This window comes from Vanessa cardui, chromosome 15, assembly GCF_905220365.1.
Source record: "Vanessa cardui chromosome 15, ilVanCard2.1, whole genome shotgun sequence".
Lineage (NCBI taxonomy): Eukaryota > Metazoa > Arthropoda > Insecta > Lepidoptera > Nymphalidae > Vanessa > Vanessa cardui.
The window spans coordinates 13037738-13181916 of NC_061137.1; the positions used below are offsets into that span (position 1 = coordinate 13037738).

The 144179-nt window shown below is 33.1% G+C and overlaps 1 protein-coding gene and 8 non-coding genes across 9 annotated transcripts in view; 4 read left to right on the forward strand and 5 right to left on the reverse strand.

Annotated features, from left to right (window-relative positions):
* Positions 1–37431: 37431 nt before the first annotated feature.
* On the reverse strand, positions 37432–37503 carry Trnap-agg. The gene has a single exon. It is a non-coding gene; the product is annotated as a tRNA-Pro (tRNA).
* Positions 37504–44648: 7145 nt separating this feature from the next.
* Positions 44649–44720, reverse strand: Trnap-agg. The gene has a single exon. It is a non-coding gene; the product is annotated as a tRNA-Pro (tRNA).
* Positions 44721–45444: 724 nt separating this feature from the next.
* Positions 45445–45516, forward strand: Trnap-agg. Its single transcript has one exon. It is a non-coding gene; the product is annotated as a tRNA-Pro (tRNA).
* Positions 45517–61412: 15896 nt separating this feature from the next.
* Trnap-agg lies at positions 61413–61484 on the reverse strand. The gene has a single exon. It is a non-coding gene; the product is annotated as a tRNA-Pro (tRNA).
* Positions 61485–63041: 1557 nt separating this feature from the next.
* Trnap-agg lies at positions 63042–63113 on the reverse strand. Its single transcript has one exon. It is a non-coding gene; the product is annotated as a tRNA-Pro (tRNA).
* Positions 63114–66549: 3436 nt separating this feature from the next.
* On the forward strand, positions 66550–66621 carry Trnap-agg. The gene has a single exon. It is a non-coding gene; the product is annotated as a tRNA-Pro (tRNA).
* Positions 66622–77022: 10401 nt separating this feature from the next.
* Positions 77023–77094, reverse strand: Trnap-agg. The gene has a single exon. It is a non-coding gene; the product is annotated as a tRNA-Pro (tRNA).
* Positions 77095–86868: 9774 nt separating this feature from the next.
* Positions 86869–86940, forward strand: Trnap-agg. Its single transcript has one exon. It is a non-coding gene; the product is annotated as a tRNA-Pro (tRNA).
* A 55615-nt stretch (positions 86941–142555) lies between these two features.
* The window catches only part of LOC124535924, a 13529-nt gene continuing 11905 nt past the window's right edge, over positions 142556–144179 (forward strand). Inside the window, exon 1 of the mRNA XM_047112326.1 lies at positions 142556–142570. Coding sequence (XP_046968282.1) covers positions 142556–142570 — 15 coding nt within the window. The remainder of the gene's footprint in view (positions 142571–144179) is intronic.

Here is a 144179-nt window from a genome sequence, read left to right on the forward strand (position 1 = left end):
TGGGATTTTGTCTGAAATTATGGTCTTATTATTGAAAAGTAAAGTATAACAAGAACTGGCAAAAACATTCCAGAATAGATTTTTGTTACGTTTGAAATTATTTTCTTCGGAATAATCGAAAATAAAATCGAATGTTATTTATTCAAGCAAACTGTTCTGTATCACCTATAAACAATACAATTCGTAAGTCCTCTTAACGAAGTAAGGTGAATTGTTTATATATATTAAAAGTAGTAGAGGTCCAAAAATTGAACCTTGTGGTACACCAATTTATGTAGAGCACTAATTGATTTAACACCATTAATAATAACCTTAAAAACTCTTTCGAAGGGCAGAAGGAAATTAATGTTAATGCAAGGCCAGGTATTGCCTAAATTTTATCATATTTGATAACAAAAGTGCCTATAAAAGCGTAAATAAAATACCCAAGCAGGATATATAATTTAAACAATTGTATTTAACTAACATGACTTTGTATTTCTTAAATGTTAAAAAAGAGTAACTACTGAGTTTCTTGCCGGTTCTTCTCGGTAGAATCTACTTTCCGAACCGGTAGTAGCTTCACTTAATTGTAAAATGACGATTCAAAAGTGCTTGTAAAAGCCTACTCGAATAATTTTGATTTGATTTATATTTTGATTTGTGATTGGTTATTTTTTTACGAATATCTGACATTCAAATCATATCAAAATTCATATTTAAACAAAATCACTGCTAAAGAACGTTTATAGACCGTAAAATTCTGAATGGATGGAAGCAAAGAATCCATCAAAATCAAACCTTGTATTACCATAATGCCGCCTATCAAACAGCTTAACGATTTGAATAATGTGTTAGTTTTTCAAATGTTTTTGGGGTTTGTTTACACATCATTGCTATTTGAAATCGATGATCTACTAATTTATAATGTAGAATCATCAAAATCAATATACATATATAGGTACTTGTAAGGCTATTATTAGGTGGGCGGTAGGGCTTTGTGCAAGCCCGTTTATGTGGGTATCATCCACTCATTATTAGTAGCATTATATTTCTGTTTCTGAAGAGTAAGGTAGTGTATCTACAGTAAGTTTACATATATTAGTTCCCATTTATGACATGGACATTTATAACAAGGAATATATTGAGCTACAATTTTGAGTACATTGCTCGAAAAAAGGTTGCCTTATCAAATACCAATTTCGACCTCTATATAGATAAAGGCTTTTATACAAATTATCACATAGTTTCCTTTCTGTTATTTCTCCAAAATTCATTTTCCAAATCATCCAATCAATACTTCGTAATTTTACATTCTAATTGCAAAATTGAACTACAAATACCCAGAAATTCTCAGCAGCCGTACCTCAGGAAGCGTATTAGGCTATGGGTTCTGCACCAGAACGCAGTCATGTATAACCTGAATCCTTTGGGGCGTGATATATTATGAGACTATCTCCTGGGCGGTTCCTACGTGGCTGATAAGTCTCCGTTGAGAATAGGCGCTGTAGCTGAAACCGAATGTTTTTCCAACAGCTTAGTATAGGCATCCACTTGATCTTTATATAAAAATATGATATGTAAGAAATATTTTTATTTTTGGTGGTTATGTTTGGGTATATTTTTAGTCACTACATATTATAAAACAAAGTCTCTTTCTCTGTCCCTATATCCCTATGTATCCTTAAATCTTTCAAACTACACAAGAGATTTTGATGTGGTTTTTTTTTAATATATATAGTGATTCGAGAGGAAGATTTTTGTGTATTTTACATGGACAATATAACAAAGAAACTCTGATGATTTCAGTTTCTAGTATGATGTCGTAAAATATTTTGTAGTATGTTTATTATTTATATCAGTATTTTATCTATACGAAGGTAACCACGGGTCAGGTCGCTAGTAATTTGTATCTCCCTTATAGCTGTATTAACACACCAATTTGTACAGGCATTTTAGCTTGTTCTGTTTAGTGGTTTGGTTTTGTTCAAATGAAACTAGTGAAATTTACGATTCGAACGACCTATATTAAAGCATTCATATAGCAAGCTGTTATTTTCACAACATTGGTTTTACCATCGTTCGATATGAAAATTAATATCTAAGCTTCGTTGTAAAATCCAATACCAATATCACGTTATCAAGAATACATGTTAAAAGTCTCAAATTATCTAGCAGACTTACTATAAGGAAATTGCACTTGCATCTTTGAACACAGTTTACAACAACGGCCTGACAATTTCCCACTGCTGAGTTAAGGCCTCCTCTCCCTTTGAGAACAAGGTTTGGAGCATATTCCATCACGCTGCGCCAATGCGGGTTGGATTCACATGTGGCAGAATTTCGTCGAACTTATACCCATGCAGTTATCCTTCAACGCTGAGCACGAGATGAATTATAGACACAAATTAAGCAGATGAAAATTGAATGGTGCTTGTCTGGGTTTGAACCCGCAATCATTGGTTAAGATATACGCGTTCCAACCACTGGGCCATATCGACTCTAAATTTAAGTTTTAGTGGATTATAGTTTATCCATTAATATTAAGTCTTCATTCAAAGTATTTGTGCTCGTGATTTTAGGTCTCCACTATCACTCATAAGGGATATATGGGGGTAACAGCCCCTAACAGTTTTATTTCTGTTCTCAAATACTATGACAGACAGTCTGCTTGACCCTTTAAATCTATTAAAGAATAAGATTCGCATCGAAGCGAGATATATCCTTCTTGGGGCAAGGTACCCGTTTCTATAAAAAAATTCCGCAAACAATTTTAACTTTTCGTAAATTCAAATCGTTTATAAAAAAATACATTGGTAAAAACGGCATGTTATTCGATACAAGATTTTATAGATGATAAAAAAGCGTGGAGTTAATACCTGATGACTTTCAAGCAGGATATATTAATTCAATCAATTGTATTTAACTAACTTGACTGTGTATTTTTTAAATGTTGAAAAAGGGAGCTACTCTGTTGTGAGTTTTTTGCCAGTTCTTCTCGGGAGAATCTACTTTTCAAACCGGTGGTAACTTCACTTATATGTAAAATGACGATTCAAAAATGCTTGTAAAATCCTACTTGAATAAAGTTTATTTTGATTTGATTCGATTTGATTTGAAATATTTGACATAAAATGACTTTAAAATATATTGCTTTATGACATATCACGTATTAAAACGTAATGCACTGTACAACCAATCCATTCTTCTTGAGTACAAATGACAGGATCGAATTAGTTCCAGTCGTGTCTCGAATGGAAACTCGCTGATCTTTTCTTGGGTATGAATTCGGTGCCAAAGTTGTAATTGAGTTATAAAACACTTTCTTTAAGAATATGGCTGTGTAACTTGTGATATATTTTAAAGATAATTATAATACTAATAATAATAATTATTTATTTATTTAAGCATCCTATTGAACAAAAACAAGATGTGAACGAAAATATCTGCGATGGTATAAAACTGTGGTGCAGTAATTAACGCCCGCTAACAAAGCGACGTTGCTCTATTAATGAAGACACTTAAATTGCACATATTTGTTACATAATATATGAATACAAAAAAGAAAAGAAAATTTAAATACCAAAACACCAAAGAATTTTAAATTGACCGATTACAAGATTTAAAAAAATAAAATAAAAAAGACTGAAATCACCAATTAAAAAATTAAATAAAGTCATCAATAAATAGTAACATCGATTTAGCCAAAACAATTTTAAGGATTATTATATATTGGGTATGATATATCTCAACTCAAACTCAAACTCAAATAACTTTATTCAATATAGAAGCATTACACTTTCTTATTGATGGTTAATTGAAACACTACCACCGGTTCGGAAAGAAAATACCATGACCTGAGAAGAACCGGCGAAAGAAACTCAGGAATCTGAAGAAATATCTATATTATAAATAATAGGTAAGTAGCCTTGCAAATGGGTGATCATCATTGCTAATTATCACTGAGCCACTGAACTGGGAAGTCATGACGGTTTTGTCTGATGCTTTGTTACACTGGATCATGCTTTAAACTTGATCACCAAATTAAATACATCTTATGATTTTTATATTAAACGATTCATTTAAAAAATACGTACTCATTTGTGTTTTTGATTTTCAATCTAATCTATTTAATATTAAATAAAAGATATCTAGAAGATAGTTATTGAAATTTTGTTTAGTTTGTTTCGCCGGTTCTTCTCAGGTCAGGGTATTTTGTTTTCCGAACCGGTGGTACTGTTTCATTTGACCATCAAAAACTAAACTTCTATATTGAATAAAGTAATTTGAGCTTGAGTTTTAGTTTACTACTACTATATTATTAAGCTTGATCTTGGTAATTATAAAGGTTTAAATTAACACAACAACAACATAGAAATAATAAACCGAAATGCTCCTCAAAAAAATAAATGGCAAAATAATATGAAATATCCATAACATAAATTCAATTGACTCTCAACGATTCTGTTCCCAATAATCGACATTTCGAATCTGTTATTTTACATTTAATTCGATCCTGTGAAATGACGATTAAGAAGTGCTTGTAACGATCTCGAATAACATTTATTTTAATTTGATTTGATTGATGTTTTGACTTCGAAACGTGAGCCAAAATATACGTAAATTTCGTGGAAAAATACGCGAAGCCTGTAAAGCAATATGTTTTAGCAAGAGGGTAGGGATAAATTTAAGAAGCGAGATGGTCCAGATTGCGGGTTCAAACCCAGGCAGGCATCGCTGAATATTCATCTGATTAATTTGTGTTTATAATTCATCTCGTGTTCAGTGGTGAAGGAAAACTTAATGAGGAAACCTACATCTGACAAATTTCATAGAAATTCTGCCACATGTGTATTCCACAAACCCGCATTGGAACAGCGTGGTCGAATCTGTTCCAAATCTTCTCCTCAAAGGGAGAGGAGGCCTTAGCCCAGCTGTGGGAAATTCACAGGCTGTTCTTCTTGGGACAAATTTGAGTACGGGCAGATAATATTATCGTCTGCATCTTTATTTTATTAAAAGTTTTGTATTATATTAGCCAAACCAACAGCTGTGCAATGCGGTTTTCCGCGCTTTAAATTAGAATAACATTTTAATATATATCCTGTTTTATACACAATCAACATTATTTCGCCATAATGTCTGTTGTCTAATTTTGGTAAATGTAAAATGTTTTACATAGCCGTTATATATATGAAAAAAGATTTGTTATAAATTTGTTTCACCTTGATTGCTACCAATAACAAATTTTATGTATTTGTCGAAGATGAGTTATAAGTCGATGGTAAATCTTTTAATCCAATAGGACTGTTGAAGATAATAAATAGCACAAAGGTTTAGTTTGAAACTTTTTAAAATTGAACCCCACATAACACCAATCCATGACTACTGACGTTTATTATTTCTAAATAGCTTAAATTTATGACAGCGTGTGATGAAACATAGTGTGTAATTATGACTACAATGACTACAAACAAAGAAAAGTTACAAGAACCACTGAGAGACATATTTTATTAGGAAACAGCTGTTACCTGCGACTTTGTTCTCGTGGAATTTGATCTGAAATTTAGGGATAGAATGTCGAAAATTCATTTCTTAGTGGGTGTCTTCTTAATAAAACGATACTCACTAAAATGTCATAGCCCTAACTTTACTGATTTGATGATTAATTAATCATGCAGACAGGACTCGTTATTTTATTTATATGCATATGTAATGAGCCTGCTAGTATAAAATAAATAAGGGATAAGACCCTTGTGGAAACGGGTCGCCAGTTCTAATATAAAATTGAGCCTCATTTGTTTTTAAATCAGCACAAAACACTCAAGCGTTGTAACGAGTCTCGTCAATCGTTTTATTTAGCTCGTGAATTTCGTCCAAGGCTTTAAATTGATTATTTCAACACCTCTAATAACTTTTATCGTTTTCGCTAAAAATCGTTGAATTTCCTCAAAGTCGGGTCATTAAGCAAATTAAGAAAGCAATTAAAACATCAGCCCCTTAAATAACCTTTGAGAGAGATTTATTATCATGAAATATACCTCTAGGGTTGTACACGGTCAAGCAATATAAGGTTTTATTAATGAAAGTTTATTAATTAAACTGTTGGATAGAAGTAATGTGAACTAGATAATATATCAAACGATTGTTGTCCTCGTTCGGTTTAATTTACTATTCCAAATCTATACATATAATAAAATTGGAGTCTGTAATATTCAAACAACCCCTTTTACTAAATGTATAGGTTTATTCACAGTGAGTGTACCAAAAAATGTTTAAATAGTATTTCACTCAGAGAGTTGATGTAATAAGGAGTAACTTAAATAAAATTTGCTTTTGTTAAAATGAGCGATATCGCGGGCACGGCTTGTTTGAAAATGAAAATCAATAAAATCCGTATGTCTTTATAACACGACTAAATGAAATGAACAATGAACTCATCACTTCACCTTAGACGGTGTCTACTACTAAAGGAGATCTTAAACCTTAATATCGACATTGAAATGTAATGCCATTCATAATACAATCAATTGACTGTTCGCCATGGATATCAGTAATCAGATCTTGACTTGACTACCTAGGCCAGTGGCACTGGGCTGCAGATCCAAATGACCTGGGCTCAGACTACTGGTCGAGCTAATAAAAATGTGTTAGGTATTTCTTCAAATCTTAAAATTTTTCATTGTTAGTGTATACACGCCCATGGTCCTGTGCCTGAACTCTTTCTTTCTTTATGAGAAGGAGCAGATCGATTAGGCGCCGTGACTAAAATATCTTTATCTTATATCATTATACTTGGTAATACTTAGTATTATTTTGTTCCGATTTAAAGGGTGAGCGATTAATTGAGAACACAGCCAATAGGAATATATAAAATCTTATTTTCTAAAATCGGCAGCACATTGATGTAGGGAACTATGAGTATTGTCAATAGTGTCAATTTCTAAGGGTGATTTTGACCATTATTCAGTCACTCGAACAGATGATGATACAGTGGTGGGAAGTATAGTTGGCCAAAATCTGACATTTAACTTATATTCGATGTTTTTTTTTAATTACTTAAGTATTCCTTTCTCCTATATTTTTTGATGTAAACAAATTTATAACAACACACATATAATCGCATTTATCTCCTTATCAGTTATACAAATAATATTAGGCAAAGTTTTTCACCGACGTCTTTATAACGTTGTCAAATTTTCATAACGATGTCGAATAAATTTCAATACACATAAAGCATATTAAACTTAACCAAATTGTACAACATTTATTGTGATAAGTACGCACTAACAGCTCTTAATACATATTCCAGTACACCCTGAGGACTAATACTACGATAGCGAAAACTTTTCGCTCCGAATTCTTTGTAGAAAATGAACAAGACGAATAAATTTAAATTTATTTCTGAACTTTACATTTTCTGTATAGAAATATCGATAATGATATTATGAATGAGCGCTGATTCCTTAAGAGTATCAATCATTTTATAAGCGACTTTCAAAACGAAGGATCTTGAGACATTTGATAATTCGATGGGATCTAAAATGACTTGAATTTGATTGATGGTTGAAGGAATTGAGATAATGGGAGTAATGACGCGTGTTCGACAGGTGGGGGGTCCGTGACCGACCATTTATTCTGTCTTTGTGATCAAATCTTTGAGATTTTAATTAATAGTTAATAACTCAAGCGCTGCGAAGGATAAGATTAATGATTTTTATTTACGAATTTTTTTCACTCAATGATTAACTTCACAGTTTAATTTTGAAAAATATCTTAATTATATTATTTACTTTCTGTTATAAATTAGAATTCTAATCTGTATGTTAGATATTCTCGGTACAATCTACATTTGAAATGGTGGTAGCATCAATTAATATTGATTGTAAAATCACGGTTCGAAAGTGCTTGTAAAAGCCTACTTTATAAAAGTGTTATGTGATTTTAATTGTGTTATAGTGATTTTAATTAATTTTTCTTTTGTTTCAGATGAAAGCGCTGAGCAGAATATAGAAAAAAAAACGAAACGGAGATCAATTAAAAATGAATGAAGAATCGAACCAATACGAAGAAAATGTAACATAACGACTAGAAATTAGACGTGACAATGATCCACGCCACAAAAGTGCCATACCAACACACAACAGTGTACACATCAACATATCTCTACCCGTCAAAAAGGCCGCCCGATAATATCAATGGTAATACAATAAGTACAAACACAGCCAAAGGATTGTTAAATTTTAGTGATGTTAGAAATGAAACTAAAAACGCTGGTGATCTTTTAATGCTAGTCGATGATTTTAGTGATTACTTTTACGGGAATTCGAGTCACGACGTGTTCAGTGTTCACAATCACACAGTGGATCTGTTCAACGACATCAGTACAAACTGCACTATAAATGGTACATTTAACGTTTCGTGTTTCGATCGTATCGATACAACGCCGCAGTATAACTATTGGGCTTTATTGCTGTTGATATTTCCATTTTTCACTTTGTTCGGTAACGTTTTAGTGATAATGAGTGTCGTGAGAGAGAGAACATTGCAGACAGTTACGAACTACTTCATAGTGAGTTTAGCGGTTGCAGATCTTCTGGTAGCGGTGGTTGTGATGCCTTTCGGTGTTTATTATTTGGTAAGTTGTAGATTTTTATACGGTTTACCTATAGAAATAGAAATAATTTTATTTCTCCCATAGATTAATATTAGATAATAATGTGCACAAATAATCTAGTTATGTGTATAATATTAATTGGATTGATAAATTATATGATGTTAGATTTAATAATATAAGTTTAAAATGTTCTAATAATTAATTTACATGTATAGAACTCTCTTATGTGAAGGCTAGGACACCGCCAGACTTTTCTATTTGTCTCTTGTCTCCTTCATTTGTATCTTTGGCACTTGTTATCCGGTTTTTACCAGCTCTTTTTACTATGTTGTTATCTCAACGAGTTATTCTTCGTACTCTCTTTTCCAATTTACCTACACAGAACTATAAACTATGCTCATCAAGAATATGAAAATATGGATTATATCTAAATAATAGATTCGAATAAAATTAGTCGCCACATTTGACCTTGAAGTGTCAATAGCGCAATGATTTATGGTCGTAAAAAGTTGTCAGGTTCCAATGTGACCTCACTATTATATAGTGGAACACTCCTGGCAAAATCTTAGACAGTTTAATCCAAGTGGTTAAAAGAAATATTAGTAATCCCTTACAATAGGCAATCGCACTATTTAAAAAAAAAAACTAAAAATGTACACGCTAAGCAAAATTATTCAATTTTTTTTATAAAGGTTATAAAAGTGCTATGAGTAATATGTTTACAGCTAGAGTAAGATATGTCCAGGTTGAATGTAAAAAAACCTGGATATAATTTCATAAAACAATTGAAGGATATTTTTATAACGTCTCAGCTAGTGCTGTAGAGCATCCGTCCAATCGTGTCAAATTTGTATCACGTCTCAATAGAAATTACATCTTATTTTTACGATAAGTATAACAAAAGTTCAGGCATTTCATTCCATTTAATAAAAGTCCAACTTTTCTAGTCGCCTTCGTGTTTTCTTCTTGGTATTTAGAGTAATATGTCGCCGTAAAATTGTAAATAACATTAGATTATAATCTATCCCGTAACTTTGTGAACTGTCGAATTTTTGTGAACCGTAACATACTGTTCACAATTTAACGCTTTATTATTAGGTTTGTTTGTTTTGTTTATAACGTATCGAAGTAAATTTCAGTTTTATTATAAATGTTGTAACCTTACCCAATCGAAATATAAGTTAAATAAACTACCCGTGACCACGAACGCTGTAAAGTGCTCGAAACGTCGGGATGTTAATTAAATTCCGTAAAAACTAGTTTTATTTCGATATATCGCGAAAATTTAAGACAACATTACGTTGACAATGTTTCGACAGTTTACAATTACGTGAGATAGATCAGAATCTAACGGTATTTACAATTTAATGATAATAATACGTATATTATCTAACTATACTACTATATAACTTATTCGATTTGATTTGTCTTTTAGATTATTCTAATAATTTACACCATTGTAATTTATTAATATCTGTAATTTAACAAATATAATATACCAAGGCTTTTTTAATTATAATTATTTGATGCTGATGAAGTCTTTTGTAATCTGTTCTCTGAATGCAGCCAATCAATGAAAATCAGCGTTGAAATCCGAAGACCTGATGTAACGGCTTTTCGGTTACGAACACGAGCTGTGGCTAGTAGGCTAGTGACTAATCTATTTGTGACGTCATATTTATTTGTAGATAAAGATTACTTCGTTACTTGTTTGCATTATTGTGCTTTATTGTTATTCTTTCAGTTAACAAATCGTGTCCAAATAAATATTTATTATATTTTATTCTAATTTATCAAATGTACGAATACACCATTAACCTGAATGCCAAAGTTGATGTATCGATTGTCGATTAAACACAACATTTTAAAACATAAAAAGTAGCATTTTTAAAGAAAAAAAATTGAAATAATTTCGTTTTCCGTTTCGCATTTTTAAATTTGGACCGATAGTTAATTATTGCTTAAATATTGACAAATATCCAGTGTTTATTCCTTTTTTATAAATCAGAAGAAATATATTTATTTTAATTCAAACATTATTTATAAATTTTTGAAGTTGCAATTTCGACGTATTTTGAAAAACTTTGCATCTGGGTTTTAAAATGATTGCAAATAGTCACCTCTTAATGGGAATACGTCGAATTACCAATATTCCTATATACATAGATTTATTCATACTAAGACCTAAAAAAATAAATAAAATAAGCTTCACTAAAATAAGTATTGATGGATCATCTTCATAATTTTTTAATTACATATCTTTTTTATCAATTTCTATAAAATTTACTTACAAGACTTTATTATTACTGCTGCTGAAGTTCGAATTTTACGGATAGAAAATAAATGTATCCTATTATGAAGATTACTTTTAAGTAATTATAGTTAAAAAGTTTAATAAATAATTATCAATTAATTAATTTAATTATAGTCAACAAAGGCTATGTAATACAAAATGGACTTTTATTTTTAAAAAGTCAAGTCATTATTACGATAAAAAAAAATTATACGACAGGGTTATAAAAATGACGCTGCAAAAACACACGCGAAGTTATAAGGTCAATGTACCGGAAACGTGGGATAAAAACATCAATATGATGTATTGTGTGAAGATAATGAACACGCCACAGAGGCTGTATCGCTGATACATGAAAGTGAATTTCGCGAATTTCATTTACAAATTCATATGAATAAACATCAAATTTAGGGTCATCTGTCTATACATATAATAAAATTGGAGTATCTGTTTGTATTAAAGTGACCGCTTTTTTATATGCATATGTTGTATACGCAGTAAATATAATGAAATAAGTTTTGTTCCGGCTAATCTCTGGAACGGCTGAACCTATTTTGACTGTTGACTTTCACTGACAGTTAGATGATGTATTAAGGAGTAACATAAGCCAAATATTCGAATATAGAAGTCGCGGGCACAGCAAGTATGCTAATAAAACCAACGTAAAACTAGACACAAAACTAAAATACGGCTTAACAATGACTATACTACGGAGTAAAGTTTAAAAAAAATAAGCTACATTTTTTGTTAATTGTTTACAAATAGATATATATACAGACTTCTAAAAAATTTCACAAACCCAATTCTTCACGAGCGAAACCGCGTGCTCATATGGATATTTATAAATATCGTATCATATTAAAAACTATTACTGTATTTATGAAAAGTATATATTTCCTTGGAAAAGTTTGAAGCCTCATTTCTATTACCGTAGTTCCGAGGTAATATTATTAAAGTTAAGCCAAGCCCTGACAAGTATAATAAAATTTGAGACTCTATTTTGTATCGTTTTTAATTTCGAATATTCAACTGCACTTTTTATCACGCTTTGTAATCTTTTTTTTTATGTGCTAACTTAAATCCTGATTCTATAATGATGATGACTATATTCTCGAGATAGCGGTTCCGGCCGGTATTTATTCTAATCAAGCTCTGCCCAAGTACGTGTATAAGGACTGTGACTATATATTCTGTCTTTTTTCACAATTGTCACCGGGTAGGTGACATGGGGTAGGTAATTATAATTTAATCGGTAGGAAAAGTTTTTTTACTTTTATGGGGAAAGGTTTGGAAATTTATTTACTCGAATGCATCTTGGTGGCTTACTTAATATGTGCACTATATCATGCTAGTTATTTAGCAAGCTCAGGATTACTTACATACTACGTTTGTTTTTATGAATCATCTTGTATACGAGATGATATTATGTGGAAACTCAGTTGCATTTTTTTTAAATTTAAATCTTTGGTTCAGATTCATGTATATTAACTACTGGGACACATCAACCCTTTGACCCTGTAACTTTTGAAGAGAAGCTTTAATTCCTACTAATATTCTCATTATTGTTATAATCGACTTAGAAGTTTATTTTGCCCCAAAATATGTATTTTTGAAAACTCTTCTTATGTCAGAAATAGGTTATCTGAATTGGGTTTTCTTATGTAATTTTATAAGAATTATTGATAATATTTTACGAAATGCGCAAGGAAAAATATATCCTCGGCAGTTTAATTTCCCACCATGAGTAGATACTTTGACATATGTCAAAATTTAAGTTGACAGATTAAAAAGATAATATAATAATGATGCAAATACAAAGGGACAGATTATCTGTGACATACAGATAATAATAATTAATATCAAATGTATATTGATTTGGATCATTAAAAAAAAAACGCTAATACAGCTCGTGGACGAATTCTATAAATAAATACGATCAGAGCCCACGATCGCCTGCCTACCACGCTCACTTGTTTTATATCCACCCTCGATACAGCAGTAAACCTTTAATGGAGGCATGAATTCGCGTTGCCATAAAATATTCGTAATAAAATCATATTTGCTGAAAAGATACACCGTTTTCGTCGTCACCACTTTTTCTCGGTTGACAGGTTCGGTGTGATTTTATTGCGACCAGGAATTTAGTGAATTACAACGAATTGATGAAAGTAGCTTATTTTTATGGCGACTATTTCGATTTTAGTGCCGCTTTGTTCAGTCAGTCTTGGTATGATTGACCTTCAATATATCATTAGCCCAAAATAACATTTTTTTTGCGTTCTGTTTATTACAGACTAACTGTGCCGTATGTTACTCCAGCATGACTTTATTATCTGTATTAATATTATAAATGTGAATATAACTCTGTCTGTCTGTCGCTCTTTCACAACCGGTTTGGTCTGGTCCAAGGTCAATAATAATAAATAATTGAATCAAGAGTCGAGATGGCCCAGTGGTTAGAACGCGTGCATCTTAACCGATGATTGCGGGTTCAAACCCAGGCAAGCACCGCTGATTCATGTGCTTAATTTGTCTTTATAATTCATCTCGTGCTCAGCGGTGAAGGAAAACATCGTGAGGAAACCTGCATGTGTCTAATTTCATCGAAATTCTGCCACATGTGCATTCCACTAACCTGCATTGGAACAGTGTGGAATATGTTTCAAACCTTCTCCTCAAAGGTAGAGGAGTGGGATTTTACAGGCTGTTGTTGTTGTTGTTGTTGTTGAATCAAGTTCATAAGATTTGGTATGGAGCAAACTATAAATCCAAGAAAGGACATAGGTTACTTTTTTGCCTGACAAATTACAACCAACAGACTAAAACACGAGCAACTATCACGTGCGACTTCTAGTTACTTTATATGTAGCTTAGTTACTTCTTATTACATCAGCTATTTGGCAGTGAAAGACTGTCAAAATCGGTCCAGCCGTTATAGAGATCATATGGACCAAACAGGGAGGAGAGAAAGGAGAATAGTGTTGAATTATAAATATAATACTACTGGTAGTATTATTTTTGTAATACATTATAACTGTGCTATTAGTAAATTGGAGGAATTATAAACAACTAAGGCTAGAAATAAAAGGGTATATGTGAAATAAGAATTCGTCGATCAGAATAACTACGATTCCATGCAAAATTTCTGGATGCGATGCGAAGAGATACGCCCTATTCTTACCGGTACTTCCCGTTATAATCTATATTACGAATCAGCAATAACTTTAAATTAGATTTAATCTTTTAAATGTATTGTCATGTTACAATAAATGTGTGAAATTTAAATCTCCTTTTCTTAACATCACTTGAATTGCTTTTTGGAAGATTATCCAAAGATTAATTGAATCTTAAACTAGCACACTATTACAACAATTAAAAAATATATAATGAAATGAATAAACGCTTAAGAATTCTGACGTATTCAACAACAACAACAACAAGAGCCCATAAATTTCCTACTGCTGGGCTAAGGCCTCCTCTCCTTTTGAGGAGAAGGTTTGGCACATATTCCACCACGCTGTTCCAGTGCGGTTTGTGGAATACAAATGAAATGAATACAAGTGAAATTAGACACATGCAGTTTTCCTTCATCGGCGAGCACGAGATGAATTTATAAACTCAAATTAAGCACATGAATATTCTGTGAATCTTGCCTGGGTTTGAACCCGCAACCACAGCTCTCTTACCACCCATCTCGCTAACGTATACATAAAATTAATAATTCCAAATGATCGCTAATCAAATCCGAGCGCAGAGTTCTTCAATATCACAAATGAATCAGGTAAATCAACCGATTCGCATACATTAATGTGTACTGGGAAATTATCTCTAAACAAACGGTAACCATGTCATTTGGAAAACAACGGCGTAATTTGATGACACCACAATAGATTCCGCGGCTGACCGACCGGACATCATGCGTCACCGCAGTCTATACATAATAGCAACATATACCCTACCAAACACTACAATGCATAACAAACCTTATCAGCTTGACACGAAGTACATATTTAAGTGACAAGCAAAAATCGACTATTCGGCTTTCAGTGTCCGCGAATTGGAATTTTTCTGTTCTGATTGTAATTTCACGGATTCGCAATGACATAGTGTCCTGGAGTTTTGATGTCGATTTGAATACCGAACGCAATATTGTTTGGGGTCGCAGTTATACGCTCTATAATCCTGTCCTTGATAACGTTAGAAATTTAGTAAAATTATGGTACCTATTTGTAGAAATACGTACCAAAGTAAGTTAACATTACTGCGGTGTTTATAACGTCGTTATCTACCTAAATTCAATTATGAGCTATGAGCAAAAAACGTGGTAAAAATGTAAAATGCATGTATGCGTCTATTATTATAATAACATTGGAGTGTCTGTTTGTAATTAAAATAGCCCTTTTTTACTCAATGCATATGTATGTATACACGGTACATATACCAAAGTAACATTTGTTACAATTTTTGTCTGTCTCTCTGTCTGTTTGTTCCGGCTAATCTCTGGAACGGATAGACCGATTATGACGGGACTTTCAGTGGCAGATAATTGATTTTTTTTTTTGTTAAAATCAAACCCGTACAATATCGCGGGCACAGCTCTATAATAAGACCATACAATTTACAAAATTAATCAAGATATCAAGAAATAGCAAATATATGACGATATACATATATTTTCTTATTAATTGGCGATTACATAAGTTTGGAAATTTATAGAAATTTGGAAATCGATCAGATTGTGCTAACAATTATAATTGGAGAATTTTCATCGATAGAGAAACCGTTTGTGACTTCAATTGAGATGTCAATGTTTATCAAGTATGTTGTGTCTGAAAATAAAAGTAAAAGAAATCCAGACGATGCAGGTACAAGTGTCTCAAAATACAGAATAGTTTTATGATTCAACGCGTAGCTTACATAAGTAAATAAAAAGTATTATACGTAATATCTTAATTGGAATTTCTTTTAGGTCTTTTTTTTAAATCAATTACCTAGGTCGACTGGCAATGGATGGCAAGCACGAAACATTTAAGCCACCTTCTTGGGTAGTACGGTGACCTTTATATATATATAGTCAAACTGCTTAAACCGTCGTACCAATACATAATAATAATAAATATTACAGTATGTATTACGGTGGAAAACACGATGAGTAAGTTGTAGTTCACCCGACCCGAAATAAGTATAACGAAACCACGCAAAGTTTTTTTGTTAATTTTTATAAAACATATTTAAGAACGATATTATCGCGTAATAATAATAATAATCGTTTATTTGCTCGTAATAACATTATACAATACGTGCTAATGTAAAAGTTAAGATGAAAATTAGATTAAATTAACATATGACCCAAATAGTGTATTATGAATAAAATACCTCGGGAATGATATCCTCTTCTGGCTGTTTCTTTTGTTATTTAATGTTTATAAATAATCACATTTACAAAAAAAGACCTGCTAACAATCAAAAAGAATACATACCAATATCAAATGAATGAATTTGATTTGATTTGAATTGAGTTTTCAATTTCTGAATAATTTAAAGCTAACAACACGTCATTAGTAACAACTATGATTAAATTATAAAAATAATAGACGAATATACGGTAGAAAAATACTTATGTAGTTATATAATAAAAATATATATTAATATTATAAATGTGAAAGTAACTCTGTCTGTGGCCCTTTTACGACCAAACCAAGGACCGAATTTGATAAAATTTGGCGTGGAGCAAACTTTAAATCCAAGGAAAGACATAGCCTTATTTGTTTAACACATGACAACCAACAACCTAAAACTCGACTCGACCGCGGGCGACTACTATTAAAATATAAAGTACAAGTCATTTCAAAGAAATCACTCAATTAGCAAATTACTGAAGCAATCTTCTCCAGATATTAGATAAAAATATCTTTTATTATATAAAAACGTCTTCCGCCATTGAAAGCTCGCGAAGAACTTGCTTTTAAATCGATTTCAATTCTCCCATTTCGTCTGTCTCAGTAATAATTGTTTTATGCTTCGCTAATAGTGAAGTAATGGAGTTCCCGCCTTAACATGGCTATTGATAGATAAGGCTATTAGTATTCTGCATTCTACATCTTAACTATGAACAGATAACTAGTTTAATAAAAGAAAAATATAGATTCCAGCCTTGTGTGTGTGTGTGTGTGAGAGAGTTTGTGTGTGTGTTTTCAATAAAGAATGTAAAATTTTCTTTAGCTGATAATGTTATATTATATTTTATAAAAGTTTTGGTTTTCTATGTTTTATGAAGCTATGCAAAATACCTCCATGGTCGAGTGGTGTATACGCCGGTTTTCATGGGTACGCCACTCTGAGGTCCCGGGTTCGATTCCCGGCCGAGTCGATGTAGATTACCATTAGTTTTCTATGTTGTCTTGGGTCTGGGTGTTTGTGGTACCGTCGTTACTTCTGATTTCCATAACACAAGTGCTTCAGCTACTTACATTGGGATCAGAGTAATGTATGTGATGTTGTCTCATAATATAATTCTTTACATGAAGGCCTTCATTATTTACTAATAAACATTAACTACTTCTTGATTAGCTTGATTACTAATGAGCATGGCAATAAGGAATGGCGATGCTGCTTGAAGATAGAACTCGTCAGCAAGCCGAGATATGATCAGATCCTCAAACACCACGCCTCTACTTATTATGGTCATTTTGAATCTGTAGTCTATAAGGTATCTCATTGATATTTATACTGTAAAAATATTTTTAATGTTTATATGCAGCAAAACCTTTTGTGTATTCACGCGTACACAAGGGTCTTAAATGAAAACAGTATATAATGCTTTTGAGATAAAATAGTATAATATTTTCATCCGGAATTTTTGTGTTGGTACGGCTGAGTGCAAGCCTTACTGGTGACACACACTCATCAGATATTCTACCGTGAAACAGCAATACTTAGTATTATTGTATTCCGGATTGAAGAGTGATTGAACCAGTGTAACTACAGACCAAGGGATATAACATCTTAGTTCTCGAGAGTCGAGATGGCAAGCACCGCTGATTCACGTGCTTAATTTGTCTTTATAATTCATCTCGTGCTCGACGAGGAAACCTGCATGTGTCTAATTTCATCGAAATTCTGCCACATGTGCATTACACCAACCATTGGAACAGCGTGGTGAAATATGTTCCAAGCCCTCTCCTTATTGGAAGAGGAGGCCTTAGCCCAGCAGTGGGAAATTTGAGTTGCACGCGTTCTAGCCACTGGACCATCTCAGCTCAACTATATACATAATATGTCAATTCGCATTGCAGTACCTTGGTTGTATAAACAGACCTTCTTGCATGGACATTTAGCCCATCAGTGGGAATTATCCACTCTAGTACTTTAATTTATTATTTCGACCCATGTATGAAGTTGTATATTCATCCGATAAAGCCCCCGCGATTTTAATCCCCAGAACAAAGTCGGCTTCGGTATTTTTAGTACCTGATGTTTCCGCCCGTATTCAACTTATCATCCATTGATAAACCCTTGCTACTCGTATTTTTCAAACATTAATAAATATACCCACCATTGTGTTCCTGCTTTTTATGAAATACCAAATATCTGTTTACGTTTAATTAAAATATGTTTAATAAGAATCTTCGAAAGCTTATTATAAAACTAAGATATTTATATAAGTGGAATTGATCAAGGATTTTACTTTATTAAACGAAAGTTATAGATTTTTTTTTAGTAATGTCAACCCAATTTATTATTTATATAAATGAATAAAAGTATCCCATTATGTGTTCATTGGGATTGAAACTATTTTAATTCCAAATTTCATCAAAATCGGTTTAGCAATTTTTACTTTCGCATATGTACTGTTGGTATAGTTCATGTCAAATGTTTATGAATTTGACACACACAAACACGTGTGTGTAGTATTTTACAAAATTAATTTTATATAAAAATATTAGCAGTGCACCCGTTCTCCACAGAGACTAAAACCGTGCCAAATTTCGTACTCCTTCGTCAGCGTAATTTTCATCAGCTGCATAAAGTTTTACCGCCACGTATTAATAATGTATAGATTTCCTAAAAGTTCTATTAAAATGTACACGTGTTGAATTACGTGGCGCGAAAAGGTTCCCACGAGGAGGGGCTGAGTAGTTAAACTTGTTTTTAATTTTAGTTTTAATGTCTTATATATAAATATTTAGGGAGGATGTTTTTTGTTCTATAGCTTTGCGAACGAGCAAATGGGCTACCTGATGGTACGTGGTCACCACTGTCCATGGACATGACATAGACATTTTAACCATTCCTTACATCAAGGCGACGCCAACCTTGGGGACTAAGATGTTATGTCCCTTGTGCCTGTAGATACACTGGCTTACTCACCCTTCAAACTGGAACACAGCAATTCTATGTACTATTGCTTGGCGGTAGAAAATCTGATAAGTGGATGGTACCTACCACCATGTAAGCAAGAGTGCAGCTGTTATTAGGCACATATATGCAATCTTGCTCATCATATTGTTCTGTATTTGAGATTGACCGTTGTAGCCAAAAGTCTTATAAGTTACCTAGAATAACATTACTATTATTCAAAATAATTGTGGAACACTTTAATACCATCCATTTATAAAGAAGTATTACATAAAAAAATATCAAGTAAATCATTCTATTTTTTTGAGGTAGACGGATGGGTGTTTTTTTTTTTATTATATCCGGTTCGGCATATGACTCCACTCCACCTGATGGTGAGTGGAAATGGAATCCAAACGCGAAGAAGACTAGTACGCACAGCAAGAATGAGCTGCACTAGTCACCTTCGCCATGCCGGCCCGCAAGATGCCTCTACACGCCTCGTTTGAAGGCACCCAGGTTATAAGAGGAGAGTTTGAGCATGGACATTGGCGCTGTTAGAAATATTAACCTTTTCTAGTAGCCCCAGTGACAATATTGGAAACGAAGATGTTATGTCCCTTGTGCCTGTCACTGGCATACTCATCACTGCAACTGGAATACAATAATAGTTACAATATATCGCTGATTAGTAGACTACGATTGTTACGTTCCCAGATGATTTTGCACAAAACCCTACCAAGTTTAAAAGTTAAATCTATCACCGAACTAGAACTGAACATTAAAGAATCATTAATTAATTTGTTCGTGGATCGCTTTTGAAGTTCGAAAACGGTATGAACGTCGGCAGTTGAGTGAAAATTCACAATTTCACCATCTAATTAAAATTTCAAGCACGAACGATGAAAAATAATAAGCACCTTTTTTTAATTAACTCAACAAGTACTTACATAGTTCAGAATAATTCAATCAAATATAATGGCTCATAAAACAAATACTTAATCATTTAATTGGTGAACTTCAACCTATTATATGAAACGAAAACAAAATTAAAATCAAGGTAAGGCTACTTATTAGCGTGTTAAGTCTACTTCTTCTTCGAAATCGAATTACCGTTACCCGTAATCATGTACATATATCTACAGCCTGTAAATTTCTTTCTAAGGCCTCCTCTCCCTTCGAGAAGAAGTTGAGGTGCATATTCTAACATGCTGTTCCAATGATGGTTGGTGGATTCACAAATTAGACACGCATTTTTCTCCACGTCGTTTTTCTTCATCGCCAAGCACTATTTATATAATATAAGCAGAATTATAAACACAAATTGAGCGCATGATAATTTATTGGTGCTTATTGTGTCGGCAGTCATCAGAAAAGTTGTACTGAGCCATCTCGGCTGTTCTATATACATATACAACGAGTGAGAACAACCAACGCATTGCCGCTGAATGGTCTCAAGTTAAATTTAAGATGGAATATGGTAAGTGGACTTTGGTTCCACATTTTCAGGACAAACATGAAATGGAAAGGAATGTATTGGTCTCGCACTATTGTATTATTTGTATACAATTATCTGTGAGTACTTTTTAAATATAACCCAAAAGTCAAGAGAGACTCTTTATATGCACAACGTAAATTTATATTAATTACGAGCGGGTAAAGCCGCAGGTTTAGTAAGCAGTATAAAAAACCAATTTTATATAAGAATTCCTCCTGCAATGCTCTTACCTATAAAAGAGTTAGAAATGAAACGAACTGCATTAATTTATTAAGACGGCCCGATTGCTTGTCAGGAAAGCCTTTAGAAATGACCGGCCCGATGAAGATACTCTAATCTATATGAGTGTTCGATGGAGCCTTGGATTCGATTGGATTCACTTCTTTCAATATATTTTAAAACAAATATGTACCTTAGACATATATGTTAAACGGAAATTATCTAATCTATAACATATAATAAAATGAGAGTGTCTGTTTGTAATATTAAATTGATCGCATTTTATTAAATTGATAAATCTGTATACTCCGTGAACACGCAACTTTTTATCAATATGTTTGTTTGATCCGGCTAATTTCTGGAATGGCTGAACATATTTTGACGGTACTTTCATAAGGAGTGACTTAGGCTACAACAATCACTTTTTTTTTAATTCTAACGCGCACTAAATCGCACAGCCAGTGTCTAAATATTTAAGAGGCACCGTTACAGTCCTAAGGCTCTCCTTTTAAGGAAAATTTTATGAGCTCATGCTACCGTGGGCTCATATATCTCTTTATCGTTAGTCATGTGTCATAAATTTATCCGATATATACTATAAGAAGTATCACTTTATCTGTAGACGTCAAAGCCACCTCGTATATGGCATTCCCATTTATAAGATTTTAAATTAACATAGTTTTGTTATTATTTGAAACTATATTTTTACCATGTTTTTTCATCATTTGGTGTAGCTCGATATTCGACATTACGACTGCACGTGAAATATATAAAACAAGTGCCAATAGTGGGGGTAAAAGTCACAATGGTAGTGGTGACCAGTTTTCACGCAGCAAACGTACGAGAAAGGAAGTAGTCCGATATAGACACTTCTAACATTATCAACATCTACCCGCAAACTTCAGTCTCGTGAACAAGAAATTCGTAGATAATGTCGTAATGGCACCACCAAACGAAAATAAAATACATGTTATGTAACCCGTTTTAAATACATGTAATAATTGTCATTTATACCCAAATATCTAAAGCCCAAATGGTGGGAAACTTGGTGTGTCGATATATATGTATGTATGTGTATGTGACCTAATAAATAAACTGCGAGCCCCCTAGATATCCTCAGCGTGAGAATCATTAAGGGTGGGGCAATAAATTGCGATCTATCTTAGCGAGTCTATAAATAGGAGCACTCATTTCCATTTGTGACAGAGCTTCGAATCGGTTCCCTTGCCCCAATTTATAGAGGAACGGCGGTTTGTATTGAGTACCCATTAGGAATATTTGCATAATTTGTGACTGGAGTTTTGAAAGGGTACAAGTTATAAAATAAAATCTATATATATTTTTTTAAAGGCCGACAACGCACCTATAAGCCCATCGGTGTTGCAGATGTCCATGGGTGGTTGTCACTTTCCATCAGGTGAGCCTCTTGCTCGTTTGCCACCTAAAACAAAAAAAAATGCTGATTTCATCACTATAATGGATATCATATATGTCTTCATTTTCCAGCTATAGCAATTATCCAGGAATTCTTGGTATTCAATCAGAGTTAGGAAGTTATTGTTACGACCCAAACTTGTTCTGTATGATATAACATATCAAGGGTTTTAAATTAACCACTATACTATTAAATTAGAAGTATACAAATATTTTCCTTTTGTCGGTGGTTTTGCTGAACCAATGTCACTGGAATCCTTTCTTTAAAAGCCGTCAACGCACCTGCTATAAAAAGTTATAATTTAATAATAAATTATTAATAATTAAAAGTAATTTCCATCAGAACAGTCTCCTGCTCGTTTACCAACTATAACATAAACATATAGTACTATATTAATACTTAATTGGCTTATATTAACAAGATTATTATTTTTAATTTAGTACAAAAATCGCTCCTCCTATGACTTAGAAATTTATTCCGAACTGAACGTAAAAGGGAAAAGATCCAATGAGCATTAAACTTCTCTCATATAATGCTGAGCATCGAACTGTAAGACAAATGGCGGGGCACTTTCAAACTCCCTTTTTATTGTGTTATACAAGAACCAGACAGACGTCCTAACTGTAAATATATATTAATATTACAAATGTGAAAGTAACTTTGTCTTTTTGTATCTTTCACGAACAAACCGCTGAACCGAATTTTATGAAATTTGGTATGAAGTAAATTTGAACTCTAACAAAGAAAATACGCAAATTTTTTGCCTGACACATGACAACCAACACCCTATAACGCAAGCGCAGCCACGGGCGACTACTAGTATATCACCTATCATAATTATATTATCTGGTATTAGTATCCAATATAATTACGATCATAAGAAAGAGAATATTTTAATTTTCATGGCGGGTTTTTACGATAGCATAGTTCGAATAAATTTATTGAATATTCTATTATAAATAATAATTGTAAATTATGATTTCACCTGTTCTTTTCGGTTTCGGTAGATTTTTGACATTTAATAAGTAAGTCTAAGGCTTATAATTTCAATAAAGATTTTTGGTCTATGATGGTTATTACGTACCATTAGGTAACCTATAAGTCCGGCTAACTATTTTTAATAAAAAAAATCATATTCATATATGCCAATTGTCGTAGTAATTGTTTTAATCAAACAAAAGGTAAAGTATCGAAGCGCTATCAAGTTACATCAAAGTAAAAAAAAATCCTAATTAATCTTTTTCATAAAAAAATATTAATAAAATAACGACTTCAAATAATATTCTAAGACAGTAAAAAATTCTCGAACCCATAAAAAGTCATCTCGTATTTTTACCCTTAAGATGAAGATTTTTTTTAAATTTAACGGTTACTATTAAACAGGAAGTATACTCGCCTAAACAATTAATATTTATTCAAATCGGTTCATTAATGTTGGAGTTCTGAGGTAACAAATATAAATTAAAAATAAATATAACCAAATTGATAAACCCTTTTTTTAGTCAGCTGAAATACTTAATCATGTAAATGTGACCACATGGTGATAGATTTTTTGCTGACTTGATCTTTTAGCCAGAAAACATCCCTTGTATTTCTAAATAGCAGTAGGTATTGACTGTAACAATTATTTAATTTATACGGAACCTTTAATGTGTATAGATTATTTGACGACTTTATATTTTAGCCCGAAAATATCTCGAGTATTTCTATATAAAAGATATTGATTGCAGCAATTACGTAAATAATACGGAACCTTTAATATATAATAACTTTTAGAATATATACGATTTATTATAATACAGTTTATTTTGAGTTCCTGTGAATGGCATGGGTACGGCAAGCCTCCTGTAAGAATTTGGGCTTTTTTTTATTTAAGGAATCATATACATTGCTTGTTTAGTCATTTATTCATAATTAAAATAAGATCAATAATTTTCTACAAGCAAAATAATTCTGAGTATTATAACTTAAGCGATTTTTAACTAACATACATTTCCTTTTATCATCCATAAGCACATCCATTAAAAGTGATAAAATTAAAGACCCTCGAATCGAACATAAATGACAATATCGTAAGGATTTGCACTTTGCTATACTAAAAAATGAGATGCTAATTTTTTGTATCTGACTGAAAATTGTACCATGATAAGTAAGTAAAACTACATAAGAAGATAGTGAGTTTCAGAGTATCTTTTAGAGTAAAACATGTGATCAAGCAGGACATCATAACGTACAAACTTTTCAACGACAATTTCCTATAGCATTCTTGAAAGCTTTATTTATTATCTCAATAATTATTCGCTTGAAATGCTTAAGTTGAACGCGTTAAATTTTCTGTAATACCCTTAAAATTATCGACAGTTATTCTGATAAGAATTATAGCTGTGTCAGAAATAAATTAACATTAAGTTAACGTTAAAATGGAAATTATTATTCTTTTTATTAAAACGTAACGTCATAAATAAAGATTTACTTTTTCAGTAGACGATTTGAATACTGATAATCAATTTAACAAATAATAGCATGGCTCAAAAATGACAAGTCCTCTTCATGCGTCTACGTATAAGGATTGGAACATGTCACATAAGATGAATTATAAATAAATAAATTATGGGGTGACTCTTGTTCAGATTTATATTTGCGGATAGCTGTAGCTAGAAAAAAAGTTTTGGTTATGTTGATCAAATAAAAAATATGACATTATATAAGATATTTTAGTGCGAAAGTATTCACGTAAACACAGTTTCTCTTTTACCTTACTCTCATGATCCGATGGGAAATCAACATGACTGGAGACAGAATTCAGGTACAGGACCAAAGAGTTTTCATGCAAGAAAAAAACATAAAAACTTCTTAAGAATTCATTAATAAAATGTGATCACTTTTTTGCAAAATCAAAAAACTTTATATGAAAAAACACTTCAAATAAACAAATATAATAATAATAAATAAGCCCTTCTATTTTCTTAACAAAATTTCAATTTACGACAAAATAATAGTAAACAATGATTGAATAATATGTAATAATTAATTATTACATTAAAATAATAAAATATTTTTTAAATTAAAATTAACAAAAAAAAAACACAATACAGCATTGACCCTTATGCAATAAAGTAACTTAAATACATTGTGCATTTAATAATGATCAATATGGCCCTTTACGGCATCTAATTTAAATGAAGATTTTCCAAGTCAGAAAGGACCATCCTAGAACACAGCCTCAAGAAATCTATACATAAACGCGACATCAGAGTCGCCGAGACTATACTCTCTCTGATCAAGCGCGGACCAGGACCCGCTGGATTGTAGTAATACGAATTACACATATACTGCTACATATTTTTATTATATATTATTTATTATAGTTTATGTATATATTATTTTAATATATTAATATAAAATGTAAAAAAAGGCACGGGCATCTGCGAGCCTGTGGATGTAGTAAGTTATATATATATTTTCCAAGATTTTACAGATTTGAAATACAAGAACATAGCGGTTTGTATTGTTTTATGACAAAAAATCCTGTAGTATATTTAGCATCAGCATTGCACCCGTGCGAAGTCGGGGGCGGGTCGCAAGTAATAAATAAAATAAATCATCCATAAATTATAAATCGGTATTTAAACCTACAAATAAAGGCGGTTCGTTATATGTATTTATTGGAAATAGTTAATCCATTACAGTATTATGTAAAAAACCTTTTGAACTATTATAACGATGGAAAATAAAAGGCATTTTTTTTGTAAAGCGGTATTATTCATATTTATGAAGTAGGTCGATGTGAGGTTCTGAAAACAATAACTCGAATATTTAAAAGTAAAGCGATTCGTGTCGGCTACGATATCGCATACCTATAAATATTCCAATAAATACGAGCAATGTAGGTCATGCTTCCGTCTGAGATCATTTATATGTCTGAATTAATTTGTAAGATTCACTAAAATGTTTCGGTTATTTAAATACGAAAATGTTTTGGAGCATAATTAAAAACGAATTTGGTACGGGTTTCAACGTGTGAAATAAATTTGAATATCACATAACACCACATAAGGTAGAAGATTTTTTGTCGATGTTGGGTTATATAATATGAGGTACAGCTTTTTATTTAATAAGTTTTATGTATTATAGCTCCATGGTGGAAAAATATATAAGAGAGTATGTTTCTTAAGATCTTTGAAAACTGAAGAAACTTAAGGTATCTTCTTATATAGCCTTCAACTAGTGACCACTGATAGAGTTGACCCTACATGACCCGTAAGCAAAACACTAAGATTTCAAACGACAATTGAGAGTTTAAATCTGGGTTACTATTAATGGATTTTCATTTATTTGATACCTCGAATTAGTTTCTATTAGCCTGATGACCTCAACTATATCAAAGCAACCAAAGCCTGATAGAAGGAAACTTGGTTGTATTTGATTTCTACCTACTATAAGTACTGTGATAGCCATCTTTAGCATGGAGAGGCTGTCTGTAACGCTTTCCTGGCTCTTTCAGTGCTTGTGGCGTTTTGGGACTATCCTCAGGCGATATACCCCCCCCCCCGCACTCCTTGCTGTACGGTAGTGTGTACGGCAGTGCAAGGCAATCTCGCCGAAAATGTGAGGCTCAAAACCACTACTCCCATGCTGGGCTCTGCTTGTGGTTTTGCGATCTATCCACAGGTGATATTCCCCTCCACGCGCACTTCTTGCTAATGAGTACGTCAGTGCAAGGCGACCCCGGCCAAAATGCTAGTCTTAACACCACCTCTCACGTCTACAACGTCACAACCCAGGGTCACGCCAAACTTGGTAAACCCCTGACAGCGAGGCTCTGGGTCCTTTCAAATTCCTACTCCACAATCTTCTGGATTATGACAGTCACATATATAAGGCTATGATCCTCCACACTGTATAGTCGACGCAATTGCTCACAAGAACGCTTAGAGTTCCTGATTTAAGAGAGCACGATGAAACACAAATCTTTCTTTTATTGCAAAACTTTTTTCTTTGAGTATTTATTTTTGTATTGGGACCCGTAAAGGCAAATTATGCCACACGATAAAATAGTAGATTTGTGTACATCTCTAACAGCAATCAAAACATTGCTGAATCATTGTAACTACCGAAGAAACAGAATAACTATATTGAAATAAAATATGTGAAACTTTTTAAATAGCAGCAATCTGTAAATTTCCCACTGCTGGGCTAAGGCGACCTCTCGCTTCGTGGAGAAGGTTTGTAACATATTCCACCAAACTGTTCGGGTTGGTGGAATACACATATCGCCGTCCCCGGGGAATAAAAAGATAACTAACAAAACGTAAATTTTCAGGAGAATTAAAAAACATGTTTTCGTCAATAACTTCTTAAATACTGGACATAGAAGCGTGATTTAAAGTTTTTAGAAAATTAGATTTTTGAAACATTTAAGTTAATAGCGAGTAGAACCTGTAACTTAAGTTGAAACGGAGATATTTAAAAAATAAGAAGTTAGCCAAAATTAATCATCACCTGTGTTGCCTAACGTCCGTTACCATTTTATTCACAGTATTTCCTATGCAGAGTCAAATATTGTACAACAGCTATATCATTTTATTCTTAGGGTTTCAAGAGTCCATATGCAAATGATAATATAATAATATCATTTTGTTCTCGTAAATATTCATTTATCATTTTATCTTTAATGACTGTAATCGATTTTTCTTGTAAAATTTTGATATGGTTATCACCTTTAGTTTTACTTTTCTCATGATACCTTTTTATTAAAACAAAATTAAACCAAGGAAATACAACAAAACGTCCAATATTTTTCATCTGTTCATCTGTTTTATTTTAATCCTTTAAATCGAGTAAATAAGTTATCCATAGTTCCATATTATTAATTAAAAAACTTAATACTCAACTGCAATACTCGACTACCTAATCAAATAAATCAGTTTTAATCAACAACTGAAATATTAATCATGATCTTCCTCGTCATCAGCCTTGCTTTCAGAGTTACCCTGATGAGTTAGAAACTTGTTAAGAGCGTGATAATGCTTGAGATATGTCCTGACTGGAAACGCACATAAAACCATCATATAAAGCCTTGCTCACTGGAAAAAGTTCAGTATACATATGTATAGCACTGGCAACTCCGCCAGATCGCTGGGGTTTGGACTCACTATCTGTGGGGTATCTCGTTTCATACTGATTCTTCACAGGTTCTATGCTTAAATCATGTCTGTATTTTAATACTGATTGCTGTGAATGGGTAACACTCTCTTCCATAATTTGAGTCCACAATATTCTCTTACGATCTTACCAGTTTTTTAGGCTGACCTTAGGTTGTAAAACTGATTTCACCATTCCTTGACGTTATATCCGTCGCCATTAACACATGTGTTCCTAACAATTGAGTAAATTTAATCGGGAGTGTATTCTATTCTATGTTTCAGTTAACCCTCAATATTGAAATGCATCGAATCTCCCACACTTTGGTCGTGGCCGATCTCAAAACATCTATCCGTTGTATTAAATCCAAGCTTTTGTGTGGCAAATATACATATATCAAACTAAAATAAATCTGTTTTTATTTTGACCGTAACACACATCGGAGTAAAATAACATGTCATTGACGCCTCTTTTCTTCGCATGTAGCAATTGCCTCAAGCAAGTACCTTTTTTTAATTAGCACCTCTTTTCGCTATCTGAGCATGCCAAACATAGCAATACCTAACAAGCCTTTATAAATAATATCATCATATACAGTGAAGTTGTAAATAGGATACTTTCTTTTATAGTAAAAGGTACCAACTTCAGTCTAGGAGATGCTCAAAACCATTTCGAAAATTGAAGACATCTATGGTCTCTGGTGTCAATCTTGCGCGAAGACTCGACAAATTCCAACCCCCTGGACAGGCCGAGTTTCGGACTGGTTTGGTAGAACAACCTTGAGGACGAGGTGAATAGAAGAATTCAGCTAGGCATGGCAGCGTTTCGGAAGTTACGTCGAATCTTAACATCGTCGATCCTACAGTGCCTTAAGACGAAAGTCTTCAACCAGTGCCTACCCGTCATGACATACGGAGCCAAATCGTAGTCACTCACGACAAAGCTGATCCACCAGTTTAAGACTTTAAACCAGCTCAGCGTTTCTCTGCGGAATCACATCAGAACAAACGTCATCACAGATCCGATTACCGCTAGGGAAAAAGTGTTCTATAGTAGAGACCTCGTTTCGGCAATCCTAGTGTAGGACGTTCTCGGGCGCGGAGGAGTGACAATTTACGCAAGATGGCTGGCAGGAGCTGGATGCCAGTAGCCGAAGAACGATCACAATGCGTGCAATTGACCTATGTCCGGCATTGGGCGAACATGGGCTGTTGATGATGAATACATTCAAAATATCGTTGCTCTCGTATGCAATGTTCATTAATTCCAATCTTTCCATTTGATGGTTCATTTTGATTTTGAAACCATTCATTGGCACCTCGTTGATAATTTTTTTTAAATTCCTTGATAATTATTTTTTTTATAAATCTTAGTTGGAGTGAAGTCAAGAACACATTCTGTCTTTGTTTTAGGATTATCTGAAATTCCATAAGCTTCGTATATAACTCATAGCGATGCTATAATATTTCTTGTGTTAAAAAAAAAAAGAAATTTTGGATATTGTTTACAATTTTTTAGTTGCTGTTTCTATGTAATCAGAATTGCCTCCAGTACTTGACAGACAATTGAGTTGCAATATTTTTGATGTTGTTTGTAGAGAAATCTTCAGCTATATCATTTTCCTCATAATAAATTCCTTCTTTTGGGCTCTTTTAACATATAACATGGTATGAGTTATAACTACTTCATCAAAAGTAGTATTACAAACCCACCTTATACGAAACGCAAAGACTGTTTTGCACAAGAATAAAATGATAACTGCTTTTATCACAAGCTAGTCGAGAAGTTTTCACGAGAAAATAATTATTAGGCTGTTTGTCCTACAGTAAGATATAAAGACATTAAGATAATAGTACAATATATTTATGTTCTTGAAATATCAGGCATGAGTATAATCGTAGAATAGTAGTGTAATATTTTGTAACTTCGTAAGTATCACTACAATATTTATGAAAAAAATTGAGCAGATGTATTAGTATCCATAGATCTCAAAAATAACAAAACACTAAAACGATGATAATGGAAGTTAACATTTTGTTCCCCGGGGACGGCGATATGATAGAATTTCTAGGAAATTACATACATGGACGTTTTTTCGCGATTTTATCCTTAACCGCCGAGCACGAGATGAATTATAAATACAAACTAAGCACATATTTAGTGGTGCGGGTTTGAACCCGCAATTATCGGCTAAGAGTCGCGCGTGAGTCGAGATGGCCCAGTGGTTAGAACGCGTGCATCTTAACCGATGATTGCGGGTTCAAACAAAGGTGGGCACCGCTGATTCATGTGCTTAATTTGTCTTTATAATTCATCTCGTGCTCAGCGGTGAAGGAAAACATCGCGAGGAAATCTGCATGTGACAAATTTAATAGGAATTCTGCCACATGTGTATTCCACCAAGCCGCATTGGAACAGCGTGGTGGAATATGTTCCAAACCTTCTCCTCAAAGGGAGAGGAGGCCTTTAGCCCAGCAGTGGGAATTTACAAGCTGTTGTTGTTGTTGTTTGTTGTTATGCACGCGTGAAAACGCTTTTTATAAATTTGAAGTAAGATAAAAAATTAGCTCTAAGAAAATACTGCGCTTTTTAAAAATGTATTTGTATTGGGACACAACTGTCTTATGACGTACGGTTATTATAGCAGTGTAGTTCAATAATCTCTTAAGTCTTTGCTGACTGTCAGAATCTCTTCAGGTCTACCAGTGCCAAGCACCATTACTTTGAATAATTATGTTCCAGTTTGATGGGCGAGTGAGGCTCTGTCATTTATTTTACTTTGATCCCAAAGTCAGCGAATCGACGATAAAAGACTCCTTTTATTTTTTGCAGTGCCAGTGTTTAAAGGCAAAGATGTATGTAACATCATGTACTTAGTTTGTTTTAATGAATTTACAATATCATGGATTAATGATACATTCCAAAATTTCACAATGCAAATGCAAACACTTCTATCACTATCACTAATCATAAAATATCATCCTATGAAAAATAAATTATTATTTTTAATTATTATTAGTGTCTTATCTCAAATTTCTTTTTTGTCCCATTTGCCGTCGAAACGCTTGGCATTTGGTGTAGTGGTGCAAAAAGCTTCATCAAAAGTATAACACCTCGCCTCATTTTTGCCCAGAGGATTGAATTGCGATTCAACGGGGAAATGCTGCTTGCATTCTTGCCACCATTTCACGCGGTCAAGTTTTATACACTAACTAATTTTAGTTCATATTTTTATATATTTAAACATGTAATATTATTAAAAATATATAATTATCAGAACATTAGAAACCACTTACTAAAGACCATTACTGTAAACTCAAAACCTTTTTCCTCAATACTTAAACAATTCAACATTCAAAGTTACACGAGGTTAATTCTTAACATCTATTTAACTGTTAAAACGAATCAGATTATAAAATTACGGTAAAACGGTTAATTTAACTTTAAACTATTTAAAATTATTTCTCATTATCGTGCATAACGAAGCACAAAGAGTGTTGCCGATTACACAATTCGTTGGTCCAACATTGACTGATTCCGTTGAATTATGAACAATGAAAATTATATTAAATTATTTCGATCAAAATTTAAAGCAGCCGACAGTGATGTATTTTGCGTTTAACTTTTTAAAATGTTACATTAAATGCTGTTAATTAACTAGATTACAGAGTTTGATATTTATTCATTCGTACTATGTTGCACAACATATTATTTAAACAATGAAATTAAAAACAAATGCGTGTCCTATTTAATGGTCTGTATTTTAACTCTACCACCGTTTCGAAAAGCAGTCTTTAGCGTGAAGAACGAAAGATATCGCATTGCCTTATTAATAAAAACAGATTTGCAATTATGTTCATATAGGTATTTTGATAAGTTTTAAGTAAGTTTTGGTAACTTTGATTGTATGCTTTAGCTAAACATTGGGATTAGAGTAATGCACGTAATACTTAATACTTAATTGTCCAATATTTATTATATACTAGCGGCCCAACGCGGCATCCCACAGGAGAAGATTTTATACATAATTATAAAATAAAAGTAGCCTAAGTTACTCCTTATTACATCAGTTATATGCCAGTGTCTCTCATCAAACTCAATCCAGTCGTTCCAGAAGTTAGTCGGAACAAACATACAGACAGAAAAAAAATGTAAAAAATATTATTTTGGTATATGTACCGTGTATACATATGCATTGAGTAAAAGAGGACTATTTTAATATTACAAACAGACACTCTAATTTTATTATACATATAGATTTATTATGCTTCCTACGGGTTTCAAAATAGTCTTTAAAGATAACTTTTATTTTGTATGGACAATATTGTACTTTTTTAATTTTATTTGCTACGTGGTAGATCCAATCATATGTCTGTCAATAAAAATAAATTGTTTCCAATTCATTTCAATATCACAGCGTTACTTATTAAGTATCAATAGATTGATTAGTCTTTGAAAGCTTGAAAGCCTCAAAACCTCGAGAATAATAAATTATAGCGCCTAGCGTCTTCAAATTCTAGGCCGTCTGGCTTAAACGGTTGGCTTTATTGACAAATGACTAAAGTTAAATTAAAAAAAGCTGGATGTCACAGGATGACAGATAAATATCGTCGAAAACATACATTTATTTTTTTAATAGTAAGTTTATAATTAAAAACAAATAATAAACATAAAGATCCGTTACTAAACAAAGCAAACATATTATTATCTTTATTATAATATACATATAGTACATCTGCAAAAACATACTATCTGTGCTATGAAGTCACAGGGGAATATTAGGAAATAAGGCATCTCGTTTAAAAATACAAAATAATACAATAATTCATGCTAATCTCAAATAAGCATGTCCTTTTAATTATAAAACTAGCATGTTTTTTATTGTTTGCTAGTAATAAAGCATACTAGGTCGAGTTATAATTTTAATTTTAAGGTCGTTTCCTGATCCATACATAATTATCATAGCTGTTCTGATTTTTCATAAACCGACATAACATAACATTCATTTACGTGGTTATTAGTATATATCCATTCATAATTATTGATCGAATTCAATCAGAAATCAGAGTATTCAAAAATTGCACTATGTCACGAAGGTATCGCTAGTAATCTTTAAGATCGAGTTATACCTACAAACATACTTGAAATTAATTTGATTATTACCAAAATTATTTTACACATATTAACTTCCAGTACCGACTCATTAAAAGCATGCTATGAATGAGCACGACAACAACAACAACAGCCTGTAAATTCCCACTACTGGGCTAAAGGCCTCCTTTCCCTTTGAGGAGAAGGTTTGGAACATATTCCACCACGCTGTTCCAATGCGGGTTGGTGGAATACACATGTGGCAGAATTTCTATGAAATTTGTAACATGCAGGTTTCCTCACGATGTTTTCCTTCACCGCTGAGCACGAGATGAGTTCGAATCCGCAATCATCGGTTAAGATGCACGCGTTCTAACCACTGGGCCATCTCGACTCAATGAGCACGACGATCCCAGTAATTATAATGTTTTAAACTATAATCTCTCGTTGCTTTTTTCCCACAATTTAATGCATCGTTATCGTAATACAAATCTTACTTTGCACATCGTCAAAAAATGATAAATACAATCCATTTCCGATGCTATGTAGGTTTAAAAAAAACACACCTCACAGCGCCATTCGTTTCTTCCTACGTACATAATAAATAATAAAAATTGATTTATTCCCAGAGGACGCCTCTGTTATACCAACTGCTTCCTGCTCACACGACCGTTTTGTTACGAATGAACAAAACAAAACATCTTCATTGAACCCTGTTTTAAATTATAAATTGACGATGTGAATAAATTATATCTTGAATTTGTAAAATGTGGTTTAATTACAAATATTTCTTTAAGGGATTTTATGTTGTAGATTTCAAACTCAAACTGCTTTATTCAATGTAGAAGTATGACACTTTCTTATTGATGGTCAATTGAAACAGTACCACCGGTTCGGAAAAGAAAATACCCTGACTTGCGAAGAACCGGCGAAAGAAACTCAGCGGATTTGTTGAGCAAACTTATGATTGTTGTGTTCCGGCTCAAGAAGACTGAACTAGTTTAACTATGGGGATGATAACACGGAACAAAATCTCAAGGTTGCCGAAATGGATAGCGGCGATACGAAAGGATTTTCAACCGACTTCCAAAAGGAGGAGGTTATCAATTCGTCTGTATTTTTTTTTTTTTTTTTTTTTATATTTGTTACCTCATAACTTTTCACTGGGTGGACCGATTTTGATAATTTTTTTTTTGTTTGAAAGGTAGTGCTTCCCGTGGGGTCCAATTTTTTTATTTTTTTTTTCCGATGATGGTATCCATGTGAAAACGGCATAAGTCTTAAATTTGCGTTATGTATATGCGCGACAAATAGGTGAATAACTGAAAATCACGTTAACCAATTTTGATAATTATTTTTTTATTATAAAATATATACTTCAAGGGTAATTTGGTGAAAGTTTGGTAAGGTTCTGAGCACAGGATCCATGACAAAGTGACGGAACGGAAGGGAACGGAACAATTCTGAGGAGCACGTTAGCGATACTCGGTCGAATCTTTTATTTATAGGTTATTTGGATATTTGAGTCACCTTCCGTAATGTGGTTATGTTTATGTAATTATCATAGTCGAATATTATAATCAACTAGCTACCCACCCCGGCTTCGCACGGGTGCAATACTGATACTAAATATACTACAGAATTTGTTTATATACGACATCACATCGCAAACTTCTAAAATTATCAGTGTTTCTTTACTATATTGTTCATGTATTATATACACAAACCTTCCCCTTGAATCATACTATCTTTTAAAAAAAACCGCATCAAAATCCGTTGCGTAGATTTAAAGATATAGGGACAGAGAAAGCGACTTTGTTTTATATTATGTAGTGATGGAACTCCTATACGGCTCGCAGTTAGGGTGCGTAATGGGGCAGAATTTCTTACTATCTTTAATCAAATTTTGTGTATGTGATGTGATGTCATATGATGTACGAAATATAGTTGGTCTTTTTCAAAGTTTTTTTGCTGAGTTCGATTACAGCTCTTTCGAGGGATCCTTGTAGTTCACGCCGCGTGACGTATTAAATCCGCATTTTCGAAAGTCTATTTTTGCTTTATTCGCAAGTTTCCTTTGAAATTGTCCTCGAAGTAGTTTCTGACTCATATAAACGGAACGCTTAATCTATCCATATTAACAAAAATTAGTTAGTCAACATCAGCTTCACTTAATATCAAAAAATAAATAAAATTTTAACAAAAAGAAAAACCGACTTCAAACAAAACCCTATTTTAAAACAAATGAATATTCACGAAAAAGTAATAAAAATAATTGCGTATTCAACATATTTTTTAGAGTCTTCCTAAGTTAAATGAAATGAAAAATATTAGACTACTTAAAAGTCGATTAACGATTATATCATGTAGTTATAATTATTGTTATATTTGGAGTCGGTGTCAGCCAATAAAACCCTACAGTATATCTATCAAAAAACAATACGAGAATACTTTAACAAATATGTTTTTTACAAATTACCTTTTACACAATAATATACTGGATCAATCAAGGGGCTCGTATCGCTTCTTTCTTTTGATTGTTGGGGCAAGGGCACCGTGGCTGACACCGGCTCCAAATATAACAATAATTATAACTACATGATATAATCGTTAATCGACTTTTAAGTAGTCTAATATTTTTCATTTCATTTAACTTAGGAAGACTCTAAAAAATATGTTGAATACGCAATTATTTTTATTACTTTTTCGTGAATATTCATTTGTTTTAAAATAGGGTTTTGTTTGAAGTCGGTTTTTCTTTTTGTTAAAATTTTATTTATTAATATTTCGCAAAGTAACAACATTTAATGGCGTTGAAAAAATAAACATATACTAAAATATTAGAGGCAAGTTATTGGGCTGCGTCTGAACACGAGTGAACAAATTTATGTAAACCATATTATTTTCTTATTATAAAACAAAAGTAAGTAACTAGCTAGCTAAAAAGAGCTGAGATGGCCCAGTGGTTAGAACGCGTGCATCTTAACCGATGATTCAGGTTCAAATCCAGACAAGCACCACTATATATGTGCTTATTTGTGTTTATAATTCATCGTGCTTAGTGGTGAAAGAAAAGATCGTCAGGAAACCTGCATGTATCTAATTTCATCGCAATTCTGTCACATGTGCATTCCAACAAGCCGCATTGAAACAGCGTGGAGGAATATGTTCCAAACCCTCTTCTTAATGGAAGAGCAGGCCTTAGCCCAGCAGTGGGCAATTTACAGGCTGTTACTCACTTTTATAAAACAAAAACTGGTCCTTATTTTATTTTACTCTTTTTTATCCTTGTGTCTTTTTCTTTTAGACGACATACAACTGTAAAGTTTAAAATGTATATATATATAAATTCTAAATAAAGATAATATATAATATTCGTATAGATAATCTATACATCATTCATATTCCGGCAGGTAAATGCAAAAATCGTATCTACTATATTGCCGAGTTGTATGTCTTGTGGCATGTGACAGTGTCTCCACCGCTTTCTCTTATGTATGCGTAACACATATATACGAGTACTTTGTAACGGTGTGTGCTATGCTCACAGTTTACATTCATATTATTTATAAATTTTGTTTAAATATAAATTATTTGAATATAGTTTATATATTGACGTTTCACATCTGCTGAGTGTTCTACGCCAATCAGATTTGTAATAAAAGTTAATTTTGCAACTATTTTAAAAAAAAAACAACGAGAGAAAAAAAAATCAATCCTTTAAACAATATAATAGTAAACCAAATGAAATGTAAAATTATTGAAAATATAGGCTTATATATAAATAACATAGAGTCAACCAAAAACAAAAAGAAATTGGGCTCGTCCGGGATTTGAACCCGGGACCTCTCGCACCCTAAGCGAAAATCATACCCCTAGACCAACGAGCCAGCTGACGTTGTACCACATTTTAGTGTTTACGTTAATCACGCAGTGAAAGTAACAACACGTCGTATGATTTTAACGAGAGCTGTATTAACTAGTGAACCATTATATTGAAAGTAAAATACAAACAAACCAATTAAGTGCCGATATATTATAAGCCACTATTACTAATTCTAGTTGCCGCCTGCGGCTTCTCTCGCCTTTTTAGGGGGGTCACGTGTTATTATATGTATGTATGTGTTAATATTAGTATATATTATAAATGTGTAAGTAACTCTGTCTGTCCGTCGCTTTATCACGACCAAACCAATGAACCTTATTTGTTGTAAAGCAAACTTGCGCTCCAAGATAGGACAAAGGCTTTTTTTCACTGGAAAAACGTATTACGCGATTCCCTCACATGATGATGTATGATTTGGGGGGTATGTGGGGCTCGCCGGCGCTGAATGCACCGGAATACTCACTAAAAACAGCGATACCCACTCTGTCTTTGCGAGGGTGCAGCACGGGATCGCTTACGCCTTCTACTGTGACGCCGCCACGGTTATGGTCTCTTTCTGCGACATACTTTCGCAGAAAGAGACCATATCATTCCAGCACCTCTCGCTGCCTAAGATAAGGACAAAGGCTACTTTTTTGCCTAACACATGACAACATATTTACCATAACTTAATTTTTCTCAGTCCCTGTATCTATGGACGGTAATGACAACTTGCCATCATATGACCAATTTCCTAAACTGCCACTATATAACCATGACAAAAAAAATGTCCCAACCGGGATTTGAATATCGATATCGATAGCGTTCTAAAAGGTATGACACCAAGGTTACAGTTATTAATAATAATAGTCTCACATTACTTTCCTTCATATGTTTAAGTAAATCTAAATCTAATAGACCATTTGTGAGGTAGCGCCTCCGTTTTTATCTATTACGTAAATAATTCAGTATGTTTGTACACGAATCACGTAAAAAATACACAACAATTTCGGGGAGACGGGAATTTCGCACTTATTGCCGTGAGACTCGGGAAACAAACAAATAGACTGTTAGTGCGATTTTTCCATGAACCTATATAGTGTGTAATTTTCATTCAAATAAAGTTTTATGATAATTTAGTTGTGATGTGTATTATATGTGTAATAATAGTAGGGAGATAATGTTTAGAGGAATTTATAGATATGGCTTTGTGTATAATTTTTTTTACAAAATGGATGTATCTTTTGTCGATTATTACGACTTTTATTATTGTACTTTTGTTTGGTTCTTAGCGTTGATCGTCATTTTACCAGTACGTTGTCTCAATAGGTAACATATTTTATGTGTTTACAAAAATATTATTAAACAAGCAAAATGTTATAAGAAAAAATACGACGATGCTGTACTCCTCAAAAAAAAATTGCATTTTTTAACTTAACATCACACAACAGAGTAGCGAAAGAGTTGTTTCCATATTCATCAATAATGTTTAACTTATTCCGAGTTTCTTCCGCCGGTTCTTCTCAGGTCAGGGTGTTCCTTTTTCCGAACCGGTGGTAGTTTAACTTGACCATCAATAAGTAAGTGTAATGCTCTATTGAATAAAGGAATTTGAGTTGAGTTTAGTTATTACTTTTAGTATAAATAAGATATATTAGTACTAGAATTACCTAAGCACTCATCTCTTTAAGGTACCTTGACTTAGCAAAAGTGACAGATTCAGGAAGCGCCTAATATGCCTAAGATTTAGTATCAAAATTGATGAAACGAATCAACAATGCAATTCAGAACATAGTCTATCTATATATTATAAAGTAGACGTAACTTTCTTGGTAGGGCTTTGTGCAAGCCCGTCTGGATAGGTACCACCCACTCACCAGTTATTCTACCGCCAAATAACAGTACTCAGCATTGTTGTGTTCCGGTTTGAAGGGTCAGTAAGCCAGTGTAACTACAGGCACAAGGGACATAACTTCTTAGTTATGTAAGGAATAGTTAATATTTCTTAATAGACTCATCCGCCAACCTATACCATAAAAAAAACTGTCTGTCTGTCTGTGACATATTTTTCGTACATAAATACGAATATTCTAACGCGAGTGAAGCGGCGGACGAAAACAGTATAATATTATAATAATATAAAGAAATTCAGGTAAGTAGATTATATTTTAGTATAAAATAAGTAATTAATTTAAATGTAGAGATATAATAAAATTAGAGTGTCCGTTTGTAATATTAAAATAACCACTTTTTCTAAGTGCATCTATAGATATACCCAGTACCTAGTTATAGCGATATAGCTTTTTATGCAATTTTCCTTTGTCTGTCTGTCTGTTTGTTCCGGTTAATCTCTTAAATAAGTGGACAGATTTTGAAATGACTTTCACTGGCAACTAGCTGAGATAATAAGGAGTAACTTAGGCTACAATTTCTTTTTTTGATAAATTTTAACGCGCACAGTCGCGTGCGCAGCTAATACGAAATAAGCAATAAATTTAATACACATATAAATTAATAAAAATGACACGTTTTGGAGGTTTGGAACATGTTCCACCACGCTGTTCCAATGCGGGTTGGTGGAATACACATGTGGCAGAATTTCTATGAAATTTGTCACATGCAGGTTTCCTCACGATGTTTTCCTTCACCACTGAGCACGAGATGAATTATAAAGACAATTTAAGAATTAGCAGTGCTTGAATGGGTTTGAACCCGCAATCATCGGTTAAGATGCATGCGTTTTAACCACTGAGCCATCTCGGCTCTCTATGACCATATCACAATTGAATTCGAATTTTCATATGAATCGTGAATCTCAAGGTTAAATTCATCAGATACTATTTAACAAGACACATGTGACGACACAAACACCTGTGCAGCCGTGCGCGACAACTACTTGCTATAAAATGCAAACTATAAATCAAAATCGACAGTGTTAATTTCTTTTATTCATTTGTTTTTGCAAAGACTAAAAGTAATTGACTTTTTTCATTTAAAAGTGGATGTAGACTTTATATTGTATATTATATCAGTTGAATCTCTCCTAATATACTAGACCAGTTATCGTATGGTATATTATTGTGTACAAATGTGTACGCAAACACAGACAAACTCTTAATTCCCCAATTATTATCTGATGGGTCGACATATTCTATACAGGGAAACTTTTTAGTATCATTACGCTATCCAATATGATACCCAAATTTCGAAGCTTTGAGCTGTATCTGAGAATTATTCGACTGAAAAAAAAAGTTTTTAAAGACCTGGGTTGGGGCTTGAACTCAAAATCTCAGTTACTGTGGCCTTTCATCTAGCCACTAAACCAAAGAGACAGACAAATAAAAAACAAGAATAAAGTAGATATATCATATATATCGCAATGAATCCATTTTTCTATTAACTTCATTTTTAAGAATATACAGTAACAATTTATTTATTCGTTTCAATTGTCGACACGTACGAAAATAAACCGAAATAAAGAATGATTGATTCGATTTATTTAAATGGCATTTATTTCCAATACATAGTTATTTGAAAACTGAAATGAGAAACGTTGAGGTTGATATTTCATGACATTTCATGACAGTTGTACATGATAATATACTGTGGATGGAATTAATCCGTACCGTTTGATGTACTCTGAGTTATTACTTTCTAATCCAGATTTAACAGATTATTCGATATGGCATATTAATGTAACGCAAGAGCATTATTATATCAATTCGAAATATTAGTGCAATAGTTTGGTATCTGATCTGATGGTAGATTAGGATAGATAGTAAAACACCCAATATTGAGGCACTTAGTGTATGAATCTGGGGAACCGCCTGTTAATAATATTGAGAATCCATTGAGCTAATTTACACACCGTTCCAATAATGTCTCTTATAAATCAAGGTCTAGAGACATACGTCTTAGTTGCCAAGGTTGGAGGCGCATCGGAGATGTAAGAATTGCTTAATATTCTTTACGCTGTCGACGTTGCCGTAGTGACCATTTCTTCATTATCTTCCAGCCCTTATTCCAATTTTATTTGGGGTCGGCGCAGCAAGTCCTCTTCTTCCATACTTCTGTATCCGATGTCATTTTATTTTTTTATTTTATTTTATGATATAGGTTGGCGGATGAGCATATGGGCCACTTAATGGTAAGTGGTCTCCATCACCCATAGACAATGACGCGAAATATCCTCAGGAACTAAGATGTTATGTCCCTTGTGCCTGTAGTTACACTGGCTCACTCACCCTTCAAACCGGAACACAACAATACTGAGTACTGTTATTTGGCTGTAGAATAACTGATGAGTGGGTGGTACCTACCCAGACGGGCTTGCACAAAGCCCTACCACCAAGTAGGTCATCCTACAAGCAACATTTATTCCAGTAATATCGTCGTTCACACAATGCATCTGTCATTTTTTGGGTTGTCCCCTTCCTCTATATCCACCCTCTTACCATCAGTTATCCCAGAGGCAATTCCACTTAGTGATATTTAAAAAATATACTGACGCTCAATTTAAGCCGCAGTATTCATTTAAACTTACCCACCACTTGGCTTTCTAATCCCTCCCATTACTAAATAGATTTTATCCAATTAGAATGGCTGCGCAGGTTTGTCGAGGCTGACACATCACAGTCATCAGTTACTCTATCGCCTTTAGAAGATTATTGTAGGCTTTAGTATCTTAGATCCTGATATTAAGCACCATTTTTGAATACACGAATAAATCATATTTCTTACAGTGTTAGTGCAAGTTCAAGATCACACTTTATAAGCCACACGGTACATTTACTAGTACTCCTTTCTATAGTGGATTGCAAAGTGTATTACACGAATGAACATATGTTAGATCATCCTTGAAATGTTATAAAAGTCAGCAGTGTATGAAATAAAACTTCAAGGTTTGCAGTCAAGGACCATTTCTAATACATCCCTAAGGACGCACGTCCTGACAATGTATTTATGTCGGTATCAAGGGCAGCAGCATTTGTGAAGCAATCTTTTAAGATTATTGCATTTACTCCTTATATAGGAGAAGATAAGTCCCCTACTATTATCGTAATGTGGAAATATTTTTGGTGATTTGCCTTATTTCCAGCTTTCCGCCTTTTGAAACAGGATTATATTGAATTGTAGCCTTCTAAAAAGTTTTGATGTCTTACAGAGCCTTAACATTACAAAAGATCTTGTATTCCTATAAACTTGAATTGGGCTATAAATTTGGTTGCATTCTTGGACATGCAAATATTTGTGAAATAAAAAAATAGCTCAGGGTAAAATTATGCTGTAAATATTCGTGAGAATTTCGCTCATTAGTGGAACTCATAATTATGTCAACACAGTTTGACCAAGCTATTTAAATTAATGAGGGCTAAATTTGGCAACGGGTACAGGACAGTTTGAATTTCTGTTTCAGCTAATTAGGTTATCTAAGTTGGTATTACTGTTTGTGTCGTTAGATAGTAAATGTGACGCGAAAACAATGGGTTATTGAATAACCATAGTGGCCGATACGCTCTTTAAAAAAGCAGAAACATTATCATAACATATACTTTTGATCAGGCTTAAATTATATTAAATACTGTGGCAATAATAACTATTTAGCTTCTTCGATGGAGTACGAGATGATTAACTAATCAAATTTTTATTTTTTCGTAGGTGGTGTGATATTAGTATTCCACAGGATAGTATTTTGTGGCCAATTCAATTTTTTATTTATATAAATGACCTTTGTGGCACCCATACACCCAATGGCCAAAATGTCTCCCCTTGCTGACGATACCGCTGTTACCTTCATCGGTAAATCCTGACGCGAACTCCAAACTATAGCCCAGAATGAACTGGAATCCGTCTTGCAATGGATCCAATCCCTGTCCCTTAAAATCAACGCTACTAAAACTAATCCAGTTCTGCTCAAACTTCACACTTGTTCCAATAAAAGCAACTCAAGCTGTCAATGTGCATATATAACTTCTTCTTAATAAATTAAATATCTTGACATTATTCTTGACAAGCACTTATATTTTAAAGATCATATTGAGTTATTAACAGGCAGAGTGCGCAAATTAATTTATATTTTTAAAACTCTAAGACATGTTGCAAACTTTTCAGTGATCACGAAAAAATATTATGCTTTATGCCAATCTTTTTTTGTATACTCTCGTGTGGGGGTGGTGCACCAAAAACTATTATGAAATCCTTAGAAATTGCTCAGCGCGTCATCTTAAAGGTGGCAACTTTTCGACCCCAGCTCTATTCAACCAATCTGCTATATTCAAACTGTGGGGTTCTTACCGTATTACCGGGAATTATTCATCTGAAATTAAATTCTCTACCAACATAAGAGGGTTCCTTACACTGCTATTGTCAAACGATGCAAAAATAGCATTAGTTTCTTATACACACCAAAATTTTCTTTTACGAACGATTCCGTTATTACCTTGGTCCTTACTTGTATAATAAGTTGAATGCAGACCTGTTTATAAACAAATTGCCACTAGCTTAGTGTAAAAAAAATTGTCTGCGTTTCTGCTTAATAATACGTACGATGAAACAGAGAAATACATTACTTCTATATCCTAATTTGAAATGACTCACACACAACCTATACATCGCAATCACACACACAAATACAGTAACACGAACGAACACGAACACGCAAAGAAACACACACACAAATGATTTGTTTTATCATTATTTGTTCATTACTATTTACCTACAAACATTTTATATAACATTTATTTTGTAACTACCTAGGTGATATTTCTAATGTATTTTAGATATTTCAACTTTCGGGGAGAGGACTGTTTATCCTTAACACAGGTTATTTAATTAGCCTAGCTAGGATAGCCAGTACTTGATCTGTGTTTCTTTTGATGACTATGATATAATACATTGAGACTTTTGTGGTAGTTCAAACATGTAACTGTTTATAAAGGTTTGTATGGTATAAATAAAAAAATAATAAATAAATAGTTCAGTCAATTTTAGTGACTCTAATAGTATTGCTTTTAAATTGTTGTAGCGCAATTTTTCACAGTATATCAGTAGTATTTCACGGATTCATTTCTTACGCTGAAATTGTAACTTGTAATTCCATTGAAATCGAGTTAATCTTTATTTCATTGGTACATCTAAGAATTGAATAACTCTCGCCTTAAAAAAACGTTTGGGCTCGTCCGGGATTTGAACCCGGGACCTCTCGCACCCTAAGCGAAAATCATACCCCTAGACCAACGAGCCGTTGCCGCAAGAAGCGAACTTCAGGTATATAATTAAAAATTAAATTAATATGTTAATACTTTAAAGGAAACACAGAGAATCTTATACACTGATTCGAAAAATTCAAAACATTAAAAAAGTCTTCTTAAATTTCTACCAAACTGTCATCCTTATCTTCAACCTTTTTGGGTGATGAATATCAGAGATACACTATAAGATTTGACTTCACCTTATTAACATATGACTAAGTAGCAATTTCCATATTTGATCCCCTTAGAAGTAAGTTTACATTTGGACAAATAATCTCTTAGTTTTTGCGTTCCATAGTAGTTCTTGGCAAAAACTTATCTCGTTAGACTGACCATGCGTTGTATGTCAGTCCTTTTAAAATTTTATTAATTAGATCATATAGCATACTCGTGGGCGTCATAAAGTATATCCTTTGCTTATTTGTCCTCGAATATAACCGTTTTACATAGACCCTTAGATCACCCGGGATGGGTAGCCAGTTAATAAATAAATTAAGAATATCCTGTAAATCGATTACATAATGTAACGTACTAAGTAACGAGAGTTAGTCAGTCTATTTGTGACTGTATTTACATTATAATAAGACTTATTATGCAACTACTACAAATATATAATGTAGTATTATATAATAATTATTATCGCAATATTGTTCTGTATATAAACAATGAGTAATGTTATTTTTTTTATATATCTGTTGTTCAGTACTAGCGTCATCGGCTCGTTGGTCTAGGGGTATGATTTTCGCTTAGGGTGCGAGAGGTCCCGGGTTCAAATCCCGGACGAGCCCAATGATTTTTTTTAAGATCCAAAATTTCAATAAGCTCTTTGATTAACCCGAATTAATATGTATTAAGAATTCTTATCACACATTAACAATATGCCCAGACAATCAGCTGTTTTAAAATATTGACTTAGTTTGTTGTTTATTAAATCTGTTTTTGAGGTTTTGTTTTTCACAGACGACAACGACAGATAAAAATTAAGGTTTTCTACATATTATTTAAGGTTATAATATGTAGAAAACCTTAATTTTTAATATATAAATTAAGATTAGTCCTTCCCTGAAAATAGAACCTTGTCATTTTTAATATTTAAATTATTAAAAATTTATTTTGATTTAAAGCTAACTAGCTAACCTATCCTCTGCCATTTACATCCAGTTGTCTTCATTTCAGGAGCTTCTTACTAATACGATACGATGCTTAACACCTGGGACTTCTACAGCTGTAAATCTCTAAATCTTCTGACTTTTTTTCCCTTGTCCCAAACTATTTAGTATCGGTATAGCCAGACTTTTTCTTTTAATTGTCATCTGATCACATCCAACTGGTCACATCCAACTGAGTCGAGATGGCCCAGTGGTTAGAACGCGTGCATCTTAACCGATGATTGCGGGTTCAAACCCAGGCAAGCATCGCTGTTTCATGTGCTTAATTTTTCTCTACAATTCATCTCGTGCGCAGCGGTGAAGAAAAACACCGTGAGGAAACCTGCATGTGACAAATTTAAAAGAAAGTCTGCCACATGTGCATTCCACCAACTCGCATGGGAACAGTGTGGTGGAATATGTTCCAAACCTTCTCCTCAATGAGAGAGGAGGCTTTTAGCCCAGCAATGAGAATTTACAGGCTGTTGTTGTTGTCACATCCAACTCCCTCATATCCATCATGCTCCCCTTCCGTGTCTATTTAAATCATCCTCTACCCCTTCATCCTTCCACACTCGTGATCATCACTTGTAAATATCTAAACTACTAGTAGTATCCCGCGGTTTCGCTCGTATTTAAGGTGTTGGCTGTCATGTGTGAGGCAAAAAAAGTAGCCTATGTCCTTTCTAGGAGTTTAAGTTTGCTTCATACCAAATTTCATCAGATTGGTTTGAGCGTTTTGGTCGTGAAAGAGCGACAGATAGACAAATATAGTTCCACTTTTATAATAAATAAATATATAAATATAAAAAAAATGTGAGACCACATCACATACATTACTCTGATCTCAATGTAAATAGCTAAAGCACTTGTGTTATGGAAAATCAGAAGTAACGAACGTACCACAAGCACCCAGACCCAAGATAATATAGAAAACTTATGGTAATCTACATCGACTCGGCCGAGAATCGAACCCGGGACCTCGGAGTGGCGTACCCATAAAAACCGGTGTACACACCACTCGACCAGGGAGGTCGTCAATAATACGAATATAGATTAAATTATACTCTACAATAGTGAGTTTCTTTCACCAGTTCTAATAAATAAAACGTAATATAAACAAGGACGCACGCGCCTCGCTAGAAAACAACAAATTAACAAAACTACCGTCGACGTCCTGACTCCCTACACCCAATGTAAATAACCCCGAAACCCCAACATAGCATACTGCTCGTATATTGTAAGTTAAGTATTCTACTTCACCGTTGAGAATGTAATCAAGGCCATGGGTAATTTATAACTGCTTGGCTTGCATGTAACAGGTTCATTATCTACCTGATATTAATTAGGGTATGAAAAATATAGAACAATTTTTCATTATTACACGTCAAACTTATCTCTTTTTGGTGACCTCGCTTTATTTTTTTTTCTAAGCTAATGACAATGTATACGTTATATCTCATGGTGATCGGTTAAAGCGTTATAGTGTATAAATAAACTAACTCACTGTTGAATCTTGTATATTACTTTGGATTTCACCGAATTTATGTTTCGGCATTTATATTATTACGTAGTATAAAACAAAGTCGCTTACCGCTGTCCCTATGTATGATTTTGATACGGTTTTTTACAGATAGAGTGAATTGAGAGGGATTTGTATATAAATAAATGTACAAAATAGTAAAGAAACAAGCAAATTCTGGAGTATATTTAGGATCAGCATTACATCAGTGCGAAGTCGGGTTAGCTTCTTACTTTAGACTTCTTAGTAGGTCGCTAGTTAACATATAAAAAATAATAACATTCTTCACTCTTAAAACCTTAATCCATCACCATCTGAGTCAGAATCTTAAAAAAAATATCCGTAATAAATCACTCCAAACGACACAGACTCAAAATAAAACCATCTGTATGTTTAACAGTTTGTTTTTGTTTTTTAATCTACATATCTATATAAGTAAACAGTTAGTTGACGTAAAGGAGACGCTGAAGAACGGCTTGACAGATTTGATTTATTTATTATTGTTTTTGTAACTGGGAGCAAAATATTTTTTGAGGGATGTTTTTGGAATGTTTGGAATTACGGATATTTTTATGGAATCATTAAGAAAAAAAGTGATGTTAGATAAAGAACTGACTAGCACTTAACGCTCAACTCAAACTAAGACATGTTTTACTAATAATAAAGGGCTCGTCTGGATAGGTACCATAGTACCACCCATCAAATATTCTACCATCAATCAAGAGTCGCTGTGTCGTTTATGTACTTTCCGAACCGATTGACGATTCAAAAGTGCTTGTAAAACCCTACTTGAATAAAGTTTATTTTGATTTTATTTTGACTTGATTTGATTTGTTGTGTTCTGGTTTGAAAGGTAAGTGAACCAGTGTAACGATAGGCACAAGGTGACATCTTAGTTCCCAAATTTGGTGGCCCATTGGCGATGCTACAAATGGTTAACTGCGCCAGCGCTATTTTCTATTGGACGCTGGTGACCACTTGCCATTGTGTAATAATGACGAGGATGAGATTAATATTTTATACTCATATATAGTAGTTCTTACAATATTAAATGGCCTATATTGGCTCTCTGTCTATATATTCGCCTCACCGATATTTTTAATAGCATTATACTCTCGATCCCAGTTATGTACGAGCCCGTAATGTTCTTATTTATCTCACCGCATGCCCTGATCGTTTTTCTCATGCGTATCGATATTATATTGTAAATTACAGGAATTTTCATTTACAGAGAATATACTTATATAATACTAATTTTGGGCGTCATTCATATATAAGATTGGAATCGTCAGGTGTTTAAAAAAAATCCTATGTACTTGGGGTCCAAGTAAATAGGCTATATACTACTACTACTATAGTCTTCATAGTAACTTTGAATATTTAATGGTTTAGCCGTGAAACCGTAACAGATAGACAATAACTTGCATTGTTAATATTAGTTTAGATAATGGTAATCATTAGGAAATGTTTTCAGTATCAAATGTCGTTAAAACTTATTTTATCATTACATAGTATAAAACAAAGTTTCTTACTGCTGTCTGTCCCTATGTCTGTTTAGATATTTAAAATTACGTAACGGATTTTGATGTGGTTTTTAGTAGATAGAGTTATTCATGTGTAAACTTGTTGTACATAATATGGACAATATAGTAAAGAAAAACTGATATTATCAGAAGTTTCTAACGTGATCTAAATAAACAAATTATGTAATTATTATCAGTTTTGCACCCGTGTGAAGCTGGGTGGCTAGTGAAGTAATATTTCAATCGTAAGAGGTTTTAATAAGGTTTTTTATTTAAATATACCTAAACATCAATTGCCTCCTGCCTTGGTGCAATATAAACCAATTTACCCTAACATTTAATATAACAAAATTGATTCAGCTGCTTATGAGTTCAGTGACATATGGTATGGAAGAATTTTATATATAAATATGAAACTAATTTCCTTACTTTCAAAATCCTTTGTAGCAACACTTTATGTTATAAACACGGAACGTATATAAATCTCAAGTTTATATTGTATGAAATAGTTGAGACGCTACACTGAAAATTTCATAGCTTTTATAAAATCCTCGCTTGTGTGAACTTATATGAAGACACGAAGGTTAGACCGAGAATCATAACCGTATATTACGGCTTCAAACCTGGGTGGGGTAGCTGAATCTGGCTAGGTGAGACCATCGATCAAAATAATTTTAAAGATAAAAGTTACAAAAAGAAAGATATATCTTTTAAATCAACTATGTATACGCAGTGTTGCATTATAGACTGCATTATATGGTTTTATGATTTACCCGAATCCAATGTGTTTTTTTAAATAATAAACTAACACAACATAATACTTTTAACTTATTATTTAATCATTAATAATTGTGAAATCGTAAAGATTATCAAAAAATCCTTAGTTGTAAAGTAATTTTTTTGACCAGACATGAATGTAATATTTAAACAAAAATAAGATTTCTTATGGATTACTTATAACAAGCAACAGCTTTTATAAGTATGCTCGGTTAAGACCAGGAGGGTTCTTAACCGAGCAAAATCAAGAGCTCTTTGGGAAAGGGTTCTGGCGTTGTATAATTTAATCCAACGCATGCAGGTTTACTCGTAATGTAATCCTCCACCGAGCACGAGAACCTTAATAAACAAAAATTAAGTACCTGAAAATTGAGTGGGCCTGAACCGACGATCTACAGTTTGGATTTATGGTAACATTGATTCAATTTCATAGAATCAGTGATAATTATTGCATTTATAAGAAGGATAAGTTTCCGACTCTATAAAGTTAATAAATCCTTCTTGAGGAAAGGTATTATTTTAGCAGATATTTTTAACGTTAGATAAGTTCAAATCAGTTGTAAAAGCAAATTAAAAATAAATGAAAATTTTAACAAAATGAAAAACCGGCTTCAAACAAAACACTATTTCAAAACAAATGAATAAGCACTAAAAAGTAATAAAAAGAATTGCGTATTCAACATATTTTGTAGAGTCTAAGTAAAATGAAATGAAAAATATTAGACTATTTAAAAGTCGATTTACGATTATATGACGAAGTTATAGTTATTGTTATATTTGGAGTCAGTGTCAGCCAAGTTAACCCTACAGTGTATCTATGGATTCAATGCTCAGAACCTTACCAAAGTTTCACTAAATTACCCTCAATTTATATCCTTTATAATAAAAAAAGAATTATCAAAATTGGTTGGCGTAATTTTGAGTTATTCACCTATTTATCGCGCACATACATAATGCAAATTTAAGACTTATATGGTTTTCATATAGATACCATCATCAGAACTGGACTATTTAAAATGGGACCACACGGAAGCACTTTCAAACAAAAACAAATTATCAAAATCAGTCCACCAAATAAGAAGTTATGACGTAACAAAAATAAAAAATCATACAGACGAATTGATAACCTCCTCCTTTTTGAAGTCGGTTGAAAACCAGTCATCATAATTATATAAGTGAGAAAAAATCAGAAGCTAATACTTGTTGACTTTACTTAAATGTTTCAGATGTTGAAAAGAAACTGAGTTTCTTGCCGGTTCTTCTTGATAGTCAAAGTCAAAGCCAATTTTTTTACTCGAAATAGAAGTGTTTACATTGTTTATTGATATTTAAAAGTCTACATTCGTAACCGATGACATAGTTTTGTAAAATGACGATTCAAAAGTGCTTGTAAAAGCCTACTTAAATATAATACCTATCGGTTTGTGTGTGTACCTATGTATTCTAATAACTAAGTTGAGTCAGGTGAAGTCAGAATCCAACGTCAGTCAAGCTTCTTAATAAAGAGATCCGTGCACGCCGTTCTGTGGACCATAAAAACTTTTTTTAATTAAAACGCCCGAGTCGATTCCATCAAAGTTAAGGCTATAATATTTTTTTTCAATTTTAAATGCATTTGGAACGCTCGTTAGAAGTGTTTTACTTTATTTATTTTTCCAAGTGCGAAATCAATTCAGCAGTTCTTTACACTTAAGTACACATATTAAATTGAAATTATACCAATTTATTAACTTTTATTAATTTTATTCATTAAAAAACAAAAGGCTATTTGACTGGTTTTTAAATTTTATATTATTTAGCAGAGGTTAAGGAACGGAAGGATTTTTTTTATTCCTCGTACATATTTCCCGAACAACATCATATTCAAAATTCCATACATAAATAGCGCACGAAAAAGCTACTTGGACAATATGGCAATGGGGTCGGTGACGTCACTTGCCTGTATTTTAAACTGTGGTACATATAGTAGGCAAGTAAGGTTAACAAGCAAGTGACTTCATCATAAGCCCGGCCAATCATGAGCGTTTTGTATCACGTCACAGAAGTTTAAAAAAATGCATTTTTTTAATGGATGTTTGAAGAAGTTAAGTAGTATTTTCAACTTTCGTTAATAAATGACCATTTTTAAACTTATAATGTATACTGATTACAATACTGGATTTCTTAACTGTTCGTACAATACTAGTGACAGTGAAAATTATTAATCTGTAGTTTCAAATTTCGTAAACAAACAGACTACTACATTTTTAACAACCAAACATATAAGCTATAATGAAACTAAGGAAAAGCCGAAAATAAATCTATCAATTTTGAAGCTCTTGAAAGTTTTAAACGGTTTTAGCCCTTGAATTTATTCGGAAGTTAAAATTTACGAGCGTGGCCCTGCTTGCGTGTTCCTGGATTAAATTCTCACGGTCGGTGTATCGGCTTAATCTTTTTTCGGTTTTCCTTGCTTTGACTTGAGTTTATTCGATTCTTCCTACACTCATTTGTACATTCAAATTTAAATTTTTTTTTGTAAAATGTTTATAAATTTATATTTATTTAATAGAAATATAAATAACGTAAATGTCTTTGTTAAATATAGAAACTTTTTCACTAAAGTAATAACTACCACTGGTTTGAAAAATAAATGACCTGAAAATATTCAGCGTTACACTATGTTGATACCAAAAAATTAATATATTAAATCAGAATTCTCTGTGATTGGTTTATTGAACTCTAGATTCATCTGCGATTCAACATTTTTCATCTAACGAATTCTGAGGACGGAGATATAAATAGTCTAATTGAAAAAGACGGGTTCCCATTGGTCAAAAATAAATACATTCATCATCGGAGCAGCATGGAAAAATACCCTCCTAAGTTTGATCTAAAAGGGAGGCAAATTTACAAGTTGCTATTATTATTGCTTGTCCAGATTTGAACTCATAAATTTCTAAAGTTGTAACTGGTTCGACCCATCAGATTTTCTTAACCCAAAAACGTAACGAACTACAAAATCACTTTTCATATGCTCTTGTTATAAAAGTATGAGGATACGGCAAAGTTCGTATGTAGATAAAATAGCGTACGTTGTTTAATAACAGCGGAGGAAAGCGAAAAACCCTTGAGGCAAGAACGAGTTTGTAACATAACTTTGCCTCATTACATAGTTGTTATGTAACAATGTGCAACGTCACTAGGAAAGTTAGTCGTCGAGGACGAATTATATATGAACGAATGTTTCCAATGCTAATGACGGTGGTCCGAATACAGCGCTCGAGGTTTACGCGTCAGCGTTTTGACGACGTAATCTTTTATTCATACGAAAAATCCTGTCAATTATTTATGGTATTTGGTTTGGATAGTTTTGATGCATTTTTATTTTGTCAAACTCTTTGGAGGTGTTTTTTATGTGATAGGTGGCAAATGAGCGGAAGGGTCCTGATGGAATGTGACTACCATCTGCAACAACGAGAGCCTTACAGGTTGCCGGCCTTTAGGCCTTTCGGAAAAACTGCCGGCGAAAGCTTCCACAAAGTGGTTGTGCGAGGAAGAAATTGTTTTAAAATCGCGCTGTTATGATAAAACTTTGATATGATGGACAATTTACCCCACTAAAAGTAAAACAAACACATATATTTGATATTATATGAAAACGTACTGCTTGATTCATATTTAAAGGTTCTGAGATTAAAATAAAATATTATTTATTCAATTAGGCATAAATCATTTTTGAATCGTCATATTATAATGTTTAATTAAATTTACGGAAAGATTCTATCGAGACAAACAGGCAAGAAACTCAGTAGTTAGAGTATTCCACTATTTTAATTACACAGTTGGTCAGTATAGAACAATTACATTTTTATATGCCCTGCCTAGAGTCAATAAACATTTAGTCCACGCTTTTTTATCCTTAACATAATCTTGTATTGAGTAATATTTCTTATTTATCAAAATTGTTTAATAAGACTTCCAACTTGGTCCTACTTATAATATCCAAATAGTAAAATTCATAGTTAATTTCTCTCCAAGACTTCGAGAATCACAGTCTTATAGATATCATCCTGGAACTTGTTGCTAATGTTTAACGACGAATTAAAGTAAGTTTAATAGCCTATTCGAATAAAGAACATTTAATAGCTGATTTACTGCCTACTCAACTTATAGTCATTATACGTTTATTTAATTTGCAATGATTGTTAAAGTCAAACCATGCAAGTTGAATTAGAATCATTTCCAATTATGTTACGGAGTTAAAATTTTCGAAAGAATTTGAACTAGTCTCATTACTGGAGATCTCATAATGTCGTTTTGCAGTGACAGTGCGTTTCACATGTCGACCGGTGGAATTTACAAGCTTATGACGTCATAAGCGTTCCATTATAACTTCAGCGTAACATGTTGCGTCAAATTGATTCGAGCGGGACGCGGCCGCCATTTTGGAATCTGGCGCGGCTCCGGTCGCCTTCCAAACTACTTTTGACGTAAGAAAGTTTTGAATTGTTACTTTAGTGCGACCAGAAAGTAAGCATTAACGTAGTTTAATCTCGTGGGTTTGATCGGTTACGAAACTATATTTATGAGAAGATTAAAGTATCAAGATTAAAAAAAAACACTGAACAAATATTAAATTTGTTTGTAGCAACACTTTCGGTTTGCATCCTGGTAGAACAACGACGGTAGGACAAAACACAATAAATTTTGTTTTTTGTAGGAGTTTTGCAATTTTCATTGTAATCGGATAAATGGTTTAGGAACTCATAAAGAAAAAATATATAATACATAGTAAAGTAAAGTAACAGCCTGTAAATTTCTCACTGCTGGAATAAGGCCTCCTCTTCTATTAAGGAAAGGGTTTGGAACATATTCCACGCTGTTCCTATGCGGGTTGGTGGAAAGCACATGTGGCAGAATTGATCGATCGATGAAATTAGACACATGCAGGTTTCCTCACTATGTTTTCCTTCACCGCCGAGCCCGAGATGAATTATAAACACAAATTAAGCACATATATATAGTGGTGCGTGCCTGGGTTTAAACGCGCAATCATCGGTTAAGATGCACGCGTTCTAACTACTGGGCTATCTCAGCTAATAATAGATATGTATTGTTTAATAAGTCCGTAATAAACTTAACAAAATAGATAAATGCACTTTTAAAATAATCTTCAATTAATTTAATCAATTAATTAAGTAGTAATATAACGCAACGCTTTCCAATCTAATTCTTAATTAATGAATTACACAGATTGGGACTCATAATGTTGTCTTAAATTTTCGCGATTATTACACATTTAAATAAAACTAATTATAACGGATGAATCGCGTATATTAATTATTTTTTTTTTTTTTTTTTTAAACATCCCGACGTTTCGAGCACTTTGCAGTGTTCGTGGTCACGGGTAGACTAAGATGACATTTGTCTATTTGAAGAACAAAGGAAATATTATTTACAACTATCGCCAACGATTTCTCAATTGATGTCTTGAGTAACGTTCCGGTTGCACGCAGAAGGCACTAACTGTATCTTTAGGTCTTGCAGTCTGTTGGATTTGGGATTTTAAATTTTTAATAAGTGGATCCCAGGTGTTAGAAAGTCTCCAACCATCTTCTCTATTGAAGTTCGGATGTTTTTGAATTTCAATAGCCTCGCGTATCATTCTAGGAATGAATCTGTGTTCTCTAGCGAGGATCTGTGGTTTATCAAATCGGATAAAATGGTTAGGTTTATCCAGAGCATGTTCACAGACTGCAGACTTTGAAGAACGCCTATTTTTGACATCTCCTATATGTTCCTTGACCCTGGTACCGATGCTTCTCTTTGTTTGGCCTATGTAAGATAAACCACACTCACATTCGAGTTTATATACTCCTGCAGTTTGTAAAGGGATATTACTCTTGATAGGTCTCAAGAACTGGCTCACTTTCTTATGAGGCTTGTAAACGGTTTTAATCGAAGCTCGCTTCAAGATGTTGCCAATCCTGTCTGTAACTCCTTTCACATACGGTAGAAATGCAGGTTGTCGCTCAACTGTGGGTGGCTTGGTACGGCTTCTGCGATGCTGGCGAGGCACGGGCAGCTTGTTCTGGTGGAGTGCAAGCTTGACCTGACGTAGCTCGTCCTCTAGGTGTTCAGCATCGCAGAGATGGTGGGCTCTCTGAAACAAAGATTTGCCAACGGTAGCTAACTGACTAGGGTGGTGGTGCGAGTCACCATTGAGGTATTTGTTGGTGTGTGTGGGTTTCCTATAAACTGTGTGACTTAATGTATTATCAAGAATCCTGATAATAAGGATATCAAGGAAAGCTAAAGAATTATTTGCCTCTAATTCCATAGTAAATTGAATGTTTTTATTTATAGAATTAAGATGTACTAAAAATGCAGATGTCAGATCACTAGGTAATATTGTGAAAGTGTCATCTACGTACCGTTTATAAAACCTAGGTGTTATTGGTCCGGAGCGAAGAGCCCTCTCCTCCAGGTCTTCCATGAATAAATCGGCGACCACGGGGGATACTGGAGAACCCATGGCTACCCCGTCAACTTGTACATAGAATTCATCATTCCACAATAAATAACCTGATGTGAGGCAGTGATGTAACAGCTCTGCATATTCAATAGGCATGTTGTGTGTCTGTAGCTTCCTCTTAACAATTTCGATGCAGTCTTGTATGGGTAAGCATGTAAACAATGACTGGACATCAAAACTAACCATTTTCTCGTTGTTGGTTAATTTAAGGTCTTTGATTTCACCAACAAACTGGTAAGAATCCTTGACATACGCCGCAGTGTGTCCTCGGAGGGGTGATAATATCCTTGCTATGTGTTGAGCCAATCTATATGTTGGTGTATCGATTTGGCTTACAATAGGACGCAGCGGAGCACCAGTTTTATGGATCTTAGGTAACCCATACAGTTTTGGCGGCTTTGCACATGTAGGCACGAGTGATTTTTTGTCCAGATTTAATTGCTCTTGATGTTTTGATATTAACGCGGATGTCTTTTTAAGAATATTATTTGTAGGATCTTTATTTACTTTTTTATAAGTTTTAACATCCGATAGAATCGCGGAAATTTTCTGGTTATAATCACACGTATCCATCACAACGGTCGCGTTTCCCTTATCTGCTCGGAGGACTGTAATGTCTTTATTGTTGCGTAGGTTCTTCAGAGCAATTGATTCATCACGAGTAAGGTTTCTTTTCGGTGGCCGGCTTCGACGTAAAACACTCGAGATGTCCTGTCGAATAGCTTCCGAGTCTTCCTTTGTGATGTTATTTTTGAAAAGACACTCCTCCACATTGCAAATAATGTCTTCAAACGGTATTTTGGATGGAGCCGGTGCAAAATTTAAGCCTTTATTTAATACCGCAACAGTCGATTCATCTAAACTTTGTTTTGACAGATTGACAAGTGACGTACGCGCAGGTTTTTGAATTTCTCCGGTGTTGCCATTATTGAAGTTGTTATAATTTGATTTTACCCCGCTGAGTTTTTCGAACTTTTCTATTTGTTTTAATTTTAAGTTATTATATTTTGTAGCGGCTCGTTTATTGGTAAAATCGTTGCATTTTTGCCAATCTGTTTTTGATAATCGCGACTCGAGTTCTTTGCTTAGGTTGTCAATTTGATCCGTTAACCGTCGCGCGTCAAATCGATGTTCTCGGATGAGTTGTAATAATAATTTCTTACTTGCCTGATTGAGTATTTTATCACCATGCCTTATGTCCTTCTTAGGTGCGATCCTTACACAAACCGGAATAAGATTATGGTCACGGCATCTTTTCAGGAAGTTCATGGACGTTACGAATCGGGCATGTTTGACTTTTAGGTACTCCAACCGGCGAATTTGATTTGATGTTTCCAGTCCGTACTGGTTCACATAATGTTGTCTTAAATTTTCGCGATTATTACACATTTAAATAAAACTAATTATAACGGATGAATCGCGTATATTAATTATTTTTAAACATCCCGACGTTTCGAGCACTTTGCAGTGTTCGTGGTCACGGGTAGACTAAGATGACATTTGTCTATTTGAAGAACAAAGGAAATATTATTTACAACTATCGCCAACGATTTCTCAATTGATGTCTTGAGTAACGTTCCGGTTGCACGCAGAAGGCACTAACTGTATCTTTAGGTCTTGCAGTCTGTTGGATTTGGGATTTTAAATTTTTAATAAGTGGATCCCAGGTGTTAGAAAGTCTCCAACCATCTTCTCTATTGAAGTTCGGATGTTTTTGAATTTCAATAGCCTCGCGTATCATTCTAGGAATGAATCTGTGTTCTCTAGCGAGGATCTGTGGTTTATCAAATCGGATAAAATGGTTAGGTTTATCCAGAGCATGTTCACAGACTGCAGACTTTGAAGAACGCCTATTTTTGACATCTCCTATATGTTCCTTGACCCTGGTACCGATGCTTCTCTTTGTTTGGCCTATGTAAGATAAACCACACTCACATTCGAGTTTATATACTCCTGCAGTTTGTAAAGGGATATTACTCTTGATAGGTCTCAAGAACTGGCTCACTTTCTTATGAGGCTTGTAAACGGTTTTAATCGAAGCTCGCTTCAAGATGTTGCCAATCCTGTCTGTAACTCCTTTCACATACGGTAGAAATGCAGGTTGTCGCTCAACTGTGGGTGGCTTGGTACGGCTTCTGCGATGCTGGTGAGGCACGGGCAGCTTGTTCTGGTGGAGTGCAAGCTTGACCTGACGTAGCTCGTCCTCTAGGTGTTCAGCATCGCAGAGATGGTGGGCTCTCTGAAACAAAGATTTGCCAACGGTAGCTAACTGACTAGGGTGGTGGTGCGAGTCACCATTGAGGTATTTGTTGGTGTGTGTGGGTTTCCTATAAACTGTGTGACTTAATGTATTATCAGGATTCCTGATAATAAGGATATCAAGGAAAGCTAAAGAATTATTTGCCTCTAATTCCATAGTAAATTGAATGTTTTTATTTATAGAATTAAGATGTACTAAAAATGCAGATGTCAGATCACTAGGTAATATTGTGAAAGTGTCATCTACGTACCGTTTATAAAACCTAGGTGTTATTGGTCCGGAGCGAAGAGCCCTCTCCTCCAGGTCTTCCATGAATAAATCGGCGACCACGGGGGATACTGGAGAACCCATGGCTACCCCGTCAACTTGTACATAGAATTCATCATTCCACAATAAATAACCTGATGTGAGGCAGTGATGTAACAGCTCTGCATATTCAATAGGCATGTTGTGTGTCTGTAGCTTCCTCTTAACAATTTCGATGCAGTCTTGTATGGGTAAGCATGTAAACAATGACTGGACATCAAAACTAACCATTTTCTCGTTGTTGGTTAATTTAAGGTCTTTGATTTCACCAACAAACTGGTAAGAATCCTTGACATACGCCGCAGTGTGTCCTCGGAGGGGTGATAATATCCTTGCTATGTGTTGAGCCAATCTATATGTTGGTGTATCGATTTGGCTTACAATAGGACGCAGCGGAGCACCAGTTTTATGGATCTTAGGTAACCCATACAGTTTTGGCGGCTTTGCACATGTAGGCACGAGTGATTTTTTGTCCAGATTTAATTGCTCTTGATGTTTTGATATTAACGCGGATGTCTTTTTAAGAAAAGTAAATAAGAAAAAGTAAATAAAGATCCTACAAATAATATTCTTAAAAAGACATCCGCGTTAATATCAAAACATCAAGAGCAATTAAATCTGGACAAAAAATCACTCGTGCCTACATGTGCAAAGCCGCCAAAACTGTATGGGTTACCTAAGATCCATAAAACTGGTGCTCCGCTGCGTCCTATTGTAAGCCAAATCGATACACCAACATATAGATTGGCTCAACACATAGCAAGGATATTATCACCCCTCCGAGGACACACTGCGGCGTATGTCAAGGATTCTTACCAGTTTGTTGGTGAAATCAAAGACCTTAAATTAACCAACAACGAGAAAATGGTTAGTTTTGATGTCCAGTCATTGTTTACATGCTTACCCATACAAGACTGCATCGAAATTGTTAAGAGGAAGCTACAGACACACAACATGCCTATTGAATATGCAGAGCTGTTACATCACTGCCTCACATCAGGTTATTTATTGTGGAATGATGAATTCTATGTACAAGTTGACGGGGTAGCCATGGGTTCTCCAGTATCCCCCGTGGTCGCCGATTTATTCATGGAAGACCTGGAGGAGAGGGCTCTTCGCTCCGGACCAATAACACCTAGGTTTTATAAACGGTACGTAGATGACACTTTCACAATATTACCTAGTGATCTGACATCTGCATTTTTAGTACATCTTAATTCTATAAATAAAAACATTCAATTTACTATGGAATTAGAGGCAAATAATTCTTTAGCTTTCCTTGATATCCTTATTATCAGGATTCTTGATAATACATTAAGTCACACAGTTTATAGGAAACCCACACACACCAACAAATACCTCAATGGTGACTCGCACCACCACCCTAGTCAGTTAGCTACCGTTGGCAAATCTTTGTTTCAGAGAGCCCACCATCTCTGCGATGCTGAACACCTAGAGGACGAGCTACGTCAGGTCAAGCTTGCACTCCACCAGAACAAGCTGCCCGTGCCTCGCCAGCATCGCAGAAGCCGTACCAAGCCACCCACAGTTGAGCGACAACCTGCATTTCTACCGTATGTGAAAGGAGTTACAGACAGGATTGGCAACATCTTGAAGCGAGCTTCGATTAAAACCGTTTACAAGCCTCATAAGAAAGTGAGCCAGTTCTTGAGACCTATCAAGAGTAATATCCCTTTACAAACTGCAGGAGTATATAAACTCGAATGTGAGTGTGGTTTATCTTACATAGGCCAAACAAAGAGAAGCATCGGTACCAGGGTCAAGGAACATATAGGAGATGTCAAAAATAGGCGTTCTTCAAAGTCTGCAGTCTGTGAACATGCTCTGGATAAACCTAACCATTTTATCCGATTTGATAAACCACAGATCCTCGCTAGAGAACACAGATTCATTCCTAGAATGATACGCGAGGCTATTGAAATTCAAAAACATCCGAACTTCAATAGAGAAGATGGTTGGAGACTTTCTAACACCTGGGATCCACTTATTAAAAATTTAAAATCCCAAATCCAACAGACTGCAAGACCTAAAGATACAGTTAGTGCCTTCTGCGTGCAACCGGAACGTTACTCAAGACATCAATTGAGAAATCGTTGGCGATAGTTGTAAATAATATTTCCTTTGTTCTTCAAATAGACAAATGTCATCTTAGTCTACCCGTGACCACGAACACTGCAAAGTGCTCGAAACGTCGGGATGTTTAAAAATAATTAATATACGCGATTCATCCGTTATAATTAGTTTTATTTAAACAGATTGGGACTGTCACAACCAAATACCGCATATTAAATGCATCTGAGTACCACGCGATGCCTTATTGAATTTAGTAAAATAACACTAATATGTATGTATTAACAATTAAAGTAATTAATTCATGAAGTATAACCTAGCCTTATTGCCTCTACTGATGACTGATGATGAAGAAGGCTGGTTAATTTTTTGTCCAAAGGATCGGAATTGCGATTCCACGAGGAAATGCTCTTAGCTTCATTGCACGCGGTCATGATTTATAAAGTATTTAATTTAATTAATATTTGTATTTTTTTTAAAGACTTAATGTCAATAATTCTCATGTAAACAATAATTTAATTGATCGTGAAAAAAATACTTGGGCTCGTCCGGGATTTGAACCCGGGACCTCTCGCACCCTAAGCGAAAATCATACCCCTAGACCAACGAGCCGCTTGAATATACGAATCAAATATTGAACCTAAAACCAATTTTATATGAATCTACCATTCACTTATCATAATTATTATCAGATTGAACCACGCTGTTCCAATGCTGGTTGGTGGAATACACATGTAGCAGAATTTTTATGAAATTAGGCACATGGTTTCTTCACGATGTTTTCCTTCACCGCCGAGCACGAGATTAATTATGAAAATAAATTAATCACATGAATGTTAAGTGCTTGCCTGGGTTTGAACCCGTAATCATCCGTTAAGATGCTCCACTGTGACATCTCGGCTCTTTCAGTTGTAAAATATGATATGAAAAAAATATCCCGCTAAGTTTCCTTAGATAGTTTTCCTTAGGTACGAGGTTTCAATTATAGGATATATTTAGTATTCGATTACCTCTCTATTCCAATTTTTCGTGACGATAATGTCTTTCTAATCGGTCTTTAATATGCTGGCCATTCTCAAAGAAGAGTAACTCCCAGGACATCATTATTATCTTAAAAGAGTTTGTATGCAACTAAATTACACTAAATATTCCCTCATTCTCATTATCCAGTGGGGAAATACAGTATGACTGAAAGGAGTTCAGATTTGGGACTATTTGGACTTTCTTTCGGGCACGGGTGTACTTGTCGAGGACTGGCGCGCATCAGCAATTCCTACCTTTCATAATATTACGTTAAATTATTTGTAACACGCTTATCATATGTACAAAAAACTAAGTGCTATTAATATGAATCTATATATAACTAGTAATTTATTAGTTTAATTTATTAGTTAGTTTATTTTGGTTATTTTCACAGTATTATGTCATATGGCATATTACTTTGGATATTGAATCTGTCTTTATTTTACAAAAGAGAGCAATTCGGTTTATTTATAATCTTGGAGCTAGAGACTCTCTTCGGGATGTTTTTAACAGAGTAGGAATACTTACTGTTGCGTCGCAATATATTTACAACAATATCATGTATATTCACAGTAACATTGATCACTTTGATAAAATCAGTGATAATCATTGTATATGCACTAGAAGTAAGGATAAACTTATAACGCCAAGTTTCCGACTCCGCAAAGTCAATAGATCCTTCTTGGGGCAAGGTATCCGTTTCTATAATAAAATTCCGCAGAAATTTTTAACTTTGCCGTTTAGTAAATTCAAATCGTTTGTTAAAAATACATTGGTAGAAAAAGCATACTATTCGATACAAGATTTTGTAGATGATAAAAAAGCGTGGAGTTAATACCTGTTGACTTCCAAGCAGGATACATTAATTGAAATAATTGTATTTAATTAACATGACGTTGTATTTTTTAAATGTTAAAAAAGAGTAACTACTGAGTTTCTTGCCGGTTCTTCTCGGTAGAATCTACTTTCCGAACCGGTGGTAGCTTCACTTAATTGAAAAATGACGATTCAAAAGTGCTTATAAAAGCCTACTTGAATAAAGTTTATTTTGATTTGATTTGATTTGATTTGATTTGAATTAATATTTTCATTGGTGCACTGTTAAGATTGTTGTTTATGAATATGACGAAAAAATAAAAAGCGATTGGGCTCGTCCGGGATTTGAACCCGGGACCTCTCGCACCCTAAGCGAAAATCATACCCCTAGACCAACGAGCCGCTTGTTGTACCTGTCAAAATAAAAAGTCATAATATTTTTTATAACTTATCGAATATCAATTCGATAGCCGTTCACCAAAATAAGTACTCATAAATGAGTACCTAATTTATTCAATTATTTTTATTTATTTTAACGTATGACGGTTTTTATTTGTATTTTATGCTATTACTGTCAAGATGTAGTATAATAAAAATGAAGTGTCTGTTTGTAATATTGAAAAAACCGCTTTTAGGTAAATCCATATGAATGTACACATGGTAGATATACTGAAACAACGTGTCTGTCTGTTTGTTCGGGTTTATAAAAAAAAATTGCGATAAAAGCACATCGGGGTTTCTTCTTAGTGTACCTTAAAAATCATTTAATTGAACACAATAAGTGTTTTTCTTCTTTAAATCAAATGAACTCTTTAGCTATTTATGTGTAGAGTATGGCCTTTAATAAAGGCATGACAAAGTCGTGTTCACTACACAGCTAATAGCAAAGATTTACAAGTTATGAGATGGTGAGGAACTGGGTCAAATTGGTGATCGGCACAAAGTAAAGGAACGGAATGAAACAAGGCGAGTTTTCCTCATTTATGTACACCCTCTCCTACTAAGCTATCGTTATATACATATAACTCACTCAGACTGTCCTTTTGTGAAAATATAAGTGATGAAAAAAAAGTTTACTAGAACGCAAATCTTTATGAGTTTTATGAAAAAAAAATGATGTATGTTTATTAAGGAGCTAGTTAGCTAATATTCTATAATATTAGCATGTGTATTATTGAGATCATAATATAATAATAAATAAAAATAGTATTTAAGTCGAGATGAATCAATGAATAAAAAAATTAATTAGTAAATAATCAATGTGCGCATTTTTATTAGATAATAATATATGAAATAAAGTATAAATATTACCTTAAATAAATGACTGTTTACCATTTCATATATATATGTATATTTCAATGTTGTTTACACCTATAAAGATGTATCACCTTGCATGTCACCCATATTATATATTATCTTTAAGTGTTTAGTGATAAGTCGACGATCGAAAGTTACACTTTTACAATAAACAATAAATAAAAATAAATATATTTATACTAATATTATAAATGCGAAAGTAACTGTATCTGTCTGTCGCACTTTTCGCTCAATCTCTGAACAGAATTTGATGCATAATATTTAAGAACCAGTAAATATAAAAAATGCCTAATAATCCCCGGAAATAGGGAGTTTGCTTAATCGTGTATGGAACAGTCCAACTCAATATCAGGAGTATATAATACTCGATTGTAGTATTGTAGTGGAAGCAAAATAATCTAGAAACTTTTTTCCTTACAGGAGAGTTGTATGTCGTACTATTGGTAGAGTTTTGCTGACGGTCATATATTAAATCCTCTTTATTAGAAAAAAATCTATCAATAACTGGTAACAATTTTAAATTTAGAAGTGATCTGCTCCCAATGGGTTTAATAACGAGATTAAACCAATATTTTCCATTATTTCGTTTCTTAATTGTTAAATATTTTACGTTCCCTAAAACTGAAAGGAATTCCCAAACGATTTAACTAGACACGCTTTCCATCCACTAATAATTTATGTTATACCACCAAACAAAAATACTTAATATTGGCTTATTTTGGTTACATAAGACATAACATCTTAGTTCTCAAGATTAATGCTGCCTTATGGTGTTATAAGAAATTGTTAAAATGTTTTAAGTCACACTATCTTAATAGCATAAAAGAGACATCTAATAATACAAAATGACCATAGAAAATATTACGATGAAAGGACCTACTTATAAACCTAACAATTAAAGTTATACTTTTTAATTCTCTGATATAGTAAAGTTGCATCGTGTTGGAAGTAATTTTATAATTATTACATATTTATAATGCTTGCCCACGTCCTATTACAATCAACTATCAATACAGCAAGAGCCGTAAAAGCAGATAAAAGACTAAGAAATCGTGTAGATGTGGTTGAGATCTAGAATAATGTATTGTATTTAATATGGATTATCAAAAAAATTGCTTGTATATTATCGTAGCTATTGGCGCTTTGAAACTTCGGAAGTAAAATCAAAGTGGATTTAAGTATTTAAGTGTAAAAGTGCTGCATTATGTTGCATATTTAAATAAGCATAACTTAATAATGAACTGTTTGAACTACATTATATAGCAGGACTTATAAATATCATGTAACATTTAAGGTTTGGTATTTGTTCCTCCTTCGATTAAACAAGGCTCTACTGATTGCCAAATAATGGATGTTTATAGTCAACGTTTATAGTAATGGCTCGGCTCCCTAAGATCTTATCCTGAAGTTATGTTGACTACATAAATAGCTATAACATTTTTCAATTAACGAATTTCTTAATGCTATGATATATCAGATTGGTAGTTTTTCAATTGAAAACAATCTACATAAATTTAATGTTACAATAAGATCGTTTAAAATCAGAGTTAAGCAACACTTTCTTTCCACTTAAGTTTAATTTATTTTATATGTATGTATATATATATATATATATATTTTTTTGTATCTATGTAAGTTGAATGTATATGTATATATATTATAGATAATGTATATATTAATGTATTTATTTGTATTTAGTGTGTAATATATTAATTTATCGTTAAGTCTACTTCAATTTTATAATATAAAATAATTGATATTGTACCTTCACTATAAATATGTATTACAAATAATCTCCACTAGATTCAGGGTTTCTGGAAGAGATCTCTTGTTAGAGATAAGTTATCCCTTTGTACACATTTTTCATTTACATAATTTTCTGTACACTCTGTTGGTACATAAATAAATGAATAAATAAATAAATATAAGCTCTTGAATTGCTGAATCGATTTAGATGAAATGTTGGCACGAAGATAGTTTGTGTTCTATAGGTAGAGTTTTATAAATTTTGTGCTGGTAAAGTCAACTAGTTATGGATAATCTGATAATATTACTTTAGTGTCAAATAACGTTACATTAATTTTAATATGGTCTACATAATAATAGAGATGTCCGGTCAACTGTCAATTGAAAAGTATAGTTTGCAAATTAAATATTTTAGTATTTTACATAGATGTTTTTATATCATTATTTTTGTTTTTTTTTTTTTGCTATAAATTTATATTGAAAAAATTATAAGCGGTACTTATGTCTTTTTTAATTTTGAATATTTGTGTTTCATTTGTTTGTATGTTGCATGTAATTGCTGGTTGTTGTCGACATTTAAAATATGCTTGTTCACAATTGTTGTTAACACGTAATTCAATAAATAATAATAATGTTCATTGCGTGTGAGGCGCACGCCGCGCTTGCTGGAGAATGGTCTCTTAAATCAATGCCAGTAGGTCAGCTTTCACCGAAAACCATTCACTGTGTACGTAATTTGAAAGATACATCAGAAGATTTAGACAGTGTTGTCAACGGCTCGTTGGTCTAGGGGTATGATTTTCGCTTAGGGTGCGAGAGGTCCCGGGTTCAAATCCCGGACGAGCCCAAGTATCTTTTTATTTATTAATATGATTTTTTACTCCGTTCCCATGGATCGAAGTTTCCGCCTTCGCAACAGAATGTCCTGGGGAAATATCTTCTTTTTATATACAAGACGCCTGTCCCGTCTTCGCACGGCTGGATTTAAGATTTTTTAATATTTTTAACTTTTATTTATAGATTTTTTGTTGTTTTCTTAAATATATTGAAATATCTTTAATATTAAATTGAAAACTCTCTGGTGGCTTGATTTTTCCCGACATATATACCTAAATCTCCCTCATGAATCCGTCTATCTATTAGTGAAAATCGCATGAACATCTGTTTAGTAGTTTTGGAGTTATCGCGAACATACAGACAGACAGACGCGGCCGGGATACTTTATTTTATAATATATAGTGACATTAAAATTCCGCATATAGTTAACATTGCGATTCAAAAGTCAAGATTTTAAAGTAATATTATAATAATACCTTAAAGCATAACGGTAATGATAGTGTCAATATCTGATAGCCCAGACAGACATAAAGAAAAAAACTACTTATATCGCTAATGCGTCCATAATCTTGGACTAACTCTGCGCTGTTGCACAGGCTCACCTCATAATCAGGCACCCAAAAGTGGAAAACAATACATGGAAGTAGAATATTCTTGGAGAAGGCTCGTTAGAACAGGCTCTCCAGAATCTACAGGTTACAATATTAAATTAAATGTTAATCTGAAATTGTTTCTAAATAAAGATTCTCCTGAGTATAACCGTATGAAAGTCCAAAGCTATTACTTATACCAACTTATATATCACGTATATTAGACAAATAAAATTGAATTAATATGTATTTGGTATGAAAATTAAAGAATATTAAACCCTCACTTTTTATCAAATATACAGTAACTTGTCAGTATTTGACGTGACATATTTTTCGGCACGCTTGGGAGTAACACCCCCTCGTATCGGCGGTAAACATCAAAACGCTCTCTTCTATCCTCACGCCACCCTCTCCAATGCTAAGTAGCACGGCGTGAAAATTCCTTGCTATATATTGTAGTAATAAGGTCTTGAACACGGATGTGGATGGATATAGCTATAGAGGATGACCAAAGACGATGGATGGATTGTGTGAAAGACGATATGGATAGAAAGAATGTTACTTGTGAGATGACGTCTGACAGAGAAGTATGGAAGGAGAAGACATGGTGCGCTGACCCCAAATAAAATTGAGGATGATGAAGATGTTGATATCGTAGTGATAAATAATTATTTTTATCGATTATTATAATTTATAATGGTAATGTATTTCTATAATAAAATTCCACGGTAATTTTTAACTTTGCTGTTAAATAAATTCAAATTATTTGTAAAAAATACATTGATAAAGAAGTCATACAAGATTACACAGACGATAAAAATGCGTGGAATTAATACTCATTGAATTCCGGGCACTATACATTACATACATATATAATTGTATTTAACTAACATAAGTGTATTAGTAAACGTTGATAAGAGTAACTACTAAGTGTCTTGCCGGTTCTTATCTGTACAATCTACTGCCCGAACGTGGTAGCTTCACTTAATATTATTAAATGACGATTCAAAAGTGTTTGTAAAAGCCTACTTGAAACAAGTGTAATTTGATTTTTATTTATTTTAATGTTTAAAGAATGCATTTTTAAAACGATAACAGATTAAAAATAACAGCCCATAGCTCGGTTCTGTAAAAACTTCACAAGCGATAACTGCACGGTGAACCCTATAAAGCCTGTTATATAATCTCACCTGTGATTAACGCAGGCATTACCGTTCGTCGACCGCTTCAGATGACCGATTTAGTGATGTGCGAGTATCGATGACACTTATCGATATTTATTTATTTGAGAAGTCGATATAAAAACACAATACGTATTGGTTTTTTTGTTTTTACATTATTATTATTAGTATTGAAATGTACTTTTAATTACTTGATAGAATTATTATTATTAATTCGACATGAATAACAGATGGTAATCTTATCATATTAAATCAATGGCTATTATTGATAAGACGCCTTTGATATAATTTATGATATATATTTATACGTCTCTGTTTTTTATTGAGAGCAATAAAGTTTTATCAATTTATCAATCAGTCATTCAAAATATATTTTATTTAATTTATTTTGTCATCTAAATACTTTAAAATCGTTAGTTTATAAGATAAAATATGTTTGATTGTTACTGTCTGTCTATTACTATTAAAACAAGACTTTTTTTTTCGTTGTAAATTTACAATTTGGAAACGATATTTTTGAAAGTGTTCGAACTTTATTGTGTAACTGATAATTTGAATCAATATTATACGACCAAGTTAGGTAGGTATGTGCCTATTATGAGTGCCTCATGTAGACAGAGACTTATAAAAAATACACTGATATTCCTAACTTTTCCAACGGTTTTTCAGAACCTACAATTTTCTAATACATTATACATCGTATAAAACAGTTTTTTGGACAAAACATTGTCATAGTTTAGCCATTTTGTAAAACAAATGTTACATACAAACCTTCATCGTTAATCATTTTTTCTATTTCTGAAAACATATCAAAATCAGTTAAAAATAGATAAGCCTTAATATTTTTATCCAATAAGTGAAACGATTTTCGTTATTTCATAAGAATATAATGGAATATTTCCATTATACAGGATGAATGGACTTTGCGAGTCGAAAAGTTTTTACACTGAGGAAGTAAATACACAATTCGAAATTAAAAATAGCTCCTGTACAAATCACGACCGCGTGGAACGCTAGCAACATTTCCTCGTAGAATCGCAATTACGAAAGTTATTGTTTATAAGGGAAAATATATTAATCCTCCTTTGTCCTTATTCATATTTTTTTTATTAATGTTGAAATATAAATTAAATGCGGGTGGTTCAGAACGACATGTCTTTCAACGTCTATTTTTTTATTCATCGTCTATAATTTTGACGTAAAACATTTATATCGGATTTGGTGTGACAAGGTATTTCGAGCTTTAGCTAATTTTGGTTGACATATTTATCCAGCAGTTAACGATAGCGAAGATATCATACACTGCAATATTAGTGGTGTTTAAGTGGTTTTGCACACACATATCACGGCACATTTGGCCTTGTTTCCCACAAAGACTTGACTTCATATCGTCAATAATAATATCGTCTTATTTATTTATTTATTTGGGAAACCAACGTGGTATACAAATTGTCTAATTCTGCAAGATACATCCTGTCTTAAAAAAATATTACCACATATATCACTCTTACAGTTTAACTCATCATGTAAAAAAAGAAAATAATCAGACAAAAAATACTACTGTGCTTATTAAAGAAAAATAAAAAGAAAAAAAATACATTATACAAAAAAAAAAAAATAAACTCCTACACTTAGCCCAATTATATTTAGGATAAATAATATTTGGGTCGGCGCAGCATGTCTTCTCCTTCCATACTTCTCTGTCAGACGTCATGTCACAAGTAACATTCGTTTTAACCGTATCGTCTTTCACACAATCCATCCATCGTTTCGTTTGTCCTCTACCTCTATATCGACATCCATACTCAAAACCTTCCTTACATGGTTCTCCTTCCTCCGCATATGTCCATACTATTTCGTCTTTAATAATAAATATCGATATTTAGACAACGAACATCACTATTATCCTAATCTATTGTAACGATCAGCTATTAAGACGCGTTGGAAAGTGTTCGTGACGTTTCTGAGCACCCTTAACGTGAAGCCTTATTTATACCAACATTCGAGGTTGTATCAAGTGTATCCGTGACGTATTTCCTGGAAACTTTCACTACAACAGATGCGATTATTATATGAAAGCATCGAAAGTAATCTTTAGAGTTTTGTAAGGATTTTTTGTATCATGTTATGATATAATATATATATTTATGTTGTATACAAGATATAATTGTTCGGAATAATCCCGGCTGCTGAATTTCACCTTCGGAGATCTCGCTAAAATTCTAAGTTTCACCCGCACCACCTTGATGTCCGAAAATCCACAACAGCGCGATTTCTTACACATTTTCTGCCTCGCACAATCACTTCGTGGAACCAGCTTTCGTCGGCTGTTTTTTCGAACGACATGGGAACCTTCAAGAAAAGAGCGTACTCCTTCCTCAAAGGCCGGCAACGCACCTGCAAGCCCCCTGGTGCTGCAGATGTCCATGGGCGGAGGTAGTCACTTTCCATCAGGTGAGCCTCCTGCTCGTTTGCCACCTATGTCATGAAAAAAATAAGCATTACAATGTACCTTGTGTATACCTGTTGGTGAAACAACCAGACCCAGATCCTATAGGCAACTCCCTCAAAATATATCACTTTGAGTATTCCGCATCTTTCTAGGATAAAAGCAGCCTTTCTTCTTTGTTTGTTCGTTAATCTGTTTGACGAACTGTCAAAACCATTTTTCTCAGCAACGCGTAGAGGTAAGTTGAAATTATTACCAAATACTGACGTCTAAGGTCCTTGATGTATCTCCTTGGGAGTCCTAAAAATAATTGAGAGACTTTTACCATTATATGTGGCACCTGGCGGTACGGAACCCTTTTTTTAATTATTTTATTATAAGCGATTAATTTTGAGGAAAATAATTATGAAGTGCTCGCCTTAAATTGTATTTAATTTCCGAGAAAAATGTCATTAACTAAAGCGAGGAAGTGTAAAATACGATCAGCATAAATTAAGAATTATAAATGTTTCTATTCATATTTCATTCCAAATAAATTAATCTGATATTATGACTTTAATGACTTTAGTCAAATGTAACCAATTTTACAGGACTTTTTCTTTAACATTTGTCAATCAAAAAAACTGACAGCATTTCTATGAATTGATCAAAAGTAAACCAAGTATGAGTAAGTAGTTTAACGTGTTGAGTGAATAGATCTTTTTGATATTTCCCAATATGTCAACGATGAGTTCCAGATTGTCTTCTAGAATACATCTATTGACACACATCTATGATCACACTTTATTTTAAGACTTCATCGTCATCATTAGTCTTCTGATTAAGATATTTTGTCTTCAATACACCTCTTCTGATTTATTTATGTACATAAGAAGAGCCGAGATGGCCCAGTGGTTAGAATGTGTGCATCTTGAACGATGATTGCGGGTTCAACCCAACTACAAATAAATATTCAACTCACATGTGTATTCCATCAACTCGCAATATGTTCCAAATCTTCTCCTCAAAGGGAGTCTTAGCCCATCAGAGGGAAATTTACAGGCTGTTATTGATGTACAGACAAAATTATGGCATTGTATTGTTTCACGTATTGGTCTGCGGTTACACATTTATCAACCATCAATATCAATTGTCAAGTCGTTGGGACGGAATTAAAACCGATCGACGTAAACAAATTTACTTTCAGATACCGCTTTCGTTATTGGTTAAAATATCGAAAGCTGGCCAACTTTGATTGAATAAAAACGGTTGATTTAATTTATTCGATTCAAAGGATGAATTAAAACTCAATTGTAAGTCTATTATCCAATGAAAGGAATTTTGTCGATTTGTATAAAACGATCATTGCCATGAACACGAGTTGTAAATTTTAAATGTTTTTGATTTGATCAATCGTGGCAGACCAATCAGTAAATACCGGGATGTTTGCAGGCTCAAATGTTGGGATGAATTTTCACGTGCATATTACAAATTACGAGTGAAATTTATATCTGACCTAATTGAAATAGAAATTTTTGTGTTCTTCATGACATATTTCAACACGATAATCTGGTAGATTTAAACTATATTCAAATCAAAATCACACTTAATTAATTGGTTGATTATGAAGTATCGATATGGAAAGACAAATACCATGACCTGAGAAGAACCGGCGATAGAAACTCAACAGACAAATTTTTGACAATTCATAGTCACATTTGCTGAATATCACAGAGGAAAAGCCAGGGGATGATCGTTCCATTTTCAAAATGAACCAGGAACTGTTTATTTTGCCTAACAGTGGCATATTAACAAGCATATAATAACTTAGCAAAGCAGAGCGTTGACAAAATGGAATTTATTTTTGTTAACCTTTAAAATATAAGAGTCGAGATGGCCCAGTGGTAAGAACGCGTGCATCTTAACCGATGATTGCGGGTTCAAACCCAGGCAGGCACCGCTGATTCATGTGCTTAATTTGTCTTTATAATTCATCTCGTGCTCAGCGGTGAAGGAAAACATCGTGACCTGAAACCTGCATGTGACAAATTTCATAGAAATTCTGCCACATCTGTATTCAACCAACCCGCATTGGAACAGTGTGGTGGAATATGTTCTAAACATTCTCCTCAAACGGAGAGGAGGCCTATAGCCCAGCAGTGGGTATTTACAGGCTATTGTTGTTGTTGTAGTTAAAATATAAATAATGTTGCAGAACGTTATACTCTATGCTTTACATGTCTTAAATATGAGATCTTCAAGCAAGTAAAGTTCATCGTATTTAAATTGTTTCGTAGATAGAGATTTCGGATCTTAATATACCAAGTTTATTTTAACCTTAGATAGAAGTTCAACAGAAATTAAATCTTTATCGATTCGAACATAATCAACCCATAAATAAACCACTCGATTGTATCTTTTTACATTAAGATTATTGAACATTCACTGAGAAATACCCAAAAAAATCAACAACAAAATCCTTTACGAATAACACGATTCATTTTCCTTAAACATAAAAATATCCTTTGAATTAATGAAACCTCTTTCGAGGAATGTTTTTATAGAAGAGTCCTCGTAGTAACGTCGATTCCAAAGCTCCATAACTAGGTCAGTTTGGTTTACGTAAACACAGTACGTGTGATCGAGTTTAGTGCTTAAGACCCCATCTCGATGGGATAGCCGGCGATCAACGCTGAAAAATGAAGCAATATATTTAAAAGCATCCACGTCGTCTCATGTTTTAGTTTATGAAAAATCTATATATGACGTCACGCCTTTGAATTGCGTTGTTATTTGTTTCAAAGGTGACGATTTAGTCTTAACGAATTTTAAAGAAATAATATATAGTGTACGGTAAATAATTTAACAACGATCTAAAATACTTGAAAATTTTTTGGTGATTTTTTTTTATTTTAAGTGAGGGTAAAATAATAGAGAGAAATTGATCACCAAATGAATCTATTTTAGGAGACTGTTAATAAAGTTGACAAAAAAGACTTTTAAAGAAAATATTTAAATTGACAATATTCTCAAATCGGTATAAGTGGCAGGCGACTCTTTTATAGTAAAAGACATATAATACAAGAGATTAAGTTTATTTATTTTTACATTGTATAAAGCAAAGTCGCTTACCGCTGTCTGTCCCTATGTACGTATGCTTAGATGTATAAAAGTACGCAACGGATTTTGATGCGATTTTTTTAATAGATAAAGTGATTCGAGAGGAAGGTTATTTCATATAATACATAGACAATATAGTAAAGAAAGATGTTTCTAATGTGATGTCGTAAATAAACAAATGATGTAGTACATTTAGTATCAGTATTACACTCATGTGAAGCCGGGTCGCTAGTTAAAATAAAAACAAAATTACTCATCTTTATTCTGCATTGGACGAGATGGTAGTAAGATCACGTGTGTTTAACAAAGTTAAAGGCACGAAGCGTCTCTGAGTTTTCATGTGATTAATTTGTGTTTGTAATTTATTTCATGGGCGGCAGTGAAGGAAAACATCCTGAGGAAACTTGTTCGTAAATAAAGTATACACGCATGTGACACACGAAACTTGTTTGTTAGTAAAGTTGTTTGGGTTTATTTATACTTTTATAGTTGGTTTTGTATTGAGATTTATTTACCATATTTGTATCGTAAAATAAGCTGTAAATGAGCTAAGAATTCTTCTTCCCTTAAAAAGTTATTCTACTCCTTTGTGGGTTTGTACATATATAAATATATCACATGGAAATTTTCTGGTTTTATGTTTCAACTCACAATTATCGGTTAGGATGCTCGCGTTTTAACCACTTGGTCAGGTCTTAGAGTATAGGTTAAGTGAAATAGTAAATATATTTTGTATTGTTTTACAATTTATCTCAAATGTGTTATGTTTAAATTTTTTTTACCGGCATACCATATTCCAGTATATCATACATACTCATGACCTATGATTGTGTTTCATATATTCTACATTTGTTAGTATAATAGCGTTCCAAATTTAAAAAGTGAGTGAGCCAGTTTAACTGGTACAAGAGTCACAACAAATTCGTTTTTTGTTTAAATGTACTGAGACGTTCAAAATGCTTATTGATAGCTATTGATTATTAAGGCCTATAGACATTATCGCTGAAATAAAAACGTTTCTTCTTTCCTCACCAATACACCCCGAACCTTGGAAACTTAGATTTGAAACCTGCCTGCCTCCTTGTGTATAAAATAATGAAGATGTCAGCTTATATAATTAGTTAATTGAACTTGCCCAAGCGAGCAACCAGAGTATGATTATGTATGGGATTAGTCCTGTTTTATTTTGATTGAAATAAAGCTTCCAGCCTACAGGGGAGCTTAGAAAGCCATGCACGAGTATTTACCCTCGTTTTGTATTAAAATATACGCGCCATCTCTCAAAGCCGCTTACGCACACGCCATGCATATAATGTCATTCTGATTCGTTGATTTGTGTGTGCACTGTGCCGTGCTGTGCCTTGTTCCGGTTGTACTAAACAGAGTACAATTTGATAAGGTTAATATTTTGTTGTGATAAAATTTCTTAATTCATTTTTTATTGTTGTGTGTTTATGCCCTTTTGCTTTTTGCCCTACTGCCCTTTACTAATAAAAATACTTAGTTCATTTTGCCTTCCTGCCCTTCATTTACAGTGTAACAGGGCGTACGTTAATTCACGAATGCGTTTTCTTTTTACTTTTATTATGACGATGGACTTGTACATACAATGTCCACTAACTAGCTGTTAATCTAGGATACATTTTTTTAAAAACAAACTTTTATATATGTATAAAATTTTTGACTACCCAATAGATGCTAGAGAAGGTGTCATTTTGACAGAAAAATCCTATATTTTTAACTCTATAAGATAAGTTGGTGTAGCTTTACAAATGGGTCACCTGAAGAGGAAACCAATAACCTACTACTTCACTTGGTGGTAGGGCTCTGTGCAAGCCCGCCCTGGTAGGTACCACCCAGTCACTAGATATTCTACCGCTAAACAACAGTACGCAGTATTTTTGTGTTCCGGTTTGAAGGGTGAGTGAGTCAGTGTTACTAGAGGCACAAGGGCCATAGCATCTTAGTTCCCAAGGTTGGTGGCGCATTGACGATGTAAGGAATAGTTAATATTTCTTACAGCGTCATTGTCTATGGGTGATAGTGACCACATACCATCAGGTGGCCCATATGCGTCCGACAACCTATTCCATAAAAAAAATCTTAAACATTGGTGCCGTAATAAATTTTAGCCATCCCTTTCATTACCAATGCCTTACCACTCCTGGGAACTAAATGTTAACCTTTAACCTTTGTGCATAACTATAGAGTTATACTGGCTCACTGATCATTAAAACTGGAACACACAATACTAAGAACCGCGTGTTCAATTATTATTATTGACATAATATAGAAAGTTTCATTTTAAAGCAAGTTATAATATGTTGTAAAGTTTTTAACATAGTAATAAGTTCCAATTTCATTTTTAAGAGGAGGCTACGAAGTCTTAATGCCTGTATAATTTACTTCGTAAGAGGCTGTTAGATGGTGACTGAGATTGTGTTAATAGTTGAACAATATTTCTCCAGAGTACTAGTTTTTCAGTGTATTTTATAGTCAGTTACATATGATACTATGTACAGTGAGAGTAAGAACCTTTTTCAGTGTTCAAATTCATTTCTTTATCAAGTCTTAAGCTCTTAGTACCTTTTGAATCTAAACATCAAATCATTGCGGCGCAATATGTCATTCTCGATCGGTAAAGCAGATTATCGCTCACACGAAAATAGACCTTAAAGTGACGAACCTTTTCTTACCCCGACTGTACACTCACTGCTATTATTAGATACGTTTTTTTTTTGAAGACAAATGAGCCACTTGATGGTCAGTGGACAGAAAATATGAGTTGCTTGATATCCACTTGAATAAGCGAGGAATTGATATTGAGATTTTACTTCTAATTTTTTTAGAACTATTATTATTTTTAATTTATAATTCACCGCTAAAGGAAGTAAATGTATTTGTGAGGTATTGGCAAAGTTAGTAATTTCATGCGGTTAAAGTCGCTGATTCCGTTAATACTACTAAGAAATTCCATCAAAATCGCTTAAAAATAACCGATGTTATCAAAAAACATAAGTCGGAACACTAACCTTTTTGAGCTATGGTTTACGGTTTATGATTAAATAAAAGTAAATATAAAAAAATTCTTTGGGCTCGTCCGGGATTTGAACCCGGGACCTCTCGCACCCTAAGCGAAAATCATACCCCTAGACCAACGAGCCAACTGCGTAACAATTCTAAATATATGCTAAGATTGAACACGCTTACGTCATAAAGTACTTTCACTTAAAAATAATCATCATTATCATAACAAAGTCGCTTACCGCTGTCTGTCCTTATGTATGCTTATATCTTTAAAATTACGCAACGGATTTTGATGCAGTTTTTTTTAACAGATAGTGTGAATCGAGAAGAAGGTTTTTGTATATAATATATAGACAATATAGTAAACTAACAAAAAATCTGTAGTATATTTAGTATCAGCATTGCACACGTGCGAAGCCGGGGTGGTTTTGATAGTCTAAGATATAGTATAGTGGAAGAGTTGACAGCAACTTTGAACAGCTCACACAGAGTTTCTAACAAGGCTAACGTTTTCGTATACTCACATATACTAGTAATATATATTCAACGTTATAGTACCTTTTAATTAAAATTAATTAAAACACCTCATATAGAACTCAGCTGTTTATTATTGTTGTTTTAATCATCATAAATAACTAGTGTACCTCATGGGACCTCTCATTGAGAACATTATTCAGAAATCTACCAAATTTTCTTATGTTTTGTAGTTTTTCGTAACTTACGTTATTATTTAACCTATGGTTCCATACTATACACTTTCATCCTCTATTTGAAACTATTAAGGGATGGATATTTATTCTACTAACTTTAACTCATAAATAAAAACCTAAACAGGTAAGTACTGCACTTATCCGGTTTGCACAGCCTGTTTTCTTCTTCCATACTTCTCTATCTGACGTCGTCTCATAAGCTATATTCTTTCCAGCCATATCATCTTTCATACATCTATCGTACCTTTAGTCGACCCCTAGCTCTACATCCCCTCTTACATGCATACACACTCATATGCTGTATAAAAAAAAAATAAACCTAGAACCGATTGAAGCATTTCACATTCCATCCCTATTTAAGTAACTTAATGCACAGTTACACTTCATAAGATATTCCTATACAAAGTTTTAAACTGCTAGACCTGCTGATTTAGGGAGTTCATTGTACATCAATCAATGATTATAAAATTTTACTTGCACACCTGACTAAATTAAATAATAATATCCAGATCATAATTATTTCAAATCACTCCAAAAATCGCTTATTAACTAAATTTATTTCCACAAGGTTGTATCGGTGGAAAAAATTAAAAGTAAGACAAGGTATACAGTTGATCCTGCGATTGACCTCTTCCAGTCAAATTTGCCTTCTTTGCTTCGAATGACGAAATAGTACGAAACACTTGTACTTGCCTCCTTGGTCGAGGGGACATCATCAAAGCCAAAGTCAAAAGTCAAAAATCTTTATTCAATATGAAAGTGTTACACTTGCTTATTGATAATCAAAAATCTACCACCGGTTCGGAAATTAACACTTCAGAGCTGAGAAGAACTGGTGAAAGAAACTCAGTGGGATTTTTATTTCTTTTATTAATTTTATTTTACAAAGTATTATATGTAACAATAAACATATTTTTGTATAATTAAAGCAGCCTGGAGGCAATCGTCTCATTCCCAGGGTGTGCAATAAACTAAGAAGTCATTAGTGTTGTATTATCCTTTAGCACACAAACGTTCTTAACGATTCTTTTAAATTTTACAAATGAATATTTTTGAACATTTTCTGGGATATTGTAGAAGCGTATACATTGGCCCACAAAAGAGTTACTAACAATATGTAATCGGGTGCTTGGAGTAACAAGTTTATTCTTGACATCATATCCTTAAATGAAAATAACACTATTGATAGTCCCCTCTGTAAATTTAGGACTTTGTCCAATGTAATTCGTACAGCGATCCTACTGTCCCATTCGTATAATTATATACTGTTCATCCGTATTCGGTATTTGGGTATTAAACGCCGACAATTTAATTTGTGCGTCAATAAACGAAAATCAGATTTAAGTTTGGGTTTAATTTGAACTGTCTGCTTCGAATTTCTAACGTTCAATTCCCGTTAATGACTGCGCGTTGTGTACTGTTAAATTGTTTCTATCAATAGTTCATTTATCATTCAAATCTGATTAAGTGTCAATAATATTTCGAATAGAATAATTCAGAGCATTCCAGCCCTTATTTGCGGTTTATTTAGCACAAAAATTGTTATGTATGTTATTTGTGTTTAATGGCAAGACCTAAAAATACTGTAAGGACCGAAATGGCTTGAGCTTGCTGTGCTTGCGTGTGTACTTATTATTTATTAATTCACCCCACGGCGGGTCCATCCTAAAGAAACCTACCTTAAAAATGTATACAAATATATCAATCAACTGAATTTAAAAGGTGGTTGAATATGTGTACATGGACATCAAAAATAGTATATATTTCATTCCGAATCACTTTTAACCTCCCTTTCGAATAAATTACTTACGCATTTTTAAATACCGATATCTAAATAAATAAGTTTGGTTGAAACTTAGAACAGCGTACCTGTACTTTTTATTTTTTAAAATAGTATCTATTTCATGAAATCTTTCTCAGGTCATAACAGTAATTTTAATTAGTCCAGTCTTACGATTTAAAAAAGTGATTAAAGTAACCTTTGAAGTAAACTCTACTACGCAGTTCCAATATGGTTTGTTTGATGCACATGAGTTGGATCATATTTATATAGGATTCCTCACAATGTTTTATTTGACTACTAACCATAAAAAAAATTATAAAGACACATGAAAATTACTTAATCATTCGTTAAGATTTATATATTCTAACAACTGGGTAAACTCGGCTCTACGAAAAAAAGGTATTTAAAAGTAAGTGAATTAAGTAAGTAAATTGTCGAATGCTTTCTTATCGTGGCTGTACATTACTATTTAAATTAATTGCCGGATTTCTTAGGCATCGAATGTTCCAACGAGAATACGAATTAGATAAATTGCCAATTTGCAAGATTACTTTGAATTTCGAACATTAAAAGACAAATAAGCTATTGTTTTTAATTAAAGTTACCGCTTCGCTTTTTAGAAATACTTCAATACCTAAATAGGCAATGAAGAACAAGAATATCAAGTAATATGATATATATTACTTCGCTAGAATCATAAGTTCGTCGACCTACCTGGTGGAATGGTGTGTACACCTGTTTTCACGGGTTTGCTACTCCGAAGATCCGGGTTCGATTCCCGGCCGTTTCGACCTAGAAGGTTTATAAATTTTCTATATCATCTTGGATCTGGGTGTGTGTGATACTTTCGTTACTTCTGATTTTCCATAACACAAGTACTTTAGGTACTTACTTTGAGTTCAGAGTAATGTATGTGATGTTGTTCAATATTTATTTATTTATTATTTAACCGAGATTATTATAACCTTATTAAATAAATTGATAATATTGATTGTATTTTAAAAGTGAAAAGAAACTCATTTCATAATGGTAAACACTTACTAATTGTATGCTGGTAGTTCCTTAGCAATTAATGTGCATGTTGATTTGGTATCAACTAGCCGATGACAGAACCTAGAGGAACCTAGAGGAAATCTAAAGGTTTTTGTAGTTGGAATTGCAAATGTGTAAAAAAATTATAAGTTTTTTTTTTATATAAGATTATAAATTAACATGATTATTTTTATTATTAAAGTTATTAATTTCGGGATATTTACCATGTTTTTATTTTTATTCGGTGGAGCTCGAAATTTCGGACGTTTTTAGTCTTTAAAAATTGTTATGTATAGTATTTATTGTTTCAGTTACCGTTTTAATCGCTTCGCTAAAGAGTGCTATTCGAGAAGTAATTAATGAATCGAAAAGAATTACCGATAAATTCTTAGGAGAGTTGAAATATTTCTGAACAGAATTTGTTGAAAATTCCAAAGTCAGTCCAATGCGATTCTTTATTAAGTTGCTTTCAATTGTGCCAAGAGCGGCCAAATTATTTCCACAACGTCACGTAGCGTGGAAAAGGTTTGAAGGAAATTGGTTGGCGGTCGAGATTACAACGTTAATGAAATTTTGAAAACAAACGAAACAGCAGCAGTTTCATCAAATGTACTCAAACGAGAACGGAACAAACATCAAAATATGAAAGCATCGCTCTTTTATCGCTGGAAAATGCTAATGAATTCTTGGAGTCTTATTTACAACAACAAAAACAGCCTGTCAATTACCCACTGCTGGGCTAAGGCCTCCTCTCCTTCTGAGAAGGTTTGGAATATATTCCACGCTGTTCAAATGCGGATTGGTTGAATACACATGTGGTGGAGTTTCTAGACGCATGCAGGTTTCCTCACGATGTTTACCTTCACCGCTGAGTACGAGATGAATTATAAACATAAATTCAGTACATAAATATTCAGTGGTGCTTGCCTGGGTTTGAACCAGGAATCATCGGTTAAGATGCACACGTTCTAACCTCTGGGTCATCTCGAATCTTATCCATTCACTAGTAATGGCGGTGTACTTTAGGATACTGGGTTACGGTGGAGATAGAAAAATTGACTTGGAATATTTTTGTTGTCTATTCGGATTTTAATGATCAGCCTTATAAGCTCATAGATTAGTAAAATTCCTCGATAAATGCAATTCTGGACTTTATCCAAATTATAGTTAATTAGGCTGTTAGAGGAAGCTTAATTAAACATCTAATAGATAATACAATATTAATCGCTGCCGTATATTACAGAAACGGATAATGGAATTTGAATTCAATTTTAGATAAGTTAATTATTAGTTAGCTGCTGTTTGCAATCATGTTGAAAAGACGATGAATTCGAACAAAATAATAATTCATTTTGTATTATTCTCTCTTATGGGTGTACCCTCTATGTGTACTTGCATAAAGATCTTGTATTTTATTAACAAGCTTAGATTAAGGAGGCCATATGAAATTATATGAATTTATTTAATCTTGGGTCTTTAAAATAACACCCTCAAACTTTTTTTAAACTCACAGCTTCAGCTTAAAATGAGAATAAAAGAACTCTGTCATTTCGATTTTTAAGTCCAGGATTTATCCATTATTTGTATTAAAGAACACACAACCAACAGTTCAATGAACAAAAATGTCTTTGCAATTTCTCAGGTCAGTTTTATAAAAAGTAATACTGACACTATTTCTTCGCATTGAATCCCCAATTTTCCGACCTCACATCCAACGAAAAATACCGAGAACATTTCTTACTTACAGAAGCCAGATGGACGATCAAATGTGGATTATGTTCCACAGATATTTCAATAGCATTTATTGTATCAGTAATCACATTTACCAGCATGATTTGTTTCGTCATCTTTGAAATATTATTGGTATACGCGGAAACTGTATTCAAGAGAAAAACGTTTATGTCACGGGTTGTTGAATTTGGTGACGTAATTGTCTTTTGGCTTACTTATCAGAACCGAGATGGCCCATTGGTTGGGCACGTAAATCATAACCGATGATGATTGGTTAAAAACCAGGTAAGCACCACCACCTCAAGCACGGTGGAGTGACGATTTATGCAAGGTGGCAGGCAGAAGCTGGATGCGAGTAGCCGGAGAAAGACCACAGTGGCGTGCACTTGGAGAGGTCTATGTCCAGCAGTGGACGGGTACGGGCTGATGATGATGATGATGAAGCACCACTGAATTATGCTCAGCGATGATGGAAAATATCGTAAACATACCTGCATGTGTTTAATTTCAATGAAATTGTGCCATATGTGAATCCAACAACTGACATTGGAACAGCACGGTAGAATATGCTCTTAGCCTTCAGCAGAGTTATATTTACAGTCTGTGCATGTTGTTGTTTTTGTTATTTATCAGCATGCTAAAAATTATTAAGGAAAATTGATTTTCCTTCAAATATAATGACTATATTTCAGAAGCCTTATATAACCCGAATACGATCTATACGTCTTCGTAGACTTAACTCATAGTTTTTCTTTAATTTATATTAATATTACAAATGCTAAAGTAACCGTCTGTCTGACGCTCTTTCACTAGCAAACCAATCAACCGATTTTGATGTCATTTAGTATGAAGCAAATTTAAACTCCAAGGAAGAAATACGCTACTTCTTTTTTGCCTAACTGATGACAAAACTCCCTTTAAAATATGAGCGAATCCGCGAACAACTAATCTTACTATATTTAAAAAACACCTTTACACACACAACACACCGATTTACATGGTGGTAGGGCTCTGTGCAAGCCCGCCTAGGTACCACCCATTCATCAGATATTATACTGCTAAACAAAAGTACGCAGTATTGTTGTGTTCCGGTTTGAAGGGTGATTGAGTCAGTGTAACTACAGGAATAAGGGACATAGCATCTTAGTTTCCAAGGTTGGTGGCGCATTGACGATGGAAGGAATAGTTAAGGAATATTGATGGTGACCACTTACCATCAGGCGGCCCATATGCACGTCCGCCAACCTATTCCATAAAAAAAAAGTTTTGCTTACTGTTAATAGGAGATATTTGGTCTGTGGTTTGTTACTTATGAATCAGAATGGCCAAAAATAGATGACTACAAAAGTATACTACGTTTTATCGAATGGAATCGTTTTTTGAATATCTTAACCGGGCTTTACGAGCCTTACACAGCTTTACCCGGACGCTATACATCTTATCTTAGCGGACTTTCCTTTTAGTTTTTATTGTTGTTTATAGTATGTCTTATTTTTTCAATCTTTCTGTGACAGCCTGTAAATATCCCATTGCAAATATCCTTCCTTTAGGAGATTATTTGGACATCATATCATCATGAGACTTACATAAGCCAGATTTTTGTCCAACACATGGAGGTTTGCCTATAATGAACAACAGTAATTCATATTGTTGTGTTGTGGTTGGAAGGAGTGAGCCAGTGTAACTACAGGCACAAGGGACATAACATCTTAGTTCCCAAGGTTGCTAGCGCATTGGCGATGTAAGGAAAGGTCGAGACCAATTACCATCAGGTAGCCCATATGCTCGTCCGCAAACTTATAGCATAAAAAAAATGATTTCCTGTAAGGGATATATGTATTAAACACCCAAAATAAGAATGATACTTGACCGGTTTGAGTCTCTGATCAAAGATACACATTATGATATTCAGGGTAACCGTGTTTTCTTATCTTTTAAACAATAGATAGAAATACTTTACTAAAACACCTCAAACGGCTTTTTATATTTTTGGCATTTCGATTTTCATTGTAATTTCTATAAATACGAACCTGCCTTAAGCTGAGATCAACGTGATCTATCAACTTGATCATTTCGTCGCTTTGCATAATTACTCTAGAATTTAATTATAATCATTCTTTGTTTTCGCGGCGTAAAGATTTTGTTGACTTAAATAAAGACAAAAACCTTAACTTAGGAAAATGTACGTTTAATGTTATACGAATTTTAAGTACAATAAAGTGATTGTTATTATGTTAAATGTTCTACTTATATATGACAACTATAAAGCATTTAAACCATTTATTTTACTACACATACATTACATCAATTGTACACAAGAAAATAATTAAATTTAAAGAACACAATGTAGATAGCAAGACTATTGGGTAAACATAAACGCATGCGCGCACACGAAAATAAATAAATGAATATAAAAACAAAAAACTAAAACTAAAAAGCCCTTATCATTTAGAAAAAAAAAATACAAAAAAAAAACAACAAAAACACATTACACAAGAAGAAAAACATCACAAGTAATTTACCCGAAAAAAAAAAGTATTAAAAATGAATATGATAAATACTAAGACTATGAGGTAGTATGACTGACACTATATTTGGAGGTTGTTACTCTGACTTTGTCAATAACACACAAAACTAAATCATTCGCATTGTTAAATAATATACTTGACACTTAATTGGCTGTTTAGTGAGTCCCTTCATGATACAGTTTCTATGTCAGCTATGCGAGAGTATCATAAAAAAAGCAATATCATTATTTTAAAACTCGTCAAAAGAGTATCTATACGTATAATAAAATTGAAGTTCCCGTTTGTAATACTAATAACTAATAATTTTTACTAAAAGCATATGTATGCATACACAGTACATATACAAAAATAACATTCTTTTCAATTTTAATCTGTCTATCGGTCTGTATGTTTGTTAAAGCTAATCTCTGGAATGGCTTGACCGATTTTAACGAGACTTTCTCTGGCAGAAAGCTGTAACTTAGGCTACGTCAATAACTATTTTGTTAAAAACAAACGCGCGCGAAGTCTCGGGCTAGTCTTTTTATGAAACATTTGAAGGAAAACATGTTGGGTCATTATGTCAAAATCATTTGCGGAAATATTTCAGTGTCCACCGAGATGACTTACTCAGTGTCTCGATTGTATTGTCTGGACGAGAGCCAAGATGTGGAGGAGACTACCGTATCCAGATAAATGTAGTTGTTAATGCTTGACTCTGATATAAAATAAATAATTGTAGCTTGCATCTTGTCGAATATAAATACGTGTATTTATATATTTTGAATAAGACTGTTAATAATAAATTAGAGTCGGTTTTTTTTTAAATTAAATCTTTAAAATTTATGATTGGAAGTTACCTTATGATAAAGGTGGGTCAATGGGTCACTTGATGATAAGTTATCACCAGTGCTCATAGACGAGGTTCTAAAAAAAACTTGATCATAACCACCATCGATTAACTACTTAACCTCGGGAAATAAGATTCCTGTTATTACACTGGGTCCCTTATAAGTACATAGTATTGCTGTTTGGTGAGATTGTATGAGCAGAGATGGCCCAGCGCGATGATTGCGGATTTAAACCCAGGCAAGCACCGCTGATTCATGTGCTTAATTTGTCTTTATATTTCATCTCGTGCTCAGCAGTGAAGGAAAACATCGTGAGGAAACCTACATTTGACAAATTTCATAGAAATTCTGCCACATGTGTATTCCACCAACCCGCATTGGAACAGCGTGGTGGAATATGTTCCGAACCTTCTCCGTAAAGGGAGAGGAGGCATTTAGCCCAGCAGTGGGAATTTACAGGCTGTTGTTGTTGTTGTTTGTTGCTGAGATTGTAATATAAAATAATTAAAAAAGTGCGTACGTAAATAGTTGTTATTAACCTTTAAGTACTGGCGTGGTTTAATCAGATCATAAAAGATGACGTGACGTCTATCAGACGGTTACTTAAAAAACCGAAATGGGTTCTTAATAGTCACTAAAATTCACATGATTTAATTGCAATATGATCCGTTTATTATTGCTTTACTAAGGAAAATTAAAAAACTTCAACATATTCTGATGAGAAGAACATTTATTAGGTACTAATCAAAAAGCTACTATTTAAGAAAGCTTTCATTTCTTCACGATAGGTTTTAGTTCAACTTTATTTGGACTTTTATACTTTGTGCAAATCTGTAAAAGTTTTTGATTTAATAATTGTGTTAATCATCGTCGTGTCAAGTTAGTTCAAGTCATAAAGATTCTGAGTCGTTGAATGTTTTGGGTTGACGTCTAGGGTTTTCAACAATATTGTGACTTCGCTCGACTCAAAGAAAATACATATATGCTGTTATCTGGCTCGACTGATCAATCATTGTGTTGGATCCCGAAGCTACAGAGAAGGGCGTGGGGGTAACTTTAAAGGCGGCGAAATAAAGCTCATATATGTTTTGTCACCGTCTGTGAGACACCCACGTCAGTACTTAAAGGTTAATGAAACGTCAATTTTTATTATATCGATCTTGCGACATATTGATAACAATAAACTATTTAAGCTGTGCAATAAAACGATCGGTTTTAAAGATAACGCGTCGTAAGTGAAAGGAAGTTTTTATTAGTTGTAAAATTAAATAAGATTATTTCATTCGTAATGACAAGCGGCTCGTTGGTCTAGGGGTATGATTTTCGCTTAGGGTGCGAGAGGTCCCGGGTTCAAATCCCGGACGAGCCCAAGTTTATTTTTTAATTAATTTCTAAATTATCTTTGAAATTTCGAATGCCTCATTTAAAAGACAAACGGGAAATAATTCAGATTACAAATTGAGACTAAGAGATTAATTAATTAAAATAATCTCTAACAAACATTCGTTCGAAGATGAGATTATCCGGTAACGTAATAAATTATTTTAATTATCATTTGAATTTAAAATAAGAACAAGATATCCAAACACCATTAATATTGTTTAAGATTTAGTAGTCCATGGTATCCAATATAATTGGTTCTGACTTTTGTAAGTCATCGTGACGTCATCATCATCATCAAAGAAGTGTTACTCAATAGTCAGATTAGCCACGTGATGGTAAGTGAAAGTAGAATCCAAACGCGAACATTATCAGTGAAGTCAGTAAGAATGAGCTACACTACACTAGTCGCCCTCACTATGCCAAAAGACGTGTCTTTTGAAGAGGCGCATGCTTTCATGTACAGGTAGAGAGTTCCATTTTTTCACGGTATAGTGAAATGGCAGAGCATAAGAAAAAAGCGTTATGTCCTGCTTCTCCTCCCTTTATCACTGTATCTCCGTCTCTTTCTAATATATACAGTATTAAAACTTACATGGAATTTTTAATATTCGCTTCATTTAACTGTTTTCAAACTTTCAAAATTTATTTAATCGTTTATTCTATTAATACATAACATTATTAGTAAACATTATTTTCAACATGGTTTACCCGACTTGTCTCGTTAATCTTCTTTTTGAGAATATAACGACCGAATGTTCCACATAATGGTCAGTATCAATTTCACCCATAGATATTGACACTATTAAGAACCTAATCTTAATCCAATTTAATTTTCTGTACCAATTATTTCGCGAATACCACATGTGATGGCAAAGATACAATGGTGATTGAACGATTACTGATCTACCATTCAAAACAAAACACAACAACACAGTCTATTAAACTTTAGCACTAGAATAATTGATGAATGAGTCCTGCACAACGCCACTCTATCATTTGTAATTGTGTAATTACAAATTACACTGAACGTACTGTTTAACTGATTCAAATTTAAGTAAACACACTGAAATATTTTCCTACTCATTTTTATTTGTAACATTATGCTATAAAGCTCTAATTAATTATAAACAATATGTATAATAAAGTCCTTTAATATTTATCATTAAATATTAATCTAAATAGTTATCTATAAACCGTGTGGTATGGTGACAAGAATGCTAGCAGTTTTTCCCTGTTTAATCGCAATGCAATGTAATCTTAATAATAAATATTTTTATGTAAATTTTATAAGTTATTGTACAGTATTTAAAATGAATTAAAATAAAGATGTATGATTCGGTTTACAACCTTATTATATTCAAAACACATTTAAGTAAAAGAGGATTCAATTGTAAGCGTTAAATGATCACACTTCAGGAATAATAATAACTATCATGTAATAAATTATAGAACTATTTTAAAATAATTTTAGATATTATTTATAATGAAAATAAAAACATACGATTCTATAGTAATTATAATTATAATTGGATAAGGTTATTGAGGTTATTTGCGTATTTCTTAATTTGTATATCTCACACCATATCTGACTTTACATTTTCTACCTCGCACAACCACTCTGTGGAACCAGCTTTCGACGGCGGGTTTTCCGAACCTATAAGATTTGGGAACCTTCAAGAAAAAAGCGTACTCCTTCCTTAAAGGCCGGCAACGCACCTGCAAGCCCACCGGTAAAGCAGATGTGGTAATCACTTTCCATCAGGTGAGCCTCCTGGACGTTTGTCCCCTATAACGTAAAAAAAAAACATATAGCCATATCCTTATATTGTGTCGTTAAGCCAATAAATATATTTCTAAAACAGCGGCATAAAATTGAATACAGAAATACAATCGTATTGATAAACATTATTCGTTGGACTAATTGGATAACATTTAAAATCAGATTGTCCCGCTGTTTCGATAAATCTATTCTTGCTTGTGTATTAAATATGATTCAGGTAATTGCATTCCCTTTAATCCTTTTATGCAAATAAATTGGAAACATTTTGATCAAAATACTATTCAAATGTGTTGCTAAATTTTATGCTCCTGTCAATCTGAAAGAGGCGTTATAAAGGGATTAGCATATTTAACAGGCGATATCATTTTTCAAATTTAATAAATTGATACCAAAGAATTATTGTATTATTTGGTTTTGGCACAAACTCATTGTATATTCTACTACCAATCAGCGGTGTGTTCCGGTTTGAAGGCATCGAGCTACACAGCACAAGAGACATTACCTCTTAGTTCCCAATATTAGTTTTACACCCGCCCGTGGCGCCACCAAAAAAGACGGAGAGGACACCGCTGATTTTTTTAGCGGGTATCTGATGTACTGAGACGCACCAGGTGTCCTTGGCACCAACGAATCCGAAATACCTCACACTTCATGTGGTAAAGTGTAATTCGTTGTTCCAGTGAAAAAAAATAGCGTAGGGAATGTATAATATTTCGTTGAGCGCTAATGACTTTAAGCAACAACAACAACAACAGCCTATAAACTTCCCACTGCTGGACCATGACGTCCTCTCCCTTTGAGGAGAAGGTTTGGAACATATTCCACCACGATGTTCCAATGCGAGTTGCTGAATACACATGTGGCAGAAATTCTATGAAATAAGAAATACGTGTCCACGATGTTTTCCTTCACCGCCGAGCTAATGATGAATTATGAACATAAATTAAGCATATGAATATTCAGTGGTGCTTGCCTGTGTTAGAACCCGCAATCATCAGTTAAGATGCACAAGTTCTAACCACGTACCAAATACGAAGTATAAAATATCTCCGTCCACCTCATATAAAAAATAAATGTAAGTGAAATTATTAAAACTGATTTTAAAAGAAAAAATAACGTAAAAATGCTTTCAAAAATATGATCTTTTATTCAGCTACTTCGTTGACCTAATGCTTTATATGACCTTTAAGCTTCCTCTTGAAAACCTCGAAGATAGACAGGCTCGATTATGTCTCATTTCCAATAATGGATCCAAGATTGATCTCAGATATCCATTAAATGCTGAGTGCTATTCAATAGCTGATTATTGCGAATAAATTTTGTCACAGTGCGGTTACGAATTTTTGGGTGTCATTATTTTTGCTTGAATTTTGTTTTGAATGTGAGTAAGTTTTGAAATGAAACGTTTCTCAAACGGTAACTGTCATATGTTTACTGGATTTGCTTTTCAAACTTTGGTCATTTTTCCATGAGTTAAACTTAGCATTAAAACGAAAATTACAGGCTCGAACATTACATTGTTAAATGGAAATCGCTTGATCTCGTTACTTAAATTTGAGTCAAATAAATCAACTTTCTATTAATGTCTAGAATAACATCAGAATAGAATTCCATGACTTTGTATTTAAAGTTAGCGTTTTACAAAGATCAATTCTAAGTCCATTTTTATTCGTTGCTTTTTATTTCATACTATTTGCTAGTGATAGACACAATTATCCTTGGTTAAATCAATATGCATTATTAGATGCAAAGAGGGTTTATAACAACTGGTTTGGTTCTCAACACTAATAAAACATAATTTGGTTTGTTTAACGTGCCTAAAGCATAACAACGTAAACTTCTAAAACGTGTAGTTTGTTCACGCGCGATGAATTATAATTGAATTGTAATCGAATTGGAGAACAGAACTTTGAATTCCTCGATGTTTATCCCCGATGTTATCCGCATTTTGAACCAAACTGAACGGTTATATATCATCTTAAAAAAATTACTTGAATTAAATAACAGTACTATTAACATTTAGATTGTAATTAAGTGCAAATATATATGATATTATATTTCTTACAATATCAATGTTTATATAATTTTACGAGCAGATTTCCTATGGTTTATCCTATTATCGACCATCATTATCATAATCATTACATAGTATAAAACAGAGTCGCTTGCCGTTAATTGCCCCTATGTATGCTTAGAACTTTAAAATAACGCGACGAATTTTGATGCGGCTTTTTTTTTAAATAGATTAAGTGATTCGAGAGGAAAGTTTTTGTATAAGATGGACAATATAGTAAAGAAACACTGATAATAATTGAAGAAGTTTCTAATCTGATGTCGTAAACATTTTTGGCCTTATATTGCAAACTATGTATTGTCTAATAATTGAAAAACTGTGAACGTTGTAAGACATTCTAAAGCATATTTATGTTGATGGAATTGCACCCGTACATAGCCGGGGAGGGCGGTCGTTAGTAATATATAAAACATAGTCAAATAGTCTCTATTATTACAATGATAATTCACCTTATATTCATCATTGGTTAGACTATCAACTGTTTCAGATTTATTTCTGAAAAAGTACCAACACTAACGTGAAGTTTCTGTCCACTATCTCGTTCCAAACACTTTTTTCTCTCACCTTTATAGTGGTTTTCAATTTGTTGCTCTCCACAAACACGAGATGCGAAAATGAAAGTGGTTTCCGTCGGACCATGAATTCGACAAACAGAATACCGTATATCGATATCAAAGATTCCTATTGATGGGCGTGAACAGCAAAGTGCTGTCGAGACTTGAAACACTTTATGTATTTGCCTAAACATTCAACGCATATCTGATTATTATTTTCAACAGCCGCACTAAAATATGATCCTTATTAACATAAGAATTAATAACATTAAATGCTTAAATATATACAAATATGAGTCGAGATACCCCAGTGGTTAAAACTCGTGCATCTTAACCGATGATTGCGGGTTCAAACCCCGGCAAGCACCACTGATTCATGTGCTTAATTTGTCTTTATAATTAATCTCGTGTTCAGCGGTGAAGGAAAATATCGTGAGGAAATATTCCACCAACCCGCATTGGAACAGCGTGGTGGAATATGTTCCAAAAACCTTTAGCCCAAAGGAATTCACAGGCTGTTGTTGTTGTAAGTATACAAATATGAACTAAAAGTAGTTACTGTACAAATCTTGACCGCGTGGAAGAGCGCGGCAAGAATGCTAGCTGTATTTCCCCGTTGAATCGCAATCAAAATGAACCAGCTCTCCCATCACCAGTGGAGGCAATGAGGCGAGGACTATTTGACGACGTCCGTGGTGGAATAGTGTGTACACCGGTTTTCATGGCTCCTCGAGGGTTCGATTGCCGACCAAGTCGATGTAGAAACAGTTCGTTAGTTTTCTATGTTGTCTTGGGTCTCGGTTTTTGTGGCATCGTCGTTACTTCTGATTTTCCAAAACACCAGTTTTAGCCACTTACATTGGGATCAGAGTAATGTATGTGATGTTGTCCAATATTTATGTATATTGTAGGTACTGTATATTACCTCGCTTTGTGATTACGAAGGGACGAGAGTCAGTCACAAGAAACAAAACAAACAACAAGAACATAACCAACTTTCGAAGTTCGTGTCGCTACTTCTTGACGGAACGACGCAATAAATTTTGCAGAGCTGACCTGCCATTTGAACCTCATGATCTGCCTTTCATGACAACCAGTCGAATAACGATGAACGATATATTATTGCGTTATCTAGAATTATAATATCATCACAATTTGTGCGGGTTATTTTTATGATCACCGTTTAGGAGTTTCGATATAAATGAGGCTTTATATGAGACTGATTGTGCAAAATATCATTCACTCTTAAAAAAAAATTGTTAGTTTCAAAATAGAATAACTATCAACGATTTGTTCACATTAACTGTTTAAGAAATGTCTCGCTACACACAACGTTTTCAGACTTAGCTTTTTAAACTATCACTATAGCCTTTTCACGAAACAAAATAAAGTCTCTTGGAATTATACTAAAAACAATATATTTCGTTCAATAGAAATCGAACTTACGAGAAACAACATCGACTTGTATTTCCAAAACAAATTACCCGAGAAAAAACAACGTTAGGTAAATATATCTTTTGCAATATAGCATTTCGCAAACTTGTATTTCTTCGTATAAGTTACCACATACCACTTATTCTCAAACTTGGAAGGAATAAATTTACGTTATTGCAAACTCGAATGATGATAAATGTGACTCCTAAACGCTTAATATTGCGAAAATTAAAACTTAAGCATAGTTCCAAATATCATAGCTTTTATATCACATCTTAGCAGAATGTTCCAAGAACAGAATAGAGAGAGGTGCAGTAATTTCTAAATAAATAAAAATTTGAACAAAAAGAAAAACCGAAACACTATTTCAAAATGCACTAAAATGCAAATTAAATAATTACGCATTCAAAATATTTCTCAGAGTTCTCCTAAGTAAAATGAAATGAAAAATATTAGGTTATTAAAAGTCGATTTACGATTATATAACGTAGTTATAGTTATTGTTATATTTACTGTTACTGTGTTACTAGACACAGGTGAAGCACTAGCTTTAAAGCAAAAAAAAAAATTCTAAATATAAGTTGTATTTATAATGTATTCGATAGCAAATTGTAAGAGAACATTGGGACCTATTTTGTATATAAAGGTCCCTTACTAATAAAGAAATAAAAAAAAAACAACAAAAGTTACATATAAAACTAAATATTTTTATATATACATAATATATACTTTAGCTAATAATTGTGCCGACTCCTTGAAGTACATATAAAGCAAGGTATTTATTGTTATGATGAAATTATGTTAATCCATACATTTCAATCTTTTGTTAAAGGACATTAGGATAAAACTTCTCCTTTATAGTTCAGCTATAAAATAATAATAAAAAAAGAAAGTATAGTTGACTATTTACTTTCATTGGAGAAAAACTTCTTAATGTAATCAATCGCACAAGGGAATAGCGCGATTGATTACGTTATAAACGTAACTGACTTTTACATTAAATTTATTTAATTACAAATAATATTAATTAGCAGAAGAGTTTCCACTGAGACTCTTGCTCGTTCTGGCTCAATGAATAGAACACGAGAATCTTATAGTACGCGGTTTCTAACCTAGGTGAAATTTAGTAGTGGGTAGGGGATGAAATGGATATCTGTGTGGGCCAAAGTCCCCAAAACCAACTTACTGGAGCTGTGTAATGCAATGAAATCAAACCTGTCCTATGAAGAGAATATTTAAGAGCTGTAATTTATAAATTGCTAATTTAAATTACATTAAGTCTTGCTAAATATAATAATTTTTTCAACTTCTTTTTTAAAACTAGGTGACTAAATATAACTAAAGTTGAGATAAATTATTTAAACGTTTATTATTAAATTGTTTTAACTTACTTGTAGTTACTCATTATTACATCAGTTTTCAGTCAAAATTGGTCAAACCGTTACAGAGATTAATCGGAACAAACGGATCGGACAGATAGAGACAAAGAAAAATTGTAAAAAAATGTAATCTGGTACATGTACAACGGTAGGTAGGTAAAAGGTACGTGTTACAAACGGACACTCCAATTTTATTATAATTATAGATAAGCATACAGTATTCACATAACTAAAACAGAAGGATACTATGAGTGGAGGCTTATATAATAATTGTCTATTCCTTAGACACTGGCGTACGAATTCAATTAAAAACAATAAATTAAAAAGTAATATAATTATACGTTGTTTCGTTGAAAATAATAGTTAAGTAAGTGAATAAAAAAAACAAAAGAAGATCACAGAACATTCGATTTTACACAATACTTTTTCTATTTAAGTATTTAAAAGAAAAGGTTTTAATTGTAATGAAATAATATTAATTAAAATTGAATTTATAGATATAGATGATGATGATGATGATGATTAAAATCGCAGTCGCGAACAATAAATATTTTATAAGCTTCCATACACAGTATCCTAGTATATTATTATAAGAAATTAAAGTGAATTGTGTGTATATTGATTTTTTTTTCAGCATTAGCTAAATATGTCCCCCATTCAGTAGTACAAAAGATGAATCAAACTTCAATATAAAAAAATAAAATGTCAACATTCAAAACGTGCACACATATAAATTTTATTTAAGTCGAATTTATCGTTTATGTAAAAAAGCCTCGGTTCAATCTAGAAAACAAACGGCCCAATGTTTTAGATATAAATAACAAGACTCCGGAAAATATATATTTTTTTGATTCTCGACAAATACAACGGGCGTGAATATCAAACGGGGCCTACATATTTTTATCGCTTGACTTAATTTTGACTGTGTCTTTTCTCGTTGATTTTGTTTCTATAAATACAAAGATATTAAAGTGTTTTTTATGAGGAAGGGTTGTCAAGTGGGTATGCTTTGTCCTTTTCTTTTGCACGTGGAAGAGTGAGAAACTAATAAGTCACTTTCACATTAAAAACATTAGTTAGGATTAAAGCTTTCAAGTGAGACTTTTGTAGTAATAGAAGGTACTTGCAATTTTGAAGGATTTTAAACAAATTGGCATAAAAGTACATAGAGCTACGTCGATCTTTTCTGTATTAACAAAATAGGAAATTGATATTTTATTTTAAAAGTAGGTAGAACGGCCACTTAACTAACTAGTCCATTGGCACTATGAAATAACAATCAATCCTTTTATCAGAAGCCATTTAACCTTCCGTAACTAAATGTATGCCTCTTGTGTCTGTAGTTACATTCAAAACAGGAACACCACAATACTAAGTATTGTTGCTTGGCCGTAGAAAATGTACCTAATGTCAAGTATAAATATTAATAATTAATGAATAATTATTTATTAAAAAACAGTTATTTAAAGATTACATGCAGCATTAAAAGGATACACGTATCAAAATAGCGTATCAACGTAAGTCGGTTCTTAACGTGTGTCGAGATACGAAGTGAGTTCTGACAGAGTATATAATAGCACTTATAGTACACGTTCGATGTAGATCACGCCTCAAATGAAAGCGAAGTCGATCCTCCTCCACCACAGATTATATATGTGGTTTATGTTATGTACATCCGGTATTCTATTTTTAAACACCACTAAAGCTACTGAATAAAATTTCACGCTGCATCTTCCAAATTTCATGGAAAAATCTGTCAACCGCATAAAACCGTATTTGCACGATTCGCATTCCGGCTGTGAGCTGACATTTTTCAACCGCTCTGACAGCCGTAAAGGCACGGCGAACGGTCAGCGATTATGTCACGCAATTAATTTTTTAATTAGGTCGAAATATAATTTTTATTTTATGCTGAAAACTGAGATTTTCGTTTATTTATTTTTTTATTATTCTCTAATATACTTGTAACAACATATAGTAAAAATTTTATGTAGTTTAGTTCATGATTTTTCGATTTAATTTTAATATATTATAATTTGTGGGTACAATGACTATTTGAAATATATATATTTTTTAAATTACATTTTATTCTAATATATCCAAAACATTTTTATTTGGAATAGGTTGGTGGACGAGCATATGGCCCACCAAATGGTAAGGTACGTGGTCACCACCGCTCATAGACAATGGTGTTTTAAGAAATATGAACCATTCCTTATATCCCCAATGTGCCACCAACCTTGTAAACAAAGATGTTATTTACATGTACCTATAGTTACACTGGCTCACCCACTCTTCAAACCGAAACACAAAACACTGAGTACTATTGTTTAGCGGTGGAATATCTGATGAGTAGGGGGTACCTACCCAGATGGGCTTATTCAAATTACGAATACCACTAAGTATGAATGTTTTTAAAGTCACTTTTTATAATAACAATAATCTGTTCGGTATAAACAAGCATTAAGAGAAAAACCTGTGCAAATATAATACGACATAATTTAAAACCCATTGTTTCGAAGGTTTTCACTTTGTTCAATATTTGTTGCAATCAAATATGAATTGTAATTAAGACCAATATAAACATCCCGTTTCTATAGTTTACTTGCATGTGAGGAGGCAGACATTTAATACCAAATGTCTTTTTTAGTGGTCGAGTAATATGTTTGCAAAATTTCATTTATTTCAAATACAATTACAAATTTCAAATAGGTTGAGTAGTTAAGAAATAAAAGCCTAACAAACAGGCTTACTTTCCAATAACATTTGTATTTATGCTTGATAGTAAATAATTCGTCCGTTTACACAAATAATGTGATATTTGATCAGAGTATGACATCATCTGTACAAGACAAGTTATTGCGTAACTGATATTTGCACAATCATTCCGATATTGTACGATATTGTCTTACTAAATACTGAGATAAATACTTCTTTATAATATGAGATTGTATTTTTTATGTTATTATTAGTTTATTACATTATATCTGATGAGAAACTTGTTTGTTATAGAAGGTAGATGGATTGCTAATTGGTCAGTGGTCTTTGTCGACATATCAGTTATTTATCAAATATCAATATTTCAGACGAAAGTGATTACGTATATTAGTATGATGAAGATTTTTGTCTTGGAATTTTGAGCAAAGTTCTCGGTAATTACAATTTTAAAACAAACTAAAAGCAAAGTTTTGAAATATGTGGCTCACAAAAATTCACTTTTTTATATTGGTAAGTTAGGAAGTGTCTTCTCGTACATAATAAGCCAACAGAATGTTTCAAAGTGTACCTAAATAAAACAAATATTAAATTACCCGCTTTCTATTGGATAAGCCCTTAATTTTTAGTGCATGTATTGTGGTCAACACACGCCCTCAGCGAGTCCTCAAGCCACCATTCACGCCAATTCAAAACCTATTTCCAGTCTACTAGTACTCAAATTGGCTTAACGGCATGCAGACCGAATCATTGCTTTCGCAAGTGGATTTTCACAGATTTGCCCATGTTTATACGCTCTGCATAAATGCAAATGGTTTTGCGTCTTTTTTTCCTTTGTGTGGTCCTTTATTATTGTGGTTTGTTTATTTCGTTTCTGGTTTTAGCTATCAGACTTGAAACACAAGAGAAAGTAGCTTGTTGTTGTTTTGCCGCTTTTAAAAGTTTGATGTTTTAATTACTTTCGTATTAGTTATTATTTAATCCTTTGTATTTATTTATTTAAAACTTGTCATACTTTGCTCAAGACTTCTGTAGCTTTTATGAGAACTTTTAAATAGATATGATATAGGACAAAATCTAAATCTACCATCGATTTTATACCGAGTTTAAATTCTAGTAAGAATAGCTGAGAAAAATCACTGATTACCCTTTATCAAATGACATAATTTCATTACCTAAACTGTATTAATATTATAAATGTGAAAGTAACTCACTGTCACTCTTTCACGACAAAACCAATGAACAGAATTTAATGAAATTTGGTGCGAGAAAACTTGAACTTTGAGGAAGAATATAGGCTACGTTTTTGCCAAACAACCAACCCCCTAAAACGCAAGTGAAGACGCCGGCGACAATAAGTTAATAATAATCAAATCCAATTTGTATGTATATCTAGATTATTTCATCGGTCCAATATTTACACCCTTTGTTCACCACAAATTATCATGTTGTTGTTGTTGTCTATCAACTATACCACTACGTAATAAAATGGGACAATCGGTCAAAATCTGATAGGTACGTGTTATTTCCCAAAGAATCCATTCTCGCTCCAAACGCTTGATCTATGATCCAATATTCAGAAGTGACTCAAGATGCCATAAATATATCACACAATAGAAGACGTATTGCGTTGTAAATGTTTTTTATAGGAGCACGTTTTATGGGATATGACTATGGATGATATTATATACTAGAGAATCTATATGATCTACGTCAACATCGTTTGACCGCTAACATTAATTGGTTGGATTAGTTCATTTTAAATTTTATTTTATGATGAAATATTCTGACAACGACTATGACATTTATAATTGGAACACAAGATTATTGTGTGTTATAAATGGAATCTACAAGAGTTATTTTAATTATTTTATTATAATATTATACGATTTATTATTTTAAGCTACGTGCATGAAATTCTGACATGTTTTTAAGAAAAACTCATTCATCAATTGACCTCGTGCTCGATTTTGAAGGAAAACTTCGCGAAAAACCCAACATGACTCAAACGGAATTCTGCTTTTCTCTGTCTGATGGAACCTCTTCTCTCTTTATCTCCTTAAAAAAGAGAAGAAATTATTGCCCAGTATTGACGACTCTTACTTTTACTACCAATAATATTGTATAACAAACTAGTTAGCTCATCCTTCGAACTTCGATCAATACAACAAATTCCTTCATATATGATTTTTGGGAAACTACCTTTCAGCAGTGGTACTGGAAAAAAATGTCCTCCATTTCTGAAACATTTTTCATTGATACTCCCCTCCTATTAGTCATAGCGTTGTGATATATAACATATAGCTTTCCTCAATAAATTAGCTATTTAATATCGGAAGTTTTTTTTCGAACCCTCTTTTCATGAAAATCCTTGTTTCATAGTAGTTTCTCAGATAAGTGCGTTCAACCAAAGAAACTCTTGAGCTTTATAATATAGATGTATAATTTAGAATTTGCCAAAATTTTCCGTAAGACAAAGCCTTCTTGATTGATGGTGATAGAATTAAAGAGATATGCGCCGTCGCGTTTTCTTACGCCGGTGCCCTGAATCACTTAGGATATATTTAAATTGTATTTTTTTTCAATTACAAATAGCAAAGAGAATATGTAGCATTTCGTAAACATTTTTCTTCATGCGAAATATATAAGTAGAAGAATTACTTACCGCAGTGATTTTTTGGACATAAAGACTAAATATTTTATAGGAAAACTTCTCAAGCAAATGCAACTAAGAAGAATTTAATGAAATTTTGATTCCAAGGGTGAATCTGTTGAATTTTCTACCAGATGATCCGAATGAATGAATATATCTTTTCAAGAGATATTTTTAAGAAACGTCTTGGAAAAAAATGAGATTAGACTCACTAGACTACGTGCACTAACGGTGGAACGGCGGGGTGGAAAATTGGAGCAAAAAATGCTTTAGCCATCTGTAGACGAACGTGAATTGATGAAGATGATTTATTAAAAAGGATATTTTATTTTCTTACTCATACAGTAGAGAGAACATCGCGTGTTTAGATGTTTGAAGGCGTCATATTTTATTTTCTTTCAACAACTATTTGGGCTAGTTTAAATACCTATAGATCTTGCCCTGAGTTCAATTATTTAATGAGGTAAAAAGTTATAGATTTTGTCTGTTTAAATATTCGCAGAATCCCGAAAAAAAGCAATGTTAGAATTTCGTGTTCCAGAAATTATTTATATAAGATTGGCTTCTGTGTCTGACCTTTTATGGATCTTATTGCATCGGACTTACTCTAATCATCATTTTGGTCAATAAAAAATCAAAATATACTTCATTCAAGAAGACTTTTGCAAGCCCTTTTGAATCGTTATTTAACAACTATTTTAAGTGAAGCTACCACCGGTTCCGAAAGTAAATTCTACCGAGAACAACCAGCAAGAAAGTCAGTAGTTACTCATTTTCAACGTTTAAAATTACAGTCATGTTAGTTAATTACAATTATGTATTTATGTAATTTATCCTGCCTGGAAGTCAACAAGTATTATTTCCACCCTTTTTTATCGTCTGCATAATCTTGTACTGAATATTACGCCTAATAACCAATGTATTTTAAGTAAATTTATGAAATTACAATAATCATATCTACTTCCAAGCACCCTTCTCTTTCCTCTTTCCAAAAATATATTTGAACCTTTCTAACTGTTTATATTTGGATGATTTGTATTCAAGAAATCCAAACGTCTCAACTCTGACATTTACAGAAATAGAAATCTGGGGAAACAATCTCAAAAATATTATTCATACTTTTATGGTGTAAATATTTCTAAGAGGTGTAAAACATCTGCGCTAATCCAGATAATCCTAAAACGTAGAAAACATTCGTCCATATGGGTTTCATAAAATATTCTTTGTAACATTTCCTGTTCTATTGTCTTTTTTACACAACATATCTACTATTTTATAGGTTTCTTTTGTAGTTTAAGTTTCTATTTTTGTAAAACAAATATGCTGTATGTTTTTTATTTAATGATAAAAGCTCGTTGGGATATTAACCATGAAGGAACTGAGTTCGTGATCATCGCTACTGGAACTTGGTATCTCTCAAGTGCGAAATCAATCGTTATTTCGTCTCTCTCATTAATTCAAAATTCAGTTGAATAGTTAGATTTATAAAGACAAATTATCTATCTTTATTTGTCTCAAAAAGTACTAGACTTTTACTTTTTCAGACAAATTTAAAGAGCCCGTTTTGCACACCACATTATTTATTTGATCTAATGTCAAGTTCTTATATTTTCCCAGAGTTGTGGACACTGCGAGGAATATGAAATATTTCCTACAGCGTCGTGTTCCGCCATTTGCCAATAATTAAATTTAAGATATTATATAAGAGAGTGCCTTTTTAAGTTCCCAGGTATGGAGGAAGTTGAGTGACCCCATTTTGTTTCTAACGTATATACTATGTGACTTATAATTAGCACTAATTTGAAACGTTATCAATGTTAGGTCAAAAAACGAATAGAAATAGCATAGCACCAATTAAGAAGTGTTTGAATGTTCTTGAATTTGAATAGGTAGGTAGGCTCATAAACATTGGTATAGTTTTGACATATATATGTATTGTATGTGCATTAAACTTAATATACGAATACAAATGATTGAATATTACCAGTAGAATAAAAATGTTTATATGTAGATTTTTGAATGAATGAATGATACTTTATTGTACACTACAAACAAAAAAAAAGATAGACAGACAACGAAAAGATAATCTAACCAAAATTAATAAAATACAAAAACAAATAATGTTGATTAAAAGTGTTGTACAATGAGTGGACTTATGGCTAATTAGCTTCCAGACAACCCAATCAGGGAGAGATTTTTAAAACCATTGGGGTAGGCGGTGCAGTCAGTAAACTTACATACAAATATTGACATACTCATAAAAAAATGCAGTATAACCAACAAAATATAAAGTTGTTTAAAACTTCCTTTCCAAAATATTATTTAGAAACAAACCAGATAAATGAAACAATGCTTCTAAGCGACAGCGAAAAATCAAAAATCTCATTTCAACTGAGCAAATGCAATCTCATTAAATATAACGAATGCAGAAAGACAATTTGTGATATTGCATTTCCCGAGGTCCAAGAGATGGAAAAATTGCTTCCACCTGAAGCCAATCTACAAGAAGTGTCATTGAAGCCAGTGTTGCTCTTTCCTTTTAGAATATTGAAGGATGTTAGTCAATATTTTACAGTGAGTAAACTTATACAAACATACATAAAGGAATTATTTACAGTGATAACTTAAATACAAATTGTAATGATGAACATTAATGTGTATATAATATATTTTAAATAATACGCACCCTACTATTTTCTTCAGTATCAAAAAGGCTATTTAGTGATATCTGGTGGTACATTGGACTATCCACAGAAACTAAAAGAACGAAAGTGAAATAAAAATGTTCTAATTGTATGTCATGGCAAAAAGCCCACCAGGAAATGTTAATCATTTATGAAATACTAATATTAATCGTGTTTATGATTCAATTAATACTTGAGGGTGAAGGTAAACATTACGAATATTTTTTCATGCATCAGATTTTTGCCACTTTTTCATTGACCGACAAGCGTTATCAGCGCGATACGATATCGAAAGTAGCGCGTTCGCACAGAAAAAAGCCATTTACATCCTGCTACCAATAGTAAAACATATCTATCATACAAAACAAATCTAGTGTAAACCTTACGCGGTAAATAAAACCTATAATTTTATGCATATATTTGTAACAATAACGGCTTGTCCTAACAATAACCAGGTCCACAATAGAACAGACAGCATTATTGTCGGATATTGCAGTTAGGGCTGTGAATTATTGAACAAACTTAGGAAAAAGATTGGAATATTTTTCACATTGAATTTATTCACTTTGTCATTTTATATAGAGAAGTGCAACTAAGCTAAATTTATTGTCGTCTCGCTGATTCAATATACCATATACCTAAAGGCTTATAGTCCCCAGAAGTTCGGTCATATAGTCAATGACCTAAAATTGTTTTGACACATACAAATGGAAGACTATGTTTGTGCCTTTTTCGTGATGAGTCCGACAAATTTAGTGATGTGAAAAGTTTTGGTTTGGGTTTTTATCAGCTTATTGTACCTATGCAAAATCAGGCAGATAAAATCATCCATCATCATCAAAATTGCACGGTCACATTTTTCTCTATAAACTAAAAGATACACAAAAATAATTTGAAAGTAATACATGGAAATCTAATTACTGCAACTGTCAGACTGGTTCATCCAAGGTACTTAATTAGAGACATACATATAAATTTGTCAATTCTAACCTGACCTATTGTATACACATTATACATTGTATGCTTATTTAGCTTGAGTCAAAGCCAGTACTAATTGGGTAACAAGAAGACATCTTGTCAGAGCCACAGAAATGCCAGCCCTTGAAGCATGCATTCCGACAAAGCCAAGGTCTGCTATCAATTCAATTTCGTCTACGCATCTGCATTGCATTAAATCATAGCGAAATTTAATCTAATATAAACTGAGACGACAGTAAATTTTGTCCGAACATTTGAATGGAATCGGGAAATCGCTGAGAAGCCTTTAGAGGTTTGTTTTGATTAAAACAGCTTTGTCGTGTTGGGTTATATGAATTGCAAAATATTACAAACAAATTAATAACAGGATTGCCAACTGATGTTACTAACTGGATGTTCTGACCTGACCTTCAAATATTGTACTTAACTAATAAGAACAAAGTGAAATGCACAATGAAAAGTGAAATGAAGTTACAAAAAAAGTTTTTTGAAATATAATTTGAAAACTTTTCTTATAAATTATAAATCTTTAATAAGACATTCTTTAATATTTCGATATTACGAAACTTGAGTAAATTCCATTTGAGGGTAAATCACAGTAATAGACATAGCATAAGAGCAGATACGTATGTAAGTTATGTTGATCCTACATTGTAGATGTTTTAAGTAGATGTTGATACTTCTTACCAATTAGGGTCTATGTACGTATTGATGGTGAAATAACAAAAATAATCATGTCTTTATTACAATATAATCATTTTTCAATGAAAAAATCTCCAAGTATTTATTATGCTGTCAAAAAATATTTAGATACACATGGGGCAACCTAATGATAAGTGCTCACCACTTACCAGGAAATGTCTTCTTGAATTGTATTACTGTAAAATATGTATAGTTTCTCATACTACTATTGCCTCACCAACCCTGGGATCTTTAGTTAGACTGTTTCACTCAACCATCAAACTAAAACACTATACGCAGCATTGCTAACAACTAAAACCCCTATCACCAAGTCTACCATTGTAATCGGTGGTATTTGTGTTCTTATTTATATTTCACCAGACATATGTACTTTATTATTAACAAACTATGTGTTTTCCTCAAAAGGCAACCAAGTACAGATGTTCAAGGTGGTTTAATCAATCACAATAATCCCCCAAGTGCTTTCAACGCCCTCACTAAGCCAACTCTTAACCAGCGTAAATACACTGTAATAATAATATGTGCCCTACGTGAATTGAGATTTATAATAAAAAATGTCTCATAATACATTATTAGTCACCAACCTACTGGACCAGCTTGGTGGGATATGCTCTAATCCTTCTCCTCAAAGGGAGAGTAAATCTCAGATGATGATTGATGAATGTATTATTTAAAATAGTCATACTAAAATTATAAATGCGAAAGTTTGGATAGATGTGTGATAATTACGCCCAGAATGGCTGAATTGATTTGGAGTATGAAGGACATACGTCCTTTATATCTTCTTGCTCACTATTGACGACTACCATGGTCGAATAGTGTGTACACCAGATCTCATCAGGTACGCCACTCCGAGGTCCTGGTCCGATTCCTAGCCGAGACAATGTAGAAAAAGTTCATTGGTTTTCTATGTTTACTTATCATATAAAATAACTTGCGTTCAGGCCCGCGGGTCAAAACTAGATATATATTTAAATGTCACTATATATTGTAAAGTATATAAGTAAGAATGATCTTCAATTGTTTGCCACAGGCACAGCTTTCACTGAACCAAACTGAAATGGGAATTTTCAATAAAAGCTAACTCATTCCTTGCGCAACGCATATGAAAGACTTATTAATTTGTTTTGGATTAGTATTTTTTTAATATAACATTATTTCTTCATCTTTCGTTGTTCTTTAATTACATATGACAATACATATTTCTCATATTAGCACAAAAAACCTTTAATTTTACTATTTAAAGATTCTATATTCAAAAGCTCTGAAAGAGGCTTGTATATTAAATTTGATGGTTTTACTTCAAACATATTGGACCCCTCTTGTAATCTTTCAACAACTATTTTACCCCTTAAGGGTGCAATTTTTAAAAAAATCCTTTCTGCATTTTCGTCTACGTTTCCGAAAGGAGTAATTACGATAAATTTCAAGTCAATCAGACCTACAGTTAAGAGTCAAAACGCGATTAAGAGATCTCGCTTGTATAAATCATATTCCTTTAAGTTGAAATTTAAGGACAAATTATCTAAAAATAAATTAACATAATAGGAGTATTATCGAACAAACGCCCGTTGGATCCAGCTTTGAAGAAATTGAAAATATCACACGGATTGGATCTGTTTTTCAAATTAGAATACCAAATTGCTGTCTGCGTCAACGATTCTCGAAATTTTTAATGCTAATTTTGTCTTTTATATGATTTCAAATATTTTATTTTAATGTATTGAATTATCTTATTCGAATGATAACGGTGATTTTTTATTAAAATAATGATAACGAGTCGAATAATTGGTATAATTGTTTTTGTCTTTTTTTTATTCAAATGAGAATAGAATTTGTATTAATTTAAAAAGTTCCATATTTCCATCAATGTAACTAAATACTCACAGATTGAATCCCAGGGTCAGACTGGGTCGGAAGGGCGGTTGGTTCTATAATAATTATGAAAAGAAATATTGCCTTGTCCTCCAAACTAATGGATTTTTTTATTACGATTTAATTGTCTGATATCCAACTATGTCCCTGATGAAGAAAATTCAATTAATCTATACATATAATAAAATTGGAGTGTCTGTTTGTAATATTAAAATAGACCTATTTTACTCAATGCATACGTATGTACACGTTACATATACCAAAATAACATTTTTTACAATTTTTGTCTGTCTGTTGGTTCCTGCTAATCTCTGGAATGGCTGGAACTATTTTGACGGCAGATACAAATATTATAAAGTGTAACTTAGGCTACGATTTTTTTTAATTCAAACGCGTACAAGGTCGCGGGCAAAGCTAGCTGTAAAATAAAGACGTAGGCAGACTCTAATCGTACTTGTAATATATGAAGGCAGTTTTAGCCGAGTTAGCAATAATTATATCATTAGTCATTTCCAATGAGTCGAGATGGCCCAGTGGTTAGAACGCGTGCATCTTAACCGATGATTGCGGGTTCAAATCCAGGCAAGCACCGCTGTTTCATGTGCTTAATTTGTCTTTATAATTCATCTCGTGCTCAGCGGTGAAGGAAAACATCGTGAGGAAACCTGCATGTGACTAATTTCATAAAAATTCTGCCACATGTGCATTCCACCAACCCGCATTGAAACAGCGTGGTGGAATATGTTCCAAACCTTCTCCTCAAAGGGAGAGGAGGCCTTTAGCCCAGCAGTGGGAATTTACAGGCTGTTGTTGTTGTTTGTTGTTGTTGTTGTTGTTGTCATTTCCAATGTTCGAATTTTAAATTTACCAATAATGTATAATGTTTTATTTCATGTAGTTATTTCATCAAAACTGGGCATAATATTGCGATAGTGTAATTCTTTTTTTACTCAAATATGCTTATGTAAGTTCATGAAATTGTATATAAGTTTAAACTATTACAATAAAAACTCAATCAAAAGTCAATAGCTATATTAGAATCCTCTATTTAATAATATGCTAATTTCACCCGTAACAACACTTGTTTAAATAAAGGTCCCTTTCGGAATTAAACTATACGAATTCGTCCTCTAATTAAGAGAAACTATATATAGCATAATTATTCGTGTAGGATTTTTAATATAACGTCATTTGTTTGATATGTAAATCTATTGTGTGGTATAAACATGTAATTCCTACTTTCCGTTTGAATACGGTACAGAGAACGTTTTTGGGAAATAGTATACGCATATTTTGAATAATTTAATAAAAATATCTTATCGCTATATAGTATAAAACAAAGTCGCTTTCTCTGTCATTATGTCCCTTTGTATGCTTAAATCTTTAAAACTACCCGACCGGTTTCGATGAGATTCTTTAATAGATAAAATGATTTGAGAGGAAGGTTTTTAATTATAATACATGGACAATTTAGTATAGAAACACTGATAACTAGAAGTTTCTACTGTGATATCATATCATTGAACCCGTGCAAAACCGGGGCGCTAGTATTCATTAAGAGAATACTTTTTTGAAAAAAATAACGCTTGGTTTTAGGCTCGGGAACCATCCAAGTCACTAATTATTGTGAAAAACAGCATTGTAAATACGTTTATTTGCGACTATGCGAGTTTCTTGCCGTCTCGCCGGAGGCTGCTTTCCAAATCGATGCTAGTGTTTAAATATTGACGATTCAAAGACGATTCATTGTAAAGTTTATTTGAATAAAATTGATTTGATTTGCAGGGTTATTGACATGAGAAATAGCAGAGACCACTTTTATTGGTAATAATCTATTACCATCAGGTAACCCATTTGTCAATAAAACAACCCGCTTCATAAAAAAAGATTATAATATACAGAATATTATAATTTGTCATGTTGTAACATGTCTGATAATTAATAACGCATCATGATGCATTACCTTATTGATAAATAAACATCACATTTACTTGGTGGTAGGGCTTTGTGCAAGTCCGTCTGGGTAGGTAGCACCTACTCATCAGTTATTCTACCGCCAAACAACAGTATTCAATATTGTTGTGTTCCGGTTTGAAGGGTGAGTGAGCCAGTGTAACTACAGGCACAAGGGACATATTATCCTAGTTTCCAAGGTTAGGGGCGCATTGACGATTTAAGGAATAGTTAATATTTTTTACAGCATCATTGTCTATGGGTAATGGTGACTACTTATCATCAGGTGGCCCATATGCTCGTCCGCTAACCTGTACAATAAAAAAACACATTTATGTTACTGTATGATTTAGGTTATCAGTGGACAGTATGGTTAGGGAACAAGTGTGTCAGGTTCTTTCCACCTGATATTGAGTTTGATTGTAAAAGCCACTTAATTCCATTCAGGCTACTCAATCAGTTTATAATGATTTGATAGTAAGTTAACAGCACTCGAAACTTGACCAATTGGAAATTCACTGAAAGTTAACGCGGTGTAATTAACTTCCACTAATGTCATGTTAATATTTTATTAAGAGCTTAGTCTGGATTTTAGGAAATTATGGAAAAGGGTGCTCTCATAAGGTAAATGAACTTTAATATATAAGCACTAAGGTTAAAAATAATTTTTATAACATACGATTTATTTACATCGTGGAATTAAATAAGTGTTTACAAATCATGAACGAACATACATTAATGATTCAGCCCTCCTGTCACCAGTGGAAAAGGGTTATTATATATGTACCAATATTGTAAAGCTGAAAAGTTTGTTTTGTCGTTTGCGCTAATCTCAGGAAATACTTATTTGGAAAATATTTTGGTATAATATAGGCCACTTAACGAGGCTCTAGCCTATATATAAATATAAGATTTTAAATGAAAATGTTTATTTTTATTATTAAAGTTATTAATTTCGGGATATTTACCATGTTTTTTATTTTTGTTCCGTGGAGCTATTTATGTTTATATTTATATTTCGACATTATCTGATATAACGAATATCTTGTTCACGAGAGTGCTGTTCAGAGAGCTCCACCGAACAATTATTAAAAAACATGGTAAATATCCCGAAATTAATAACTTTTATATGCCAATAGTACCAATAAAAAAGTAATTTAGTGAGTTTCCATGCACTGCGTATGCGTTTTCATAATAATAATGTATGAAATACATACACGAGCGGAGTAGAGACGAATAGCTATTACTTTATAAAAGTGCACTATTACCCCAAGAAACATAAGGCGATATTTTAGCACAGTTTCATGGTAAGTGAACTACTGTATTGAAAAAGGGATACAATACATGAGTACATCCGTATACAATGTAGCAATATTGACCATTTATCAAGTGGCTCATTTGTCTGGAGTATTGTGTGTAAATGTGAATACTAGGTCTTTAGCTTATAGCTTCCAATACTGGCCATTCACTAATTATTTTGTAAATACTTCTTAGTTCGAATATGGAAAATATTGTTACCTACCATGCTTACATGTTCGAAAATTCACAATAGCGCGATTTTTAAGACATTTTCTGCCTCGCACAATCAGTCTATGGAACCAGCATTCGCCGTCGATTTTTTCGAACCGATACGACTTGGGAACTTTCAAGAAAAGAGCGTATTCTGTCCTTAGCGGAAAGCAACGCACCTGCAAGCCCCCCGGTGTTGCTGATGTCTATGGGCGGTAGTTATCACTTTTCATCAGGCGAGCGTCCTGCTCGTTTGTCATCTATAATATAAAAAATAAGAATATCAATGATGAGGGGTATTAATTAATCTTGGTGTTATATAGTTTTGAATTTTGGATTACGTTCCAAATTTAAATAATAATTCTTTTTCTAGACGTGAAACATTAATGATATAAATATTTTCTTGTGTTCGAAATACCAATTTTCCTCATGTATTTACAAATATTTTTTAGACGTGGTATGTCGCCATTAGTTGGATTTTGTTTTTTAGTAAGCGTCTGACTTGTTTCTATAATAAAAGTACCTTAAGCACCGCTAAGCTATAAGCTTTCATCATTCAAGGTTTATTAAAGTTTAACCTCATGGTCCAATACTTAAACTTATGGTAGATTGAAAGAATAATGTGAGCATTATCCATCAACTTTCTAAGATCTATTTTTATCCCATAAAATATTTTGTATATGCAAGCTATTAATTTATGCTGTCAACAGCTGTGAGGCGAGATAACTCTTTAAGAAAGACTGTTCAAGCACCGTTAAAATGTCAAATGCTTAACTAATTTGCAGTCATGCACATTTTTTATTTATGTGAATTGAGAAAACAGTGAGGAGAAGGAGAAAAGTAACAACGAGCCTTGTCCTGGTAAGGGAAACCTACGTAATATATCTATCTTTTATACTTCTTATGATTCGAATTTTTTTATCGAAATTTTATTACTGTCACGATACGCGGGATTTGTTTTTTAATGTAATTTTAAAAATTATTATGCTTCGCGCCTTGAGGCTCATGACACACCACTAAATTTCATATTGTAATTTTCCTTTAAATATACATATATTTAAAGGACATATATTTAAATGTACTAATTTGTGTTTAAACTAACATGTGTTAGTGTAAATATAATATGATATACTTAACAAACAAAAACCTATGATTTATTCCTTGCCTGTAGTAAATTTATTCGAAACTAAAAAAAAATGGAGAAAAGCCTTACGCAAATAGCCTACACATTTGTGGAAGTATCATCGTGTCGCGAGCGATTTCTATTTATCAAGGTCCGCCGTACTCCGAACCAATGAAGATCAATGATGTCGGCGAGTGTCTGTGTGACGTATGTCAAACTGACAGCCGCTGTCAATTTGACACGGGTCGCGTCATAATCCGACTTATGTCGTATTTGTCATTGGCGGGCGACTTTAGGGAATAGGTGACGATTTAAATGTTACCTTTTTTCGATACTCAAATCAATTTATATTTTATTTGATTCGATTTTCAAATTTTTTGTTTCATTAGGCATTTTTGTAGCCAGACGAGACACCTACACTTATACCTACTATTCTATATAATTGGCAATATATCCAAGTTTAATTGTAATTTTTTGACATAATCTGTATATTAAAATAATGAAAAAGAATAACTACTGATTTTTTTACCGATTCTTCTCAGTAAAATCTACTTTTCGAATTTGTGGTATCTTTAGATTTAATTGTGATCTATCTGTTAGCGGACGAGCATGTTGGCCACCTGATATAAAGTGGTCACCACCGCCCGTAACAAATGGCGCCCTAAGAAATATTAACCATTCTTAATATTGCCAATGCACCACCAACCTTGGGACCTAAGGTCTTATGTCCCTTGTGCCTTTAGTTACACTGGCTCAATTACCAAACCAGAACGCAACAACGCAAGTACTGTTGCTTGGCGGTAGAATATCTGATGAGCGGTACCCAAAAATATTATCGAATGAAAAATGCTATTATTTTAATACTATAAAATTGCTATAAAAATCGTTACAAAATGTACGGACAGATTTCTGTGATGTATTAAAAGACATTGTTATCGAAGTTTCATTTAAAAAAACTAAAAAGGCCCTCTTTTTGTAATATACTTACAGTTAATGAGTACAAGATGTTATTAGAGGAAAAAAGTCGTCGAGAATGAAATATTTTTTAGGGCATTTTACAGAAACACTTAGACGTAAGAGCCGCGTCGCCCTCGGGAAGCGAACTCGTATAATTTAGCTAAATGGATGACGATTCCTAAAACCGTAGCGAACAATTCTGTAAATGTTACTAATCACGGTCTCCTCGGAGAAATTAGATTCTGAAAAATTACGGCTAAAAGAAAATTTAAGACGTTCATAAACCCTTGGTGGTTCTTTCCGAAACTTTTTTGAATTACATTAAAAAAATACATTTTGAAGGTTCCTTAAATTTGAATGCTTTCTTAATGATTGGTATTGTTGTTGTCATTTGTAATATTCAAGCAAAATATATGGTTAATTGTATAGCTTAATCTCTACTCGTGTAGAAAGAGCTCGATGACCGGTTCACACTGGTAGAATAGTATGGATGTTACCTACCTACCTACCTTAATATTGGAAGACTTTTTCTGCCCGTGTTCTAATTTATTTAGGATCAGGTCAGCATGTTTTCCTTCCATTCTCCTTTATCTTTCTCGTATCCCCTCTCACACACTCCATGTCCTCTATATATATCGAATATGTTTTGGATTTGTGTCTTGATCATACATTTAATTACAATCTGATGGATTCTTTAGAAGCAGGATAATAAGCATAAAATTGATCTCTAACTACAAAATTGTCAGTGAATTCTTAGCAATGAGATCTATTCAATTTCCTCGCTAACCGAACTCGTAATTGATTACGTTTTTGATTCCAATATTTTCATATACAAAATACTTACCTAGTACTGTTAATACTCACGTTGTATCTCGTAGAACGTTAAGAACAGACTTACTGATACACTATTTTGAGGCGTGTATCATTTTAATGCTATATGTTGTGAGTGAACGATTAACTACGTAACACTTTAAGCTAACATTTGGTTTCGCTTTTGGTAAGCCCATCTAGGTAGGTATCAAATATTCTACCACAAAACAGTAGTAGTTATTACTGTTTCAATTCGAAGGGTAAGTGAGTCAGTGTAACTGAATATAGACCATCCCTTACACTGCCAATGCACCTTGGGAAGTTTGATGTTATGTCCCTTGTGGCTGTAATTAAACTGGCTCACTCACCCTTCAACAAAACGGAACACAACAATAACATCAGAATATAACGAATAGGTTGTACCTACCCAGACGGGCCAGCATAATGCCCTAACACCAAGTAAAACATTATTATGTAACAATTCTAACGAATAAGGTTTTACTTCTTATCACGTGCACGAGTCACACGCGCGTTAATTAAGCACTTTTATAGTTCCATAAAACAAAGTGACCCAAAACTAAGTTCAAGAAAGTAATAACCGATAAATATAAAAAGGAAATTTTTCCACATAAATCTAGTTTTTTTTTTCGTTTAATTAATTCTCTTATTCTTGTTCAACTAAGTAACATAAACCATGGGAGTTAAGTCAAATTTCGTTCTTTAAGTGTAAAAGTTTCCCCTTAAGACCGTAGTTTCAATTACGAGGCCTTATCAAGTAAACGAATTTCATCACACACATCATTACTCCGCTCGTTAAAATTTTATCCTTATTACGTGAGTGTCAAGTGCCATAATTGCTTGAATGGTGAATAATAAATGATTTCTCCTACGCCCTTGCAATAAGGTCTAAAATCTGCTTTGTCTAATGTTGATGATATGTATTCATTAGCTGGGCAAGTCGCGACCTAATTGCGCCCCTCTTTGTCCCCTATAGCTCTGTTAGATAGCCTATATATGTATTCTATTGTGTCCCTTAAGTTCAGAGGGATAAGGTTGATATTCGTCATGTTTATATGAAGTTGGTCCTTCGTGAAAGAAAATGTGATGTATTTAATTCATGCAAAGTGAAATTAGCAAGTACTTAGGTATAGTTACGCTAACAAGCTAACTAGATGGTAAATTAAATATGTTGTCTCAACATTAAATATCTGTGAATATGAAATTGAATATCAGCGATAACACGTCTTTTCATATAACTTTACGAGCTTTATGAGTAAGAATGGTACAGTCAGAGATAACTGTCAATTTGGTTAAGTTAGATCATCTTTATAGTTTACTGCACATCTTGGGAGTGAGATGATTGCCTCCAGGCTGTTCAAATAACCAAAATATATTTACTATTGTAGATGAACCATAAAATTAAAAAATAAAGATATATATGTATATCCGCTGAGTTTCTTTCGCTGGTTCTTCTCAGGTCCGAGGTGTTAAATTTCGAACCGGTTGTAGATTTTTGACAATCATAAAGCAAGTATTTATAATTCATCTCGTCCTCGGCAGTGAAGGAAAACGTCGTGAGGAAACCTGCATGTGTCTAATTTCACACATGTGCATTCCACTAACCCAGATTGGAACTGCGTGGTGGAATATGTTCCAAGCTCTCAATGGGAGAGGAGGCTACTGCTGGGCTAACCCAACAACAACACACGATGTTTTCCTTCACCGCTGAGCAAGAGATGAATTATAAACACAAATTAAGCACATGAATCAGCTGTGCTTGCCGGGGTTTGAACCCGCAATCATCGGTTAAGATGCTCGCTTTCTAACCACTGGGCCATCTCGACTCTAACCTAACCCAGCAGTGTGAAATTTACAAGCTGTTACTTTATTTTTTCCTTTAAGCAAGTGTAAACACTCTATATTGAATAAAGATTTTTGACTTTGATATAAGATCCATATTCTTAATCCTCTGATCAAAATGACCAAACATTTTCGTCCTAAGGTAAACCCGTTCCAGCATCTGAACTTTCTCCGTTTATATTAGATTTCTATCTCGAAAGATTATAAGAGTAAGCGAAAATAGAGAGCAAACACCTTTCAACGTGATTGCTTATCTTTAGATTTGTCTTTTGCCGTTATCTGAACGAGATCACTGTTGCTGATAACACTGTATTTTGTTCAATATTAACTGAAGGCAAATATGCATAATCTACTTCAATTTTTGATTAAATTGATTTTCTTCCAAATATATTCATACCGTTAGACGTATAAACAACTTTTACACCATTATTGTAACATAAGTTATCACTAAAATATGCTTCTCATTTCAGTGGCACATTGACACCTTAAAACTCGCACAGAAATAACAATAATTGTCGGAAGTCTATCATTTATTAACATAAGAATTAATAACATTAAATGCTTAAATGTATATAAATATGAACTAAAACTAGTTACTGTATAAATCTTGACCGCGTGGAATGGTGGCAAGAATGCTAGCAGCATTTCCCCGTTGAATCGCAATTCCGATCCTCTGGGCAAAAAACGAACCAGCCCTCCTGTCACCAGTGGAGGCAATGAGGCGAGGTGCTATTATTTTGATGAAGCTTTTTGCACCACTACTCCAAGGGCCAAGCGTTTCGACAGTAAATGGATACTATCTTTACTATTACTATTAATACGAAGTATTTACCATGTTTTTTTTTTTTTGATTTTCACGGTAGATTTTCTCTCCTACTATTGTACTGTATCGAGAAAGGATGTAGTCCGATAAGGACACTTCTAATGCCGTCAACATCTACACGCAAGCTTCAGTCTCGTGAACGAGACATTTGTAGATAATATCAAAATACCACCACCATATAAAAATGAAAATCATGGTAAATATCTCGTTTTATTAATAGTTAAAAATAGTAGCATTATTACAATTTTGGAAAAAGTCAAATTTTTACAAACTATAATTACTTACCTTTTATCCACCTGTATACATATATAGATGTATGTATGTATGAATGACGTTTATATTAATATAAAGGTCCTTAAACAAGTCAGTAGCATATCCTTCAAGCGGAATACTAAGTAAGAAATGAATGCTGCTTAATTTAATACGGAGCTTGTAAAATCGTACCGTAAACATTTTTGCCGACTCGTAACCCACGTACGTAGATTAGCTCTTTACTGTACATAAAGGTTGAGGGAAGTGTGGTCGTTGAGCTTAAGAAGTTGAGTCAATCACGCTGTCCTTATTTACTTAACACAGCTCTTTAGGAGAAGCGGTAGCGATTAGCGATTTCAGGATATAGCTACTACAAAAAATAATGTTTTTCTTTTCATTACATAGTATAAAACAAAGTCGCTTACCGCAGTCCCTATGTATGCTTAGATCTAAAAAATTTCGTAACGGATTTTGATGAGGTATTTTTAAATAGATAGAGTGATTGGAGAGGAAGGATTTTGTATATATATAGTATATGGACAGTATAGTAAAGAACACTGGTCATTTAAGAAATTTCTAATGTAATGTAGTAAATGAACGAATTATGTAGATATTTAGTATCAGTATTGCATCCGTGCGAAGTCGGAGCGGGTCGGTAGTATATAATAACTTAGACTATTCAAATAAAAATAATATTTATATATAACAAAATTATTCAATGTTATATGAGTTAAACTTTTAATGAAAGCATGACAACATTTCAATGAAAATATCAAAAACAGAGAAAATATATGAAATATTATCCAATTTTCTTTTATAACTAGTGAAATAATAAATTACTGTACATAACAATTTTAACCTTAAAATTAATCTCTTATCCTGCTTTATGTGAAATTAATGTTTTAGTTGCTGTGTACATACATTGTATCGTATGTATTGTATATTGTATGAACAATACATACGATATGACTTTTAAATATATATTATCAGTTATTTTGTGTGTTGACTCCAATTTATATGTTCTGGCGTATCATGTACAACCAATTGTATGATTGTTAAAGAAACTTGGCAGGATACCAAGTTCTAGGCTGTTACTGAAAATTTCCTGTCAGGCAAACCAATATATCTTTATCAGCCGAGGTTTCCCAAAACCTCGAGATTTACAGTTTTTGTTCTAAATCCTCAGAAATGTAGGTGTGAAATCGATTTATGTGAGGTTCTTGTCTTCTAAAATCCCTGCCATGGCCATCTTTGGCACGGATTGCAGAAGCTTTGGGATCGTTCCAATAAAAAGCACGCGCTGCCCATAAATGAAAACATTTTAACATTAGTGTTCCAGTAATTGTAATTTGGATAAAATTGGACAGCGTTAAATATTATGCTCATAATATTATCACTTTATTTATGTTTCAGAAATGATTTTTTCTATAATATATCTCTGAGTTTATTTGTCTACGAAGATACCACTTATTTTTTGACCAAAATACAACATTCTGTACTTTTTTAAATTAAATTCAAGAGTAATTTTTCGATTTAGAGGGTGAGAGATAGTTAATTTAATTATTAATTAAACACAATGCTAATTATTTTGCCTGGGGTTATTATTATTTTTGTTGGATCATCATTTTGTGACAAAAATGAAACCATTTATTGGTGTGCTTAATTAAATAAAAAAACCCGCATCATTCATAGTACTTGTAATATTAAACATAAGTTGCGGTCGAAAAAAAAATTATATATTTTTTGGAAAGAACATATCAAATTAGTTCCATTCGATCACAACTTAAGTCTACGATTACGAGTTCGATAAATGTTCAAATTTAGCGTAGAAATTATGGAAAGAAATTGAGGCTGCAATCTACATTGCGATGCTGGATAATAGCTCTACCCGTTAATGCACTTTCACTTTCAAAAATAATCGCTTATGCCATGTAATATCAACCTTATGACCCAAATAACTTCCTTGAATTTTTTTTCCGTTCAATGTTTCACGATCGTCGAGCAAAATGTTTCTGCCAATTAAGAACTCTAATAACAGCGCATGCATTTTAAATACACAAATGGCTTCTGAGAGCTTTCTATTGTAATTGGGAAACCTCAATTAGATTATTACAGCTACTGATGTTAAATTATAAGATACTTTTTTTCCGCTATACGTCGTCTGAAAGGGGTTAATTTTTTAATTACTCGTTTTATTTCTTTTATTGAAGGGTCTCTTCGCAATCAGATTATTTTTTTGTTCTTGAGGTAAGATGCTTTTCAATGAATAGGAAATAATTATAATAAGGCCTTAAATATTGTTATTTCAATAGACATTTTCCATAAGTTTATTTATGGCTACATAGACGATGGTCTTTAGAGGTTCCACGAAACTGTGTATTTTATTGGAGTTCTCGACAATGAATCTAACGTTAGATTAATTTAACAATAATTAACTTATCATATTTACTTTTTTTCTAAAACAAGTAAATAATTATTACTGGTGATAGGATTATGGGGAAGAGTGCAAAATTAAGAATAATCCAATATTCTTGTATATTTCCTCCTATCTCCTCTGAAGTAGAAGGTTTTTGAATTGGTTCCCTCACGCATACATATAGCAGAAATCACAACCAGACTATACTGACAATACTAGAACGACAACGATACAACCTATTTCTCTAATTTTTTTTATTTTGGTTTGAAGGTTAACTGAGACAATTTGTAGATATGTGGGATAATAAGGTCATAAGTGCTGCAGCATATTAACTGTATAGATATATTGTATGTGAACAGAGTTGGTAGTTAAGATGTACGCGAACAAAGATTATTTAAATGCAGATAGCCCATTGCCAAAATCCATATGGTGTATTCCATGCTTACGATTTTTAACCGACTTCAAAAAAGGAGGAGGTTCTCAATTCGTCGGGGCCTTTTTTTATTTTTTTTTATTTTTTATATATGTAACCGAATTACTCGAAGATGGCTGGGCCGATTTTGACAATTCTTTTTTTGTTTGAAAGGGCATGTTTTACAGGTGGTCCCATTGTCAGGAAATCAGGATCTGATGATGGGATCCTGGAGAAATCGAGGGAACTCCTCAAATTTTATAGGCACACCTATAGTGATTTCGGTTTTATTCAAAGTGCCTTGGTCATATGCTCACGAAAAGTGACATTTGATGAAGTGGAACTGATGATGAAGACCACAACTGGTAATTAGAACCTATTAGTACCTAAGTAACTATTTTACGGGTTTAGTTCTATTTCTTTAAGATAGTCGCCAAGCAATTGATGTTAGTGAACATGCCTATGATGAAGTCTAGCTGATGGTGGACTACCAGGAGAATTCCTCAATGTTTAACGGCATTGCATCGGGAAAAATGGTATTGTCTAATTGGCGATGAGCAGTTTACATTAGGCTATTGTAACTTAGGTAACGCTTAATTTGAGTTGCAGGCCACATCGTATTGAAACGGCGTTGAGTTATGTTCAGAGTCGAAAGCCGAAATGTACTGAGTATAATAAAGTGAATGACAAACACTACCAATTGTAATTATAAATAACAAAACAACACTGAAAAGCATTAAATAAATTTTTATAAATATTTTATAATTATAAATATTTATAAAAATTTATATACGACGATGTTCAAGGTCACGCGTGTTTCTTTTTACACATGATAATATAAGCCTTTCGATTACCTAACCGTTGGTATACTTTCCCAATTACAGTCTCGTTTATCAAGTCACTACAAAGTAATTTCAAGTCCTTGCCAGATTAATAAATCACACTGTCGCCTAAGAAGGTTTCCCAGCCCACGCGAAAGGTAACTAAGGTCTTTTCACTTGTCAGCTTTTCCGTGACATTAGTAGTTTACAGGTGAAAATAAGTTCTAATGTAATCTTCTTCAAATCTTATTTAGAATTTTTTTTTTGTACAAACAACCGAAAGGTCAGTGAACCTTGTTGGTTCAAACACAAAAGCACCATGGAATGAACCGAATGGTATCTGCTTAATTTATGTTTATAATTCATCTCGCACTTTGCGGCTAAGAAGAACAAGATATTTGTTGAAAATTCTGATACATATGTATTTAATGACCAATGGATCAGCGTCATGAAATAAGCTCCAAATCTCAAATGCAGAGAGGGCCGTAGCCCAGCAGTGGGATATTTACAAGCTGGCTGTAATTTTTACTTTCATGGTCCCAATAATAAACAATTTCGCTGCTGCTGTGTTTCATGGAATTATTTCATTTCGCTGCTCCAATCAGAATTGGTAAATATGTGACGATTTTGTGTGAGGATTTCAGAAGAATATTGTAATATATATTTTATTTTGTGGTAATTATAGTAAAAATACTTCAAGATCTCATACGTATATACACTAATGTAGTAAGTAATGTACCATCATTATGTATATACTTGGTTCACTTGGAGGTACGACTTTGGACAAGTACATTTTTCACCTTCAATAGTATTATATACTTCGTGATAGGACTAACCAATTTATTATAATAAACTCTTCCGCCAACCAGCCAATATTAGTGTTATCGTGTTTTATTTGCAAAATAAATATGTCAATCATGTTCAAACACAATGGTGATTTATAAAATACACATTTTTGAAGTCAGTAATAAAACAAGTTAATTCAAAGCTTAACCATTACCAGTATACTTAAAGAAATATTAATCTGAATCTTACATTTATAGAGTATATATAAAGTTAATGTGCTATTTATATTTCTAAGACTTCCCTTCAACCCTTAAGCGGCTTTGAAGGCTTAACCCGTCATGCACGTAAGTAGACTGGTTTATCAGAAATAAGTAACACGTACATCTTAGCTAGGGAAACTCTATCGATAGCAAATATTAAGGCTTCATTGTTTATATACATTTATAGAATATTTACATAGAGATTCATGAAGAAGGTACATAATTTATTAGGGTTTTTGTGCAAATACGTTGAAATAGAACAACAATTTTTAAACACGACGCAAAAAATACAAAAAATATTTAAACAAAAGGTGAAAAAAAAAAAATCCTATCTACCCGTGCGAAACCGAGGCGTACCGCTAGTATAAATATAAATAACATACATACTTCCTTCTACTAGTTTAAATGATATTATGCCATGTATAGGAAGCCTTATTCCATTATATCTCAAAGAAGCATTAGCAAACGCTTAGACATCAACTCCTTCACAAGCAGCAATATATTCCGAAACCCGATTAAGCGAAAAGCATTTGATTTACAAACAATACAGCCGTATTTACAGCGGAACCGTGGCAATGATCTCGCTGATAATTCTCAACAAAGGAACGACAATCGCTTTAAAAATGTAACCCATATCATTTGCTGTCAGCTACATTGTACGTGCCTCGTTGTAATCGAATTAATTATGAAGATAAAGCGGCCCACTGAAGGAGCGACTCGAGAGATTATCTGTTTTTTATTAAAATTTAATTATTATAAAGACAACAGATATTATTGTTTGTATGGCTTTTAACTTAAATTATTTAGTCTGGTTATGTATGGGATGCTTTTCTTTTTATATGCTTATTTGTTATATAGTTTTGAGTTTAGAACTGGGATGGATTTATCTTACCAATATTATAACAATTATCCAGTAAATCTTAGAATACCACAGATTATATTATTATGAAGCTGAAGACTTCATTTATTTGTTTGAAAAGGTAGATTACAGGATTTGACAGGCTGAAAAAGCGTTTCCATTTAATAGCATGTTTACTGAAAAGGGTTTATTTACCCCACCTGATGATGAATTGTTATATCTATAAATAGTATACACAGTATACACTACAAGAAATATGAATGACATTTCAATGTACTGCCAACAAGGTTTGCACACTAGAGACTTCAAGATATGTCTCTTTTGCCTGTTATATTGGCTTACCAGTGGAACACTACAATTTTAAGTATTATAGTGTTCCGGTAGTTTAACTTAATTGTAAAATGACGATTCAAAAGTCCTTGTAAAAGCCTACTTGAATAAAGTTTATTTTGATTTTTGCTTGTTGATTGACTTGAGCATATGAAAATGGGCGGCACCTACCAAGACTTGTATATAGCCGTACAACCAAGTAAATATTATAAAGGTCAGCAGTTAAAAATAATCTTTCAAAACTATTTCTCCTATAACCCCAAATTATTTCCAATGTATTAGGTAATCATATAATAACAATTTCTGACCCAGTTTCATCATTCATACACCAATCTGATAACAGTGATCCACGTGGAACAAGCTTCAAAACATTCGCCTCAATTACGGGATTAGTACGGGAAGGATTACAAACATTATACAGTACTTGTGAAGTTTGTTCGTGTGTTTGTTTAGGTCAAATCTTGAGAGTACAATTAACGCCATTTCCACATATTGTATGAATATGAAATCTTGTGGTAGTTCAGTTCCGTTGAAAGATAATTCGTGCTGAGAGAATTACCTGATTCTATTGAGGAGATCATGGTTATTGAGAGATCTCGTCAATTTTAACAGAGTATACTAAAACTTTTATAAATGATTAATTATGGTGACTAGTTCTAATTCTCAGTGTGAATGTTGCTTCCAGATTTGGTCGTATTGCAATAAATCCTTCTTGCATGTAATGAGGTGGCTAACTTTTTATATATGTACAGGCTTTTGACAACTTTGCCATGAGAATAAAATAAACTATTAGTATGTATTTAAAAATACGAAATAATTATTTAAAAAAAAAAAACTTGAAAAATACACAATCGTTCTGCTGTATTACGAAATAAATATAATTATTTTTAATTAATAAATCTATTCTTAGTGAAAATTCAAGGAAATAAGACGTAGCTCGCATTTCCTATCCTCCAATTATTTGTCGGGTAGATGCTTAAAGAAGCTGCGACAGAGAGGTCAAGACATCCTCTCACTCACTTTTGCGCGAGCCTTTCCTAGCACTGTTCGTTAGATAGTTGCTTTTGTAATATCCATGGTCCTTTTCATTTTATCATAAAACTAGCGCCCCGCTCATCTCCGCACGGGCGCAATACTGATACTAAATATACTACAGAACGTCAATATAAACAAAATTCATAGCTTTGGGTTATTAGACAATACAAACCGCTATTATCAGTGTTTCTATACTACATTGTTCATGAATAATATAAAAACCTTCGTCTTGAATAACTATCTATTAAAAAAAAACATCATCAAAATCCGTTGCGTAGTTTTAAGGATCTGAGCATACATAGGGACAGCAGCGGTAAGCGACTTTATTTTATACTATGTAATGTAATGAGTAATGATGATTATATCAGTTTCGTAATTCATAATAATTATTTTGATTAATTAAGCGGTTATATTGGTTTTAGGAAATGGTTTAGTTGCGTGCTGTTTATTTTGTTTAATTTATACTTTTCTGGTTATTAATAATATATATTATGTATCTCTCAACTTTAGTGAATTCGTTTACATTTTCTACGTGTTAAGAATGTCCCACGAAATGTTGTCTTAAATTTTCGCGATTATTACACATTTATATAAAACTAGTTATTACGGATTTTAATCGCATATATTAATTATTTTGGACATCCCGACGTTTCGAGCACTTTACAGCGTTCGTGGTCACGGGTAGACTAAAGATACAGTTAGTGCAAAATCCAACAGACTGCAAAACCTAAAGATACAGTTAGTGCCTTCTACGTGCAACCGGAACGTTACTCAAGATACCAAATTGAGAAATCGTTGGCGGTAGTTGTTAATAATATTTCCTTTGTTCTTCAAATAGACAAATGTCACCTTAGTCTACCCGTGACCACGAACGCTGTAAAGTGCTCGAAACGTCGGGATGTCCAAAATAATTAATATACGCGATTAAAATCCGTAATAACTAGTTTTATTTAAATATGTCCCACGAATACCAACACTATATATTAAATAAAGAGCTTCAGTACATAATTTCATATTACAAATCATTTCATTTATATGAACAAAGAGAATTATTAATTACAAAATACTAACAGATATAAACCATGCAAATATTAATTAACACGTAATTAACCTGTCTCATATCAAAACGTTTTGACACACAGCGAAATGACAATTCGTACGAAATTATAGCGCTAGTGCCAGACTTGATGGATGGTTAAAACGCAATTATGATAAACCATTAACGGACTATTCGCGGTGTTACACTTTTATAGCCCCATCTATCAGACAGTATTCGGTAACTATTTAAATATAGAATGTTATTTTGTTCATAGGGTTGACTAGATTTTAGTACGATCATGAACTATGATCTCGTCGAAACATTTAATTCGTACCGAATAAATTTGCTTTAATTGGTAGTAGGGCTTTGTGCAAGCCCGTCTGGTCCGGTACTCCCTACTCATCAGGTATTATGTTGCAACAAGCGTTATTTTTGTGTTACGGTATAATATTTTAGTTCCCATTATTAGTGAAGCATTGGCGATATAACATTTTTATAGCAACAGTGTCTATAGGCGGTGATGACCGCTTGATATCATGTGGTCCATTTGCATGCCCGACTTCAGATATAAAAGAGAATCTTAATAAGCAATAGCGTAAAAATTACACCCTACAGTGTAAAGTCCACCTCGCGACTTTGAATCTTACTAAAAAAATGCCCACTGTGAATGGGATATGTACAGGAGATGTTACAACACAACGTCACAAGTTATTAATTTTATTCATCAAAAATTCTCTGGCAGTGATCTCGCAGGTGCAGACCAGACATTAATTTTGATGAGGCTTCCGTGTATGCAAGTAATTATTATGACGGTATAAATACTCACGACAAATTGCAGCTGCGTCACTGCTATTCGTTCGTCACTTAATGGGGAGATTTCGCGCAAATACGTTTGAGTAGGAAAGCCACAAATATCTCGAGTGCTTCTCACTTCAGTTCTTTTCATGGGTACGCAACTCTGAGGTCCCGGGTTCGATTCCGATGTCGATGTAGATTACCATTATTTTTCTATGTTGTCTTGGGCCTAGGTGTTTATGGTACCGTCGTTACTTCTGATTTCCATAACACAAGTGCTTCAGCTGCTTACATTGGGATCAGAGTAATGTATGTGATGTTGTCTCAAATAATCGTTTAGGTACTCATTCATAACTTATTTTATCAGCAAGAAATACTTAGTGTTTGTGTTCTGGTTTGAAGATCTTGTAAGCCGATATTGTCAATATTTATCGATGATGATGGATTTTAGTTAGTATATTTGCCAATCTGCCAACCTATTTCAGATAAAAAAGTCTCTCTTATTAGATCATAACAGTACAAAATCTTAATTCCACATAGAAGCATCACACTAACACTATCTTACTGATAGTCAAAAATCTTCCTGTATTACGGGCTTATTTATAAACTGTGCATAGTTAAATACTGATTATTTCTTTCTAACATGAATAAATTTAAATACGAAAGAAGAAGACAGAGCATTATTTGACGCATCAATCCGTAAAGAAAATTTATAAGAGAGGTTGTCATACTCGTATTCCATTTCCTTTTTTTAATCACACCTGATGGACAACACAGCCTAATGTGGAGCGGGTTTGTTTAGAAGATTAGGCATCTTCCATTCGCTTTAGAATTTAATGTAACTATATTGTAGGTGGTGGGGAATACGATGGTACGAAAAATAAGGAAGCAAATCTATATACAAGTATAAAAATCAGTCACAATTTTTTTTTCTTAAGCTGCTGTTTAAAGTAGTCTATGAGAGATAAGCCAATAATTGGCGCCCATCGACCTCAGGTCATTGGATCTGGTACTTTATTTATTATATTACTATTAATCCCTCAAGCAAACACGAGATAACACGTGAACAGTTTGAGCACATCACGAGTCAATTACGAACATGAATAGAATGCTCCTAACTTCACTCTTAACTCAACCCTCGTCAACGTCGGAATATTAGCGGAGATTATATTGTTCACGAAAATAAAATTAGCTTACACTGAATTAATGTGTTAATTAAATTAGATTTTTTTATAATTCGGCTTTGCTCGCCTTGTAACGCGTTGCTTGTCAATTGTTAGGTGAAAAGTAGCCTTATATCCTTGAGTATAAGATTGCTTCATGCTAAATTTCATAAAATATTTAAATTCAGGGGTTTGGTCGTGAAAGATCGACAGACAGACAGACAGAAAGGGTCACATTCACATTTATAATATTATAATATTAATATAGATTAAGATATATCCAAAGAGTGCCATGTTGTTCTTGTAACTGCAGATCAAGGTCTTAAGTTGAAATTTTGAATCAGCTCATTTGATTCGGATAAATAAATAAATAAATATTATACAACTTCACATACATCACTCTGATCACAATGCAAAAGCACTTGTTTTATGGAAAATCAGAAGTAACGACGGTACTACAAACATCCAGGCCGAAGACAACATAGAAAATTAATGAACTTTTTCTACATCGACTCGGCCGGAAATCGAACCCGATTATTCGGGAGGATTTTCTTTTACAATTCAAATATAATTCGTCATTTAACTCAGATAAAATTTTGTAATCTGAGAGCTTTCAAGTCGAAGTAAAAATGGATAAAGTATTAAGAAAATAAAGTACCTATACGCGATTTTTCCTGTCATACAGCTCTTGAGATAAGCCCGTGCACGTGTTAAAGAGTGTTGATGAAAAATCAATGAATTTATATATCACAAAAGAAAAAACAAGGAAAAAACCTTGAATTTACTTGATGGTTGAATATTTGGCAAGTCCGTCTGAATATCCAATCATCACAATTTACACCGCCAAGTAGAAATAGTTAGTATTTTTGTGTTCTGGTTTGAAGGGACAAGATATATTTGATGAACCCCTTAAGAAATTATCTAATAACGCAATACATATTAAAGTATATTTTCCGAAACCCTGTAAACACTATTGTAAAAATGATATTTATAAAACCCAAAAACTATTTTGTCTCAACTTGGGATCTGCAGAATTACAAATAGCTACTAGTCTAAGCACTGAGATGGCCCAGTGGTTAGAACGCGTGCAGCTTAATCGATGATTGAGGATTCAAATCCAAGCACCACTATATATATGTGCATCATTTGTGTTTATAATTCATTTCGTGCTCGGTGAAGGAAAAAATCGTGAGGAAACTTGCATGTGTCTAATTTCATCGAAATCCTGCCACATGTGTATTTCACCAACCCGCATTGGGACAGCGTGGTGGAACATGTTCCAAGAAACATGTTAATGGAAGAGGAGGTCTTATCTCAGCAGTCGGAAATTTACAGGCTGTTACTTTACTTTTTTTACTTTACTAGTCTAACGAACTATTAAAGTATATTCTCATTTTCCCTCTCAATACGGTATAAATGGCTATTTGTACCTATATACCTATTTATTACAATATCAAGCTTATGTCCATCTTAAAGTTTACTTATAAATATTGGTGGAATCATTTTTGAAATTGACTCTCTTCGAAAACATCTTAAGCTTGCAAACTTTACCTTTTTACGAAAATATCGATTACAAAAATGTACACACTGACAAGGGACCTTAGTTATACATACGCGACAATATGTCTTTTTAAGTGACATAATATATTAATCGGTTATGTATTCACGATCAAATTTTAGCCAAGTTGATTTTTAGAGAATCTTTTTAACGTAGATAATATCACAAATTTCAGATCCATAATAAATATTAACAACAAATCAAATAAATCTTGCATTTATTTATGGAAAAGGTTGGCGGACGAGCATATGGGCCACCTGATGGTAAGTGATCACCATCACTTATAGACAATGACGCTGTAAAAAATATTAACTATTCCTTACATCGTCAATGCGCCACCAACTTTGGGAACTAAGTTGCTATGTCCCTTGTGCCTGTAGTTTCACAGGCTCACTCAACCTTCAAACCGGAACACAACAATACTGCGTACTGTTGTATAGCGGTAGAATATCTGATGAGTGGATGGTACCTACCTCACACAAAACCCTACCACCAAGTGCATAAAAGATAACAGACAACTCCATGTCCTGTGAAACATTATAAGGAACGCTTTATTTTAATTTGAAAATTTCTTATCTTTGGAACGTGACAGGGTACAAAACGTATCATCAATAATACCAGCTATATTATTTAAATTTCAGGAATAAATAAAACAATTGTAATTTAATTCATGATCAATTATGTCTCAGAAACTCATTCATAAAAAATACACCAACGTAACTTTGAGTGAAAACACGAACGAGATTGATCGACGACTTCGAGATTATAAAAGCAATTAACTGTTGAGAATTGAGAATTTATTTTATTAGAACGAATAAATGTATCACTTGAGACAATTTGCTTTATAATCATTTTGTGTAATCAATTTTAGAAAGGTCTTAACGTTCATCTTTTGGACTACAAATAAGGAGCAATACTGCAGTTTATGAAATAGTAAACATCATTAATAAAGCAAAGGCACCGCGAATCATGGAAACTATATTATGTTCTTTGTGATTACAATAAAACCAGCCCATTGACTTTCCATACTGATCCAAAACTGTAACAATTATTGACATTCCGCTGTGGAATAATAAAATATTTTATAGATACACAGATTCACATAAAGCCTCACCTTCGCATAAAACTACTGATGAAAACTAGTACATTAATAAAATAGATGAAATATAACATTTTTCATGGAAAATGACCTAAACATACACTGGCTGATAGAGTAGATGATGATTGTGAGGTTCCTACACAGATGGTCTTATACAATGCGAAGTAAATAAACTTAATTTATTTTCGACAAATCCCTGAGGTCTTCGACCAGGGACATTAATGACATCGAGAAGAATTATTAGTCCTATCTTAAAATCGAATGGGTGTTACTAAAATCACTAGAGAAATTAGTGGACAGAATTAAAGACATGCTAATATATAACGGAGATGAAGAGATAGAAGAGAATCTAAACCTGATATATAAAACTTATACTAATTAATGCAGCTAAATAAACGTGATTCACAGTTTTACCCGCTGTAAATTCAGACTATTGACGTGAATAGAATAAACTTGATATCCTTGTAATATATTAATATTATAAATGTGAAAAGAACTCTGTTTGTCTGACTGACGCTCACGACCATACCGCTGAACTGAAATTTGATGAAATTTGGTATGAAGCAAACTAGAACTCCAAGAAAGGTTAGGCTACTTTTTTGCCCGACAAATGTCAACCAAAAATATATAAATAAAAATTTTAACAAAAACAAAAACCGACTTCAAACAAAACTCTATTTTAAAACAAATGAATACACACGAAAAAGTAATATAAATAATTCCGTATTCAACATATTTTTTAGAGTCCTCCTAAGTAAAGTAAAATGAAAAATATTAGACTACTTAAAAGTCGATTTACGATTATATAATGTAGTTATAATTATTGGTATATTTGGAGCCGGTGTCAGCCACGGTGCCCTTGCCCAACAATCAAAGAAAAGAAGCGATACGAGCCCCTTGATTGATCCAGTATATTATTGTGTAAAAGGTAATTTGTAAAAAACATATTTGTTAAAGTATTCTCGTATTGTTTTTTGATAGATATACTGTAGGGTTTTATTGGCTGACACCGACTCCAAATATAACAATAATTATAACTACATTATATAATTGTAAATCGACTTTTAAGTAGTCTAATATTTTTCAAAACAACGTCACTTTTTATGTCCCTATATCTTTAAAACTACGCAACTGATTTTAATGCGGTTTTTTTTAATAGATAGTGTGATTCAAGGGGAAGGTTTGTGTATATAATACATGAACAATATAGGAAAGAAACACTGACAATTTTAGAAGTTTGCAATGTGATGTCGTAAATAAACAAATTCTTTAGTATATTTAGTATCAGTATTGCATCCGTGAGAAGTCGGGGCGGGTCGCTAGTTGATTATAATATTTGATTATGACAATTACATGAACATAACCACGTTCCGGAAGGTGATTCAAATATCCAAGTAACCCATAAATAAAAGATTCGACCGAGTATTGCTAACGTTCTCCTCAGAATTGTTCCGTTCCCTCCCGTTCCCTTAATTTGTCATGGATCCTGTACTCAGAACCTTACCAAATTTTCACTAAACTACGCTTAAAGTATACCCTTTATAATAAAAAAAGAATAATCAAAATTGTGCCAACCAATTTGGAGTTATTTACCTATTTGTCGCGCATATACATAAGGCAAATTTAAGACTTATGTCGTTTTCATACGGATACCATCATCGGAAAAAAATTAAAAAAAAATGGGACCCCACGGGAAGCACTACCTTACAAACAAAAAAAAAATTATCAAAATCGGTCCACCCAGTAAAAAGTTATGAGGTAACAAACATAAAAAAAAAAAAAAAAAAAAAAAAAAAAAATACAGACGAATTGATAACCTCCTCCTTTTGGAAGTCGGTTGAAAACGGGTGTGAAGCCGCGGGCGCCTACTAGTACGATATAATTTCTTTAAAAAAGGACAATGTTAGTCCACTAGATTTTATAGTTACAAGCCCCAAAATAGCCCTCTTCGTCTGAATAGGTTTGTTGAAAGTCGTTCAAGTAGAATTGGAGTTTGGCAGTATTCATTTCCTTTAATTTATTTATTTCTCATACGAATACAGCCGTAGTACTATTCTTAAACCGGCCAGTTCCTTTTTTCCTCTCTTTAAAATTAATTATTTATTAAATTGTAACAAATTGTTTGCAATCAAGGTTCCTCTGTATTTTCTGGGCATCTACGGCTCTTAAAAATGAGATCATAACCGATTTTTACGATTTAAAGTGGAGTTACCGTCCCTTAATTACTGGGACAAAAATCGGCTCACGCTATAAATATTTAAAACGTCATCATTCTCTGACAATTTACAATAATGTTCTGCGCTGTTCCAGTGGTGATAAAATCAAATCCTCTCATTATATTACATAAGATACGAGTACAAATAGTAAATAGATACTTAATGTGGTTTACTTGGTGGTAGGGCTTTGTGCAAGCCCGTCTGGGTAGGTACCACCCACTCTTCAGTTATTCTACCGCCAAATAACAGTACTCAGTATTGTTGTGTTTCGATTTGAAGGGTGAGTGAGCCAGTGTAACTACAGGCATAAGAGACATAACATCTTAGTTCCCAAGGTTGGTGGCGCATTGACGACGTAATGAATAGTTAATATTTCTTACAGCGTCATTGTCTATTGGTGATGGTGACCACTTACCATCAGGTGGCCCATATGCTCGTCCGGCAACCTATAACAATTAAAAAAAATATATGTATTATGTATTAATCAATTTATCTTTATTTACAGGTAAGAGGCTGAATACTTATGGTCAATAAACTTCACATCATGGTAAGGGTTTCATTTATTCAGGGCACTTGTTTTATGCGTTCTTTTATACCCGTTTTATGTTCAAAGTGATTGATGTTATTTTATTGCGACTTCAATGCGATTGCACCAATAAAATCAAGCTGGCGTTAGTGCAGGTCCACCTGGTTTGGTACGAGCTCAGCTACAACTATCAAACAATAATTGCTAATCAGAAAATCTTGAGAAATATTTGGCGGTTATAATTTTGGTAGAATTAATTAATTAAATACTATTTAAAGTAATTTTTTCATGGTTTTGGTCTAAAGTCATTAATAATTTCATCTCAAGAAGCATTTACGTCTTACCGAGGAGAGATGGACACCCATTTAGAGCTAAGATGGCCTAGTGGTTAGAACGCGTGCATCTTAACCGATTCCACCAGCCCGCATTGGAACAGCGGGGTGGAATATGTTCCAAAGTCTCTCCTTAAAGGGAGAGAAGCCCAGCCGTGGGAAATTGACAGGCTGTTACTTTACTTTTACTTTATTTATAGTAATTTGTTATTTAAGACATATACGAGTACAATCCAAAAAAAATACAGGTATGGAAAATTATGGTCGCAGAAAATATGGTAGCATATACAAATTATAAATGTTTTGAGGCGACTGAGTTTTTAGGCTTTTAGGCTCAGGTTAATTATATGTAATAAGCATATAATTTACAGTCTCGTAAACAAGACATACCTATCCAAAATAGTGGTAAATATCCCGTAATTATTAACTGTAACGATTTTATACAAATTAATTCCTCTTTCCGTTCGTATACGATACGTTCGCGTATCGCATACGAATTGATAGGATTGTGTTAAAACTTTTATTGCTGTTGTCAAAGTTTCTGATAAAGTACCGTCAATTTGAAATAAATGGATCTCAAGTCATATTATCTCCACCAAGTCTTCTCGCACGTGACATTGGCGAAATAATGTCTTCTCGGCACAAGTAAAAATAAATAATTGTTTGTAACATCGCAACGTACGTCATTAAACTACTTAATAAATAAAATTATTATAATAATGACGTCCTAATATACATATGATTATTAATTTAATGTTGTCTTAAATTTTCGCGATTATTACACATTTAAATAAAACTAATTATAACGGATGAATCGCGTATATTAATTATTTTTAAACATCCCGACGTTGCAGTTTCGTTTGCAGTGTTCGTGGTCACGGGTAGACTGACTGACGGCTACCCGTGACCACGAACACTGCAAAGTGCTCGAAACGTCGGGATGTTTTAAAAATAATTAATATACGCGATTCATCCGTTATAATTAGTTTTATTTAAATTATTAATTTATTTAACCTATTAAGGTTAGTACCTTTTAGGTATTCCCATTTCAAAATATCTACCTGTAATATTCGAAAAATGTATTTTTTATACATTAAATTCAATATGTTCAAACATCTACATAAAAAATGACAATCAAAAATTATATATGATTAAATTTTTGGTTATATAGACACGACATGCTTCAAATGTTAGTACCAATTTGCTTCTAATCCAGGACAGCAGCATACATATTTATTTAATGTTTTGTTATTGGTTGAAATGTAACCGAACATTTAAAATAACTTTGTTCTATTAAATTCCAATTAAAGTATTTTCAAGGTAATCTACAAAGTAAGCGAATGCACGATCCTGATTGGCTGTAATAAAAAATAATACTGCCAATTTAAACTGATACCGCCATTTTATTGGCCCTGAATAACGTTGTCCAGAGAATGCATACCAACTACCAACAAATTGTCAAGAGGATTGTAAGCCATCCACAACTATTGCTGGTTTAATATGCCTTATACCACTGCGGCTTGGGACTAACGCCAAATATAATAGTTGTCTATTGTTTAATTAATCTATGGTTTAATTTTTGATGGTAAACTTTGGGATAAAATTTTAATACGAATATTAAAACTGTTGTTTACAATCAGATTATAAAAATAAATTCACTTGAATAATTTCTTATATACATATATGTATATATACGATAAAATTGGACATATAATAAAATTGGAGTGTCTGTTTGTAATATTAAAATACGCCTTTTTTACTTAATGAATATGTATCTATACACAGTACATATACCAATATAACATTTTCTACAATTTTTGTCTGTTTGTTCCAGCTAATCTATAAATTAGCTGGACCGATTTTGGCATGAATTTCACTTGCAGATAACTGATGTAATAAAAAGTACCTTAGGCTACAATAATATTTTTTTTATTAAATTCAAACGTATAAAAGTCGCGGGCATTGCTAGTTAATAATAAATGCAATTTTACACTTTGTTGCACTTACAACAATTTGTTTTTAAACTTTTATACATCAGACATATTAAATCCGCATTTACCAAAATTTAAAACATCGATTCAATTTTTGACTGCGAAATGATGATCTGTGAATAAGCCTTTTGAGTAATTTCTGAAATTTTATCGTAATAGATGAATGTGTTAGTATGAGTTTAATAGTGTTAAATATTTAGTGTTACATAAATAATTTAAGTAATAATATTAAATTATTTTAATTTAAATATCTATCATAATTTATACTTTTTTTTTCGATTATTATTTTTAATAAAATAAATGACAGTATTTATATAATTAAAATTGATTATTTATAAAAATTAAATGATAGTATTTATTAAATTGACGAGTTGTCATCAATGAGCAAGCAATGTACACAGGTGTACATAGCATTCGGAATTTATATTCTGATTATAGTCTGTTTGTGTAACTATGAAGAAGTAAAATAATAACTGCAACAAGAAATATCATCAACTATTTTTATCATCATGATACCTTTGTATGGCTATTTAGTACGCAAGTAGCTATACTTCAAAAAGCGCTGTGATCACCATGTTTCAATAATGTGGGAAGTGGTCGACAAATGGTCCACATGATTAGTGGTCTCCACCACCAATAAGCAATAGCTATGTAAGTAATATTAAGAACTACTTACGTAGCCACCAACCTTGGGAACTAAGATGTTATGACCCTCGTGAAAACTGGAACACAGCAATACTAAGTACTGGTCTAAGAGATTAGTGGGATGTATCTACCCAGATGGGTATTTACAGTTTCATCCCACACAATAGCAACAAAGCATTTATGAGATTATCTGATACTATTCCCATTATTTCCCATGTTCATTAAAGTGTTATTTATACACCGATCTACCAGGTCGTGAAAACAAATCGCAAGGTTTACGAAATTCCGTAAAGATTCCAATCCCGATAACGCGACAGTTATTTTAAAGGAATTTATGATTATATTGTTATTCGAACAGCTGATAATGATTTGCCTATAGCAATAAGGGCGACAATGTAATTAAATTTGATTTGAGATATGACCTTATTAATATTGAGTATTTTTTTAAATATTTAACATCTATATGCTATTACAGATTATAATTTAATATTTGCGTATGTTCATTCGTATCTGTTCAGCCATTCTGGCTTCTTTGAAACAAGTTTTTGCAATTAGTAAATGAGTGTTAAAGTATTCACCACTATGTATTAATACTTTTTAGGAAGATCGGATTTGGAACATATGCTTCTGCGATCCTGTTGTAGAACTGTATACAATGTCCCAAAAAGAGTTACTGACATTATGCAGTCGATCAGAAGTTTGTGTTTGTTCCTTGTACCAATACTATGAGTATAACATTTTCACATAAAACCATTAATTTTTTTAAAAAGAATCATCAACAAACGTTAACGTTCTATAAATAGACTTTATAGTGAGACGTTGTAAATAATCCTCTTGAAAGATTTTAGGACAGTTGAACAGGCAATAGAACAACACACCTGCGGCTGCCACATTCTCGCTACATCGGGTTAAAGCGTAGTCTCCGACATGAGTTATTGCCGTTATATTATGTACGATTATTTCTGAACTAAACTGAGACGAGATGGCCCAGTGGTTAGTACGCGTGCATCTTAACTGATCATTGCGGGTTCAAACCCAAGCAAACACCACTGAATATTCATGTGCTTAACGTGAAGAAAACATCTTGAGGAAACCTGCATGTGTCAAATTTCATAGAAATTCTGTCACATGTGTATTCCTTCAACCCGCAATGGAACAGTGGTGTGGTCGTTTAGTTTTAGTGTGTTTAAGTGCAGAATACGTGTGTATGTCAGTGGACACCTAAACTGCGGAACCTATATTGTTTTGTGTTTTTCAGTTGGTCCCTGGGTATTATTATAGCTTAGACTGGGCTGTCGGGGACTAGACGTGGCGCTCCAATCGGAATTATTTTTCAACTAATAAATAAAATTTTAAGAATTAAACTTTTTTATGATTTAAATAAAACATCAAAAATTTTTGGCATCCTCATTGCTTTTTTATGATTTTTTCTTTATAATTGGAACCATTTTTTTTTGTTTTTGTTTCGGATACTTATAAAGGTAATAATTCTGTTTAATTACAATAAAGAAAATAATAATTTAGATATCATTTAAGAATGCAAATTTACGTCCAACAACAATTTACGAACAAGGCCTACGTACCCTAAGACATATTATCAATTTGTAGTATATTAAAAACCAATAAAACAATGTGAGAACGAACCTATTCTATTATATATATATATATATATAAACACATTTGCATATAACTTATTATTAACATCAAATGATTACTAATAAAATCTATTAACAGATAAAGAAATTTCAAAATTAGAAATAACAAGTGAAATAAAAATAAATGCCTAGGAAATTATGACTACACTGATTTTAAGGCACACAGTTCCCTAAGTCGAAGTAAACTTAATTTAGAATAAAACTGATCAACTCAATACGACTTTAGTTTTCCAAAAATTCGTTGACAAACATGCACTTACGAAATTAAACACACTTGGAAGCCCAAATGGATCATCATACTGAAATATAATTAAATTCAAACAATATTACACACATACATATCGAACTGATAACCTCCTTTTTGTAGAAGTCGGTTTAAAATATATTAGTTTACTACATATTGTTAAAATTTGTAAAGTTCTATAACGTTAATAAAATTTATGTATATTCTTAATAACATCAATACGATATCTTGTCACAGCTGACTTATTCGTAAATATTGAGGGTAGTTGAATAATTTGTCAAACGATATTACCTAATGAACGTGAAGTGATACATTAATTATAATATTGTATTGGAAAGGCTGTTCAGTTAATAAAAAGTGTTCTATAATTGTTTGTGATCATATCAACTTGGTTTGGATGAAATGTTTTCAACTTTACAATGAAAAACTCAGTCGAGGTAAGTTGGTATTCATTAAATTACTTAAAGTTATTGTGGTGGTAGAAAGAATTTCTGTTTCTGTTTATGCTACCAAACACTAATAGTTTTTATTGCCAGTGAGCAAGGTAGGCGTCATATGACTTGTATAATGGAATGTGGTCACCAACACTGATAGACATTAGCGCAGTATTACAAGTGTACAATAGAATTAATTATATCCCTTGCACCAGACATCCTTCAAACAGGAAAACAACAGCATTAAGTACTGCTCAGTTGTAGAAATAGTGTGTAACTGATGCCTACTATTAGGAATTAAGTCTAAGTCAAAAAGCTTTATTCAAAATGGAAGTGTTTACACTGTATTATTAGTAGTCGAAAATCTACTACCGATTCGGAATATAATACCTCAGACCTGAGAAGAACCAAAAGAAACTCAGCGGGATCTATTTTTTTTTATAATATCATTTTACAATATACAATAATAAAACTAACTATTGCTAACGTATCTTAAGAAGTATTATTATTATGTGTAAATTTACAATAATATTCAATTGTATCAAGTAGGATTTCGGTACCATCAATGCTTTTCGAACTAAGTAAATAAAAGTCCCAGCGCTGGGCAAACTGTACAACCATCAACATGAATTTATAAATGCTTATACATACATAATTAGTTATCAATAGTAATTAATTAAAAACATGTTAATTCAATAACACTGCGATAAGATTAAGATAAGTTAAGACTTTATTCCAAATACCTGTATGTGAAATTTCAAAGTTTAATCTAAACTCAAAATTGGATCAATACAAAAGTTTACTCACCTAATTTATGTTTTTATTATTAAAATAAAATTAAATAATAATAGTAGTATACAGTGTCCTTTGTTTTAGTTTGTATTTCATTGATATTATTAATAATGACCCCGCCTCGGATTCGAACGGTTGCAATTTAATACGACACCGGTGTAAGCTCGGGAGTATTGACGTTATCTCGCAGTTTTTAGATTTTGATCACTAGTTTCGGAAAGCCCAATATATATAAACCTATAAATTTAATATAATTATCTCTTTATAAGTGTATGATGAGCTGAGATGGCCCAGTGGTTAGAACGCGTGCATCTTAACCGATGATTGCGGGTTCAAACCCAGGCAAGCACCACTATATATATGTGCTTAATTTGCGTTTATAATTCATCTCGTGCTCGGCGGTGAAGGAAAACATCGTGAGGAAACCTGCATGTGTCTCATTTCATCGAAATTCTGCCACATGTGCATTCCACCAACCCGCATTGGAACAACGTGGTGCAATACGTTCCAAACCCTCTCGTTAATGGAAGAGGAGGCCTTACCTCAGCAGTGGGAAATGTACAGGCTGTTACTTTACTTTTACTTTACTAAATGATAAACGGCAGTCTAAATCCTTGACAATATTTAAGCATCGTTTGAAAAACTATTACCTATCCATTTCTAAATAATGTATGCTATGCACTTAGTGAACGACTTAAAAGGAGAGATAACATAAATACTAGTAATTCCTTTATTAACTTTATTTATTTTTTATTACTTTGAAACAGTTATAAAGATATATATTTATGTCAATATAAATAAATAAATTTGAGACAACATCACATACCTACATTACTCCGATACAAATGTAAGTAGCTAAAGCACTTGTGTTATGGAAAATCAGAAGTAACGTTACCACAAACACTCAGACCAAGACAGCATATAAAACTAATGACAATCTACATCGACGCGGCCGGGAATCGAACCCGAGACCTCGGTGTACACACCACTCGACCACGGAACTCGTCACAATTTGAGGCATTGCTAGTATTCTATAAAAACGTTTATATGCATACATAGCACTATCGTTAGTTTTCAAACAAACGTGCTTTTTAACTTCGGTCCCAGGTGGCGCATTTGCTGTCCGCCTACAAAATTAATAAAAAAGTAATGTCACTTAAGTAATTATTGATGCATTAACTAAAAGACTGGGCGTTTCGCACTACTGGGAATTTGTATTCTCTTTTGCTTTTGATTTCACTTTTGTTGCCTCATTCTAATGTTCTGCTTGCTCAAGTTGATGTCAAGAAAGAAAGAGAGCCTACCACATGTCAACCCCCTAAAACGCGAGAAAAGCCGCGGGCTACAGCCAGTTTTTATACAAATATCTTACTGGACTTTATATATTAAATAGTCAAATACAAAATTATTTCTACAGTGCGATTCTGTATTGCACTTTGAATCTCACTGGTGAAATATTGAACTGAAGATGTGACGCTATTTTGATCCGTATCGTACGAGTATCTTATAAATATTATAGTCAGTCAGTCATATTCATAGCCGTCGACATGTCCCAGTGGTTAGAAAGCGTTCATCGTAACTGATGATTGCAGGTCCAAACCCAAGCACCTTTAAATTATCATGTGCTTAATTTGTGTTTATAATTCACCTCGTGCTCAGCGGTAAATGTTAACATATGAGGAAATTTGTCGTGTCTCCAAAATCGACGTATTGGAATTAGCTCCAAACCTTCCCCTCAAAGGAAGAGAAGGCCTACATACATACATACACGCACACATGCACACTAATATAATATACGTACAGTTTCAAACAATTTATTAACATAAGAATTAACAACATTAAATGCCTAAATATATATACAAATATGAACTAAAACTAGTTACTGTATAAATCTTGACCGCGTGGAATGGTGGCAAGAATGCTAGCAGCATTTCCCCGTTGAATCGCAATTCCAATCCTCTGGGCAAAAAACGAACCAGCCCTCCTGTCACCAGTGGAGGCAATGAGGCGAAGTGTTATACTTTTGATGAATTAATTAGTATAGCTTTATATTATTATATTTTATTATATTTTATAACAATATTAATTAGTATAGTTTTCGAAAATGGAACAATATGACATCGAAAAATTTGTAATGGTCTTTCATAATGTTGTTTTCGTTTCAATTAAACCTCCGAAGTTCCTCTTCGATAAAATATCTGATCGAAAACCTTTTCCATTGGATTAATATTTTCTCCAATTCCATTTCAAGAACATTTCTCCTTTCAAAATAAAAAGTAAAAAGTACATTTGTTTTTCTTTTTCACTTGTATTACATTTCTGGATGAAAGGTAACATCGTGTCACTAAGCCGTACTCCGTGACACATGGAGTGCAACGCCGGCCATGTCATAGTATACACACAAAATAAAATGACTAGCTATATTTAAATAAAACTAGTTATTACGGATTTTAATCGCGTATATTATTTATTTTGGACATCCCGACGTTTCGAGCACTTTACAGCGTTCGTGGTCACGGGTAGCCTAAGGTGGCATTTGTCTATTTGATTCTTAAATTTTCATTTTTAGTCTTAAATTTTCGCGATTATTACACATTTAAATAAAACTAATTATAACGGATTTGAATCGCGTATAAAAATAATCTACCCGTGACCACGAACACTGTAATGTGCTCGAAACGTCGGGATGTTTAAAAAAATAAAAAAATAATTAATATACGCGATTCAAATCCATTATAATTAGTTTTATTTAAATATTAAGATAATTAAAAAGAATAAACATAAAATAAATTTCACAAAGTAAGCAGATGTCTTCAAATATCATACTTAATTAACTCCATCCCAAATATTGTCTGGCACTGTACCCAGGCCGCAGGCGTTATTACCTCTGAAAGGCTAATACTAAGGCTATTTGCGCTTATTATCTGGCTCTTAAGCCAAAACACTCTTGTGAAACAAATAAAATAAACACATATAATTATGTAAAACTTCGGCAAAAGTAATGAAGTTACTAAATTACCCTAATAGGTATTATAGATTTAATTATTTGGTAGCTTTCTATTCTCATAATTGCAATAATTAGTAATATTGTGTTCTGGTACAAAGTGTGAGCGAGATCACGATATAAACAAGAGAGATAACATATTACTTCTCAAGGTCAAGGGCCCCCTTTTGACAATATAAAGAATTCTAAGCATATAAATGATAAAGTGAGTGCATCTTACTACTAAACCCATCCTTTTTACATTGTCAAAGCTTATAGACGACGGTGACCACTTAATACCAGGTAGCACATAAGCCTGCCCCCATACTATTTTTAATCTATATTAATATTGTAAAAGTGACTCTGTATTTATGTCTTTCGCTCTTTCACGACCAAACAGCTGAACCGAATTTGGTGTGAAGCAAACGTGATAACTCCAAGAAAAAACATAGGCTACTTTTCAAAGGACTGAAAAAAAGGATGAGGTTCTCAATACGACCCGTATGTTTTTTTCTATGTTTGTTACGCGATAACTCCGCCAATTATGAACCTCAAGGGTGGTCCCATTTAAATTTAATAATCAAAAAACAACCCCCAAGGGTGGAAAATTGGGGATGAACTATTTTATACGCAATATCTCCGCCGATTATAAACCAATTTGAACGATTATTTCTTTTTGTGTTCACGCATTTGAAGTCGGTTTATTTTTATTACAAATTATTTGCTTGGCACTTCACAACTACCAAACAAAACGCGAGAGAAGACGCAGGCGATTACTAGTCTATAAGACAATGGCTATGTCTAATTAAATTTGAACATAAATTAAAAGAAAGTTAACCGGTATTAACATTAACCGGTTCCGTAGCTTCAGTTACTTCGCAAAGCGTTAGCTGTAGTGTGCGTTTATTTCGGCCGACGGTGCACGATACACACTTAGGGCAGACGTAATGTGGTTGACCAGAACACGGTTTCGCTTTTTGCCCGGTCCGTTCCGTCCGGTCTGTCATAATCGCGTTTTGACTTTCTCCTTGAGAGAAAAAGAGAATTTTTTTCTATTTAATTTATGCGTGTTGCAGTTTTATTATAAAATATACTGCAATATACTAAAACCTTCTCTGAAACATGCATTTTTTCTGGTATATGTTATTTTTTTTTTTATGGTATAGTTGGCGGACGAGCATATGGGCCACTGATGGTAAGTGGTCACCATTACCCATACAATAATGAAGCTGTAAGAAATATTAACTATTCCTTACATCGTCAATGTGCCACCGACCTTGGGAACTAAGATGTTATGTCCCTTGTGCCTGTAGTTACACTGGCTCACTCACCCTTCAAACCGGAACACAACAATACTGAGTACTGTTGTTTGGCGGTAGAATAACTGATGAGTGGGTGGTACCTACCCAGACGGGCTTGCACAAAGCCCTGCCACCAAGTAAATGTTGCTAAACTATTCCAGTAAGGTGTTAAGAAACTAATGTTTGTTATATTTATAGATAACAACGTAACGAACGAGTGCTAAACGCATCGTAGTGTGTGTAATATATATTTTACTATCTTGTCCATGTGTTTTTGTTGCATATTTAAAAATAATATTAACTTTTTGCATTTTTCAAATTTAATATACCACAATCGCATATTAACCATAGTTTCAACACTACACAGTATAAAACCAAGTCGCTTACCGCTGTCTGTCCCTATGTATGCTTAGATCTTGAAAATTACACAACAGATTGTTGATGATTCGAGAGGAAGGTTTTTGTAAATAATATACAGACAATATAGTAAAGAAACAGATAATTTTGGAAGTTAACCAAAATTACAGTCAAGTTTTAAGGATAAGTCGTAAATAAACAAATTCTGTTGTATATTTAGTACCAATATTACACCCGCACAAAGTCAGGGCGGGTCGCTTGTATATAAACAAATGCAATTTTTGTATTATACACTAAAATAATCATAAAAATATTGTTATTCTAACTATTTTGCGTTAAATAAACACGCAAATTAAACTCAATTTAGGCGTAATTATAACCGCAACACTCAAAATAACTTATTTAACTATATTGTCACATAAACGTACAAACACAATTATGATATTGGTTTTGCCAATATGTGTTTAATATTATAAATTATTAATTATTATTTATGTTCGTTAGAGTTATATTTTTAATATGATAATGTAATTAGTAAGTGATGTTTTTTGTACTACCTATTGTTCTATATTTCTAGTGTTTCATACCCAAAGGGCAAAACTGATTTTAGTACGTTTTACTTGGCACTCACCAGTTATTCTACCGCCAAATAACAGTACTGAGTATTGTTTTGTTGGGTTAGTGAGCCAGTGTAACTACAGGCACGAGGGACATAACATCATCAGCGTCATTATCTATGGGTGATGGTGACCACTTACCATCAAGTGGCCCATGTGCTCGTCCGCCAACCTATACCATAAAAAAAAAGAAAAAAAATAGTAATAAAATAGTAATAATCACGACTCCGCTGCCCCTCAGTCTGTCACCAAGCTACTTCTCACAAACCATTAGCGTTATAGTCACTTTAAATGTTCACACATGATTTACTTATTTACGTTATATATGAAGGTGCACTGGCGCATTGGCCACTTGATGGCCAATGGTCTCAAGAGTACAGAGAGATTGATATTGTAAGAAATTTTAGTCATTCCTCTTAACGTAAATACTGGTGGTGTATCGGTGTACTGTATCCCATTACACCTCAATTTCTCTCTTCCTAAGCTGAGTACCCTTCAAACTGCAATAGATCAGTGTGTATTGGTTTGAAAAATAGGTGAGTCAGCCAATCAAAAGGTAAAACATAATGTCTTAGTTGTCAAGATTTTTTGCGCAATGATGGTTTAACTTATAGCGCCAATGCTTATGGACATAGTGACCAGTAACCATAATGTAGCCTAAATGTCAGTGCTTCATCTCTATCACCAAAGTAACTAAGAATTTTCGAACTTTAAATTTGAAACATTTTCATTCACTCGGGGATACGGAACGTGCTGTACCATTAGTCCAATGAAGCAAACGGATTGGTTGAATGAAAACTATTTCGACAGGGTTTTCAAGATGGCTGAGTTATTAGTAAGCTCAAATTCAAACTCAAATAATTTTATTCAATGTAGAAGCATCACACTTTTCGGAAAAAGAAACACCCTGACCTGTGAAAAACCGACGAAAGAAATTAATTAAATACATATTGTATATGAATAGAAACAGCCAGGAGTCGATCGTTTCATTTCCAAGGTGTGCTATCAAACATAAACTCACCAATTGTATAGTAACCTTTTGCACACAAGCGTTCCTTAACATTTTTTTTTATTTGGTAACATTCAATCACTTAAGTAATTTAAATTTGAGCAGCTGTACAATATTCCATCAAGTGAGTCTTCTTTTCGTTTGCTAGCTAAAACAATAAAAAAAAACAACAAAATTACCTGACCATATACGTTTTTTAGAGGTTTATAATTCTTATTATTTGTGTTCAGTATTAAGCCGTATCTTTTGTCTAAGTTTGTGCTAGTTTTTCTTATTAATTTAAGAGTGTATTATTATTGTATTGTTATTCAAAGCTTTAATGATGTTACACTGTTGTGTTGTGTCCACTGCATTGGTTCGAGTAGTTTTGATTGCACTGTTTTTGAGAATTGGTGGACACCAATGGTTTTTCATATAAATAAATAATAAACTATGCGTGATACAGAAAACTAGTCTAATTCATATTAACAAACAGCTGTTCGTTGTCACAATTGAGCATTTCATAAGGGTCGAAGACGCAGCAAGAAGGCTAAATGATGATTAAGTTGGAATACTTAGGCAAACAGTTCAAGGAACCGTATAAAGCCATATGTCAAGTTTTCCTCAATTTTCATAATTCAAATATAATTCTAATTTATTCATGAAATATGTTTTTACGCAACTTGCGACTTTTTAGAGCGTTGTTACGTAAAGACAAAATTTTACTGACTTATAACGGTTTCTTTTTCTTGGCGTTAGGGCTTTGTACAAACTTGTCTATATAGGTTTCATTCAATAATTAGATACTCTACTGTAATCCGCTTTAAAGGGAGAGAGCCAGAAAAACAACAGACATAAAAGAAATATCGTTTTATCAAACATGGCGAATTAATGTGATGTAAGGAATGGTTGTACTCTTGTACCGTCAAAGTTTGTTGGTGATAGTGACCAACAGATAGCACATTTGCCCTTTTACGTAATAAAATATACGTGATCAGTACAATACATTACCAAAACAAACCTCACTTGAATAGAAGACCAATCCTCCTATGTGATCATGGTAACGAAACGGCACGAAAATTTTATTCGCATCTATCTTCGATCAAACGGCAAATCTGTTGTGTTAGTGGAATACGAAATCGGCTAAACGGCAACAATTATATTTTGATTTGATAGCGATTTAACGATAGGTTTGTCGAATTGGACCTATTTTATATAACATAAAAACCATTATCTTCCATCAATCGTTGACATGCTTCTATTCAAACTTGGAATGAAATAAGCAAATATGATGTGTCAGTTATAACACTAAGTCTAAACTAACGTAACCTCGAAGAAACAACAAAGTCTCGGATTCAAAGTTAGAATAGTATCACAGTGCTTATATGCTTAATTTGTGTTTCAGGACAGTTGCGTTAATAACACTTCGTAATTATATTCATGAATCCGCTGTGAA